Source organism: Mauremys reevesii, linkage group 2 (genome assembly GCF_016161935.1).
Source record: "Mauremys reevesii isolate NIE-2019 linkage group 2, ASM1616193v1, whole genome shotgun sequence".
Lineage (NCBI taxonomy): Eukaryota > Metazoa > Chordata > Testudines > Geoemydidae > Mauremys > Mauremys reevesii.
Window position 1 is genome coordinate 219,643,542 of NC_052624.1, and position 128,223 is coordinate 219,771,764.

General features: G+C 43.1%; 2 protein-coding genes and 1 pseudogene across 10 annotated transcripts; 2 read left to right on the forward strand and 1 right to left on the reverse strand.

Moving 5' to 3' along the window:
- Positions 1-10,498: 10,498 nt before the first annotated feature.
- On the forward strand, positions 10,499-49,678 carry RGS20 (regulator of G protein signaling 20). Its single transcript, XM_039521186.1, has 5 exons — positions 10,499-10,576; positions 33,561-33,709; positions 45,875-45,961; positions 46,919-47,153; positions 48,782-49,678. The coding sequence occupies exons 2-5, from the start codon at positions 33,564-33,566 to the stop codon at positions 48,968-48,970; spliced, it is 657 nt and encodes a 218-aa protein (XP_039377120.1). The 5' UTR covers positions 10,499-10,576; positions 33,561-33,563; the 3' UTR covers positions 48,971-49,678.
- Positions 49,679-54,316: 4,638 nt separating this feature from the next.
- Positions 54,317-106,048, reverse strand: TCEA1 (transcription elongation factor A1). Of its 9 annotated transcripts, XM_039525311.1 has the most exons (13): positions 104,886-105,349; positions 102,276-102,384; positions 101,599-101,708; positions 91,070-91,132; positions 87,797-87,888; positions 85,839-85,944; positions 77,765-77,852; positions 70,382-70,530; positions 67,144-67,200; positions 65,415-65,569; positions 62,241-62,387; positions 60,619-60,690; positions 54,317-55,070 (listed from the first exon to the last, which is right to left on the reverse strand). In XM_039525311.1, the coding sequence occupies exons 6-13, from the start codon at positions 85,927-85,929 to the stop codon at positions 55,062-55,064; spliced, it is 768 nt and encodes a 255-aa protein (XP_039381245.1). In that variant the 5' UTR covers positions 85,930-85,944; positions 87,797-87,888; positions 91,070-91,132; positions 101,599-101,708; positions 102,276-102,384; positions 104,886-105,349; the 3' UTR covers positions 54,317-55,061. The 9 variants fall into 9 exon arrangements, with proteins under 9 accessions (XP_039381245.1, XP_039381243.1, XP_039381242.1 ...); XM_039525309.1 differs by lacking the exons at positions 87,797-87,888; positions 104,886-105,349 and adding an exon at positions 105,743-106,047; XM_039525308.1 differs by lacking the exon at positions 87,797-87,888 and having other exon boundaries at positions 104,886-105,351.
- Positions 106,049-106,117: 69 nt separating this feature from the next.
- LOC120397320 lies at positions 106,118-109,280 on the forward strand (annotated as a pseudogene).
- The last annotated feature ends 18,943 nt before the right edge of the window (positions 109,281-128,223 follow it).

The window sequence follows — 128,223 nt, forward strand, 5'->3', positions numbered from 1 at the left end:
TTGTTTTACAGGTGACAGTTAAAGATGATTGAAGATGCACTATTATAATTACTGTGTTGAATATATGATGTGTACAGAGTTGCATCTTCCCATACTGATTTCTAGATTTCAGCAAAGGCAAAATACTATGTAAAAAGACATCTGGTAAGCATAACAGAGATCATTAACTTTGGCAGAATGTTCATTTGGTGATTATCTACACTTGAAAACTACCTCATGTTAGAACACAACCTGGAGAAGTCATGACAACTAATCCAGTGTTAAACACTAAGGTTAAATCTTGGCCCCACTGAAGCTAATGGCAGAAAGCCCCTGTCAACACTTAATGCTAGATCAGAGGTCGGCAACCTTTACTATCAAAAGAGCCATTTTGCCCCCTCTTCCACTAAAGAAAAATAGTCTGGAGCCGCAAAACATAACACTGCTTATAAACTTTTAAAAGTTTTAATCTTTTTTTAATTTTACCTGTTACAACAACAGAATACAACAAACAGAAGTGCAGTGTGCATGTGTAGGCCTACTTTGAAATAAATTAAACACTGAACTACGCAGGCCTTTTTGAGTCCTTCCCGTATTTGTGTAAAATTAAAATAAAACGTAGCCCACTTTAATATAAAAAAACATATAGTTGCAGCTTAGCAGTTTTAAAAAAGTAAACATAAAATTAGGAACGTTTTTTGACAAGTCCATTTCAGTGTGCTCTCATCCTCTTCGGGTTTCTTTCTTGGCCAGCAATCAACCGAAGCACCTGAACATACAATAAAAAACTACATCAGCTCCGGGTCTGAAATAAATGTTTTTTTCTGAATAATAATAGCCTATTAAATGCTAGTGTTCTCACCTGTTTAATGTGACTTCTGTTTCTGAAGCTCGATGCTGATCTTCCCTATGTCGGGGCTGTAAGATGTGACTTTGATCTTCACACAGGACTGTAGACTCTCATTTGTGAGGCGGGAGCGATATTTGGACTTTATGAAGTTCATGCTCGAGAAAACTTGCTCGCATAAGTATGTTGAGCCAAAGATGGACAGGACTCCAAATGCATACTTTTTCATGTTCATATACATGTCGGGAATGGCACTCCATGTTTCAAAAACAAGTTTGTCGGGTTTGGGGAGGTTTTCAATATCATTCCATTTGTGCTCTTTAGCGAGAGTGGCCTTCTGACGGGCGACTTCTTCGAGATCCGCTGTCAGGCTTTTGAACTTGGACACCCAGAAGTCTTTATCCGCTATGTCGGCCAGTTCAATTTCAAGATCGGGCTGACTTATCCCTGTGAATGCGGATATGTTCAGCAGGGATGGGTCGATGTCCAGCGGTGTGACAGGGAAGGACAGAGTGTTTTTTTCCTTTCTGAACTTGCTGAATCTTTCTCCAAATGCAGCTTGCATTGCCATAATTGCACAGTGTAAATAATCACAATTTATGTGATTGTTCTCTTCTTTGAACTCTCTCAGGGAGGGGAAGTGAGAGAGCGTACCTCTCTGTACATCTCTGGCAAACACTGTCATCTTGCGCTCAAACGCCAGAACATCCTCCAGCAACTGCAGGGCCGTGCTTCCCTTTCCCTGGAGATTTTTATTCAGCGAGTTTAAGTGACTTGTCATATCCACCATGAAATAAAACTTTTCCAGCCAATCGAGGTCTCCCAGTTTGGGATAGCTGAGGCCTTTGCTTTCCAAGAAGGTTTTCACATGTTCCAGACAAGCAGCGAAGCGTTTCAGCACGTCTCCCCTTGACAGCCACCGAACTCTGTTGTGCAGCAGGAGATCTAAATATGCGCTCTTGACTTCATCTAACCATGAACAAAACTGTCGGTGGTTTAACCCGTTTGCAATTATTTTGTTCACTATCTTAATAACGAGGTTCATCACTTCCACACATTCACAGTGTGCTTCTTGGTGCAAGATGCAGTGAAACGTCATCAGCTCTCGATCCAGCGACTTTTGAAGTAAATTCACAAAGCCCTTCTGTGCTCCTCTCATACTGGGTGCACCATCAGTAGACACTGACACCAAGTGAGTGGTGTTTATTCCTTTGGCTTTTAGACAACTCAAAACAGCCTCACAAATGTCCTGTCCCCGCATTTGGCCCTTTAGCGGTATAAGTTCAATCAGTTTTTCCTGCGGCCCATCAGAGTTCACATATCTGCATAACAGTGCTGTCTGCTCAATATCGTTTACATCACTTGACTCATCACAGGCAATTGAATATGCTTGAGCTGAATTGATGTCATCAATTTGCTTACTGGTGATGTTTGTTGCCATTTTAATGGTCCTGTCCTTGACGGTCTTTGCAGAGAGAGGCATTTCTTTAATTTTCTGAATAATTTCCTGATTGTTTTTGAATTCGGAGAATAGATGCTCTGATATTTTTATGAATGATTCTTTCATGTATTCTCCGTCTGTGAACGGCTTCCCCCTCCTTATGATCTCATGAGCTGCCACAAAACTAGTAGCTGTAGTTGAGTTTGGAGAGTTGATCCACTTCTTGAAAGTATGTTTGCTCTGCTCAACTTTCCGTAGTAGTTCCGAAATCGCTCTCTTTCGCCCATCTTCAGTTGGGTACTTTTCAGAAAATGCTGAGTGCTTGTTTTGAAAATGTCTTTTAACGTTACATTTTTTGTTGTTTGCTAATTTCTCGCCACATATCAAGCACACAGGTAAGCCAGCATCGTTGGCAGTGAAGGCAAAGGAATCTGTCCATGCAGAATTAAACTCTCTATTTTCTTCTGAGATTTTTCTTTTTTGGGATGTATTCATGGTTAGCTTACCGCGGGGATCGCACACTCAAGAAGCCGCCTGCAGGTAAAGGCGAGAGCTATAGACGTGGATGTGACGCATATTTTAATTGACAAATTATAAAAACTTTTTAAAAATTCGATGTTAAAGTATCACCTCGAACTCCAAGATAACTGTGCAACAAAATAAACAAAAATAAAATAATATATAAATAAAAATTAAATTAATAAATAACCTTTATTCTTTTTTTTTTCTTTTTTTTTTCTTTTGTCAAGGCCGAAGGGAGCCACAACAAGGAGGCTGAAGAGCCGCATGCGGCTCCGGAGCCGCGGGTTGCAGACCCCTGTGCTAGATCATGTTTAACACCATATTAGTTACCATGACTGCTCAAGGTCATGTGCTAACACAATGTAATTTCCCAGTGCAGACAAGCACTTAGGGTGAAATTTACCTGGGCAAAGGCCCAACACAAGGACAATGCATCACATTAGTCCCACTTAAGCCTTTTTTTGGCAACCAATTGACCTTGCACTGGACTTCGGCACATGGGTGAATTTCACCCTTTGAAAACAAAAGGACTTTGTTCGAAATAAGTCCTTATTCCAGAAGAAAGGCATTGGTTCTGGTTCTTTTTCTATGTCATTACAATGCTTATGAAAATAAAGTATCAGGGGGTAGCCGTATTAGTCTGTATCCACAAAAACAACAAGCAGTCCGGTGGCACCTTAAAGACTAACAGATTTATTTGGGCATAAGCTTTCGTGGGTAAAAAAACCTCACTTCTTCAGAGGTTTTTTACCCACAAAAGCTTATGCCCAAATAAATCTGTTAGTCTTTAAGGTGCCACTGGTCTCCTTGTTGTTTTTATGAAAATAAAGTACCAACAGGCAGTCCTCAGACATAGTGCAATGCAATCCCTTGATGTGCAGATCACCTCACATAGCTCTGCTGTTAGACTGTATAGTCTGGCCAGTCCATTTACAAGATCTCTGTTGATTTTAATGGGAACTTTGGTGTTCCACTCTAATACAATACAGATTTTATTATGATCCCTGACTCAGGGTTTTGTGCTGCCACCCATCAGTATTGTATCCAAGTGCCTTCCATGTAAAATCAGTTAGCAATAGGTTCATTAAGGAAAGACTGGACACTCTGAATGTTACTACTTTGATGTAATGCAAATGTTAAATATGCTCAAAGTATTTCTTGTAATATCTCATGCAATTATGGTAAGTTAAAATACACTCTTTAAAATGAACACATTTTATGTATTTATGATTTCACTCATGAACGAAGTAACACATATAAGAAAGAATTGCTGGCACTTAGCCATTAAAATACTTTTGAAATAGATTTTAATTCTGAAAGCTTTCATTTCCCATTTAAAAGCTCATGTCAATCGTTACAGTGATTTGTATTAAGGGCACTTTAATGTCTACATAAATGGACAAAATAATGGCTCCCTTAGTTTATGTCGAAATAGTTACATAAATTCACTATGAATCATCTTAAATTAACTAATATAACCAAATAAGAAATATTGAGAACTGGCTAGTTCCTGCAAAGACACAGTCTTGCACTCTTCATTCAGGCACAGGCTAATAGGAATGTGTTTATGCAAGGGAGAAGTCAGGTACTGTATGAACCCCAGGTAGATATACTAACACTATTAAAAATGGCTGCTATGCTGTGTCTTGAAGTGTGATCGACTGAACGTTAAAATACATCAGAAAGTAACACAGTAATTAGAATTATAGATTCAACTTCTATATTACCCTATTTATGATCCTCTTGATCTTAAGATTTTCAGCTAGAAACATCCAAGGGATTGCATTTAGACCTTGGAATAATAACAGTTACTGGAATTTTCAAACTCAGGATGACCCTTTGGAGACTGAGCCAGCTAGGCCCAATATAAGGAAAACATAAAATAACAATATTGTATATTGGTGTGGCTGTCAGTAACATCCATTCCTACCTATTCCAGAATGGAAGAAAAGGGCTGTATCCTAAAATGAAATTAAATTCCAAGTTATTTTCTAAGTGTGTTGTCACTAGCTTTGTATGGATTTAGTTGCTAATGTTCAGCAAAGTTTTACAGAGAGATTTTCTAATATTCTTATAGAGCTGTTCTTTATTATTCATTAATACTGATGTTGAAATTGAGTCCTGATCTAATATTTACCTTGAATGGTGCACAGAGAACTGTCAATATTGGATTTTGATGATGTTTCATTCAAAATACAATCCATGTGTGATGACTCTGTTTCTAAATCTTAACAATCTAATAATGCAAACGTTTGCAGTGGGTTACTAGATATTGCAGTACATGTAGAGTGCCACCAGAGACCCACCATTGCTTCACTGAACAGTTCAAACCTGAAAACAGTAAGGGTCTGTCTGCAATAGGAGAATGGGCAGCCTTTCAGGACATTTTAACTAACATATTTTTATGTAGTAGATATAATATTGATAAATGTAGTCCTGTTTCAAAATGTGTTAGCTGGTGATGGTCCACCCTTGGGGGAAGCCTAGGATGAAGTGTGACCAGAAAACACATTTTAAAGGTGTTAAACTCTCTCTACACAAGTATAAGTAAAAGCAGGTTAGCTAACATTTAAAAACATAACCTAGTTTCTTAGTCTGGATAGGCTTTAAGTGAAACACTTCAGCTAAGTCCTAAATGCCACTGTCCATGAATGGTCCCCATAGGCTGTGTCAGCTCTGATTCAGAGTCCAGTGATGATATCAGTGGGAGTCTTTCCATTGACTTGAAGATTCACCACAGAATAATCTCTAGGGCATAATTGCTAAGCCTTTCCCTATTTTTCCCACCCTCTCATCATAGAGTGTTATTTAATCATAGACTTTAAGGTCAGAAGGGACTATTGTGATCATTCTAGTCTGACCTCCTGCACATCGCAGGCCACAGATCCTCACCCACCCACACCTGTAATAGACCCATAACCTCTGGATGACTTACTGAAGACCTTAAATCATGATTTAAAGACTTCAAATTACAGAGACCCTGCCATTTACTCTAGTTCAAACCAGCACATGATCTGTGCCCCCATGTTGCAGAGGAAGGCAACAAAACAAAAAAAACAAAACCAAAAAAAACCCGATCCCTGATAATCTGATCTGGGGGAAAATGCCTTCCCCAGCCCAAATATAGTGATCAGTTAGACCCTGAGCGTGTTAGTGAGATACATCAGCTAGACACCTGGGAAAGAATTCACTATAGTAACAGAGCCCTCTCCATCTAGCAGCCCTCTCCAACTGCTGGGGATATTTGCTACTAGCAGTCACAGATGGGCCACATGCCACTGTAAGCAATCTTATCATATTATAGCCACCATAAACTTATCAAGCTCTATTATCATTGTTGTCAAGCAAACCTCAGTACCACTGAAAACTCTGCGTGTAGGATCACCTAGTGGCAAGTAGGATTTAATAACTATGCAGAGTGGCATAATTAACATCACAATGGTGAGCTGTGGTCCATATGAAATGGACACTCCGTAGGGGCTTTACAGGGGAGCCTCATAGACAGTGTTTCTTTGGGTTCATGAAGGAGAAATGGTAAAATGAAGCTATATTATTTTCGCCTGGGAATATAGTCCAGCTCATTCCCCCACACCCTTTGATAAAATATGTTTGGGATTGTTCACTGTAACGCCCAACCAGAAAGGTATGGCCAATACAGTGATGCAACCCTACCACTATTCTCTCACACAGAGAGAACTCAGAGCTCCTTTAGTTTCTTTTCAAGACATGCACGGCAGCACCTCTGGAGAAGTCCTAGCAGATGGAACAGCATTTTGGGCCTTGACACAGATGAGTTCACCAATCAGCCCTCTTCTGTTCCTGCCTTTTCCTAACTATTCCAGCCTGCCAAAAAGAGATTCGCTACAATAATCAACGGAAGTTTGCAGATTTAGGAATATTAGAAGGTCTCTGCCTTTCACCAGCGCAGGGAGTCCCTACGGAGAGTCTCTCTCCTTTGCTAACAGATTGGCGGGGCTGAGTAGAAACCTGCTGCAGCTTCTGCAGGCTGCTTCCTGTTCTCGGACAGTACAGGGGCCACTTATCTTGCCTATTTGGAGTTCTTCCACAAAAGCCTAATTAGTTTTCGGCCTCATCGGGGCTGATTATGTCTGATTCACCAGTATGTGTAGTTTTTTTTTAATCTTAGCCTTTCTCATTGATCATACCTAGAAGAAAAGCTTTGCTGCTAAGCAACCACAGGGTTCCTGTGAGTGTAAGGAATAGCAGCTTTCCCTACAGTTCTCAAAGCTGACAGCAGCTTAACCTTGTAATAACAATGCCGTAGCCGTGTTCTCCTGCCTCATTGATGAATGGCGAGGCTTTCCATGGTGCCTGAGTTCTGAAAGAGTGTCACCCTCAGAACATATCGGGGTTTGTGGGGAGCTTAAAGTGCTGACTTCACACCCTAGGGAAGAAAGTTTCTCCGTCTCCAACAGAATGCGGGAAAATGGGGATCGGGATTCCTGGAGCGCTCCTGGGCCTGGACAAACTTGGAGCTTGGACTGGGAAAATACAAGAACTCTCTGTTAAGAAAAGCAGAGAAGCTCTGATGTCACCTGGCGACGCAGCTGCACAAAAATAAGTCATAGAAAAGCACCATCCTCTGCCCTACAGCATGGAGCTCAGTTAGCTTGATGGTCCAGTGCCATCTCAAGGCTCCCAACAGCAGGATATAACTGGTGTGTGTTTGTTAAAGTTTTAACCCTGAAGCAATAGCATAGGTAGCGGGTTTCAGCAAAGAGCAAACACAATTTGCCACGAGTAAGCTTCAGGACCCTGGATAGCAGCTCTGCTTTTGCTAGCAATATTCAGAGCTGCCTAGATTCCTTAACTCTGGATGCTCCCCGCGGCCTTTGTATTCGCATGTCACTTGTTTCCTTTTCGTGGCATTTTCCCCACCTCTCTTTCCTTTTCACTGCTGCTTAGCATCGGTTGCATAGCGTCAGGGAAAGATTGTGCCAGTGTTGGCCGCCCAGGAGGTGTAAGTGTGGGTGTCCTAGTACACTCAATTCTAGAACAAGAATGAGGCTGACTTCTTCGGATGGCTTTGCAAAGTTTATTATTGTGCAAAGTTTATCGTTTCTTGACATCTTTAGCTTTCCGGGGGGGGGGGCGGGTAGGCATCTTACAAAACTTCAGTCAGGAAAATGCAGCATTAATTGTATTGTAAGCGCTATGTCTGCTCCTATGTGTTTGTCCAGTGCCTAGCCCAGGGGACGGATACTGAAGGGGGCCTGTAGCGCAAAGAACACAATGGTAATTAAGAGCTAGAATCAAACTTAAGAAAAAGGCGAGGCCATATTTCAAAGTGCCAGACATGTAACGGACATGAAACTCCTTAATTTAGCCGTAAATAGAATGAAAACCAAAGCAAGGAAAGCTCCTCTGCTTGCAATTCCTCGGACTGTTCCTGGAGGGTTGTAGCAAATTGTGGCACCATCCGAAAGCACGGCCGTGTGTCCTGTCTCACCTAGAATTCTCCCCCAAAAGCCGGACACTTGGAGCCGGGGAAAAGGCAGCGGAGACTGAGGGCTGAGCCGCCTGAAATTCTACAAGAGTGGGAGTTAAGCCACCAACGACCCAGCGCCCTCCAGTGTCTCAGCGCTGGAGATGTGAGGTTGTAATGAAGTAACAAACTGGAGAAACTGGGTATTTGCCTCTTCAAATAAGTAAACTGCCTTGGGGGTGAGGGCAGAATTAAACCGAAATCGTCTGACTTGGAACTTGTCTGTTCGGATGCGGCTGGTTGACCCCCTTAGTAATGTTTGTTTTCTCTCTCTCTCTTTCTTCTCCCTCCCACCCTGCTCTAGCCTGCAAAGGCTTCCAGGCCCCTCTCTCTGCTTCCAGGCTTTTCTCTCTTCCCTAACTCCTTCTTTCGCCCTTGGCTTTCAGCTCCCAGGCTCTGCCCTAACTTTGCCACCACCCTTCTTCCAGCTCTGCCAGCTGCCCCTCTATCAAACATCAGCCCCTTCCCAATAGGGACTCTGGTCTCCTGGGGGCAGGCCGCAGCCCCCGGCCAGCTGTGTGCGTTACTAGAAGGCCGCTTGGCCGGGCCCGCGTCACACAGCTGCGTCTTCTGGGAACACCCGAGGTGCCAAAAATGCAAAGAAGCCGCGTTCAGGAAACACGGAACTTTCCCAAATCCGTTCAGTGCTGTGAGTACCACTTCTTCAGACAGGTTCCCCTCCCTCTCCTCCTCCTCGGGATGCCTTATTGCATAGGGAGACCTTTGTCTACATCTAGAGAAACCCCTGGCTGGCAGCTAATGTTAACGATTTAACACTACGATTCTGGCTGTAATTGGTAGATTGAGGTGTGGGGGTGTGTGGAGAGGGAATGGCATAAATATTCAAGGGTAAGAGCGATGACAGCTGAAATCCTTCAACGCCCCTTGCTGGCGAATGGCAGAAGCAGGGCTGTTCTGATCTATGGGGCTGGCGCAGGCAGCGTTCCCCATAGGTCTGCGTTTGTGAGTACAGACATGAAGCTGTTTACGATGGTGCTTTCCTGTCAGTATCTTGCTTCCTTGTACCAATGAAAACGGAAAGAGAGCTGTCATAATTAGCAGGGCTGTTTGTGATCTCTGTCTTTCTCTCTCTGTAACCAGGGAGCCCTGACTCCAGCTCCTGAGAAGTCGGAGGAAGTGACGTGAATGTTATTTATGTATCAGATCAATTTCAGTTCCAGGGAGAGGTTGCGTCGTCCTCCTAACTCCTGCCCCGACAGAGTGGTCACAAAGTAGCAACAAATTTGCAAGTCCTGAGCAGCCCGTTACTGAAGGCGCTCCAAGGAAATCTGTGTCCTGTTGTCGGGTGTGTGGTTTCCTTCGGAACGGTGTCTGAATGCAATATGAACGTACCTATGTTTCCCTCAGATGAATACAGTATGGAGCAAGAAAGATCTATTGCTCTCCACATTGGTGCATGATTTACCGGTTGCCATTTATGCACAACACTTTTGCACATTCAGGCATAAACCTTTCTTTAGATCCGATTTATTTCAAGCTTCCTGCTACGCCGTAATTTATTCGAGTAGAGGCGTTTTGACATACAACAAGGAAACCAGATAAGGGGGAAACACGTCCCTGCAATTACCTTAAAGCGCCAATCCCTACCCATATAAAGACGATCCAGATTTAAGGGAGCCTACTAAAATAAGACCCAAACATCGAGCACACAACCTTCTCCTCCCTGTGCAGCCCCTCCCTCCTGCCCCTAATACACCCGCTTGTTTATCCCAGAATATCTCCTCCCCGGGGAGGAACAGAAGTTGGATCCATGGAACTCTCCACCCCCTTCCCCTCCCCAGTTTGTTGACACAATGTGTTTGTTGCAGATGTGGCCCCAGATGTGAACTGCCTGAGATTCACACAAAGACGCGTGTGTCACCATCTGGGAACTGATTGGGTTTAGGGGAAGGGGAAGGTCGCCTGCCAAGGCAAGGTGTTGTGCGGAAACTGAGCGAGGTAGAGACTTGGCATTCACGGTTCATTTCTCATTTACTTCGGTCTAGTCCCTTCCCCCTTCCTGTCCTGGGCTGTTGCTTTTCCCTACCCATAACAAGAGCTCGGGAAGGCCGGCCGGACGCATATCCCGGGCATTCTGGTGGTGGCTGAAGGCGGTGGGGGGATCAAGCCAGTGGAATATACAGTAAAATAAGCATCCTATAAAAGCTCGGGACGCATGCGCATGGCTGGCGAGCCGCCGTCCCTGGGTGAGGAGCCCACTGCTAACGGATGTGATCAAGGCAAAGATTTCCATCTGGCTCCCGGGACTGATGGTGAAATTGTAAGTACTCTCCAGCCCTACAGTGCTGAGCCTGGACTGCCCAGCGGCTCGGCACGTGGGGAAGCTTCCGGGGCTTTGGCTTTGCCTGGCTGGGTTTGTAAAGTGTATTTTGGGGCATGAGAATAACAATCGGCCGTTTCCTGGTCTGGGAGACCGAGAGGCGCTTCTGGATGGCACTCGCTGTCCCTAAACACGGGGAAGGGAGGGTGTCTCTTTGGATCACCCCCCCCCCCATTGTAGTTTGAGGGGTTTCCAGGCGTTTCTTCCATTGCGTGCCCTGGGAAGCCTCCTTCGGTTTAAAGGCAGGATCCCTCGCTGCGGCAGATCGTTGCATTGTCCCTGGCAGGCAGAGGGGGATCCGGGGGTGTTTACACGCAGAGCACAGGTGCGGCGCTGGCTCAGGTGTGATCTCACGCGGGCGGCGGGGGCCGGCGGCCAGCATGGAAGCCAGGGCTGCCCTGGTTCCGGGGGCTAGACCTGGCGGGCAAGGGGAGCTCGCTTCAGCCTCTGCAGGTGCGGTGGGTGGCTGCACTGGCCGGAGTGTGAGGGCCAGGGGCCGTGGCCGCCCCTCGCCGGGCTGGCCTGTGGCGCGGAGCCAATAGCGCCGTGCCCAGGGCGGCGGGCTACAAGTTCGCTGCCGGGAGGCGGGCAGGGGTCACCGGCCGCTTTCCACAAGCTAGGGGCGCAAGGCGCCTTCTGTGGGCAGCGCTCCCTCGGCGGCGGGGCAGGGAGCCGCTGGGGAGCAGGGACCCGCTGCACCCCGGAGCCCGCTTGCTGCGAGGGCAGCGGGACCTAGGAAGGCTCCCGCCCAGTGTATGTGCTGCCCGTCCAGGGGCCGCCTCGGCAGCTCCCAGCGGCGGGAGTGCAAGGAAACTCCCCCCTGGCGCAGCCCCGGAGAGGGGATGGTCCCGCCGGCTGCGGGAGGCGGGGGTGCCCCTGGCGGGACCCAGAGCGCGGCAAAGGGGACTCCGAGAGCGCAGCCGCTGTGCCCCGGAGAGGCGCCGGAGCGAGCCCCGCCAGGTGCCGTGGGCCGGCGCCCCGCCCGCCTGCAGGGAGGGGCTGCGCGCTCGGAGGGAGGCGAGCCCCGGCGCGGGCGCGGTGCGTGCTCCGTCTGGCGCTTTGCTCGCCCGCCCGCCCGCTCTTCCGGCGCGGAGCTGGAAGCCGCCGAGCCGGGGCAGCCCCGCGCCGCCACCGCAGCCTTTGCCTGCCAGCGCGCTCCTCTTGGTGCCGAGCGCCAGGCGGCGCCGTTTGGCTCTGCAAAGCAGCCAGGGGAGGAGGCTCCCGACTGATCCACTAAACCCCGTGTCTGTAGCTGAGGTAAGGGGGGCAGCCCCCCCACGGTGCTGTTTTTCCTTGAGTTTTCTAGGAATGAGGGAACTGGTTGAATTACACCTAGAGAGTCCTACAAAGCCCAGAGCGTCCTTAGCCTCCTCTCTCCAGCAACAGTCCCATGGAGTTCAGTGAAAGTCACTAGGATCTCTGCCCCGGCAGGACAGCAGGACTGGCCCATTACCTACGTGCCCACCCACTGCCTGAACCCCAGACTAACGCAGTTCTTACTAGGGATGTCACAAAACAATCAAGTAATAAAGTAAACATTTGTTCCAGGGCGAACAAGTGTTTCCCCATCACAGACCCTTTAAATGAGGTATCCATTCCGTGGGCAAGAAAAAAGACCTTTTCCTGAGATCGGTCATTTCTATGGCATTAAATAGAGGGGAATGGGTAATGAAAATTAGACAACTGCAGAAGTTAAATCTGATTATCTTTGCACATGCCAGTAGAAATTACAGTAATTTAATATAGAGGTCATTTCATCTATACAGTCACTCCATTATTTCATTTTTGTAGTTGCAAAAAATCCATAACAAAAGTGTATGCTAGATGGTCATTTCTGCAACTCAAAGACCTTTAGGCTACTTGCATATCACTCACTTTCTGTACACATTGTATCTACAACACACTACCACTGGCTTCAGGAATCAATAGGGCTAAATGCTGCTAGTGTCAATACACTACATTATTACTATACAGTATGATGGAAGCCAATACACAGTACAACGCACCACCAATATGTTATGATGGGAGTCAATTTAAAATGAAGAATGAGGGTGTGTTTCTAAACTCAGAATGAAATCCCAACTGAAAAGTATGTTCAAGCCTCCTGGATGATTTGATGAAAACCATATAGCTACACTACCCTCAACTATTATAACATACTACAGAAATAAGATATGAGCAATCTTATTTATCCTTGATTCTACTTACCCATATCAATATCTATATGCATATTACCACCTGAATTTGAAATCATTATGCATGGAAGCACTACTTTTTCCTAAGTCTGTGGTTTCACTTCAGAAATGTTATTTCACACACACATACTCTTGAAGCAAATGGTCTAAATTTTCAGAAATAACTAGTGATTTTGGGTGCCTCAGTTTTTGGCTGCCCAACTTGAAACACATTACATGGAATCTAATTTTCGGAGCATGGAATACTCAGCACATCTGAAAATCAAGCCTCCTTAAGATATCTCAAGATGGACAGCCAAAAATTGAAACAGCCAAAAAATCACTAGATGCTTCTGAAAATTCACACCAATCTTTCAGGCACTAAGGAAATTTTATCCTCTGGAAGCAGTGCTTCTGGGAATTATGGCTGAAATGTGGTAGTACTAGTGGATAAGCAAAGTCTCAGTTATCAAAATACTCTATCCAAGGATTGGTGGACCCTAAATTTCTATTTAGGGACTGGATTTTGAACTCTTTGAAGAGTTACCTGCCATTTGTTTGTATGAAGTCCACAAGCTATCACTTGATTTATTTTCTTATATTACACAAACAGCAAATCTGGACCTGATTCTGATCTCACATCAGGTTTACACTGGTAACTTAGTGGTATTACTCCCGTGTTTCACCGGTGCAAGCAAGATTAGACTCAGGCTTTCTGTGTCCAATGTAGCTATATATATGCAGGAATTTTACAGTGTGGTCAGATTCCAGTATGGTACAATCTGAAGTGGATTGCAATGGTCGGATCTAATAGGGAATGCTGTGTGAATCAGTATTTAATGCACTACAAGATGAGTCACCGTGATGCAAACCAGCTTTCAGACCAGTACAGTGTCAGTCAGTTCCTAACACAGTTCAGTGAGTCAGATCCAAGCACCTAGTACAATATATGACTCACTGACTAAAACGGCACCATGTGATTCTAATACCCAGTATGAGCTGTCAAAGCATCTGTGTGAAATGAGTCAGTTCATAGTACAGTAGAATGGGATTTTTTGGAGGCCATTCATAATTAAGCATGATGTGACTGAGCGCTCAGAGGATATGGTATGATGGGAGTCGGCAGAGTATATCAGGTTGAATAGTAATCTACTATGTGCAAGAGTTCCATCGTTTGTATAGTAAAGTGGCTTGTAAAATATCAAGCTGAATGAACATTTTTTAGCCAACTGTATTAAAAAAAATTGAGACAAATGTTTGTATTGGATATGAAAGCCAGAAGTAGTAGAATTGGCAAATTTCTATATTCTCTGTATTTGGGGTTATTGGTTCCTTGCTGTTTTACATGTCCTACAGTAAGTAGATCCTCAGCTACTGTAAATAGTCAGAGCTCCATTAAAGTCAACTCCAGTTGTCACATGAGATAAGTCAATGGAGCTATGACCAGCTGAGGATCTGCCCTGTGGTATATAATAGGGGGCTGACTATGATTGACACTCCTCTGGCATTGTGAAGGGGCATTGAAATGACAGTAAATTATGAAATTACTCTAAAGCCCCTTTGCACTGCCAGAACAGTCTAAAGTATCCTTAATATTAAATGAGAATCAGGCCACAGATATTTATCACCTACCTTATCCATGGGTATATCTGTGTATGTTATTTTTTCTGTATGCACAATAGAATCTTAAATATATCTCCAAAGGCTATCATAATTTCTATATATTCTACCTGAACTGGCACATAGATGCCAAGGTTATGTGTGTTAGAATTACATGCTTTCACTAAGGTCTCATGCAACAGTAGAAGCCCAGAGAGAAGTTTTGATTTTACACAAAGCTGTTGTGGTATGTGTGGGGCATCCTCTCAAAAAAGAAACACTGAGACATGGAGAAAAAACCTGGTCTACATAGGATAACATGTTTCTTAGAAAGAACGGCAGGTTTTATGTAGAGGATGGTTTCGGTGAGAGGATTGTTATGAGGATATCAGGCTGATTGTGCCAGGTGCTGAATGCCTCCTGTAATGAAAGCATATCACAGACCCTTGCAGGATCAGACCCTAAACTGTAAGTGAAATGAGCTGTGTACAGTTCCCTGTTACTGTGTGGGTGTGTTACATTTCTAAATGTTCTCTTTGAAATGTAAAGCAATGCTTTAATCTGTATAGTTGAACAGAGCTCTTCATAGGGGCTGCTACTCTGAAAAAATAAGCCACAGATGAAGGCAACCAACCTAGTTTATCTCCATCTATAAATCATTTTATATAATACTTCTGAGTTTCCCCTGAATCCCACATAGAGGGAGACTACTTTCTTTTGTAATCACACTCACTGATCTCCTATTGGTCATTGATCCAATTCTATTCCAACACCCTCTTTGATGAAGCATCCTAGGTGGCTGCTAATATCACCTATACAGAAAGCTGATCTTGTTTTCTTCCATTCCCACCACCTCAGGCCACCTAATTATCACTGCCGTGTACAGCTGTACAAGAACAGAAGTCCCAAGTTTTTCCCAACTCTAGTTCATCAAAGTGACTCAAGGTGTGTGTGTGTGTGTTTATTAACATAAATGATAACTACTCTCAATTTAAAACATTGCCCTTTTTGATGCAGAAAGCTTATTTGTCACATTAATCAATGGAGAGGAAGTGAAGTCAATGTCAAACTTTCTAAGGGCCCAGTCCTGTTCCCATTATGATCAATTACAATCTTACCCTGACTTCAGTGAGAATATGTTCCAGCCTTAAACACTCCCACATTGCAAGTATATAAAACAAGGCTTTTGAAAGCAAGATTTACCTTGAACTTACACTCACTCATAACTTTTTTATAACGACGGTAAGGAATTACAGAATCACTTTCTTCTAACTCACTGATGGGCACCATAGAAAAGACTATGAATAAAAATAGTGAATGACAGTAGAGAGATTAACATAATATTCATAGTGGGTCTGATCCAAAGCCCATTAAAGTCAATGGGAGGTTTTTCATTGTCTTGATAGGCTTTGGATCAGGCCCATATAATGATTGAAAAGTGACTGTACTGTGATTATGGAAATCTATGCACTCTGATTGGCTGTCAGCCATTATTAGACACACACAATGCAGAGAACTCACATACTGTATAATTATTATAAAACAATCATACAGTAATGCAAATCAGATCCCCAGAACCAATCAGAGTTCAAGGAACTGCATAATTAGGGAAGGAGCGGGGGAGGAATATTGTACTTATGCTTCAGTAACTGTACAACATCTTTGCATTGTGGCTAGCTGAGAAAATTCCATTTTGTTGCAATACGAAACAAGGGAAGGATTATGTAATATAAAAGCCTCAATCATTTTTTTTAGTGCAGTTTTTATTTTAAAAATCTGACCTCTGACTATTTATACTGCATGTATTCCTCCTTTGGGTGGTGTAGGGAGCTCACATTCCTGCTACAGAGATTAGTAAATACTATAAATGTAATAACTCTCTCAACCAAACATCATGTAAGCAGCTTTTAGCCAAAGATACAACTTTTAACCCTGATCTTTGTACTCGTTTATGTCCAAAAGGTTAAACATAGAAATGCCACATAATCTGAGTGTCATACAGGCATGCATAAGGGGTAGAGAGAGGTTCATATCCAATATCTCAGCATTAGTGCTAGGGCATACATTTAAGCTTTCCATTATTTTCAGATATGTATTTGACTCATTTTAACCTTTGACTGATTTTTAGTAACAATGAGCAGCCAGCAGTTGATTATTATTAGTTGCATTTGTACATGTTACACACACTACCTATCTTGATAGGAAACATGGATATATCAGATGATGTTTCTTTATACAGTAGACGCTTGTTTGCAGAACAACTTGTAAGAGCAACCACCACGTAAAAGCAACATTTCCCTTGGGAACACCTTCCCTACTGTGCATTGTCCACTTGATGATAACAACATAACCGTCGCTTAAGTGCAACATTTGTGGCATTGTAACATCACATCCAGGGGTGGAGATTGGGGGAGGGGGGAATGTAGGGGCATTGCCCCACCAAACTACATCTTTCCACTCCCCACCTGACCCCGGCCCTTCAGCGCAACTCCAGGGCACGCTGCCCCATCCACTTGCCCTGCCTGACAGAGTCTGGTGGAGAGCATGTGTTAGCGGGAGGGTCTGGAAGAGAGGGATTTTGGGGGAGGGGGAAGCTGGTGTCAGGGGAGTAGCAAAGGCGCAGGTGCAAGGTTTCCTCCTCCCTTCCTGAGCGTCTGGCTTTCAGGCAGAGGAGCGGAGGCGGGATTGCTATTTTGCAATACAGAGTATTGGGGACCCCCCTCCATGCACTGAGCTATCCCATCTGTCTTGGTAGCTGGTGGTGGGGTATGGGTGTGCTGTTTTGCTGTGGGGGGATGGGGAACCCTCCTCTCCAGGGCACTGACTTGTCTCCTCCCCCCCTCCTGTTTCCACTGTCCATGTTAGGAGCCACTCTTGCTCCATTGTAGATTGCGCGTGGTGTCCTCCCCAGCCAGCCATCCCTCACCAAGGTGGAGCATGAAGCTGCCAGTGGGAACATCCTCAGCCTGTCCCCAGTACTGGGCTTGCTAGGCTGTTTTGCTGACTGGGGGCTCTCCTGCCCCATTTCCCCCGGACTTGGGGTTCCCACACCCCTCAACTCTCCCCCTTCAACATGGCTGCTCCACCCCTTCCAAAACACCATTAGCTCTTCATATGTCTTTGGTCAGATGACATGTGCCATAACAGCAACAGCCACTTAGGAGCAATATAACAAAAGGGCACCAATATGTTGCTACTAACAAGCATCTGTTGTATCTGGTTCATTGCTTTTTGAGGACATTTTTTCATAATTGAGTAGGCCTTTTTTTAAATCGGTGCTTGGGAAAGTGCCAGATTAACAGGACTGGAAACTAAAATCTTCCACTTTTCTACAAAGCAAGCACACTATCACCAAGATTTTCAAAAATAGCTAGATTCCAAAATCATTATTTAGGCACCAAAAGCATGTTCTCCAGCCAATTGCAATCAATGGAAGTCTTTCCATGGGCTTTGGTTCAGATCTAAAGTGGCCTGATTATTCAACAGTACTGAGCATCCAGAAAGGGAAGCATTAGGAATTGGTGCCACACATGTTAGCAAATCCAGCCATTTACTTCCTTGCCTAAATATGGATTTTAGGAGCCTAACATTGGGCTCTTGCTTTTGAAAATCTTGGTCCATGGTATTGGAAGCACAAGCTTCTCCATTCTGCCACTCAATCTACCTCAGCCCCAACCTGAGCTCTGACCTCTAATTAAAGGTTAGGGTTTGTGATGTGGACACTTCTCTACCAGAATGAACTGGATTACCAAATTCATTTCCCATTGGCTATTTAACAGCCATCAGATAGTAAACATTTTTGGTCATGCCCAACCTATATTGGATTTGAACTAGAAAGCTAGAAGGTAAATGGATAATGAGCCCATTATCAATTGCCTGAGTGATCCAATCCCTCCAAGCAAACATAACGTGCTGGATTAAATAACTATTTTGATTGTTTATATTGGTAAAATTGAATATAGATATTTGTTTTGTTATTGAGCTTAGACATCAGATGTTTAGAGTATTTGCCTTGACATTTCAAAGCTGATTGTTTGGATGAAGAACAGCTGGCTGAAGCTGAACCCAAGAAAGACAAAGGTGATGCTGGTGGGCAGAGGAAAGCATTTTGAAGAGTTTGCAGCCATGATGCAGTCTCCTTTGCTGAAAGGTATATCTCCACAATTGGTCAATTTGGTCCATTGTTTAGGAATACTATTGGATTTCTTGCTGATGCTAAGCTTTCATGTGGCATCATCAGTAAGTAGGGCTTTCTGTCCTCTCCAGCAGTCTAGGAGCCTTTGTCCCATCCTGGCGGATGATGATCTGGCCCCACATCTTTGTCACTTCTCAGCTGGATTACAGCTATGTGATATATCTGGGCAGCAAGCCTTAAGCATTTAGGAAACTCCAACTAGTACAAAATACCACAGCACATCTTCTTAGCAGCATATGCTACCACAAGCACTCCAGGCCTGTCCTCCATTCTCTACACTGGTTTCCCAGAGAGTGTCAAATCAAGTTCAAGGTCTTGGTCCTTATCCTCAAGACATTCTATGAACTCAAAGATTGCCAAAAACTCCAGGATGAAGATTGTGGTTGACATCTTACAATGTGGCAGAGGAGTGAACTCTCTGCAGTAAGGATAAAGCTCATCTGTGTAGGAGACAAGGCTTTCTTGGGAGGTGGGGGGACAGTTCGAGACTGTGGAATGAACGCCCCAAGAAACTAAGGGCCATCCCAAACCTCACCACCTTCTGCTCCAGTGCAAGGCACATTTCTTTGACCTTGCCTTCTCTACCATAAATACATAGCAATATGTATATTGGGAGAAAAAAACACCACTTCCAAAACAAGACTCCACTGTACACATTTCTCCCCCTGGGGAGCGGATGAGAGAGCAAACAACATGTGACAGTTGTTAGTCACATCTCTTAATGCACTGCCGGAAGGCACTCAGACATTATGGTGACCAGCATGGCATGAGAACCTATATGAAATAGACTAGTTTTCCCCTTTTCTTTTCAGAATTATTTTGTTGGGTTGTATCTATTTGATTGTTCAGCATGTAAACTTCCATTTAGCGAAGGGTAACCTATTTTGTCAAACCGTAACCAACGCCCTCAGAGAACTGAGTTTCCTGTTGCCCTTAACAAACTGCAGAGTGAGAAGATCTATTCTTTTCAGGTTACTTTACTTTCTTCCAAAGAAAGTCTTACAGGTCTTATTACCTTGAAACTCTTTTTGAGGAATATTCCATCCTGACTGTGTAGTAATCATCCTTCCATCCTCAAAAGAAAAGTGTTAATATAGTGTTTGATTGTTTTCCGTATTTTTTAGAAGTGGGCCAAGATTCACAGGCACTCTCTAGCTGTTCTGTGTTGCTTTGTTGATGCAAAGCAACTGTAAAGCCAGTTTAAGTGGACAGTTAATATGGGTTTACAGCTGTTTGGTGTTCAATGTCACTGTGAAGAGAGTGCTGCTGTTGTGTTGCATTTCATTCTGTAATTTACTAGCACAGAACATCATTCTGTTATTTGCAGTATTCCCCAAAGGGATTATATGCAAGGGAAGATTTGGTGGATTCCAGGAATAGTTCTGTAGGGCTTGTTTACATTTTACCCTGTAGGTCTTACACAATACTCCCATTGACTTTGTAACATCTTCCCTGTCATCTGTCCAACCTCACCAAATCTGTTCACTTTAAAAACATGAACAAACTTTGGAGTGAGGAATACTGCCCTACAGATCCAAGTGCAAGGTATGGATCACCCCCTCTCCTATGGAAGGAAGTCTCATCCATCTTTGCTACACCATTCCCTCCTTCTTTCAGAATTTTCTGACAGCTCTCCACTGGTTTGGAGATCTGTGTGGGAGAATAGGGCAGGGACGTGGGAGAATGGGGACAGGGGAGTGAGGCAATGTCTCCACATTAACCCTGTGGAGATGACCTGAGGAAAATTGTAGAAATTGGTATTCTATTACTTTTCTCACAGAACTTCCTTTGAGATGACTGTGTCCAAATAACAAGGAAAATGTTCAGACAAAATAAGGGATTTTATAAAACAGCTAAATGAATGTCAAAGAAAGAGTCCAAGTCTATGGATCACAAGAGGCAATAAGACAAGAAAGAATTCATAATTCCTCAGTTTAATAACTTTTTGTATTAAGTCTGGCCTATGAGAGAGAGTCACTTTTATTTGCAGCGTTAACACAGGCACTGGGTCAGATTCTTAGGAGGTGTAAATCACCATAGCGTCACTGACTTTCAGTGAAGCTACATTGCTTGCCACCAGCTGAAGATTTGGCCTACAAGCAAGTGTAATCATTGTTAATATTTCATGTATGAAACATAGGGTGGGTTTTTCTCTAATCATGCAGGATACAAATATTGATGAAGAAAAACACCTTTTTTCTTGCTGATGGACACGTTGTACTTCATCGGTCAGAAAAACAAAAAAAAAGACAACATTGCTATTAACCAGGACTAGATACATGTAAAAGCAGCTATTAATAATAAGTAGTATCAGGTGTAAGCCTTGTAGATGAACATCTCACCTTTTAGCTCTAACAAGTCTCTGATTCTCAAAGGAATTATTATTCTTGGTGTGCTTATGTCACAGAAAGCTGTATTTACTGATTGCTATTTTCAGAGCGTGCACCTGGGAATAAGTAGCCAGAATATTTTAGCTGAGGGAGTCACAGTTGCTCTGATATTTAAGGAAGAATGAATGTGGTTTATTCATCTGCTAACTTCATTGTATGACTTTTGTATGAGCAAGAATCCAGCAAGTGTTGATTACTGATTCTTTCCAATTTCAATAGAAAACGGACTAAAAAATACAGTCTTCTGTCAGGTTATGTGTGATCCATCCTTTGACAGGACCAGGTGCATAAGGATGTATGTAAATGTTATTTTCTCAGGAACATGCCCTATGTATCCAAGCTGTAGCATTTAAGATGCCATCCATCACCCTTACATTCTTTCTCTCTCATGTCCCAAAGCTCAAGGCCACTCCTGCTTAAAAATGAGGAAGTCTTCAAAGTTATTCTAGCACTAGAAAAGGTTCAGAAAAGAGCAACTAAAATGATTAGGGGTTTAGAGAGGGTCCCATATGAGGAAAGATTAAAGAGGCTAGGACTCTTCAGTTTGGAAAAGAGAAGACTAAGGGGGGACAAGATAGAGGTATATAAAATCATGAGTGATGTTGAGAAAGTGGATAAGGAAAAGTTATTTACTTATTCCCATAATACAAGAACTAGGGGTCACCAAATGAAATTAATAGGCAGCAGGTTTAAAACAAATAAAAGGAAGTTCTTCTTCACGTAGCGCACAGTCAACTTGTGGAACTCCTTACCTGAGGAGGTTGTGAAGGCTAGGACTATAACAATGTTTAAAAGGGGACTGGATAAATTCTTGGTGGCTAAGTCCATAAATGGCTATTAGCCAGGATGGGTAAGAATGGTGTCCCTAGCCTCTGTTCGTCAGAGGATGGAGATGGATGGCAGGAGAGAGATCACTTGATCATTGCCTGTTAGGTTCACTCCCTCAGGGGCACCTGGCATTGGCCCCTGTCGGTGGACAGATACTGGGCTAGATGGACCTTTGATCTGACCCGGTACGGCCTTTCTTATGTTCTTAAGTTCCCAAATTGACGGTTCAGCAGTGCAACTCCATTACTTATCCCCTGCACACAGAGGGATGAGGACTTGCCTGTAGCACCTCAATTCCAGCTGGTTCAATGAATCAGAGCTCATAACTCAAACCTGGATCTGCCATGTAACACAGAGTATAGCGACCAGACTGGCTGGGCTGTGGGCCAAATTTAAGCCATCATTTGTGCAGATGTATGAAGAGAGGCAGCCAGTAGGGAGGAAGATTTGTGCTTGGCTCCCTCTCTGCCCCTTTTGCCACCTGTGGAATCTACACATTCTCGGTAGCCAGAGTGCTGGAGAGGTCATTCTCAGCTGGGCTGGGCTGGAGGGGAACAGTATTAGTGCATGTTAATGATCCTTGCCTTGTTGGGATTCGTCATGTCTGCAGTAGCAGTAATAGCTACAGGAGACTTACGCAAAGGTTGTGTGCCCACTTTTGAATACAGGCCCTGTCAACACTAATGAACACTAGCTGCACAGGTATCACTTAGGGGGTTGGACTTTGTCCGTGACATTTGTCCGTGACCTCCTGTAGTTCAGCCGCTTAATAATACAATTGATTTCCATGCTTGTTGCTCAATGGAAGGCACTTTGATCATTCTGTTCAATGGAGGACACTTATACCATTTGTTTTACTGGTACTGTTCATACATTATCTAACAGCAAAAACTTGGCATGAGATTGTGAGGTATTTTTATTAGGATTTGTTTGGGATAGAGTCAGGGCCGAATTAAGGCAGGGACTTTAGGGGCTGCATCCCCGGGCCCTGGCTCAAGGAGGGGGCTGCAAAAATAAATCACAGGCAGCGATCGCCATCTCCAGGCCAGTGCAGCAGGGCACTCAGACAGGATGCCTGCCTGCCGTGGCCCCACGCCACTCCCGGAAGTGGCCGGCTGCTAGCATGTCTCTGTGGCCCCTGGCTGGTGCGGGGGAGGCAGCTCCGTGTGCTGTCTCCACCCCCAGCACCATCCCCACAGCTCCCATTGGCCGATTCCCAGCTAATGGGAGCTACAGGGGCATCGCTTGTGGGCACATGCAGCTCACGGAGCTGCTGTCCCCCTCCCCCCAGGGGGCACACAGAGATGTGCCAGCAGCAGGCCCCAGACACTTCTGGGACCAGCTTGGGGCCATGGCATGCAGCCAGCCTGCCTGAGCACCCTGCTGTGCTGTGGGCTGGGAGCCACCTGTGGTAAGCACCTCCCGGCCAAAGCCTGCACCTCATACTCCCTCCTCCACCCCAACCCCCTGCCCCAGATCAGAATCCCCCTCCTGCACCCAAACTTCCTCCCAGACCCTGCACCCCCTTCTACACCCCAACCCCCTGCCCCAGCCCCCTCCTGCACCAAACTCCCTTCCAGGGAAAAGACTTGTATACAGGGGCCTCACAAAATGTAATAGCCCTGAGCCCACGGGAGAGTTAATCCGGCCCTAGGGATAGTAGGAAGGGAATAAACCAAGGCAAATGAAATCTAACATCATTACTGAGAGCTACACATTTAGACCCATATACAGCAAGGCTCTTAAGGATATGTTTAAATTTAAGACCATGAGTGGGATTATTCACATTCTTAAACTTCAGCATATACTTGAGCACGTTTCTGGATCAGGCCATAGGGCTAAAAACAATTTATGCTCAGTTTCATTGAGCATAAAAACAAGAGCTGGTCAAACAAAATTTTCCAGTCCAGTGATAATTGAGTGCTACATCCATGTCTATGGTAAATCCAAATCTGCTCTGTACAGAAGGTGCTGTTTGCTGAATGTGTGTATGTGAATGTGATGTTTAAAAATGCTGCTGGATTGACACACACTGAAGGCTGAAGTTAATTTGAGCTACAGAACAAGCACTGCATTGGTGACAGGAGCAGCATCAGGTTCCCCTCTTGTCTTCAGGGGGAAAGGTTCTAATTTCAAGGCCATTCTGGCTTTAACATCTCTGCTAATTTCCACCCTTGTCTGCAAGCCTGTTACCAAACCTGATGTCAGTTTTTGTGATGTGTTCTCCCCATTGACCAAGAAATGAATGGAGGCCAACTCATTTCATATAAATCACTTACCGATCAATGGATTGCACTCAGTACCTAGTTTTGGTCACTAACCTGATCTGAAAAGATGATCTTCAGGTGACAGGCTCCAAAGCCTCTAGCTAAGAGACCAAACACTGAGAAGCCTTCTATGGCAGGTGATAGTTTGTGTGAGTTTCCTACACCTCCACTGCACCCTGCAAAATAGAGCTCTGGCTTGGAATGCTGCAATATGAAGGGAGTAACGAGCAATTTAGAGACAGGGATAGGGTCATGCCCAGCGGCTCTGTGTAGAATGCTAGTCCATAAATCTCGGACCCTGTGGAGGGACGGAGGGGGCACCCCTACTCCTCCCAATCACCCACAAAAGCAGTTGTAGCCAAGATGAGCACAGGTTATTTCACACTACTGGAAATCAGGAGTGAGAATTCTGCACTCAATCTCTCTACTCTGCACTTCTTATGCACATGGTAATTTTCCTTAGCATATAATCCATTCACTTGGTTTGTATGCTGATCACCAGGTTTAACTCTTTACATCTCTATCAAACAAATGTGTACTTTCCCTCTGAGAGCTATAAAGTTTTCAAAGTCCGTCAGTCATCACAAGCTCTTAATCTTGGTCATAGTGCTGAATTTTGATAGACTTTCATTTTAAAACATTTTTAGCTTTCCTGTAAACACTTTTACACAGATAAAATTGGCATTTCCACAGTGCTGCAGGGCAAGAAAGACATTGGGCAGACTCTTGAAACTGTTATGGGTGTAGAGGTGATGTTTCCTGCTGCTTTCCCCACTTAGGTGTTACAGTTGTGCATGAAATTCTCAGGGTAGAGTCACACACTGCTATATTGGAAACACTTCCTGAACAATGCAAAACACTATGAATTCTCTATTCCACAACATTCCCCTTTCATCTCTAGATTATTTTAGATCAGGGGTTCTCAAATTGGGGGTCGGGACCTCTCAGGGGATCACAAGGTTATTAGATGGGGGGCGCAAGCTGTTAGCCTCCACCCCACACCCCGCTTTGCCTCCAGCATTTATAATAGTGTTAAATATATTTAAAAGTGTTTTTAATGTATAAGGGGGGGTTGCACTCAGAGGCTTGCTGTGTGAAAGGAACAAAGAATCCTGTGGCACCTTATAGACTAACAGACGTTCTGCAGCATGAGCTTTCGTGGGTGAATACCCACTTCTTCAGATGCAGATGTGTGAAAGGAGTCGCCAGTACAAAAATCTGAGAACCCTTGTTTTAGCTCATGTTGAAGTTGCATATGTTGCTACTTGTATGTATTGTCAATTTTTCATAAACTATTCAAAGACAACAATTTCCACAAAATGCTATTTCTAATTGAAATTTTTCATTGTTCAGAAGATCTGAGGTTGGAAAATAAGTATTATGGCCCAATCCATCCAGAAGTCAGTGGCAAAGTTTCCATTGACTTCAATGAGAGCAGAATTGGGCCCATTGCCCAAACTATTTTTTCCTCCCCAAATACCCTTGTGGAAAAATAACCTTTACAAAATACCAGCCATTGATTCGGTGTACTGTAGCAACAGGATCACAAATGAATAATTCCTCCTGATTAATATCTACTGCTAGTCTCATCACTGATTAAAAGATCATATACAGTAGCTTATCTGCTGATAAGCTTAAACCCTTTCACACCACCTGCATAATTCAGTCAACATTATCTCACTCATACCCTAATTAGCAGCTGCAGCATTACACACAAATATAACAAAACTGCATGATTTAACAGCAGGAAACACAAACTTTCCATATTGTCTAGACCATCTTAGTTTACTGAAGTTAAAATATGAACTGGCTGCAAGTGGTAGATGTGTAACTTGTAATCGGAACATATAATGAAAATATATCCAAAAACAAAGAATATAAACATTAATTCTAGACAGTGTTCAAAAATCTTCCTCCAGCCAGGCATTCTGTCCAGGCATTCTATCATAGAAACTGTTTTTATAGGCCTGGGTCAAATCACCCATTCCCTTGGTGAAGCCAACAGAGGGGGGTTATGGGGAGGAAAACACTGAAATTCTCTGTGCTGAGGCACTCCCAGATTGTTTAATTGTTCCTCTGTGAGTAGCTGTGGGTCCCCAGAGCCTACGGGTTCTGCATCGATCTTACAGGATCTGATGCAGACCATCCATGTAGCAGCACTTTGCTTTTGTACTGGATCTGGAATGCCAGTGCCCCTCTCATCCCCATTAGAGCCATGGATTCCCCAGCCTTTCTGAAACTTCCTTTAAAGGATTTTTCCCTACAGCAAATGTGGGGCCCTAGGAAAGGTAATACTGTCCTTGCATTGGCTGGATAAATGGTGAAATTTTTTTTTTTAAATTAAAGTTAGTCACACTGTCGCTGGGTACTGATATGTCTTCCAAAAAACTGCCAGAGAAACATCAAGGCCAAAGGAGTGTGAGCCAAGTAGTTAGGACCCTGATCTCCTGGTTGAAATTATTGTGTATGTGAACAGCGCCATGGTGAATGTAATACTGTTGGTCCTTAGGGAGCAGTTTTTGCAGGTCATCTTCAAGGAAACTTCCCTCTTGTTGATCCTGTAGGCAGGGGCGGCTCTACAGTTTTGGCCGCCCCAAGCAGTCATGCGCGGGAGGCGCCCTGGAGCCGCGGGAGCAGCGGACCTCCCACGGGCATGACTGCAGAGGGTCCGCTGGTCCCGCGTGGCCCGGCTGGACCCCCCGCGGCTGCGGACGGTTCGCGGATCCCGCGGCTCCGCTTGAGCTGCCGCAGGCATGCCTGCGGGAGGTCCAGCCGAGCCGCGGGACGAGCGCTCCCTCCGCAGTCATGCCTGCGGCAGGTCCGGTCGTCCCGGGGCTCCGGTGGACCTCCCGCAGGCATGACTGCGGCAGGTCCGCCGGCGCAGCCTGCCGCCCCCTAGATTTGGCCGCCCTAGGCACCAGCTTGTTTTGCTGGTGCCTAGAGCCGCCCCTGCCTGTAGGTACATGGTAACTTTCTCTTGCACACACAAGACATGTATTTTCAGTCTAGACGTGAACCCCTTACTCAATTAAAGTCAGTAGGAATTTTGCCATTGAGTTCACTGGGACCAGGCTTTCACTCTACATAACTGTGATGAAAGCCTAATCAAGTGCCATAGCATATGAACTGCAGTGTAAAAAACTCTCCCCCGTACCATCCCTGTGGTAATCATCAGGAGTCATGTCACATCTTTGAATGGTGAAAATCTACCAGCCACAGCCTTAGATGTGTGAATTGGAAGAATTGGTCAACTTGGTCACTTACATGAAAAGTTGTTGGAGCAATTGAAGACAACTGTTCCATCAGCGGTGAAGGAAAATATCTCAGAACAGTATTTGAACTGACATTCCTTTAAAAACTTTTTATTTCCTAATTTATGGTTGTAGAAAATATCAACCACGATATTGCATTTATTTTGGTGGTCCTTTCTTAAATTTAGCTGTTCTCAATCAGTTTTAATTAATCTCAGCTGCTAAACTTGATAGAGGTACATTCACCCAGCAATATAGCATATCACCATACCTGGCTACAAAATTATAAAAGATTGTTCTGTGTATGCACACTATGTGATTTTCAAACACTTGAGTCCAGCTCTCCATTCTGTAGGAGTTATGCTCAGTACAGAAACTTGGACTATCAGCTGTTGCTTCAACAATGCTCTAGTTTAATTACAAGTTAGATGTAGGAATCATTGAGTGAAATTCTATGGCTTCTATTACACTAGACTAGAAGAGCATAACTGTCCCTTCTCACCTTAAAATCTGTATTGAGGGCTATCCAGAGAGTGATTCTGTCCCCAGCATGCTAGAGCAGCCTCCAGGCTGCTCTAATTTAGACTGCTGCAACAGAAAATAAGTGGAATGCAGTGAACTCTTGCTACACACCCTCACCCCTGGCTTTGCTGAGGATGAGGGAGGGGGAAGCAGTCTACCAGTTCTACATCACATCACCAGGGACTATTTTACCTCATTTATGTTTCATCCTGCCAAAAAGCCAGGCTGGAACTGAGAATTGCCTCGTTATCTTATTTGTCAAAAGAACTTCAAATATGTCAGAGACTGTTATGCTCAGTGATGACTAAGGTCACAGAAAACATGATGTTGGCATTATATAAGCATTTTTGAACAGTAGGAGCACAAGAGAGCTACCCACCCCTTGAATAGACTAAACAAGACCAAAGGGAATTTTAAAACAACATTCCAGCTCTGCACTTTTGGCATGAATTTCAACCCAAAGTGTAACTCTTTCAAAAAGTGATAACTGCTTGTAAATAAGGTCATTCACTAAAGCTGCCCTCTCAGTAATAGATACCACATCTCTCAGTAATCACATTAGTGATCCTTTAGCACAAGTGAGTCAGATTCTCTGTTGGTGTAAGTCAGAACAGCTCCACCAGAGTCAGCTGAGGAGCTAACAGATAGTTAAGACCAAAGCAGATTGTGAAGAACTTCAAAAAGATCTCACAAAACTAAGTGATTGGGCAACAAAATGGCAAATGAAATTTAATGTGGATAAATGTAAAGTAATGCACATTGGAAAAAATAACCCCAACTATACATACAACATGATGGGGGCTAATTTAGCTACAACAAGTCAGGAAAAAGATCTTGGAGTCATCATGGATAGTTCTCTGAAGATGTCCATGCAGTGTGCAGAGGCGGTCAAAAAAGCAAACAGGATGTTAGGAATAATTAAAAAGGGGATAGAAAATAAGACAGAGTATATTATTGCCCTTATATAAATCCATGGTACGCCCACATCTCGAATACTGTGTACAGATGTGGTCTCCTCACCTCAAAAAAGATATTCTAGCACTAGAAAAGGTTCAGAAAAGGGCAACTAAAATGATTAGGGGTTTAGAGAGGGTCCCATACGAGGAAAGATTAAAGAGGCTAGGACTCTTCAGCTTGGAAAAGAGAAAACTAAGGGGGGGATATGATAGAGGTATATAAAATCATGAGTGATGTTGAGAAAGTGGATAAGGAAAAGTTATTTACTTATTCCCATAATACAAGAACTAGGGGTCACTAAATGAAATTAATAGGCAGCAGGTTTAAAACAAATAAAAGGAAGTTCTTCTTCATGCAGCGCACAGTCAACTTGTGGAACTCCTTACCTGAGGAGGTTGTGAAGGCTAGGACTATAACAGTGTTTAAAAGGGGACTGGATAAATTCATGGTGGCTAAGTCCATAAATGGCTATTAGCTAGGATGGGTAAGAATGGTGTCCCTAGCCTCTGTTCATCAGAGGATGGAGATGGATGGCAGGAGAGAGATCACTTGATCATTGCCTGTTAGGTTCACTCCCTCTGGGGCACCTGGCATTGGCCACTGTCGGTAGACAGATACTGGGCTAGATGGACCTTTGGTCTGACCCGGTATGGCCATTCTTATGTTCTTATAATAGCATTTGTTTGACCTGAAAGACTTATACATTTTATATGGCTGATTGAGCTTTGAAGAAGGAGTATAGTGGGGCACACATTTTTTTCCCCTCCCTAAAGTGAGATACCTGCTCTTTTGAATCAGCAGAGCAGAGGAGTTTGAAGAAGAAATGAAGGACCTGCTTCTCCTATGCCTTGCACTTTGTGTGGTCATTTACTCCAGTGCAAACTGGGTGTAAAATGCTACTAAATCAGATTAAAGATAGGTTTGAGCTTCTGCATTCAGATTCAGAGTCAAAGTTCTTCAAAATGTAAGGTGTCCATATGTAAGATTGTGTCTCTGGCCCATTGCTAACATTGACATTTACACATAGAATATAAAGTTTGACTTTCTTTTGTAGATTCCTACATACAATACTTGGTGGAACAACTGATATATCTATCTTGGCCCTATCACCATGATAGCTGAGACCCTATATAAAATCAACTTTTCTCTGAAAACAATACAGCAAATGGCCGCAGACCTGATCCAGGCATTCTGAGGTTGATGTGGCTTGGAATCAAACTATTGCTCTATCTGAAAAGGGTCAGATTGTCACTGTGATAGTAGTCAGAATCAGCATGGTCCAGAAAATAAAGTGAAATCCTGGCTCCATTGAAATCAGTCATAAAACTTCCATTGACTAATGGAGCCAGGATTTCCTTCCTGGAGTCTATTCCTAGCTCTCCCTTTTCCTTGCTGGGTGTCTTTGGACAAGTCACATCATCTCTCTCTGCCTCGGTTTCCCCTTCATCCTCCCTCCCGGACTGTAGATTGTAAGCTCTTTGGGGGGCAAGGACGGTCTTTTACTGCATTTGTATAGCCCTGAGCATAATAGGGCCCAATCTCAGTTTAAGCCTCTAAGCACTACTATAACACAGACTAATAATAATATTGTGATAATGGAGAGGTAGGCATTTTGTTTTACAGAGAGGATCTGCTCAGAAATGTGACTATGAAAGACAGCTTTGATTTAAGAGATCTTTTGTATTTAGAATGCTTTAGTGACCAAAGTAAGCGAGAATGAAGTGATGTATAATGCCACCTGCTTTATTACAGTTCAGTTCATTTCTAAAACCAAAGTGGTGTTAAGAATATTAAGAGACCCAATCATCTTGTCATTTGCATGCACACAACTGCTGTTGATTCCCAAAAGAGCTGCAGGTGCACTATTCATTGGACTTTCCTTAAAACAAAGTAACTGCTTTGTACTAGTCATCTTTAAACCAATAGTTACGTTCTTGCAGGAACTTCTACTTTTGGTCTCCACATACTTTTTAAACACTTTTGTGCCATCTTAAAAAGGCATGTTGTCATTTGGAAATATTTACAAAAATCATTTAACTTGAGCAAGAAAATTACTTCATATTTAAAGGGAAAGCTAACGTTTCAGTGTGTACATCTGCTAATGAAGCGTAGAGCTTAAATGAGATGCCAAATTGTACCTTTATTTTTTCCTCCTCCTTTTTCCTCCTCAACCCTTCATAAACTATAAACTGGGGTATAAATCACATAGGATGAATATTGGCTTTACATTCATAAAGCTCTACAGCTTCCAAATATCCTTTGTTAGAGTGAGCACTTCACAAGCTACATTATAAACAAACCACTATTGTGGGGAGGTGCGAGGAGGCATTTGCTACAGAGATGCTTACATGCTCCTCCCTCACACTGAAGTATACCAGAGAATATCTTGCAAAAGAAATTAATCTGAAAGGATAATAAATCTAAAATAGTAAAAATCTAAAATTATAATTTTTTAAATATAATAGATCCAAATAAGGATTCTTTGAAATAGGAGATATTTGGGGTGGGTGAATAGGTACATTGACTTATTCACCTCTTTCTCCTATGCCCTTCCCCCTCCAAACACAAAAAACAAAACAGAAGACTAGCTCTCCTAATCAGATCATATATCAATTCAGTTGTAAAGTGGGTTAGAGGTATTTATGTGCACAGAAGCCGCATAAAACATCTACTAAACAAAGCTGGATAAATAGCACTCATTTGATTCCAATTATAAATTAAACTTTTCTAATTGATAATAAGAAAATGTTTACTCCCTACCAGGAGCTGGGAATACGTCAGATATACTATTGTCTCCTGTAATGTTTTGTTTATAATTACTTTTTATTGTAAGCACAAACATGCTTTGTTTTTCTAAAATAGGTACTGAGAAGAAAGCTGAAAATATTCAGTATTTCCTTCTACTGTAATGAACTTGAAATCTAAGCAATAAAGAAATAAGAATGTACAGATGTATTTTCCTTTTCATATTTATTCTTTCATACTTTAAAATTATCAAGCTGGTATTTTGGGAAGCTACTCTGAAACCATTCTTGCTTATGTTTTAGATTTTTGGTCATTTAGGGACTGGTTGTCAAAGGGAGCAGATCCATAATGGGGCATCATTCTGTGTGTTTTCTCCCTATTATATATGAGCTAAGATGTGAAAAAAATATCTTAGCTATGCTGGTCTGATGTTATCCTACAAAATAGGTGCCTCTGCTGCTGTGCATGACATACACATTTTCCCTTGGACAAGGAGATGGTTCTAGCCAAAACAAAACAAAAAGAATACTAACCTATATAATGCCATCAGTAAAAGGAACATCAAAAAAAGCATTGATCATGAATTAATGCTGCATTGAGTTGGAATAACCTGCACTCTTTTATATACATGATTTTGTAGCAATGCCTGCTGCATATGGATTGAGCACCTTTCTTGCCACCATAGTCCTGCATAAATATATCTGAACACAGAGAGAGATGATTTTAACATGATGCTCTCCAGCTCATCAGATAACGTCTCATACCAGTTATTGAATCACAATGATCAACTCCCCAAAATCTGCCATTGTTAATGGTATTTAAACTCCTCTGCAATTTTGATGGACGCAGGGAGGTTTAGCAACCTACAATGAACAATACCAAAAAGTATCACTTTTCACAGGAGGAGAAATAGCTAAGTATCCAAAATTCATCTAAAATCATAATGAAGTATGGTGCACTTGTCCCTTTAGGATTTGATATTTCATCAATGTAATGAAGTCAACATATAGGGTATAGGTCAATAGGCAGCAAGTCATTCATAGGGAACACACACACACACCAAATTCTGCCAACCATAAGTTCAAGCTCACAGGAAGAAATTGCAGTGACTCCAGACGGACTAGTCACATGTTTAAAATTGCACATGTACAGACATGTTTGCAGGCTTAGGGAACCAAGCAGTTTTCCTAGAACAATCTAGAGGCATCCCATGCTGTCCCCACTATGAACTATCACATGTGGTCTATGGTTATGGGAATAGACTGCTTAAATCTTAATGTTGCCTGGCCCATGTCTGTATCTCCTCAGCAGGAAAGTAATTTCCTTCCCAAACCACGAAGACTCTGAATCTTGCTTGAAAGAAAAGCTATGTTAAAGGAACACAGAGTCAGACCCATGATAGTCAGTCAGATCTTCGCCTTTCCCCTTTACGGTGGCCTACGGAACAGATTTTCTAAATTTTTCAACACTGACAATGGAGCCCAAATTCTTAAAAACATTCATCTCCCATTTACACACCTCTAAGCCAGTGCAGAGACTCACCAGCTGGGAAAGAAAGGAGGAAGAATCAAAGTCCAAACTATAGGTCATTTCACCCTTTTTTCCTTAGAGGTGGCATTATTTCCAAAAACAAAACTCAAAAGCACAACAAATTAGCAACACTACTGGAAAATAACCACTGGGAGCTTTCCAGCTACAGCTAGCTGAGAGAAGAGAGAACATAAACGACCCCCATGATAACCTTCTTTGAACCCACTTCCACTTTCCACCCAAATCAGTCATGTTATAGGAAGGAATCTATTAACCTCTTACATTCTGGAGTGCCTTTACACCTTGTCACAGAACCTCAACAAAGCAGTGGATTTTCCCAGCAGCTTCCAAGGAGAACAGCGGGAGCCATCAGATTCCGAGTTCTTTTGAAAATCTGGCCTTAAATGATACCTAGTGAGTCTTTTGTGCAGAGGTTAATTTTTTCCCCTTATTTTGGTTTTCGCAGCCCATGGGATCGGAGCGGATGGAAATGCGCAAACGGCAGATGTCTGTGGCCCAGGAGACACCAAGTTCCACACAGGCACAGCATGGCATTGGGAATCGAGCTTCCAATGCCTGCTGCTTTTGTTGGTGCTGTTGTTGCAGCTGCTCATGGTATGTCTTTTGGTGTCTCAACTGAAACCTACAGGGGTGAGTGATGGCCAGTGATCAGGACAACATAGCACTTGGGGTAATAATACAAGTTTAAAACAACAGGAAAAATATGGCTATGTTGCAATTCTGGATACAGTTTTCAGCTCCAATTCTTGTGGGTTTTCCACTGAAATAATTAAGAATGTAAAAAGAGTTCTATATACCAGCATCAGCTGGGTGTGTGTGACAGGAGGGCCTAAGATGGCACTTTAAATAAAAAGATATGCAGTTCTTTTCTTGGCACTGCTCTAGGCTGCACACACATCATGGTAACAATTTCCTTGTTACTAAAGCACCACTCGTGTGCTTGATGTTGTACAAGACAGAACAGTCCAGTCCCAGCACCAAAAAAGCTTACATTCTAAGGCCTGGCCCTTGTCTACACTAACGGGAAAAGTCAATCTAAGCTACGCAATTTGAGTTACGTGAATAGAGTAACTCAAATCGATGTAGCTTAGGTCTACTTACTGCAGGGTCCACACTATGCAATATCAATGGGAGATGCTCTCCCGTCAACTCCCCTTATTCTTCTCTATACGGAGGAGTACAGGAGTTGATGGGAGAGTGATCTGTGTTAGATTTAGCGGGTCTTCACTAGACCTGCTAAATCAACCACTGATGCATCAATCACCGCTCATTGATCCCCCGGTAAGTGCAGACAAGCCCTAAATAAGACAGAGAAGACGAGACACACTGGGAGACACAGAAGAGGGAATGACTAGCATTTAAAAATTATTATTGCTAAGTCATGTCTTCTGGGCACTGTAGAAAAAAGTGAGTCTTTAGGAGGGATTTGGACTGGAACAAAACAAAGAGGACATTGATTTTTCAGAGGTACTAAGCACCTGCAGTTCCTGGTAAGTCTATGGATCAACTTCAGGCATCCAAGTCTGAAAATACTGGCCTCTATGCATGAGGAGCTATACTGAAAAGGCTTGGAGATGGTTGTAAGGAAAATGGAACATTTAGGTTGGCATCACTGGTGAACCAAGAAGATTCCTAAGGTTGATGGAAGAATTTTTCTGTTGACCTAGCTACCACCTCTTGGAAAGGTGGATTAACTATATTGATGGAAAAACCTCTTCCATCGATGTAGGAAGTGCCTACACTGCAGCATTACAGTGGCACAGCTGCAGCACCATAGCTAGGGCCTTACCAAATTCATGGTCATAGGTTTTTAAAAATCATAAATGTCATGATATCACCTATTTAAATCTGAAATATCATGGTGTTGTAGTTGTAGAGGTCCTGATCCAAAAAGGAGTTGGGGGGGGAGGGGGATCCACAAGATTATTGTAGGGGGTGTTGCAGTACTGCTACCCTCACTTCTGCACTGCTGCTGCTGGTGGCCCTGCCTTCAGAGCTGGGCAGCTGGAGAGCGGCAGCTGCTGGCTGGGATCCCAGCTCTGAATGCAGAGCTGCCACCAGCAGCAGTGCAGAAGTAAGGATGGCACAGCATGGTATTGCCACCCTTATTTCTATGCTGCTGCCCGCAGAGCTGGACCCTCAGTCAGCAGCCACCACTCTCCAGCCGCCCGGTTCTGATGGCAGCAGCACAGAAGTAAGGGTGGCCTGGTATGGTATTGCCAACCTTACTTGTGTGCTACTGCTGGTGGGGCGCTGCCTGCAGAGCTGGGCACCTGGCCAACAGCCGCTGCTCTCCAGCTGCTTGCTCTGAAGGCAGCGTAGAAGAATGGTAATACTGAGACCCTCCTAAAATAACCATCCCACCCCCCTGGCAACCCCCATTTGGGTCAGGACCCCCAATTTGAGAAATGCTGATTTCCCCCATTAAATCTGTATGGTATAGGATAAAAGCACACAAAAAAAACAGATTTCACAGGAGGAGACCAGATTTCATGGTCCATGACACATTTTTCATGGCCGTGAATTTGGTAGGGCCCTAGCCATAGGGTATGTGTACACCCTAAGAGATGCTCTAGCTCCAACAGATGTTATGGTCTTGATACAGAAATTACTTGCTGGGTTCTATGGCCTGTGTTATACTGGAGTCAGACTAAATCTATAAATTTTGGCCCAGTAAGGCAAATTTAAATGAACTTAGTCTGCAATGTTAAGTTCCTAATTTTGCTTCCTTGCATTAAAAATCCATTTTCGCTCAAATGTAGAAAAACATGGTTCAGACATGGAAGTATTATTATCCCAATTTTACGACAGAGAAACTGAGACACAGAGACATTGAGTGACATGGCCAGTGTCACACAAAGCAAGTTAGGATAGAGGTAGGAATTTAGAACCCAGATCTCCTGACTCCTGATTTTGTGCTTTAACCTCAAGAAACAAAAAAGGAAATTGTTCATAAGGAGTAGAGATAGATGTGAATTAGTGCAGGGTCTCTTTCTATGAGAATGATTATAGCCATGTTTAGTAGTATTGTAAAGAATGAGATTCTGGCAACTGCAGAAAGCTTTTTAAGCCACCAGATCTTTAGATGCTTTGCCCATTAAAAGGTATTACATACTAATGCTAAACAACAGTAATAACCAACTGCAGGTAGTTATAACATTGGGCTACTTTCACCCATGGCTTTCTGAGTTGCTATAAACTGCCAAATTAAAATTATTCCTCTAGAATAGAGAGGACAGAAAGGTGCAATGAAAGAGTGTAAGGTGGGTTCAAATCTATCGGTCAATGAGGTTCTTATTTACTGTGAGAAATCTCATTGGCTGTTAGTGACCTGACAGAACATCCAGTTTTGCATTTAAGGTCCAGGCCCACTAAAATAGAATAACTATATAGAGAGGATCACTACAGAGCTTTGGGACATTTGGTTCCTGGAAGATGTCAGAAGAACAGGTTAAAAATTAACTTGTACAAGGACAGTTCCTGCAAGATGGAGAACTCCCAGTAGGAGTTGAGGGCATTCAGCTCCTAGCAGGCAGAAGACAGCACTACCTATATTTAGTTTTATCTCTTACTACAGGCTTTTGCTTTCTTGACTAAATATGAGGCTGCCATCCCCCTATTTATTCCAGGAATTCATATTTTAGTAGCGTGTCGGTCAGTCTGATCACAAACTAAAATAGCCATCCTCCTTCCTTGATAAGTCATTTGCCACACTATAGTGGTATCTTACTGTACCGTTAGTGATGATAATAGTTTTTCCTGAGTGAATCTGCAACACTGTACCAAATCGATGGAACTGCATGTGGCCACGACCCCACTCCACCCATTCACTTTTAAGATCCACTATTTGTGAACAGAATAAATCTCTCTTGCTGTTCAGATTTGCAAGACTGAAGACTTTGTCCTTGAAGCTTCTTTACCTCACATTCAGATAAAAGTAGGCAAACTTCTGGGTCCAAAAATAAAGTGGCCAACCTGTATATTAACTGGTTACTTACTGCAACTGTGATTCTTTGAGATGTGATATAGACGTGTATTCCACTTAGGTGTGCATGCCCCGATAATATTGCCTATCAGTACCCATAGAGGAGCGATGCTTGTTCCTCATGGCCATAGCCCCTCCCTTAGCTATATGAAGTGGCACAGCCCTGCCCCCCGCCCCAGCTTCTTAGCTTCAAATGCCCAGAGACTAGACTCTGATGCAGAGGGCATGGCGGGTGGGTCATGGAATACACATCTGCACCACATCTTGAAGAACCATAGTTACAGTAGGTAGCTATTTCTTCTTTGAGTAGATGCAGCTGTGTATTTCACTGACTCACAGGCAGAACCCTGGGAGGTTGGGCTCAGTCTACCTAAACAAGGCTTGCAAGACCTCCCTACCAAAACCTGCATCCACCCTGGAAGATGCGGTGATGACATAATGGTTCATAAATGTATGTATGGACAACCATATGACAGCCCTGTATATGTCCAGTATTGAGATGTCACTCAGGAACACTACTGACGTAGCTTGTGCTCTTAGAATGAGCTTGTACCTATTGAGGAGGCATAGCTGAAGTTGTTTCATATGCAGTCTTGGTACAGGATCTTATCCATTTAGAGAGTCTGTGAAGAGACTGCTTGCTTTTTCATATGATTTGCATATGTACAAACAGGCAAGGCAAAGCCCGAAACAGCGTAGTCCTATCCAGATAGAAGGCTAGGCATCACTTGACATCTAATGAGACGAATTTCTAATGGCTTAGGAAATAACAGGCAAATATACTGCCTGGTTGAAATGAAACTGAGACCACTTTAAACAAAAATTTTGAGTGTGATCATAAAGTCACTTTGTCTTCAGACAATTGTGTATAAGGAGGCTCCGCCATCAGAGCCTGCAACTCTCACACTTTTCTTACAGATGTTATTACTCTGCTTTCCACAACAACAGAAAGGGACACAATGCCAGAGGCTCAAATGGAGGTCCCATTAAAGCTGCTAGGACTGTGTTAAGGTCCCACAGAGGAACCGGCTGTCAGACCGGAGGATGAAGAAGCCCTTTTAAGAATCCTGCTACCATGGCAATGGAGAAGACTGATCTTCCCTGAATGCTCCAGCATGTTCATATGCTGTGAGCACACCTGCTGACCACAAACCTTCAACTTTCAGCAACCCCACATGTGCCCCCCAACCTATCAGAGAAGCATCAGTGACAAGAGACCTGGTTAGTAAGGACTAGACACCCTGGCAAACCTCCTCTGAACACATCCACCACTGCAAGGAGTCCAGGACCAGTTGAGAAAGATAGGGGTAAAGAGTCAGATGGTAAATAGTTCCAGCTGAGGCTGGAGACCGAGGTAAAGATGGTGAATTACCTGAAAATGGCCAGTTGGCAGAAATATTCTCAAACTCGTAGAGTATACTAGGGCCCTAGTAAACTCTATTTTCTGAGTGGGAACCATATTTGACTTCCCAGTGTTTAGAATGACACCCAGACACAGGGCCGGCTCCAGGCAACAGCAGAGGAAGCATGTGCCTGGGGCGGCACTCCGTCCATTCTTGGGGCGGCACAGTCCAAGCAGCTTTTTTTTTTTTGCTTGGGGTGGCAAAAATGGTAGAGCCGACCCTGCCCAGCTGGCTGAGGAGGTGCAGTGTAATGTTGAAGTGAGAAAGAACTTTCTCTCTGGACCTGTCCCTCAGTAACCAGTCATACAGGTATGAGAAGATGTGGATTTCTTTCTTTCTGAGATGACCATGCATTTGGACAGAAGAGAATCCAAATGGAAGCATCATATACTGATAATGGTGCTCTGCTATGACAAATCGAAGGAATTTTCTGTGGCCTGGCAAAATTGCCACATGAAAGTAGACATGCTGAAGGTCCAGAGCAACAAACCAATCATTCTGAGACAACATGGGGAGGATAGTAAATAGAGAGACCATTTTGAACCTCATGCATCTGATATTTTTGTTGACACCGTGAAGGTTGAGAATGGGTCTTAACCCTCCCCTGGATTTGAGCACCAGAAACTATCAGAAATAGCACCTATGACTCCAGTGTTCTGGTAGAACTCCTTCCCCGCTCCCAAAGCCAGTAGACCGCAAACCTGCTTGAAGAGCAATACCTTGTGAGAAGGGTCCCTGAAGAGGGGCGGGAAGGGATGGTGGGGAACTGGATTGCATAGCCTGATCTGACAGTGCTTAGGACCCAGCTGCCATGATCAAGCCCCAAGCATTGTAGAAATGGGTCAGCCTGTCCCCAAATGGAGGTAATGGGGAGAACCGAGCAATGACAAACACTGCTCTGAACCAAGGAGTCAAAATGGGTACTTGGGGGACATGTGTGGACTGACCAAAGCCCAGACCTGACTTTCTCCTCCTATGGAATCTTTGCCCTTTTCTAGGATAGTTCCACTGTCTTGGGGAGGGGGAGGAAAGGCTGCCCAAATGTGCACTGTGAACAATACTGCTGCTGCTACTGTTGATCACCATAGTGGTACCACTGCACTACTGATATATACACCCCCCAAGGACTGGAAGGTAGTCCTAGAGCCCTTGAAAGAGTTCAGAGTCTCATCCATCTTGTCTGAAAACAGTGCTTGGTCATTGAAGGGCAAATTCTCTATGGCCTGTTGCACATGGGGAACAATGCCTGAATTCTGCAGCCAGGAAATCCTTCTCATGGTCATCACTGAGGCCATCACTCAGGCCAAAAGTATCTGCAATGTCCAGCATGGACTGCAACAAAGTCTTAGCCACCAAGCAGCCTTTGGTGACAAATGACTGAAATTCCTCAGTCACAGCTTTGTGCAGCTGGTCTGCAAACTTAGACTTAGCCACTCAATTCACAAAGTTGTACTGGGACAACCATGTCTGCTGGTTAGCAATCCGCAAGGAAGAGAAGGTGTAAATATTCTTGCCCATCAGGTCCACTCATTCAGAGTCCTTATCGTTGGGAGGGGTCTTAAAGCTGCCCTGTTATCCACCAGTTACAACCCTGTAATCTGGGAACAGATGTGAGTAAAAACTTCCACACCCTGCACCGGAATAAAGTAGCACTTCTCCATGTGCTTTGCTGCAGGTGGTGCCAAAGCTGGTGTGCTCCAGAGGACCTCAGCAGGTCTGCATCATTAATAGGGAGGGCTACTCTACCAGGGAAAGATGGCTGCAGGATATCCACTAACCTGTTCTCCTGCAGAAACTCCACTTGAATTCCAGGGATGCAACCAAGTGCTGCAAAAGGTGCTGGTATGCCTGAAATTCTCCTGTACTGAGGTAGAGGAAGAGCCAGGCACTGTGGAATTGTCCAAGGATGAAGATGAAGCAGCTAACTGTGCCAGAGCTGGATCCTGCTCCAGGACTGATGAACCTAGATGGGACAATTCTGGAGGCTCTTTCAGGGGAAAGATCACCAGTACCTGGGCCTGTGGCAGATCAACAGTCACCACCACAGACCTGCTTGGTGATCTCACCTTCAACTGAGATGAGGAGTGGGACCTCCACCACTGAGGATTGTCCTACAGAATCTATAGAAGTAATTAGTACATATAAAGTATTGATGGCCTGTAGGCACCAGGCCATGGGCCAGTGTCCCAACAGTGAGATGAGCGCCAATCCTGGTACCCATAACACTCCATGAACAGCCCCCTCTGAGGGTCAGGCAATGGAAAGTGAGAGGAAGAAGATCCCAACCCAGACGCTGAAGAGTTCCAGGCTACAGGGAATAACAGTGGAGCCAGCCCTGAGGGTGCAAGCAACCAGTTCAACTTGTGTATAGCCCAAAATAAAAAGAGGGAGCTTGGCTGACAGTGGAAACAGTATTGGCAGCATGAAGCATGTCTCCATTGTTTCTGGTGCCAGAAGTGGCGTTGACCCCAAAGTTGGCAATTGTACTGAGATAACCGATGGTGCCAAAGTGGAGGGTGGTGAGTGCCACCACGGTAACATCGGCAGCACCAGTTGCAGTGGTGCCAAAGATGGTCCTGGTGCCAGGGAGGTCCATTGTGCTGAGCCCAGCAACAGCCCCACTTCCACTGACTGTGAAAGGGAAACAGCAGGGTATGGTGCAGACAGTCCCACACGGTCAACAGCCCGCCCAGCCAATGGAGCTATAAAGGATGCAGTCCTGGCAAAGTTCTGGACCAAGGGCAAGGTTGGGACAGAAAGGTAGATGTCTGTTGCTGGCTGCTATGCTGCTGACACAGAAACACCCAGTGCCGGCATTGCCCTTGTTAGTCTTGGACTCAATGGATGCCCCAGGGCTGGAACCAGAGTCAACAATATGGTGTCTTTGACCTCCTTTCACAGGAGCACTTGGGGAGTGGTTGACAGGACCTGCTCTGTCCCATGCACCAGCATTCTATCCATGCTCCTTCTGGAGAAGCAAGATAAGTCCCCATGTGACCTGAAGTGGCTTCAGTCAGTCCTATGTAACCTTTTCCTCAGGGCATTCGACAGGGAACGACTCCATCTCTTCAAACAAGCCAGATCCAGGACACAAAGTGGTAGCTCTCTCAGAACTCAAGGGTGACCTCCAATTTGACATGGGCCTCAGTGCCAAAGCAGGCCACATGGTCTGTTCTAGCAAGTGCTGCTTCAGACGAAGATCCCTCACCACCCAAGTCCATTTGGTGAACAATCTGCAAATCAAACACCACTCCTTGATGTGGGCTTCACCTAGGCACAACAAGCACCGTGGGGGGTGGGAGGGAAGATCATTATTGGTGATCGCTTCCCCCACATGACAGGATGTTTAAACCCTGGTGAGGTCATCACCAGGGAAATATTTAAACTACAGCTAACTAATACTAACACTGCCCTATGGGTACTGATTAACGATATACAACTAGAAAAGTCACTAAAAATAAAGGGATTGTGAGGTAAAAACCACACAGAACTCTGACTCCAGCCATGGGCAGTAAGAAGGAACTGAGAGGGGTCAAGGCAGTGCCACCTCATATAGCCAGAGAACGGGAGCCACAAGGAGCAAGCACCGCTTCACTACACACACCCCTAAGCGGAATACATGGCTGCATCTACTGGAAAAAGTAACTCTCTGTTGCAACAGTTTACTTCAACCTACAAAAGATCTTTGGTTCATGTATAAAGCAGTAATTGAGCAACTCCAATTATTATAAATGGGAATTGTTCTGTTAACATTTTATATGTCAGACTGAGAAAATATCCTATAAAAATCATTTTTTGTGCTTGCACAGCACCTGATTTCAGAACATAAGCATACTGGTTATCAAATTAATCACCCTGCAATCAGCAAAAATAAGTCCAGCAATTATATCAATAGTTATCAGAGAATATGGAAATATTTTAATACTTTTTATATTTAATATTTTTTAAACTTTTACACTGTGGTAGTGCCTAGAGGCCAACCAGGTTGGGGTTCCATCGTGCAAGGTCCTGCATAGCATAGTATAATAAATAACAGCAAAAGGAAGTTTCAACACATTTTGGGTAGGTCTATACTGGCAAGTTTCTGCACAAGTTATACCACTTTAATAAAACGCTGGAATTAAACCACTGTTGTGGATCCACACTGTACTCCTTGTGATGGTGGAGCACATCCACATTAGCAGTTCTTGCAACGGCAAAGAGAGCAGTGCATTGTGGTAGCTATCCCACTGTGCAACTGGCTGCAGGGTGCTTTGGGAAGGGTTTGCAATGCCTCATGGGGCAGGCACAGTGTCACATGATGCAGGTTTCCCAATCCCATTGTTCCATGGGCATCCTACTACATTGCCAGCTGCTTTTCAACTGAGGGCGGGGGGGACAGAATGTGGGACAGGGAGGGAGGGGAGTGAGTGTGTGTAGACAGAGACAGTGTGTTTCAGGGGACAGAGTGCGTCAGCATGCTGTCTTGTAAATTCAGACAGCAGCAGAAAGCAACCAGCCTCCACGTTCAACAGCACAAGCATTCCACAATAATGGTTTGCTTTCTGTCCCGGAGCAGATCAGCACAGCACATGAGGGCTGTCAGAAACAGAGCTTTGAAAGGGAAGGGGCACATGCCTTCAGAGCAGCCAGCCAAGTTCACAACAATGAGCAGAGCATCCACTTGAGGGATTAATGGGACACTTTGGAAGGCCAATTGATTGCCTTCTGTGCTGTAATTTGTGTACACTGCCAATACAGCACTGGAGCCTTTGCACTGTAAGGCTTACGACTCTTGTCAAGTTGGGTTTTTTGGAATGCTGCAACAAAGTGGCTTGGCAATGTGTACACCTCGGGAGTTATACCGCAGAAAGCTGCTTTACTGTGCAGTAACTTGCCAGTGTAGACAATTTCACACGAAAGGACTGATTGAGAGACATTTGGATCTGGTCATAAGAAAACACCACCAACTGAATAATTTTCACACCCCACTGAGTAAATGAGCCTCCAAGTTCCAGTGGATTGACAACTGAATAACACTGGTAAAATCAAAGAGTTAAGGATGGTTTTAGCCCATAGGTGTAAACGTATAAGATACACCCATAGCTATAGATTGCCCAGGAAATAAAAGCACTTCATGTACACTGACTTAATGGATTAATATAAACTTCACTTCCCACTATTTCCTTTGAATTGTTGATAACTACTCCTCCGCTCTTTTATCTGATACTCTCTGTCAGGCACAGAAAAAGCAGCGTAAGTGTTAAAATGGTACAAAGCAAGCTATTTCCTCAATGGGGTGTTGAAATTACTCAATTTTGATGGTGCTTAAAATTCCTATTGCCATTTAAGAATAGCCTGGGAACTGGGTGCAGGCTACAAAGCAGCTTTTCTCTGCCTTAAAATCACTTCTAATTTTCTGTGAACAACTGTTTTATAGTAGCAAGGAATGCGAAACAAACTGCAATTAAATGTTCTATTTATAATCCCTATTCACAGAATGTCTTTCCTCAAAATAGCTCAAGTGCTTTCCACTGAAAAATTATGAATAGAAACAAAAATAACAGTCCACATGAGTCATGTGGCTGAGAAGCAGAGACTTCACTATTCACAGCCCTTTCAATACTAGAATTAGAATGAACCATTATGGGTCTAGGAAATGAGTCCCAGTGCCTGGATGCCCATAGTCTGTGCTGCAGTTATAACTTAAGTCACATACTTGTTATCCTTTTGGAGCCTGAGATAGATGTAGCTATGTAAATAGTTTGTTCTCTCTGCTCTGCACTTTTACACTTGTAGGGAGTCTTCCTCTCTGCAGGAGTAGCTACCATTTTGTGAGGCACAATAAATATTGCATATTACAAAGGAGGCAGAATGCTATCCTATGGAGACATTTGTTCTTTTGTCTCCTTCAATCTAAAATATGTCACGCTGAAGCATATTCTTGCTGTTTATGGGGAAAACAACCTTAAAAAACAAACCAACTGGATCAATGGTCACCATTAGGTCCTCTGGGCCCTTCTCCCTCTCTCCCCCCACTCCTCTTTAAATCATGAGACTCAGGGGATAAGATGATATTATGGTTCCTTTATAATTATGCTGCTTCTCCCTTTACAGAGAAAGTGAATTAAGAAAGCTCAGTGATTTGAAGGCATTACATAAAATGAGCTGCAGTGAGTAGTGTGACCCCTGTACTAGGTTCCAGCAAAGGTTCTCCACCTTTCCACTGTGTGGACTACTTTGTAGGAGACAAAGCATCTCTCCTCCTTCCCAATCTTCAACTGCACTGCTTGGTCCTTAACATTTTTAAATTCTACAGACCTGCAGGGAGGTCTCCGCAGACTATAGACAAATGCTTGAGGAAGGAACATGTTAGAACTAATTCAGGTAGCAAAGTTGGAGGTAAGATATAAGCCATAAGTTTAAAAGGTGATCAAATGAAATAGATAAATCTAAGTGATAACCATACCTTTCTTTCATGTAATGGAGCTAAAGATAAACCAAGAAATTGATTTCAAATTATTCCCCAGAAATTCTATCAAGCTCTCTGGTTTGTCAGGTGTGGCAAGAGCCTGGAAATCCAGTGACACTATGGATAGTGCCTTATACTTGGTGCCTTTTTCTCCTGACAAATTCAAAAGTGCTTTACAGAGGGAGAGGGAGAATAAGATCAGTTTATTCCCCCCTCCCCTATAAAACAGAATATAGCAGCCACTCTGTGAAAGGAAAATACACAAGCTTTGGAAGTTTTAGGTCTAGAAACAAGGATAGGTTCTCTAACTGAAAGCACCTGGGAATTTAAGTGAGCTAGAAAATTACTACTAATACACTGGAATTTGACCAGGTACAGGACTTGACACCTGCTTCTAGTGAAGTGTGCTGAGAGAGCTTTCAATGAGCCTCGGTGGGGAGATTTTGGCATGTATTTAAGCCTCATATTAATCCTGCAAATACTGAGTTTAATGCTTATTACCATGAACAGTCCCAGTTACAATGCTGGCCACACTATGTAAAGACATATACTATTAAGCATAGTATTTATTACCATGAGTAGGCCCACTCAGAGAGTTAGTCCACAATGCTAGTGTTTTCTGGATTGCACCTTACATTCCGAAGCACATACCAAACTCCCTCTAGATTGCACTGAGAAACTACATTGGATAGCCAAAATTCTCCTGGCAACTGGAGCAGCTTTGTTAAGGTTGCTGGATTTACACTGATGTAAAACCAGTGCACGAGAAGAATCATGAAATAAAAGGGTACAGGTAATTTCTATCCCTTTTAGGTAAGGTAAACCAAATGTGTGTAAAATATTAAATATCAACAATTTGACGTAGTTTCAAGCTCTTCCTTATATAAACTTGACTGAGTTATCTGTTTGCTACCTTGCAGTCTTACTGTTAGGAATCAAGATGAAGAGAGAGCAAGGAGGACATCCCATGAACTCAGAGCAGAGAGTATTCCAAACTGTGAGGAGAGGTATCTTTTCTTTCTTTGAGCATTTATATATATATATTTATAACAGCTAAATCTACAAGGCAAATGGTTTGAAATGCACAAATTACTCCCCTGCTGCCATCCATGCACCACCTGTTTAAATTCAATTCTCAGCCATCTCTAGCTGAATGTTACTAACATTCCCACTCGAACCTCTCTTTAATTCATGGCCTGATCCAAAGCCCATACTTTAAAAAAATTCTGTATTGGGATAGCTTCCACTGTATGGTGGTACAATAGCAATAACGTAGTAAAGGCAGAATCTCCCATTCTCCTACAAGTCTAATTTTTTCCTCCCTCATTGCCATAACTTTTGTGAAAAACTTAACCAATCCAACTGGTAGTGCCCACCTTTAAATAAGGAGTAATAAACAAGGGAGAACATAGATCCTATCACTAGTCAGGTAACTAATTAACTTTTTCTATCCTTTCCTGGGTGCTCAGATGCTATAACGGGGACCTATACAAACCAAGATAGGAGTATAGCTTTTGTGGTAACAGCTATAAATGTATTAATGTCTTGGCCTTCACTGTACGCATATTTATACCGTAATGGCAACACTGAGAAACCAAACAGATAAACAAACAGATAAACCAAAAAGACAACTGTGCATTTGAAGCCTAGAAAACATCTTCAGGGGTTGCATAAAGGTTTTTTCTTGTACATTAACTTCAGGCATTTCTTTAAAATAAAGCTAGTGTAAGTCATCGGAACATTTGATCACATTTTATCTGCCACAATCCTCCAATCCTTAAGTTTACTATTACTTCACAGCAGGGTGATAGTATTGAGTATCAGTTAACTGTCCAACCTACAATGCATTAGACTCACGTAAAGCTCACTTTTTTTCCCCCTTTCTGTGAGAGCAAATGTCTTGTCTAGTGACTGAATTTTGAGTAACTAGCATCAATATCTCCTTTTCTATTCTCTCATTCAAGTCCCACTCCTACTCTTGAAGAAGTAAATGCCTGGGCTCAGTCATTTGACAAGTTAATGGTCACTCCAGCGGGCAGAAATGCTTTCCGGGAGTTCCTCCGAACAGAATTCAGTGAAGAGAACATGCTTTTCTGGATGGCCTGTGAGGAGTTAAAGCAGGAATCCAACAAGAGTGTCATAGAAGAAAAAGCAAGGTTAATCTATGAAGATTATATTTCTATCCTTTCTCCAAAAGAGGTGTGTGTCCCTTCACAGCTCATTCTTTAATTCTGCATTGCACAGTGGTGGTTGTAACATGAATAAAGACAGACAGCTAAACCAAGGGATACAGGTCTTATGACGTTCACTGCTAATAATTAGGCTTGGCAGAATTTGATTGTTTGTTTATAACTGAGATAATATCTATTTTAAGCTTAATTTTTATTTACATTTTCGCACTTCTGCAATATTATAGGTTTTAAGCATTTTTCAATTTTTATCCATTTACATTTTCACAGTTGCAGAAAATTATGTCGGGGCAGACAATTATTTAATGACAGCAGACCCTGGGGCTCAAAAAGCTAATGCTTTATAACTATTAAAACACACAATGTCAACATGCATATCGAAATATACAAAGGACATTTCCTTAAATTCAACTCTAAGTTCTCAAGCAGCATTTTTCTTACTTTGCCTATCTGTAAATTTTGATCAGACGGAAATTTTGGTTTGTGTAAACAGTGAAATTGATGCTTACCTACATTTACTGATAAAAATCTAATCCTTCCAAGCCTACTACTAATGGAGACTTAAAAAGTGAAGGCATCAGGGTGCCATGGTTGAAACTATCCTCCATCTTCCCAATTAACAAACAAAGCAGCAGATGTGGTACCATAAAACACTGATGTTAGACACCTGTAATTCCTAGGCATAACAGGGCAAAGAGCATTGTCCTCGCTTAAATAACCAAACAAGCTAGGTTTTTTTCTTAGGAGTAAAAAAGAAATGGGAGATCTTAAAATATTTAAAACCTTTAACTGTAATTTGCTATGAAATATAAAGGAATTGCTCAAATATAACCTGTTTTGAGAACTCCTGCTATACAGCAAAAGTTAACCATAAATAAAAGTTTCTTAGCTTTGTATATCTGCTAATTTTATCTACCAGTCTGATATTGGCAAATATTTTATACACTGAACATTACACTATAACAAGGTTGAGTTTGTTTAGTTGGTTTCTTGTTTTGAAGGACTATAAACTCAAATATCAGCCAAAAGCTTATTAGCCACAGTGGTGGGAAAAGCACTACTTGTGTACAGATACAAGCACTACTGAAATCTAGTAACTGTTAACACAATATCTTTGAGATTGCTACCTCACTGAAATTTAAATTTTCATAATATCGCTCTCATATGGAACCATGATATAACTATTTGCAATTCATGTCTAATTCTGCCTGCTTTTTAGTAAAAGGATTTGCTTAAACAACATTTCTACAGGTTGCAGCTTCTTTCTGGTTAATTCAGTTGCTATGAATTCAGCCTCAGACACCACTTATTGTCAAGGAAACGAAAACTAGTCACACAAAATTAAAAATTCACTGCACTATTAAGCAGAAAGAGCAAAAATTCCAGCTGTACCGTCAGAATTTAGCACAAATAGGATTCCAGACAGTAAAGTAAGGCTGTCTTTGAGAGGATTCCACTACTTGAGGAGATAATTGCATCCAAAGTTGGAAGTGATAATTCTATGTATATCTGAGACCCTTTACACTTTGTTTGAGGGGTGAAGATTGAAGGGGGGAGGGAGAAAAAACTTTAAGTGGGTAGAGCTGGAAAAGTGTGTGCGCTATTACCCATGTCAACAAATGCTTTTTTAATACACAGGTCAGCCTGGACTCCAGAGTAAGGGAAGTTATCAACCGAAATATGCTGGAACCATCACAACATACTTTTGATGATGCACAGCTTCAGATTTACACCTTAATGCACAGAGACTCCTACCCACGGTTTATGAACTCTGCTATTTATAAGGACTTGCTTCAGTCCTTATCTGAGAAATCCATCAAAGCATAATATTTTTATTAATGTATTTATTAAAAAAAAGAAATGGAACTCTGGGCTACATCAACCAACAGGGAATTTAGAGTTAATAGGATATTTACCTGAAAATAACTCAGGCATATTTTAATATGGACTGTCAATGTTTTAACCTGCCGAGGGCTCTGACACCACAAGCTAACTGCAGTCTCTGATCAACTTAAGTGACACTTTGCAAAGGAGAACGTAGAGATAGTTAGATGTTAAAAAAGTCGTATTTTTACAATAGCAGAATGTACTTGGGCATGAACTTATAGAAGTTAAAATTACCACTCTAGAAAGAAAGCTCTCTCCAATTTATTTTTTTAAACTGTTAGTTATGACTGCTCTCACCCTTCCCCCCACCATTGTGCAGCCACAGTAAAAATACTTGCGCTGTTGATACTTGGGCTACACTAGACTGAAGCCTCACATTTTATAATAGTACAACCTGGTCACTACTTATGAAGTGGAGCTGGTACTTGTCTTGGAGTGGCTACCTGATACATATAAGCAATGTGCTCATGGCAATGAAAAAATAACAACCTCAAGTTTATGGAAGCTAGTGGTTTGGAATAATACTGCCTATAAAATTCTCTTACTGAAAAGTGTTATTTTACTATCAGAGTCTGCTGAAAACATTTGTAAGTTCATACTGTTAATGTTTATAAAAGCTGAAGAATTTAGGAGAGGGAAGAGTCTGGGCATTTATAATCATAAATAAAGCACAAGAATTATCATGTGGTGTTCTCTTCACTGCAAAGGCAGATGCAAATAATGGTAATTAATATTTCAGTATTTAGTCCCTAGAGCTCTGCAGTAGCAGCCATTTGATGTGTTCACAGATGCTGAAAATCCTAAATTACAGGCCAGATTGTTTGGGGGTTGCTTACTTCAGGGGTGATATTCATACACTTCATACAAAAGCAAGTTAAAACAAGCTTTCAGGGATATGGCATTAATTCAGGCTCAGAAGATCTCAAAGCAAAGCAGTATTCTTCCACAAGCTTCTGACTTGTATTTCTGGTATCCCTAATATATTGCACTCGTATGTGCAGATTAGTGCTTTTTGCCAAGCCTCATACCTATTACCATATGGCATGTCAACACACCCCAGAATTAGTTATCATAGTTAAATCTAGGAAGAAGTTAAATTGCCTTTAAGTACCAATTTATAGATCCATTTTTACAGAGTTGCTTAATCTATAGTAATTAAGCCAAATACACTGTAGTTTAATGTAATTCCACTACATACATTTTAGTTTACTGTAGAATTCCCTTCAGTGGTAGTTTCCTATGTATTGATTTGAATGAATGCAGTGAGATGTGAAGCAGAAGGGAGGTGGAGAGGAGAAGGGTAGAGAGTGAAAAATCATCTCTTTAAAAGGGATTCATATAGGCAGTTTTGCATTGCTTTTTCTAGGAAGCTATTGCAATCTTTCTCCAGCCTATCAGCAGTTCTCCCATCTGGGCACTATGATACTAAACACCTTCTCACTGGAGGAAAATTCAGGCATGTGCTAATTTCCTTGCTTGTTCAATGCACCATGCAGGAGATATGTTTTGCTCTTTCAGTGTTAATCCAGTTAAAAAAAAATAATGAGCTTTGTCACTAAACAATATCAAGGGAGAAGACCTGATACAAGGTAAGTTGTAAGCAACAGCTGTGGCCAAATAGTTTCCATCATCTATTTCTATAAAAAACACAACATTTAACGTCAGTTTGAAAAAAATGATTTAAGCAACATTTAACAAGTTACACTGCAAAACTGTGCTGCCAGCTGCCTTGCGGGGTTGGATGACTTAGGCTACTTATTTGCCGCCAAAGCGCTGCCGCCGCGCGCGGCGGCAGCGCTTTGGCGCGAAGGCGTGTAGTCAGCGCTGCGAGCGGAAAATCTCCCAGCGCGCTGTCGTCCGCTCTGTGGGTGGGAAGGGGCGGACAGGCAGCGCTGGGAGCCGCAGCTGGGGCTTTGATTACACTGGCGCTTTGTAGCGCCGCAATTTGCAGCGCTGCAGAGGGTGTGTTTTCACACCCTGCTGCAGCGCTGCAAATTTGTAAGTGTAGCCAAGCCCTTAGTTAAAAAGAAAAGAGCTCTTCTAGGTCACTGGTTAAAATCTGGTCCGAGTCAGTAGTGACTGTTAGTTGTTACTAGAATACATTTGGCGGCTGGTTATGTCAAATTAGAGATCTCAGTCCAGTTCACTGATATATCCACAGCATAAGACAATATTCAAATTAATAGTTTCGGTTTACACTGCCTATTAACTGGCATGCTGGCTAGTAGTCTCAGCACTAGCCAAAGATCACAATAGGCATGTTGGTGAGGTAGCAGTGGGAGAACTTGGACTATCACTGAATATGCTGTACTTATGTATTAATTTGGTTGTGTCAGGCCTTTCAGAAGCACTGAGATGACAAAAGAAGTTAAACTAGGTCACTTTCAGCTTGCTAGAGAGATCAGCTATATCCATCAGAAAAGTTCAAAGCTGTGTCATTTCATGAAACTGACAATTTAGTTTTGTTTAATGCTTCCCCCATCTTTTTAAAGATGCCTCATTAAGAGCTAGGAGACAAACAGAACAAATGTGCATCATATGAAATGCAATGGGATCTAGCCTATTATACTCAATGGAAGAGACTTACTGAAATTAAAGAGATACTGTCCAGAATTTTTTTTTAATTTATCAGACTATTAAAAGTGAGAGTATTTTAAAAATCTAATTTGCTCATTTCTACTGCTTGTTTTTACTTTCTGCATTTCACTTCACTTGGACAATTAAGCTAGACTGGTCAGTTGCTTGGGAAATTAAAAGTTAAAGGAAACTTTCCATTCGTTTCCTGTGTGGTTAAAACATACCCTCCCGTCACACAATTTCAGGATATTGGACCTAAGCCTCTTCACAGCATCTCTTAAGTATTAAATTTTAGCATTTCTTCATTTTAACTGAATTTTATATGTGATTAAATAAGATTAATTAAATCACACATAAAAGAGCTTTCCCTGTATTTTGTTTCACTATTCGTAACTATGCATAAACTCATCTCAGGTGAAATATACTAACCTTTTCCAAGGGCCAAGTTTTGGTCCCACTGAATTAGGAAATACTAATTAGAGTGTTATAGTCGGCAATAATTGTTACAGAAATATGAAATATTTGATCATATCTACACAAGTTATACAGAACAAATGAAGTCAAAACCATTATTACAGGATCAATATATCCTGGCTTGAAAATAAACATTGCTGGTTTGCATTGGCATTTATCTAGCAGCAGGACATCATTAAGCTGCACTAACCTTCTATTCCACTGGTACTAGCTTTTAAATGTTTGTACTTTATATACCAATAACTCCCACAGAACATTCATACTGTTAAAGAGTATTCTTTTCATGAACCTGCTAAGCAATATTAAAATTGCATGAACCCCTTCAGCCAACACATCAATTGATGCTATCCACATTGTGCTTTAGACTGAACTTTAAATTCCAAATTCATTAGTACAATATAATGAAGTACAATATACCAAACGTCTGTAGGTTACACATTTTAAAAATCACACAAAAATTTGTTCCAGTAGCACGGTGTTCCAGTATCTAGGTGTCCTTTCTAATATGAGAGGGCACTTTGAGACACAAAGAATGACCATTAAAGCCTTCTTAATATGAAATTTAAAAACTAATAATGCACCCTGAGAAATTGTGTTTAACTTCTTCATCTAAAGACACAGCCAAGTTTTAAACTATTAGTGAGCATCAGTCTCAAACTAAACACACTACAATAACTTTATGGGGACAGGATGACTCAATTTAATTCAGCAACCTATCTCGGTCAGGAGGGACTAAGGCCCTTAACTTGTCCCATTTTGGCCAATGGGAGTTTTGCCCAAGTAGCTGTAGGATCTAGTACCAGAAACTGTTACTACCTCCTGGCTGGGGCTTTAGATGAAGAATATCTCATTCCAGTTCTCACAAGAGTCTGAACTGTGATACAGGCTTTAGTGATTTGTGCATTTCCTGTGCAAAGTCTCACAAAACTGAGCAGGCATGGAAAGTGAATTATTATCGTATCTTATCATCCAGGGAAGCTATCCTTTCATGTAAGGGCAGAGATAGGTTGAGGGTAGACAGTGTGAGGAACTTCGTACACACCACGCTGTGCCTGTTCTGTAACTAAATGAGATTTCCACTGCTGTCAAAGTTCAGCTGGTACCGAAGTCACAAGGACTATATTTGCTTAATACAATTTGTTAGACTTGTCCTTTCAGAAGTGCCCAAAAACAAAGGACAGACACACGGACACTAAACATCTATAATTAAAGTCATTTTTTTGTTGTCTAAGGCAACTTAAAAAATTTCAAGATATTTTCAGATACATAATTAAAACAGTCGTGCTAAGTTTTAATTGTAGATTATTCTGTTCACTTTTCAAGTCACTTTAATTTAAAAAATATCTTTCTGAATTAGAGCAGAAATATCAAACAAGCAGAATCCAATTTTTTTCCATAAAATTATGCAATAACCTTTGAAATATTTGAATAATTTCCTCCTTTTTAAAAAGCAGATGTGTCTATAACAAGCAAAATTCTTATCCACATTTATTTTCCCTTCCAAAAGAATAGACTATTTTTCTCTTTCAATAGGAAAGTTTGATTTGTAATGCAAAATTAAAGTATTTAGCACACTCTTTTTTGGGTCTCACAGCTTAAGTGTTTTCAGAATTTAACGCTGCCTCATTTGAAACCATGTCTCTACCATTACAGAGCAAATCAGCAAAAGAAAAATTCTGTCTGCCCATTCCAGTTAAGGAGTTTATTCTCCAGAAACTAAATGGATTTACATACTACAGCTACCCACAAATTCCTCACGCATTGATTGGACAGACCTTCCTCACCCCAGAGCTTAGATAAATATAAATATAAATATAGAGGTTGCCAAAAATGTAAGCATCTTATGTCCTCTAACCATGCTGGCTCTTTGCTAAATAGCATTTGCAAAGTGTTTTAAAAGGTTCCCTGTTAAAAAACAGATTCTAATAAAACAAATCTTTCTATCATCCTGGATGGTGAAAGACCATAATTTTAATGATTTATTCTGGTCTCTGGTTTGATCACTGGCATCAATGATTCAACATATCAAAATAAAGTTAATTATCAGTTCACGGGAAACTAATGCCATTTATATGAATTGATGTAAAGTAATATTACTTCCCCAACCAGTTTATCTTTTTATCAACTGGTTTACTGACTATCATTTAAACAGCCTGCCACAAAATGTCTTTGCTCATTTACAAAGTCTAAAATAAACTCTGGTATCAAACACATAAGCAAAACAAACCAATGAGATCAAATTTAAACAAACTATTTAAGTCATTTCTCCAGAAATAAAATCTAGTGGTAGTAATGTACAGGCTTTAGGGCAATACAATAAATTGGACTGATCAATGCTGGTTACATAAGCAAACTTATCCAAGCATTGCAACAGAGAGGTCAATAGATCCATTAACAAAGTTCCAAACTTCATGATCAGAATTTAAGCATTAATTCATAAATGGTATGTACAAACCAGACAGAGCCAACAAGTTGCAATTTAGATACCACAGCAGATTTGGTATAATTAAAATGAAGTTAGTTGTCCTTCCTCCCCAAAAATTAGTAGGAATATGCCAATAAGAAACCAATACAAATTTCATTCATACATTTTTAACATAGTTGAGAGGTAAAATGTGTCTGGTGGGTATGTTTCAGACTGTAAAAAAATATACAGTACATTGTTCACATAGTTAAGAAAAACAATTCAGTTACCAAAAGTTTATTGATAAAAGTTTAATGTCAACTTACTTATAAAAATGAAAAAATATTTTAAACATACACCATACAATTGAGCATCCGGGCCCTACTGACTATTAACTATAGGAAAGCATTTAAGGAAGTTGTGTCAAAAACCAAAGGTTAACTCCAGGGATGTATGCTGCTTTAAAAAAAAAAAAAAGTTTCTTGTTTGCAGGAACCTACATGCCTGGCCTAGTTCTTAAAACTAATTACAAAATCCTCTTTCATATTGGTCCAGGTGTCTTGACAGTTGTTTCTTCTAACAGAACTGTCAAAAGAAAAGAAATATTTTATGAGGTATCTGCATACAGCTTATTTCTAGTTCTTTGCAAGAAGGAAGAGAAGAAGGCACTGCTCTAAGATGTGGTAATTACTAGTCACAGCATTTGCTTACATTCAAGAATCTTCACAGGGTCTGAAAATCTTTTTTCTGTTCACTTGCCCATGGTGAGTGCAGAGAAAAGTGTATTTGGTGCAGAAGCCATTTGTATTGGTATGAAAGAATTTCTAGACGTGACAGGTTATTAAATACCTTGAAGTGTGGGTTTGACCTAACATTAAATAAAAGGGCAAAAATATAGGTTAGCTTTATAAAACTTCAGAAAGGTTCACAAAACAAAGGAAGCTTTCCCCTGGCATTTTCCCAATTTTCTTCTGCTGACATTTTTAGCATGGAAACAATATACGCTTCTGGGGTGCTACAACAGCCTAATAGGGTGAAGAAACTGTAAGAATTAGGGGAAAAACAGAAGTCTGATATTCACAATTCACTGTACAATGGCCCAATTAAGTAAAGAAAGATTTTTTTCCCCTAATTATAGTATTGTCTTCACTATACTAGGCCATTGTAGCTCACCAGAAGTTTTTTAAATAATCTTCCAAAATACAAGAATTTGTGTAAGTCAATTCCAGAGCTCTCTCACCAACCCTTCCCCCACTACCCACCAGCAATCTGGCAGCAACAGGTCTTCTTGCCCTCTCCACTGAAATGGAGAAAAAGCTGAAAGGTGCTCAGGTCTCTTCACAGGAGTGCAATTAAAGGGAGCTCCTGGTTTGTCTCTCCTCTTCCTCCTTCAGCGGCTCCACCTGCTGCTAGGAAGTTTGGCAAAACTCCCCCACTCGTGGGCACCAGCTCCTCCTCTGTTCCCATTTCATATCCATCAGCTTAGCTAAGGTACTTTTATGGCCCCCATTACTGTAGTATCTGACTGCCTCCCAATCTTTAATGAATTTATCTTCACAACACCCCTTGCGAGGTAGGGAAGTGCTGTTATCCCCATTTTGCAGAAGGGGAACTGAGGCACAGACAGACTAAGTGACTTGCCAAAGATCACACAGGAAGTCTGTGTGAGAGGGAAATATTGAACCTTGGTCTCCAGAGTCCCAAAATAATGCCCTACGCTCTGGAGCAAGCCCTCACATGGCCAGAAAAGGAGGAGGGGAAAGTGTATGGGCATGGGGCTCCCACACGCCATTTAGAGGATACTAAGCAGAGGAAGAGGAGCTGTGTTCCCGCACACTCTCCACTCCTACAGATCAACTTCAGTTTTGCAATTTTGTAGTCAGTGTGGATCCCGCTCTAAGTGTGCACGTGTCTCATGTACGTAAGACTAGAGGTTTTTTTGAATAGCAGTGTCTATCAGGGTCACATATGCACCCTTGGCTTCCTTGGGCTCCCATAGGAGGGCATACAGAACAGGGAGGTGGTGACCCTCCTTCATTCCCCTCACAATTCAAAATCTGTATAGCTGGGGACTCTGAAAAATTGGTGATAAAGGGTGGGATGTGGGATCCACACTGGCTACAACTTCTCAAAGAACTACAGTTACTGTAGGGTCAGTAAACTTGCTTTCTTCTTTTGAGTATGTGTCAGTGTGGATCCCACTATAGGTGACTGAGAGCAGAATCTTCTCCAGATTTTGGAAATGAAGAATCTCGGCTCTATTAGTCAAACAGGGACTGGAGTACTGCTCTTCTGAACTTGGCATCTGCCCTGGCAGCCATGTCAAGTGCATAGTGTTTCAAAAAAGGTCAGTGGGCTTGTTCCACAAGGCTGTCTTACAGATCTCAGAGATCAGTATATTTCTGAAGCAGGCCAGTGGTGGCTACTGGCCAGGAGCCCAGCTCTGAAGGCAGCACAGCTGCCAGCAGCAGCGCAGAAGTAAATATGGCATAGTATGGTATTGCCACCCTTACTTCTGTGCTGTTGCCTGCAGAGCTGAGCCCTCAGGCAGCAGTCGCCACTATCCGGCCACCCAGTTCTGAAGGCATCAGCGCAGAAGTAAGGGTGGAATGGTACGGTATTGCCACCCTTACATCTGCGCTGCTGCTGGCGGGGCAGTGCCTTCAGAACTGGGCGCCCGGACAATAGCCACCGCTCTCCGGCTGCTCAGCTCTGAAGACAGCGCAGAAGTAAAGGTGGCAATACAGTTGACCCCCTCTAAAATAACTGTGTGACCACCCTGAAACTTCCTTTTCGGTCTGGGCCCCCAATTTAAGAAACGCTAGTCTCCCCTATGAAATCTGTATAGAATACAGTAAAAGCACACAAAACACCAGATTTCGCAGGGGGAGACCAGATTTCATGGTCCATGATGTGTTTTTCATAGCTGTGAATTTGATAGAGCCCCAGCTATAAGAGAACCCATTAAGCTTCCACATGGGAGCAGATTCTCTAACTGGAGGGCAAGTATGGAGAAGGTTCTTGAGAGATCTCAATACCAAAAGATGTGAAAAGACCAAGTGTGCCTATATCTGAGTGCAGCATACTGATATTGCTACAAGATGGACTTTGAAGGAGCTACTAGCTAGTCATGCTTTCTTCAGGAGAAGCACCAAGACTACAATCCTTGGTCTTAAGGCCTCAATTGCCCATAATAAAAACCTTTTCCACATCAAGGAGTAAGTCTTCCTATTGGAGAGTTTCTGACCCTGTAAAAGGATCTCCTGGGCCTGCAGAAAACAGTCTGTCAGTCCTTGTTCAAACAGCCTACACCACAGACCATGCAGCGACTGTGGGTCTAAATTTGACCCTGGTTCTGTGATAGCATGTCCAAACCCATGAAAAGGTAGGGGTGGGTGGGTGTGTGTGTACATCTGCAGATCAGATGGCCAAAATTGCCTTGGCCAGTAGGGGATATCACAATGAATGTAGCTTTATCTTGTCTAATCTTGGATGTGATCCTGGGGATTGGTGCAAAGACATGCAGAAGTACTTGAGAACCACCAAGCAGAAAGGTGTCCAGAAGGGAACTGGGCCTGTACCCCTTAGACCAGACATCCTCATTTGACACTATCTGCCATGGCAACCAGATGAGAATGCCACACTGGTGAAATATTGGGTCTAGGATGGATTTCCAGTGACCACTTGTGATTGGTTACCATCTTCCTGCTTAGAAGTCTACCAGGTTGTTTTTGACCTCTAGTAGGCATTTACTTGGTAGTAGGAGTCACTTGGTGGTGATGGCACCATTTCCAGGACTCAACCACCTCTAGGCAAAGTGGGGATGATCAAGCATCTCAATCTCCAAAGTGTCCATGACCTGCACCCAGCTCTTGAAAGGTCCTGAAGTTGTCCAATGCCTGTATCAGCACCAAAGCTACTTCTTTCCCGGGACAACGATAAGGCGCTGTTAGATAGCGAAAGTGGTCATTTGGCCTCCCACTGTCATGTCTCTGCCTTCCAGTGACCAGGGTCTTGCTAGTGAAGCTGCAGGAGAAAGGCACCTCCTCCTTCTTCTGCAAAGACAGTAATTAACTCCTACAGGCCTGAGAAGGTGGGCCCCAATAGCCCCAATAGGGCCACAGTAATATTCTGTATGTGCACAGAAGGCTGGCTGGTTGCTGGCTGTGCTAGTGCCAATCCCTGCATGCCTGTGATTGCGGTCTGTAGAGAGCTTCTGGTTTCTAAATGATGATACTGCTCATAGACCTCAGCAACAAATCATCTCTGCTGGATGTCAGAGAAAAGGCAAGGCCTAGGGATGGTGAGGAGTACGCTTCCACAGGCAGCACTGATTCATAAAATATCTGCTCTGAGGACTATGTCAGTGCAAATGTCTCTCTCAATGCTGAGTGTGGCTCAGGTGTGCTCTAAGTCTGTATTATCGATGCTAGAATGAATATCATGGGGGGGGGGGGTATGTCCGGTACCAGAGCCATACTGCACCACAGTCAGTTCCTTTCTGTGTATCTTTGATGCTAGGTGTGACTTGCCTTCTGACATCTTCCTGTATCCCTCTTTACGAGAGAGCACAGAGCTCATTCCCCACCCATTCAGGGTGGCCTCTTTCAGCACCGTTTCAACCTCTGAGGTGTCAACTTCAATGCTGGGCCTGCTGATGGGCTTCAGTGCCAGACATGGTACTAGTGCGGATATTGATGCCCGGCCTGGCTTTGGCACCACTTTCTCTGCTGAAGTCTTCAGCATCACCTGCCTGTCAGATAGATGTAGGCTTGACCATTAAAGGGATCTTCAAATTCAGCTCTTCTGTCTCTAAAGGCACTTTCACAGATTGGTCTGGAATATGAAGCTTCAGCCTTGCATCCCTTGATTTGTGGGTTCTTTCAGAGAAGGAGAGGCAGACTGAGCATCTGCTTAGACAGCAAGACTCTCCCAAGTAGAACACACATCTGCTTGGCCAAACTTTCAGAGGAATTAGACCATCACAGAATGGACCAGGCTTGAAGAGTCCACTATGCCAAATTACTGTTCAGTGGGGGTCAGGGAGTGTGCAGGTGCGGGGGAAAGGGCTGCAAGCAGCTTTCTATTTGACAAGCACTAAAAACAGACTAGCATAAGAAAATAAAGAATGAAGATGGTTCTAAAGAATCTCAGAAGATCTGAAGGAGTGTTTTGAGAAGTCTAGCAGGTTGAACACCAGCTAGGTTCCATCTTGTTGCCACAGGTGGCAATAAGTAATTGAAGGAGGGTCACAGCCACCTCATCTTTTATGCCCTCATACAGGAACATGAGGAGCCACAAAGTGTATGTGCAACCCTGAGGGACATGGATATTCAGAAAAATCCAGTCAACGTGCAGAGGTTCATGCACACCTAGAGCGGGATCCACACTGACACATACTTGAAAAATGAATGCTACACACTGTTGGAAAGCTTGAGACCTTTGCTTTCCAGTGTATTTATTTCTAATCCTATTTGTTCATAATATGTTTGACCTGAACAGTCACCGGCTCCTAAGACCAGCAATGCTTTTTTGGCACTGATCCAGGACATTATAGTAAATTGCAGAGCTTGGTCCACTGTAATTTTTTATATTAAATATAAATATAAAAAATTAAAATAAATGAATAATGGAATTCATTGCACAGTACAGCAACATTTTGCACTCTACCTGAACTTCTGGTTTAGAAGTGGTATTACTGAATCCTATTTGAGAATCTATCCTGAGTTACACAAATGACTGTCTAGATCAAATAGTTTCATCTTGCTTTCCTCCACATCCTTCTAGATTAAAATTCTAGCTGTTCTAAGTGCTTACAAATCCTGTACACTTCATTTTACACTACAGTAAGTCTTAACAAAAAGCTGAAAGACAAACTAAGACTACAGGGAAATATGAAAACTGATTTAATGGACATAGGTAACTGGATGGCTTGAAAATTGCAAACTATAAAAGTTTCTCCTCCAAATATATTTCTCGCTTAAAAGTATTTGGCAATATTTACAATTTATCAAACTGGTTTGAGAAGAAAAATAAAAGAATACAAAAAACCTATTTGAGTTGTTAATCACAAAAGTAAACTTGACATTTGACCATCTGCTACACAATATACAGAAGAGAACAAAAGCTTTACCTTCCATCTGTTTCCACATTCATTACAGACAACAAATGTTGTCATAGGTTCATCAGCACTGCGGGTTTGAACCTACAGTAAAGGGAATGGGGAGGAAAGAAAAGAAAAGTGTTAGCACCATGATCCTGTTCAATTATTTCACATCTGTTCAATGTAAAGTTACTCAATGCTAAAATAAAATTTGTATATCCTAAATAAAATTACCACAAGATCTATCCAAATACGTGATTTTAAAAGTTACCATATTTGAAATCCATTGTAAAATGTGCTTCAACATTCCATTTTAAGTGTTGTTATAAAGCTTAAGAATGCAGATTCTCAGCCCCCACAACCTACTCCAGTTCACAAAATGGTTACACCCTCACATGTGAAATGAAACTAGATGAGTTAAAATCTAAGCACCAAGTCAATTGTGAACACGCGAGAGTACAAACTAGGCAAACAGCTAACAAATTGGAATTACCAGATTTTTTACAAAATAATCATGACTATTTCATTTTGCATTTACAGAAAAAAGGTAGTAAAACATCTGTGCCAACACATCCATAGGGAAACCCCTTTGTTTGGCAGACTTAAGTACTAAAAGTATCCATTTCAATAATGAAGATCAATGTAGAACTGTGCAAATATTTTTGAGTTTTGTTTTTATGGAAGTAGCAATTGCACATTCTGCATAGATTTACATAAATATACTTACGATGAGGTGGACTAAAAGTATAAAGATTCAGACAGATTTTTACTGCAAGTGTTTACATCAAAACATTTTAGATACTAGAAGCATAAACTGAGCTTATTAGGCTCAAAGGTATGCATTGCAGCATTGCTGAAATCAACATGGACTTGATTTGCAAGTTTTTGCACACAATTCCTAATTAAATTAGTGGGAGTTGCATGAACAGAAGGCTTGTAAATCAGATCCTATTTTAATAAAATCATAATTAATGTTGAATATTTATGTTAATATGCAGAGGTTTTCTACATATTACATTTGCCATCACCACCCAAATACACAGATAGTTCAAACACACTGAAGCACTAGTTATAGCAGTTAATCTCCCACACATCACAATTTTAAAAACAGCTAGAAAAGAAAGTCTAGCAAAGAATTGCTGAAATGGGGGAAAAAAATACTTGTCAATGTTAAAGAATTTCTAATACATCCTTGGAAAGAGTTTAATTAGTGTTGGGCTTAACTGCTGATTTCTAGGATGAGTGCTTCTAGTTGCATCAAGTTGAAGGATTGAGGAAAGAGTAGCAAAGTAATAAGATGAATATTTTCTCCATAGAAGCATATACAAATCTATGAAATACCAACAGAAATAAGAATATTTGGAAATACAAATTCACTGTTCATAATTGGTTGTAAAAAGAGGCTTTTTTTGCACCAATGTTTAACTGCTATTTCTCTAAGAGACGAATATTAATTTGCTTTAGGCTAATGAACCAAGAAATATTTAAAAGTAACTCAAATACTGCTATATTATAAATGACAATTTTCTTCAACTATCAAGTTACAAAATGCTGAAACAAAAATTCTTTAAAAAAAAAAAAGAGAAAATTTCCTTAAAATTGAGATTCAGCCTTGACAAGAAAAAAAGGGAACAACAAGAATGATTATGTACCTGTGTGTAAGTGCAATTCTTCTTTTTACATTTGCCACATGTAAACAGGTCAGTCTGGGTGCCTCCTGTCTTAGCCATCTGGTGCTCTCTGATAGCTTCTTTGGTCAGATTTTTGCGCATCTCTTTCAGCTCATCACTTGCCATCTCCTGTTATGGACAAAAAGACTGTCTACCATATTGTCAATTTGCTGTTGGGTCGTCTCTTCTTACAGTTTTGATACACTATTGCTAGTATGACCACTGTATACATCAACCTAGCAAATTTCATTTTGAAAATGTATATAATCATATTGAAGATAGGGTTTTGTTTTTAAATCCAGAAATACTTATCCTATCAAGCGGCAAAATCATTCTATGAATCTTGGATCTTTGCTAAATTCTCACTGAATAAGCTTCAACTTTACTTATCACAAATTCCACTAAGTTTGCCAAAGATGCTACCTAAAGTTAAAACATGTCTTCATTCCTTTATACTGTTGGTGAAACAGCAGAAGTTACATAACTACCAAATTTGCAAAAATGTTTGCATGCAAAACATGTCTGACCAGTGACTATCAGAAAGGCTAAGTGAAGACACTAGTTAGTGTCGGGGTAAAGAAGAAAAGGCAGTAGAGAAAGGTCCCCAGGAATGAAACCTTGTGCAATTTTCTGGTTGTGAAAAATTTAAACTCACTATTTTTGTTTTTGCATTACCAAAAGTTTATTTCCACCATGAAACACAAATATTTGGTCTAAAAACAAAAATATTTAAGTCAATATCCAAGTGACTGGCCTCCATGGTGTCTTGTTACACAAAATGGCAGCATTACAGAGTTAGTAGCTTTCATTTCTAACTTCTGTTAATTTTTTAAAAAGCTTTTTCAGGGTTCCAGACACCAGACAGGGTTTTTAAACTGTAACAAAGCCTAAGCGAGGCGGCTCTCTCTAAGGAAGCTCTCTCCAGATATTGCACAATCGGGCTTCAAAATCAGTTTTAAATTATGTATGTTCCTATTCTATACAAACTGCCCTTTATATAAAGCATTTTGTAAAATAATAAGTCCAAAACTTCACACTTATTAGCTCAAGCTTTAAAAGATGAGATGTTAAAAATTTTAAGCACATAATTGATGCTGTTCCTTTGAAAATATTCTACTCTGGATACCAGTTAATTGTTTTTACTTCAGTTTACTTGATCAGTTGGGTGCTCCATACTTTCTTAATGTTTTGTATGCAGGAATGAGCATTCCTAGTTTTTCCACTGTCCCAGTATCTGCATGGGATTTAGCAGTTCAATTAACACTGCTCCAGATTAAATACCTATCTCCTCTACATCAGCTGTCTTTATGGATATTTAGCCACTTAACTCAAAATCTTTTTAGTCTGAAATGAATTTAAAATCCCAATAATGATTGACCCTGAAGCGTTACTTTTTTATAAATACAATGATCAGAACAAAATAGAACCACATAGAATCAAAATGCCATCTGATTCTCTTTATACATATGTACTGGTCTGCCACCCTAAGTATACTTGTCTATATGCCCAGACCATTTTTCTCTTGAAGAACAAAGATCACCAATACTTATGACCTGTATGAATAGCTTATCTTCTGATCTAGTTCCAATCTTTTTTTTTCTTTGCCTGTTTGAGCACAACAAAATTTAAAAATGCTGACAATTACAAAGCAGGTCTAAGCTCTTATTAATTCTGTTTTTGTTTTTATCGTAACCTCTAATTTTATGTAATCAAGTTCATTGTTGCTACCTCTGTAGAAACTACACAAAGGCACTGACCCTAGGAAATTTCATTTAACGTTCCTCAGGCACAAGTCCCATATTCTCCTCTCCAATTATTTTCATATTCACTTCCTAAATCCACTTTGGATCACCAACATTTTTCATAAAACCCTGTGCTACATAACTCAAACATTTTAAGTCAGCATAAATTGCTGCATCAACTTGTATGGTCATTTCCCTGAACCTTATTCAAAAAGACACAGAATAGGGTTGTTAAGTAGGATTGTTTAAGCTACTGCACTTAGTTATTAGACTGGACAGGGTTACACTGTTTTCCGTCCTTTTTCCAATTTCCAATGCAAGTTTCCCTTTTTAAGCCTTTCAGTATCAAAAGTTAACTTGGGAAGTTAGCTAGAGATGTTCTGTCCTTCCTATTAACAATTCTGCAGTAAATTCCACTTTTACCAAGTTTTAACTTTCTATCTTGGGTTGGTAAGCCATCCCAATTCCTTTTTCTAATAAGATTTTTAGTGTATTTGACAAAACAAGTATGAATTTAGTCAGTTTTAAAAAACTTTCCCCTAAATATTGTGCCAGTGACATTTTAGTGATCTGTACATCCTATGTTCCTCCTCCTTTGTAGTAAAACACAAAACATACCTAGTCAAGTTTCTTTCAAAGGCATTTTTAAAAACAACATTTAAAAACAATCAGTACTTAATCCTTTTTTAAAATATCCATTGTTATAGTTTAAATTTAGTTTGCTTTTCTTTAATAGCAGGATCTTATTTTATTATCTTAATTAGTCCATTTCCTAGCTTATTCTTTCCCTCTTATTTTGTCTTTTTGTTAAAAAAATAAATATACTTGGGTACTACAAAGTGTCTGCAGTATGATAAACTAACCACAAATTTTAAAATTAACAGAAATTTTAAATAGTACTAAAAATAGCTCCAAAGGGTCTCACTACCACAAAGAAAGGAGACTCACCTGTAAAATTCAGGATGATATACCTAGCTTAGAAGTAGTCAAAATGCTAAAGCTAGCACTTGCCAAATACAAAGGCAGTGCTCTTTAATACTGATGATACAGTGAACCCAAATGGGCCACAACTTGTTAGCCTGGGAACCACAGTTCACCTCCCCTAATTTGAAGGTTGTTGCTGGTACAGGCTGCATTTTTTTTTTTAAATGCAGTACATTCTATTTCTAAGCTTTCTCCCTGAAGCACTCTCAGGAACATTCTACCTGCCTCTTGCTTTATTCAGGCATCACAACTTTTAGAATTACCCCACTATTTCTATGAATCTGCAAGCCATTATACTGCTGATAATTGTGGTTTGTCTTAAGTGCCTATGCTTATGAGAGTGTGAAGATACAAAGTATAAGAATGTTGATGGTTTGTATAGTTAAGTCAAACAGAGTAATAAAAGTTACAAGACCTAATATTTACTTACCTCTGCTGTCATTTTGGCAAACCTGTCTGGAGGTATGTTCCCACATAATACATTTTTTCTTAGATTAGGGTTCTTTGTGTCCTTGAGATTTGCTATTCTACTTCGTACCCTATTTTTGTATTTCATGTCAGTGTTTTTCAATTCTTGATATATAGGTGCTTAGGACTTAAGGAACACATCATCAACAAGTAACATGAAGAACACAATACAGTACTTCATTGCTTTGCAAATGTTTGCCCAGGTTTACACAGGCTTGGCAGGATTAGATTTTTATCAGTAAATGTCAGTAAAGATCAATTTTACCATATACACACAGACGAAAAATATTTCCATCAATAATAACAGAAATGTACAGATCAGCACAGTGATAAAAAAATACTGCTTGAGAATGTATTAGTTTTATTTAAAGATATTTACTTTGTATATTTTAACATGTGATGTTGACAATTTGTGTTTTAATCATTATAAAACTAAAGTTTGAATCTCAATGTCTATGGTCATTAAATAATTGTCTTACCTTCCTCAATTTCCCACAACTGTGAAAATTTAAATAGATAAAGATACTTACAAGCAAACATCTATACTATCTACCAAAATTATTTAAAAAAATAGAAATAAAATTCTGCTAAACCTACTCTTTACGCTGTTGATCAGTACCTTTCTTAGCAATGGCTGCCAGTGCTTGAATTACGTAATTTTCTCAATTTTTCTGCTCAACTCATGGCAACTAAGTAATGAAACTGCAGATCTCTCAAGATCGCTCTTTGACTTGTAGGAGCCTCCCACAAGAGTGCAACAGGCATCTTAAATTCATTCTGCTGAGGAACTGATTAGTTTCCAAAACAATGCAGTGTTGATATCTGAGCATCAATAATACCCAATCAAATTTCCAATGAAAAATGCAGCTTCCAAAGTTTTCAACTTGGCTACCTGATTTCTGTACAGAAAACATTCTCACGTTTTATGCTAAATGGCTGGGTAGCATCAGAAAGCTCGGATTGTTACTACCTATATAGCATTTGGTCAATTGCTAAGTAATAGATGTTGTCTGTTGCCAGTTTGGCTTCTTTGAAAACATTTTAAAGTCAATTTAATGAAGTTGGGGTGTGTGGGTGGAGGAAAGAGTCCTGATTTGTGTAAGCATTAACCACATTAGAATTAAAAACAAAACAACAAAAACTACACACTTAAAGCAAAAGAAGATTAAGCACTTTGATAATGCCAAGAAAATTTGTGACTAAGATTCATCCAAGATTATAGGAACACAATAACAACACCTAGCTCTTATATAGCACCTGTCATCGGTAGATTTCAAAGCTAAGGCATAAAGAGAAGTAACTTGCTCAAGTCAGAGGTGGGAACAGAACCCACTTCTGCCAAGAACCAGTCCAGAGCTCTATCTACTAGGCCACACTTTCTCTATAATTTCACTACCGATCACTTCAGTAAGATATCTGCTATAGCTGCTGCTAGCAGCAGCAACCTTAGAACTATCACTTAATTAAAAAGAGTTCTGTATGTAATTTAATGTTCATAAATTGTGAGAATTGCTTCTCACACTAAAAATTTTCATACTGCTGTACTGAACAAAATGAGTATTTTCCTATTGAATAAAATCAATGTTAATTTTTTGGAAAAAAATCCCCCCCCCCCCCCCCCATTTAAACAGCAATATAAATCCATCAGCAAATACTAATTCTAGAGCACTTAGATATACCACAAAGGATATCTTCTTCAATCTGAGATCCCAGCTCTTCCTCATCAGCACCAATAGCAATGTAGTCATCTGAACAAAAGAGAAGTTTGATTATCATCATTAAGTGGACATCAGATTTCCTTAGCAGCTCAAGTACCCACTGGGAATCCTGGAAAGCATAAGTTATGCCACAACCATAGTATGCATTTTCAGAAAAAATAGTGCACTACGTACTTTTATGATAGCAAAACCCTGTTATCTCATTATTTTGCAGAGCACACAAAAGGTAAAGACAACAAGATTGATAGAAAAGCAATGGCCTAAAATCTTAACCAGGAGCTAAACTGTAGATGTAGGTACTGTACAAAGAGCTTTTGTGTTATTAGTTAAGTCTTGAAGATTCTACTCAGTTTGACAAATGTCAATGTTTGCTCTGAAAGAAAAAGACTGAACTATCACTTCAACATGTGTGATAAAATTCACTCTCAAGATAGCATGGGTACATTCAATTAGTGTTAGATGATAGCAGAATCAGTAATTAAGTTGTAGAAAGGAGCTTAATGGACATTAAAAATATAATGAAAGCAGACAAACTGAAGTGCAATAAAACAGGAAATTTAAAGTGGTAAATAAAATAGGTAAAATACTTAAACTCTAAAAGACAGCACGAAAAGTTTGGCCTGAAATGCCCAATCTTAGAAATCTCTGAGTAGAGATTTTGGAGAGAAAAAGTAAAAGAAACATTTACTTCCCAATTTGACAGAGGACAGGCTAGACAGTGCAAGCACACTATCAACATTTTCCACCTTCCTTCCTCTCACTTTCATTTGCATTTTAAAAAGATCAAAGAACACCAACTAGAAATTAAGTCAATTTCATAAAATAAGTTAAAAAAATAGTTTCAGGTACCACATCTATCAAATGCCCATGTCAACTTTTGTGTTTTACAATCACATATTCCTACTTAAAAAAAAAAAAAAAGAGAGAAGTGTTCTCCCCTTTTGATATGTGAAAAGCCGACAAAAACAGCAGAACATGACTGATTACTGATGGGAAAAACAGTTTTGCCTACACTCAAAATGCTGTCAAAATGCACAATGCAAGGAAACTGAAGAGAAGAAATAACTCACTAATCTATTAGCGTAGCAATAATTTTAGGTAAGTTTCCAAAGAAAAGTGTGATTTAAATTGACATTGCATAAAATTTGCAAAAGTTATCTAAGTGATTCAGGAGACTAAATTACATTTACCCAAGTATTTAAGTCAGTTAGGCATCTTAACTTTCATTAACTGCCAGCTGGATTTAGACACATCCAAAAAACATTACCCCTTGTCTAACTGCTCCTGGCTGCTCTCTGTAAGTGAGTCTGTATAAAAATGGATGACTCAGTATTTAGAAAGTGAGCCCTACTATTGGAGAGAGAGTGTTAACGTGAGGGCAGGACTTGGGCCTACATATAACATTGCTCTAGTGCAGTGGTTCTCCAGTCCGCTGCTTGTTCAGAGAAAGCCCCTGGTGGGCCAGGCCAGTTTGTTTACCTGCCGCGTCCGCAGGTTCGGCTGATCGCAGCTCCCACTGGCTGCTGTTCGCCACTCCAGGCCAATGGCGGCTGCAGGAAGGGCGGCCATAGGGTGACCAGACAGCAAGTGTGAAAAATCGGGATGGGGATGGGGGTAATAGGCGCCTATATAAGAAAAAGACCCCAAAATTGGGACTGTCCCTATAAAATCGGGACATCTGGTCACGCTAGGCGGCCATCACATCCCTCGGCCTGCGCCACTTTCCACAGCCCACATTGGCCTGGAGCGGCAAACCATGGCCAGTGGGAGCCACGATCAGCCGAATTTGAGGACACGGCAGGTAAACAAACCATCCTGGCCCGCCAGGGGCTTTCACTGAATAAGCAGCGGACCAGCTTTGAGAACCACTGCACTAGGGCTCAAAGAAAAGGGGACCCAGGCTTCATTTTCTGAAGGAAGAGAGAAAGTAGCAGGAAGGATCCAGGCTGCCTATACATACGTTGCTTTGAGCCCACTGATCTTTTTGTACATAATTCTCAGTATTATCCCATTTAGTATTTTCACTCACTTATACTTTGTAGTGCCTTAGTAACAAACTTCATACAAAAACTGTCATGCTCAAAAATCCCTTAAAAAAAAAAAAAGTTTATTGTCCTTTTCACTACATAAGTCAGTTTGAACCAAAGAGAAGGTTAATAATGAACAGATTTCGTTCCCACTGATAAGGGACTATGTACATTTCTGGAATAAGTTTTGAATTTAGTTTAAAACAGAGTTTTTATATTTATTTTTATATATATATATATATATATATATATATATAATTTGGCTAAAGGATAGCTTTAGAAGGACGGGAGCATGAAACGGTACAGTTATTTGAAGGGTGTAAACATGAGCAGTAATAGGAGAAGCTTTTTGTGAGGATCTCATGGAGATGTACAGATTAATGTGCACAAATTGTAGAGGTTATTTCTGTATTTTGAAAATAAAAAATAAAAAGGAGCAATAGGGTAAAGTTAAGGGTAAATGTAGGAACCGCAGGAAAACAAAAGCCTTGACAGAGAGGTCTACTGGATTACAGAATAATCTCCCAAAGGAAGTAGTGAAAATCTTATTTTTCAGTATAAAACACAAAGGTGTAAGAAAACTCCTGGCACTGAAAACAAGATGGAATAGATCACTTCATTGTCCACCTCCAAATTTTATAACTCTCAAAAAACATGGAAGCTAACACCCCTAAAACTGGACGAGAAGAGAATACGTCTGTCATGGATTGGATACTTAATTTTAAATATGTCAAATTCTTTATCAAAACACCAGTGCCAGATATATTGTAACAAAATTAAGTTTCAACTGAAATGGAAACGGAGCTTCTGGCTACCAGAATTTGAAAGGTCACAGGACCCAGGGGGACACTGTGGTACCCTTCCCCCCCCCCCCCAAAAACCCCCACTGAAACTATATCTTTCATGGAAACAGATTAAATTGATGATACAAGAAGGTAATGGCTAGCATGTATCATGAAGAGGATTCTCTGCTGTTGGAAAGTAGTCGTCAGACGGGTTGGAGCAGGAAATGCACCTCAGCATGTTTCCAGGTTGCCAGGTTTATGCTAATCTAGATGAACCTATACCTGACTAGCCGGCCTGGTTGTATAGAATTCAGACTGGTCTGACAATCAGTGCTAGGATACACAGGAAGAAGAAACAAAACAAAATCCAATACTGTAAATGAATTCTACAAAGCTCACCCCCTGTTTTGAGAGCAGCAGCCAGCATTTCTCTACATTTCACTCGTACAGAATCTGAAGTACTTGGAGCCCGAGGAAAAGAAGGGATGAAGGAATCAGATGAAGCATTAGCCTCCTCTTTCCTGATGCTGGAGTTGCTACTGGAACTGCTACAGTGGGTAAAAACAGAAAAGTGGCATGAAATGTCTTTTCTCCAACGTGTTTCACCCTAGATCAAAACAACCTTTTTGTTTGATCTTTACATCTCATTAACAATATTCCCATAACAGAACAAAGGTAACATTTATGCAATTATTTAGAGCTACAGACATTGTTGAACTTCAGTAAAAAGGATCTTTGAAATACTTGTTTCTATGTGATATGGGGTACAACAAGAATTTTACTAATGAGGGTGCCCAGATCAAGTCATCCTCTGGGCTCCCTTGTGCTGTAGTAGCCACTCCAGCCCCCACTTAAGTCTCCAGCCCCCAGACATATGCAGTTTACAAGGAATGACATGTGGGGGCAGAAACACAGATCAGCCTCCCACAGTATTTGCATTGTAAGGGCACTAGCCCCCACCAGGATGTTTTCCCCCACCCCAAAGTGGTGGCCTCTCAACATGTCCAAGTCCAGCATAGCACAGGGAGTGGGCCCAGTCTATAGGGTATGGGGTCTCCACCAGGGTCCCAAGCCCAGCTAAAGCCCAACTTGGGGTGCCAAGGGAGGCCCTCAGTGAGGCAGTATGTCGATGCAATGGTTCCCCTCCTGGCCAAGCGGGGTGTGGTCATTGGCGCACTCAGCTCAGCGGGGCTGTCAGTCTATTCCTGGTACTCCAGAATCTGGAAAATCCTCTCTGATTTCAGGTCCATCAAGTGATTGGTAGGGGAACCCTGGCCCACCCACTCAACTGGGTTCCAACTCAGGGCCCTCAAGATAGACAAGCAGGATCAGGGTTCGCCTACTCTGACAGTGCCCGGAGCTGCTTCCTACCTTCCCTGGGCCTCTGCAGGCTCTTCAGTCTGTTGGTCCATTCATCCCTTTTTGGGGTGTTGTCCCCGGGCGGCTCTTTAGCACTTTACTGACAGAAGTTCTCCGGCCTGTTCACAGTCCTGGTAGCTCCCATGCCCCTCAGCTTCCCAGCCCTTTTATCCTCCCAGCTGCTGCGAGGATGCCAATCAGCAGCAGCCAGCAGTGCCTGTATTACCCCTTTTGTTGCCGGGCCAAGGTGAGGTACATACACCCCACGACACCCTGCTCCACACTGACAGCCAAAAGTCTGCTGAATCTGTTAATACATTCTGGTTTTGTGGGAGGTAGACTGCCAACAGGGTAATCTGATGGCTGACACCATCAGTTCCACAAACTGACTGCTTCTGTACACAAGGGGAAGGATCTCGCTCCTCCCTGTCTATTGATGCAAAAGTCCCAAGCCTTTCCCAGTTCTGTTCTCAACAACTCCCTGGTACAATTCCCTTCCTTTCACTGTACTCCACTTTCCTGAGGTGTCTTGCCTGTCATGATTCTGTAAGAACATAAGAAAGGCCGTACCGGGTCAGACCAAAGGTCCGTCTAGCCCAGTATCTGTCTACCGACAGTGGCCAATGCCAGGTGCCCCAGAGGGAGTGAACCTAACAGGCAATGATCAAGTGATCTCTCTCCTGCCATCCATCTCCATCCTCTGACGAACAGAGGCTAGGGACACCATTCTTACCCATTCTGGCTAATAGCCATTTATGGACTTAGCCACCATGAATTTATCCAGTCCCCTTTTAAACATTGTTATAGTCCTAGCCTTCACAACCTCCTCAGGTAAGGAGTTCCACAAGTTGACTGTGCGCTGCGTGAAGAAGAACTTCCTTTTATTTGTTTTAAACCTGCTGCCTATTAATTTCATTTGGTGACCCCTAGTTCTTGTATTATGGGAATAAGTAAATAACTTTTCCTTATCCACTTTCTCATCATCACTCATGATTTTATATACCTCTATATATTGTACATTCCTTAAATTAGCTTTTAATTATAAATGTCACTTTATTCTTTTAGAACTTTTATGGGAATAGAAATGGGTGGTAAAGGGCTTGATTTGAAGCACTGTCCCTGTCTCTTCCCCCTGAACCAGATTGAATGCCTAGGATGCCATTTTTGTTTTTCCCGCACTTCAGAAACACGGTGGTGGTGTTGTGATGTTGTCCAACATTACAAGGGTATAATGACTTTGAATGAACAAGAGAAAGGCTTTGCAAGCCCTTCAAACTGCTTAAAGCTCTAGAAAATTAATGTTCATCCAGGATTCTTGTTATATCCAGGTGCCTTGTACTGTCTGGTTGTCCACATGGGCTCCTCAACCCAATAGGGATGTGTCAGTAACAATCACCTGTCTGGTGCAGAGGCAAGGAAGGGAATGCTCACGCATACCTGAGAGGGATACTTCCACAATAATAGGGACAATATCACTTCGGTGGGAACAGTCACTATGATGCTCAAGGACTGTAAGTGTGGAGAGTACAATGTTTGAAGCCATGCTTATAGGCAACAAAGGTGGAGCCTTGCAAATGACATGACATATACATGAGGCCACATGGCCTAGGAGAGAGAGAGAGGTCTTGACAGGCACTTGGGGGTTGCTTATGACCTGGTCTATGATATTGTTGAAACCTGCCCTTCTGCAGGGAAGCCTTTGCCATGATTGAATTTAACAATGCCCCCAATGAAGTCTAAAGTCTGCACAGGGGGTGAGGATGGATTTTTCGGCATTTATACTGATCCCCAAAGAGGAGAGAAGTTGCAGCATTGTCAAAGTCGACACATGGTCCTTTTAGTGTAACCTGGTGACAAGGAGACAATCGTTGACACAGGGAAAGAATGTGAAACCACAACATCTGATATAAACTGCTACTACAGAGCACACCTTGATAAAGGCACTGGAAATAGTAGGAGCAATTCCAAAAGTGAATATTCTGTATTGAAAATGATCAGAGCCCAGGAATTTGAGACAACATCTGTGAGCGGGGTGGATGCCCAGGTCAAAGCAGGTGTCCATGTTGAGAGCTGTAAACCACATACCCTTTTTCAAGGATGGAATTATAGATACCATGTGAAACTTGAGTTTGCGAATAAAAAAGTTCAGATGGCAGAGGTCGAGAATGGGTCTCCAACAGCCCTTCTTTTTAGGCACTAGGAAGTATGCCAAGTAAAAACTTCTCCCTTGGTACTGAAGAGGAACTTGTGCTGTTGCACCTCACTGTAAGAGGGATTTCACTTCTTGTTTGAAAATGTTCTCATGAAAGTAGCCCCTGAGAGGGTGCTGGGGAAGCAAGTAGGGATAGCTATTGAATAGCTAGAATGGATGACGTTCTGCACCCATTTGTCCATTGTTTTTGCACTCTGGGTGTTGAAAAAAGTGCTAGATGACCCTCAAAGGATGCGTGGGAGTCTGGAGGCATTAGACTTAAGATATGTCTACACTGCAATGAAAAACCCACATCTGGTCTGTGCCAGCTGACTCAGGCTCACAGGGCTTGGGCTTCAGGGCTGTTTCATTGCAGTGTAGACTTCTAAGCTTGAAGTCTATACTGCAGTGAAACAACCCCGCAGCCCAGGCCAGCTGACATGGGCCAGCCACGAGCATCCAGGTGCTATGCAGACAATATCCTTAGTGGTTTGCAGCTCTCAAGTTCCTGTCAAAAACAACGTTTAGCTGAGAACTGAGACTGGGATGAGAAACCTACTGAGGAAGGTGTGGGGAAGTAGGCCTTTTGAACCCTCTGTCTCTTACGGAGTGGCTCATAAGTTCTTTGGTAGAAGAACCGTTGAACCATCAGTCGAGGCTTCTAGGACTACCAGTGAAATTTTCTATTTGGGGCAGGTGCATATACATTCTCAGGGAGTGGAGGGTGGCCCTGGAGTTCTTCAAAGTGTGTAAAGACTCATCCATCTTCTGATTATATAGTCAGTCTCCTTGAAAGCTTGGTCTTCTATGGTGTTCTGGCTCTCCCTGGGAAACCCCAAAGCACAGAGCCACGACTCCCTGTGCATTACCATGGTAGTAGTCATCGCCCTGGAAGATGCATCAGCAACATCTACTGCTGAGTGGAGAGCAGTCCTGGCAACCATTTTCTGTTCCGCCACGAGAACCTGGAAACAAGCTCTGTCCTCCTGTGGGAGTCTGAACTGTTCAAAATTCACAGAATTTCACAAAGTTGTACTTAGCCACTAGTACTTGGCTATCCTGAATTGGAGTCTAGGAGAAGAAAAGACCTTCCTTCCCAGTAAGCTGAGACACTTGCCCTCCTTATCAGTTGGGATAAAATCGCAGCATATTATTGCCTAGATCTCTTTGCGGTGGCCTGGACCACTAAAGACTTGGGAGCAAGGTGAGAGAACAGAAATCCCACCCCTCTGATTGAGGGGTGGGATTTCTGTTTCTCTGTCCTCTGGGGGTAGGGGTGCAGGTAGCTGGGGTATGCTCTACCTGGCTTCAGGATGGTTTTCTTAACAGGGAACACTTTTTGATGGAGCCAGAAGACTGAAGAATGTCCAGAAGCTTGTGTTGAGGATCCTGAACCTCCTCAAAAGAAATCTGCAGCTGTCCCGTAATTCTGTGGGGTTCCCCTCCTCCCCGATGACTATGAGCAATTCCAGCAACAGAGACACTGGAGTTACTGCCTCATCTGGACAGGGTGATGGCAATCTTGTTGGTTCTGGTGGAACTGCCAGATTCGGTGCACACTCCTCCTCAGTTGGATCCTCAGAAGGATGGGTTGAATGAGGGTTCCAACGGTCCCCATGGCATGGTGTACCAAAGGCTCCGAGAAAGGTGATGAGGTGGAAGTTGGTGTAAAGTTGGTCAAGGTCCTCTGACCAGGAAAGTGTGTTGTGGAAGAGGGAATAACAGTTCATTGGACAGCTCAGACTCTCCCAATTCTGGTTTCAACAGCAGTACCAACCATGCCACTCGAAGTTAAAGCCCAAAGAGGGAATGGGAGACACACTCCTCCCAAAGGCCAGCTCCCCTGGCTGAGTTATATATTCTCTCAAGGAAGGACTTGATGGAGTGGGACACTTAGTCTGCAAAGCAAAGATATCCACATGAGAAGCACAGATCTCAACTCTTTCCCAAGCCAGAGAGGTCCTGTCCACCCAAACCAACAGAACTGCAGTAGAGCCTATGCCACAGCAGTTTAAGGCAAAGACAGTACCGAAGGTAATCAATGCTCTCAGTGATCAGTTTTCATCGGTGCAGTCATTGGAGTCATCGTGGATAGTTCTCTGAAGATGTCCACGCAGTGTGCAGAGGCGGTCAAAAAAGCAAACAGGATGTTAGGAATCATTAAAAAGGGGATAGAGAATAAGACTGAGAGTATATTATTGCCCTTATATAAATCCATGGTACGCCCACATCTCGAATACTGTGTACAGATGTGGTCTCCTCACCTCAAAAAAGATATTCTAGCACTAGAAAAGGTTCAGAAAAGGGCAATTAAAATGATTAGGGGTTTGGAGAGGGTCCCATATGAGGAAAGATTAAAGAGGTTCGGTCTCTCCAGCTTGGAAAAGAGGAGACTAAGGGGGGATATGATAGAGGTATATAAAATCATGAGTGATGTTGAGAAAGTGGATAAGGAAAAGTTATTTACTTATTCCCATAATACTAGAACTAGGGGTCACCAAATGAAATTAATAGGAGGCAGGTTTAAAACAAATAAAAGGAAGTTCTTCACACAGCGCACAGTCAACCTGTGGAACTCCTTGCCTGAGGAGGTTGTGAAGGCTAGGACCATAACAGTGTTTAAAAGAGAACTGGATGAATTCATGGTGGTGAAGTTCATAAATGGCTGTTAGCCAGGATGGGTAAGGAATGGTGTTCCTAGCCTCTGTTTGCCAGAGGATGGAGATGGATGGCAGGAGAGAGATCACTGGATCATTGCCTGTTAGGTTCACTCACTCTGGGGTACCTGGCATTGGCCACTGTCGGCAGACAGATACTGGGCTAGATGGACCTTTGGTCTGACCCGGTACGGCCGTTCTTATGTTCAGGTGCACCACAGGGTTGTGTTTCGGACTACCAGAGGCCCCAGTGCCGCCGGATCACAATCTGGTGCTGATGGAGCCCTAGACTTGTCACATGCCCCTGAGACTTAAGATGTTCTATGTTCTCTTGAGTTGAAGCTTATATACTTGCCTGGTTTAGGCAAGGCTGAATCAGATGTCTTCAAAGAGGATTTGGAGGAAGACAACCTCATGCTTACGAGAATGCTCCTTGCTCTCCTGACAAGGCCCACTGATGGATTTCTGGAGGAGGGGCGGAGGGGGGAGAGGGGGAAGCGGCGAAGTCTCCCTCACTCTTGAATTGGACCTTGTGGCAGGAGACACACTCCTTGCTGAGTAAGGGTTATCTATGGGGCAGAGGTTCCCCAGGTCTGGGTCCAATTGCGGTCTCATACCTAATGGAAGAGGCTACTTCCTGAAGAGAAGTTCCCACCCTTCCCAGGTATGGCAGGGGAACAAAGGGCAGGTATTGTACCTTGCTACAATGTGGGCTTTCCCTGAGATAGTATAAGCAACATAGGTGGTTATCACTGACCAAGAAGGAATACAGGTAGGAACCACAAAATTTGAAGCCCGGAGTCCAGGGCACAGTCCAATACCCAAACAGGGTGTGCACTTCTACGATAAAGAGATTGCACTACAGTACTTGTATGACATGAATTGAAAAATACTATTTCTTTTTATCATTTTTACAGTGCAAATATTTGTAATAAAAAATAAATATAAAGTGAGCACTGTACACTTTGTATTCTGTGTTGTAACTGAAATCAATATATTTGAAAATGTAGAAAACATCCAAAAATATTTAAATAAATAGTATTCTATTATTGTTAAACAGTGCGATTAATCGCATGATTAATTGTGCGATTAATTTTTTTTAATCACTTGTCAGCCCTAGTTTCTACCTAAAATGCAAGATACTGATTAAAATAGGCTGGTTATTGTTAAGACTCCTAATATTGTAGAGTAAGAATGTTAAATAGATGACTTCAGTGAGCAGGATGGATATTTTGACTACCTGACCCATAATGTAGCTAGTCACCTGCCATTTTTTCATATTATTAACAGCAGGATTGACTTACCTTCATCCCCACCACAAAAAGACCTGGAAGACTATTTTGATTACACTACAATGATTGTCCAACCTTGATGACAGTGCAGGCATCACCACTTTTTAGACACGGATTATGTGTTTGATACAAGAACATAGCAGCCCTCCTTAGTCCCAGGTATACTTGTACAAAAATTAAATATTTAGGGAAGCACCTATGAAGAAACTGATTCTTCACATTAATAATTCATCTGTTGTGCTAGTTCATTTTATATTATACACACACAGAGGTTCAAAAATACCTTTCTTCTCTTGCTTCAGGACTGTTTTGTGATGAAGATGCAGGTTCCTTTTTCTTGTCTTCAGAGTCTTTATCAGTTGACGGTCCATCTGGAAATGTACAAACCATGAAATAAGCATGGCCTCTTATAGGACAGAAATGGCAGATAAGTATAAGTTAAATGCAATGTAGTTTATTTCCATAAGGGCTGAGTACCCACAATTTGCACAGGAATTTGGGTGTGCTCAATACCTGTGAAAATCAAACCACTTATTGAGGCAGCCAAGTTTGAAAACTCTGCCCTGATGATTAGGATGAAACTACCACATATTCAGTGCTTATTTAAAAAGCACCATACAGTTCTATAGTTAAGTCCACACAGACAAGACCAAACAAAAAATAGGGGAATCAAAGGTTTAAGAGACTATCAAATAAAAAAAAAAAAAAATTACTTAGTTAAAACTCATCACCCTGAATGAAGACAACAGAAAAGAAAACGAAATTATCCAAATACAATAGATATTGCATTAAAATGGAAGTGGTATTTTAAAAGTCCTGAAGATTAAAATAAAAGAAAACCCACAATATATATTTATGTATTAAGAAAACTAAAACCATAAGAATAATGACTAATTCAACAAGTACACTGTTAAGACACAACATTTGCATTTCTCATATAAAAGGAAAACTGACCCCTCCCCTTTTTTATGTATGAACAGATAAGTAATCACCATAGCAACTAAAGAACACTTATCTGATGTATAATACAGGAAATATTCTATATATGCAGACAACCTCACCCATTCATATATTATCTTTCATCAACTGCATGAATATTTTCACCAGGAATTTTAGAGCTGTATTAGCACTTTGTCATCTTTTTCCACCAACTGGCCTACAATTTCACTTGATGAATCTCATGTTATACTGATATGGAACAGACTGCCTAGGGAAGTTGTGGAAGCTCCTTTACTGCAGGTTTTCAAAAAGAGGCTGGATAGCCATCTGTCTTGGATGGTTTAGACACAACAAATCCTGCTCCTTGGCCGGGGACTAGACTAGATGACCCTTACGGTTCCTTCTAATGCTATAGTTCCAGAATATCGCTTGCTGATTCACACATAATTCTCTGATACATCAGCAGCAGACTGGGAAACTTTCTTAACAGTCACTTTACATAAGGAAGGTGGGTGGAGGTGAGAGAGCTAGCTGACAATTTAAAAAATGCCCTCCATATTTTAATATTCCTGCAAGCACTAACAAAATAATCTTGAAACAGACAATATACAAGTAATTACACTTGTCAGCAATTTACATCCAAGAAGGAAAAATACTATAGTGGCACTTTGAGAAACAAGAAGCTATGAGAGAAGAGCTTCACAGAGAAGGAGTAGAGCAAGAAACTCCAGATTATGAAGTATGAGAGTCAGGAAAGTCTGTCTGGTATGGTTTATAAGATTTCCTTATAAAAAGACAAACCAGGAGAGAAGTTTTGACACAAGAGTAAAAGGACTGGTTTTCATCATACATATTACCTCCCTTTTTTTGTGGTGCAGATATCAGTAGCTACATTGGGTATGTCTACACAGCAAAAAAACATCTGCAGTGTGGGAAGGTCCCAGAGCTCAGGCTCCAGTCTGAGGCGAGAAATCTACACAGCAATGTAACAACCCCACCACACCAGCCCTGTGAGCCTGAATCAGCTGACATGGGCCAGCTGCAGGTTTTTCTTTGCTGTGTAGACATACCCATTGTCTCCAGGAATATAAAGTATGTTTCCTCATTGGAAATCCAGGCTGTATTATTGAATGATTCTTTTTCTAATTAGACATTTACATAGGGTAGTTTTCAGATGTACTTGAATGAACTTATACAGGAAAATGATAGACGACAAAAACACCTTATCACCTGTCAGTAAATGTTTTTCACAAAATGGACACTCTATATCTGACCTCTCAGCCCTCTTCCTCAAAGGAAACCTGCACAACCCTTTTAAAAGATGAGCCTGGGAGCTTAAATTTATAACTTTGCTAGATGCTAAAAATCATAGACTGAACAGAGACACTGAATTTATAACTTATTACAACAATCTTTAATCCACTAACAACCTCAACCCCCAGCGGTTCCCCCCACTCTTCCTTTCCTCCCTATGAGTGGAGAGGTGTTAGCCAGCCACTTCAACTTGAATGGTCACTTGAAATGTTTGTTTAGCATAAGTAATTAACAATATGTTCAAACATTAGCTTGTGACACTCTGATTAAGTTTCCCAGACCTGAACAACTCTCTGTAAGCTCAAAAGGTTGTGTCTTTCACCCACAGAAATTGGTCCAAGAAAAGATATTACCTCACTCACCTTGTCTATTTGTTACATAATTATTCACTTGAGCAATAGTCACAACAAGCCCTTCCCTCCAAAGGTCAAACTTTCTATGGGAATTCAGCAGCTTTTCAGAAGTATCCTAACCTGACATTTGCAGGTTAGGATACTTCATGGTATTTGCTATATGCTCCAACTTACTTGATATAAAGTAATATCAATTAACTGTTGCTACTTGCAAAGATTTTTTCCTCTCATCACATCTCAAAGATTTTTTTATGACCTCCAATAATACAGTTTGCGTGTTCATCTGAACTGTATCCCCTTGGCCTGTGTAGCTTCTAAGGTCTTCCAAGCATTATCTGCACTTTGTAAAAACGGATCTTGTCCTATAGCTCTCACCAAGTCTCCTTTCAGAAGATGCTCGGAAGCCACCACCTGAGAATCTAGTAACCCAGCTTCAAAAATATTGTAACCAGTCTTTGTTTTCACACTTCATGTGGTTCTCATCAAGGGAAATTTTGATTATTCTCTGAGGTTCAGAACCCCACCTGATTTCTTTTAGGTTCTCTCTTCGTTGTTAAAAGTTCCACAAAATGTTTAATTTACAAAGTATACACAACCTGTCAAGTAAAAAGATTATTTAGTAAAAAAATTCAGTTATAAGCAACTTACAAAAGGTTTCAGAGCTCAGAATAGTTAACAGCTGTCCACCTCTATTGCCATCTTTGATCCATACCGTTTTACAAGCACTACTGTCATAGGTCTTCTCCCCCACTTGGAGCTTTTGGGTTCCAAGATGGGGACCTGCATGGGCTCCTCTAAACTAATCCTAGTCTCGATCTGGTCCTGCTGCCACCAGTTAAGTTTAAAGTGGGTAACACACTGCCTGTTCCCCCAAACTTCCCCTGAGGAACCCAGATTTAAACCCCTTGAATCTCACCAGAGAGAGAGAAACAGCCAGTTCCCCTCCCCCCCCCCCCTTTTCCCCTCTCCAGCCTGCTCCGGAGAGACACACACCGAGTCAAATCCTTGACTCAACACAAAGAGGGACTCACCTCCCCCTCCCCTTCCCTTGAAAATGCAAACAAGAGAAGAATCAATCAAGTCCTAAAAAGAAAAGAATTTATTAAAAGAACAAAAAGAAAGTACACTCTCGCTGTAATACCAGGATGGAACAATACACAGAGTCTAACCTATAAACCTGGAGAAAATTCCCCCTCCCCCTTTCTTTTTCAGTAAAAGCAAAGTAACAGCAATAGAAATAAAGAGATTCCTTCAGCAAAACACACAATTGCAAATGTAGAAATAAACTTATAATACTAGTACGTCTTTCTGATACTTACTAGACTGAATAGATGAAAAATACTGCAGAAACCTGGGAGGACTTGATTAAGATGTCTGGACTCCTTTAGCTCCAAAGAGAGACTCAACACCAACAAAAAAAGAAAAATTCCCTCCACAGAGATTTGAAATTATCTTGTCCCTGATTGGTTCTCTGGTCAGGTGTTTATCAGGTACTGCTTGTTAACCCTTTACAGGTAAAAGAGACCTTAACCCTTAACTAACTGTTTATGACAACTACAAACAGCATAATTGAAATTATTTGTACAGCAGCCAGACATACAGTATTCCGAATTCTTCTGTGAAAGTCAAAACCAATGACAAAACAAAATGAAGTCCCTAACTTTCCACCCTCTTGGCCCAGTTGCACAACTCTACAGTGTGCTACAATGTAATTCATTTTAAATTCCAATAATGTGTTGGAGATTATAGCAGTGAACCAACATTTTCCCTGATATGCATGAGAAACAGATTTACATGGTGACCAAGGAAATCGCTGATTGAGTCAGTTCTGTGCATGATCAATGCTATGTTTTCATATATAGCAGTGATTTTAATAGACCCGACAGGATACACAGGTGCAATTACACACATTTCTCCTGAAATAATAATTGGGGTTCTGGATACAGTGTCGTCACACCTCTCTGTCTCAGAAAAAAGATTCAGTTTTAATTACCACCAACACAAACTCTTGCTACCAGTTTTCCAATTCTTCAAAACTTTAGTGTCACTTGATATCAGTATAGTTACATGCCAGAATTCTAGCCAACCAGCGTCTGTATTGGGAGTAAGAATGATCTTTTATTGAACTTACAGTAGAACCTCAGAGTTATGAACACCTTGGGAATGGAAGTTGTTCGTAACTCTGAACAAAACGTTATGGTTGTTCTTTCAAAAGTTTACAACTGAACATTGACTTAATACAGCTTTGAAACTTTACTATGCAGAAGAAAAATGCTGCTTTTAACCATCTTAATTTAAATGAAACAAGCACAGAAACAGTTTCCTTACCTTGTCAAATCATTTTTTTTTATTTTTTTTTTAAACTTTCCCCTTTTTTAGTAGTTTACATTTAACACAGTACTGGTACTGCATTTGCTTTTTTTTTTTTTTTTGGTCTCCGCTGCTGCCTGATTGCGTACTTCCGGTTCCAAATGAGGGGTGTGGTTGACTGGTCAGTTCGTAACTCTGGTATTCATAACTCTGAGATTCTACTGTATTCAAAGTGCACATAGAAATAGGTTAATTCTTCCTCTAAAGAGAAATACTCTCATGTGTCTCAATATATTCTAATGTTTAAAAATCAGTCACCGTCAAAGTAAGGATTGGTACAGACAAGCAGAACAAATACACTGAATCCAAAGGAACATTTGTTATGTTTTGGAAATTATTTCTGCTTTGATTTAAACAAGAAGCTCTTTGCCAAACTTTAAAGCCTAGCATGTTATTACTCTGAAATCTACACTACTCAGTCTTTTTGTGGGTCTTTGACTGTTTCTCAAAGAAGTAATTTTTGATCCACTGTCAGATTTAGGAAAAGTAGCTAGTCTCACAGCTACAAAGTAAATGCCAGAAGTTGCAATGTTTGCTTACTATGGAGAGGCTACAATTACCAATGTTCCAGTCAGCTGACCTCTTTTTATCCTTATTGCTACTATTTTAAATCTTGTCTTCAATTTATGAGAATTTTTACTCTTCCATTTATGTCTTTTGTCACACCAAGAAATGACAATATAGATGTCCTCTGAACTATTTATCTATCTTAGGGATCCTCTTAAGTATATGGGACAAAAATGTAAGGTATACATTCAGACAAGGCCAGGGGAATGAGAAGTTTGGTGGACAAAATTTGAAATTCAGATACATTTTATCATCATTAAATCTCATCCTATTTACTGTTAAAATCTTTCCTTCACTGTCAGAATTGCAATGTATTAGTTTATTTTTAAAGCTATATTCATCAGACCATGAACTGGTGATTAATCAGCATTGTTATTATCTATCCAAGATCTTCCCCCAATTTCTAAAGTATGTCCAAGACCTTTCCATTTCTTCAAAAACCTCACTAACAAGAGAGATCTGCTACACCTACTTGCTAGTGATATTTGACTATATACTTCTGGAGTAGTAATTTTGATCTCTTGTATTAAAAATCTCAACGTAATTTAAAATTCAGGAGACATACAGACAACTCTTGCTTATCCATGGTTTGTTTTTAAAAATAGTTCTCCAGCTTTACGATCCTGAGGAAAATTCCAGTGGAAGCCATCTGCAGTTCTTTCACAATATTTTCAAATTAATTATTTGTATGAGATGGGGGGAAACATTTCACAATAATTGGAAAATATTTCTCTCCTCAAAAAGTTTGGCTTTCCAGGATATTTTGAGATTGTTGAAAAAGGAGAAACATGTCACTGGAAAAAGTAGATTAAAGTTAAGATGGTTGAAATTAAAAAAATATTAGCACAGTCCATAGGTTTGCACTGAAAATGATAAAGAAAAGATGTGTTGCCTTAGTGATTGGGATAATTTACTGATAATTTATAACAAGTTTTGGAAAGAAGGGTATATTTTTAATTTATTTACATCAGAACAGCAGGAATTTACATTTTGAATAAGAAACATTTTGTATTGTTCTCCTAGCATTTATCAGCATTTTGCTCAGCTGTTTTTATATGGAATCAAATCCCAGTTTTACATAACAGGTAGACAAAGTACATGGAAGACTTCACCAAGTTTCATATATTGACATAAAGGCATACAAAAATGTATGCATTTGAGTTTATTAGGTTATATTTACCAGTGACATCAGATCAAATTATTGGTAAAGTACATCTCTTGGTAATAACGAAACAGGACATGATTTTAGAACAGGGGTAGGCAACCTATGGCACGGGTGCCAAAGGCGGCACGCAAGCTGATTTTCAGTGGCACTCACGCTGCCTGGGTCCTGGTCACTGGTCCGGAGGGCTCTGCATTTTATTTAATTTTAAATGAAGCTTCTTAAACATTTTAAAAACCTTATTTGCTTTACATACAATAGTTTAGTTATATACTATAGACTTAGAGAAAGAGACCTTCTAAGAACGTTAAAATGTATTACCGGCACGCGAAACCTTAAATTAGAGTGAATGAGTGAATACTCGGCACACCACTTCTGAAAGGTTGCCGACCGGTTTTAGAAGCTTGTTCACCAGTACACTTGCTGCACTTCTGCCTTCTGAAAATGCCTGCTCAACCAGGTATTAGAATCCTATATATTGTTTCATGCTTTCATTCAACATTTACAAGCCTTTACTTTAGAAACACCTCCATTAAAAAAATTACAAAGTATAAAAGTGTTCTTATTGAAACACTTTTCTAAAATGGATGCCAAACCATTCCTGCAAGCATTTAGAAAAGAGTGAAGGTGATGAAATTAGATTGCCTTGAAATGCATAGCTAGCTAACTTGGATGACAGCTGGCATAGCACACTTGTCTAAACTGAAAAGTCTTCTATTAATCCAGCAGCTCTTGTAATTTCTGTAAAATAAAAGCAGACCTCACACTTTAAAAATTAAGCTACCAGAAGAAACTCCCTACATTTAAGTTTATGTGAATGTAAGATGAACCCACATATAAGTTATATGAGTAATCAGCAAAGTTCCAAATAAACACTGTTCATGAGTTTTAGATTCAGGTGTTTAAAACTGCACTAAGATTACAGTGATGTGATTTGTCCTGGCATAAAAAATAACACTGCAAGAATAATTAGTACAAAATATTTAAAGGAATACTATTTAAGTTCCATCCACTTTATTCATGTGCCTTTAATGAATATTGAGGTTTCGGAGAGCGAGCAAAAGGCACACAGAACTAGTTAGAGTTTAGTTTTCTTACTATAAGATTGGAGCTATGTACTAGTCATAATACTAATAGCATTAAGTCAACTTTTGATTTTTGTATTTTTCTTTCCCTATAGTTTATGTCCCACTGACAATTAACATTAAAACCCTTTACACCACCTTTACATTAAGGTGTTAAAGACTTTGTCTGGATCAACTATTCTCTGCCTTCCAAACAAAAGGTCAGTAGGTTTTAATGCTGCAACAAGGCCACTCTGGCATTTAGTTCAGTAGCAAGTAGTGAGACTGTCCAATAGATACTAGTCATGTCACAGAGATGTGCTTCACACTGCTCTGTTCTTAGCAACTCATTATCCCAATGAAGCTACAATGACTATGGCCCTGAAGGGGACCCAGGAGTAATGCAGTGATAGAGGGCACAGGGGAAATGAAAATGGTACAGGTGATGCAGAAAAAGCTTCAATACTGAATGGGAGAACTGGTGAGCCAAGAATAAAGATGGTGGCAATAGTTTATAATGCCCACAATACAAATAATTAAATGCCTGAGGGAGAAGGAAGATTGTTAAAAAGCTTTTTGCAGTCATACCTAACAGCTTCTTCCAAGACTTGATGAGAGATTTTGCTAAAGATGTAACCTCTTCATCTGTGCTTTGCTTGCGTATTGCATTCACTGACATACCAATTCTCGTGGACTGCAACAGAAAAAGATATACATTACAATTTGTGAAAGACATTTAACAGATTACAAAAAGCTAAGCTGCATTTTGACAATGCCAGGTAAAAATCTAAGCATCCAGTCAGTTGTATCCTTATGAAGTTGACTAAAATTACTTTAAGTTGCAAATCCTTACTGAACTGATTTTCACAAGACATCCTTCACATTTATACTGATAAGATAAAACACATTAATAAACTTTTATTGATAGGAGCATGCAATCAAAAAAAAAGGTTCACTTGGAACAAAATACATGTTTTATGGTTTAAAGGGGGGGTCGTTCAATGTATTAGATAGAGGTCCATTCTAAAAAAGGAAAATAGAAATTGCATCACTTGATGTTATCCTATATGATTACCTTTTTCTTTCTTCCTTTCTTTTTTTTTTTTTTTTAAAAACAGCCATGTTGCCTTTAAAGCTCCTTTGGGGCAATGTTAGTGTATTAGAAGTCTGCTCTCTCAGCACAGGATCCTATAATATTTCAGTACCCTTATTATTCACAAGACTGGTAAAGGCAGAGTACGAGAGATGGGACAAGATGCATAGATATATCTATGAACATAAAGAAATCCACCTTTTCTATGAGGCTGCCTGAGGACTGCTGTTCTCATTTTAGTGAGCCAAGAAACTTCTCAGGAACAAGAAATTTAAGAAACGTACATTTAAAAATGTCAATAATGTCCCCAAGGTTCAATATTTATACTTGTTAGCAATCAACAGCATATTGTAGCTGCCAACAGATAATTCTCACTGTTTTCCATTTTGACTGGAAAACTGTTTTTAAAAAGGCCATGTTTATTGTCCGTTTCCTTGCCCACAAAGACAGCTTAAGAACTACTGCTCAAATTTCCCAGCCTGAAAAGAGGAACGTTAAAAAATTCTATGAGTGTGTGTTTACAATGAAAGCTATTATGCAACCTAAATTACGGCAATGGCTTGCCAAAACTTTAAAATATTTAAATGATTTATAGATGTTTGCATAGAGTTAGAAATTTTGAATTTCATAATTATGATCAATTTAGTTCAGTAGATCTTCGGTGGGATTTTCACAAGCACTTAAGTGACTTCAAAGAACAAATCCCATTTACTTCCCATGAGATGTGCTCCTAATTCATTTAGACTCCCTAGACCAGTTGCTTTCAACCTGTGGTCCGTGGACCACAGGGCGTCTGCAGACTATGTCTAAGGGTCCGTGAAAGGTGACTAATGAAAATAAAGTTTCATGCCCCAGAAAAGGCATTCCATTTTTCTGATCAACCAAGAGTATGTCAATACCCCCACCTACTGGTCAAAGCCTAGAAGTGTTGTCATTACCACATATGCAAGTTTAGTGTCCTTTCTCACGCTGCATCAAATGCCATGCCAAGGACATGCAACATTTATAGCTGAATTCTGTTCAGTCACTTTTCAGTCTAAGACTTCTATGGTAGGGATCTGCGGACCACACGTCAAATTTCCAAAGGGGTCCACACCTCCATTTGAAATTTTTTAGGGGTCTGCAAATGAAAAAGGGTTGAAAACTACTGCCTTAGAAAACCCCACCCTTCGGCAAATAGCTCGGAGAAAAGCTAAAATATTGATGGAGTGGATCCTAAAACATGACTAGCAAGAATTTTACTAACATTCTATCCTTTTTGTCTTATATATTGTATACACAATAAACTCATTTACTACTTTGAGGATACCTGCCTGTTAGTAGCAGCAATTAAAACTCCAAGTGCAACTGCCACCAACAGTGTTAGGAAGAGATTCTTCTACAATCCATTCCTTTTATAACTTAGCAGGTGGGGTATAATCTCAATTTAGCACAATAATTTGTTATTTCTTACTTTAATATACTCCCAAGTTATTCAGGGGTCTATCCATGTAGAGGGATATTTTTCCAATTTCCCCTCTTCCTCCTGCTCCAAAACTGAAACATCTGCCAAAAAAAATTTAATACAGTTTTCTAATTTGATTTCAGATTAGTTGCTGCTAAAAAAAAAAAAAAAAAAAGCAGTCTTGCTTATATAGTCTGTCTTTATTGCCAAATTTTAACAAAGGTTGAGTTACTCTTATTTCAAGTCATTTAAGCCATTAATGTAATGTGTATTTCTCATATTGCTTTTAATAGGCTCACTTTTTTTGCATTCCTTTTTGTATTTTTGTCAAAGAAAAGAGACCTTCAAACATCTTAGGATCTAGCTGCTATTCTATTTAACTCTGTAATGGCCTGGTATTACTACTTTTCTTCTTTAAAGAGAAAATTAAGAGGGTTTTTTTTATTTATATTGGCAGTGTTACACATTTGTTCCTCTACCCCATGCCCTCCACCCAATCAAAATCCCAGTACCACATTTTTGTGAGCAACGAGGAATATGACAACTGCTCAAGTTTCTAACTAAGCAGGTGATTCTTGCAAGGTTTTAGTAAAGGAAACCCATCTAATAACCTCAGGCCTCAGAATTAGGAAATCTCAGACTTAAAAAAATGTGTGATTATTAAATTTTAGACTAAATGAGATGAGAGGCGTGCGTGGCAGAGAAATGTGTTAGTCAAAACGTAGCGGGATATGGCTTATACAGAACAGTGATGAGAATCTTAACCTATCTGGCTTGTTTCCTCGAAGTCTTAACAAATTAAGTACTTTATTACTTAACCAATGAAGTAAACTATCCACCATGCCCTTTTACAAAGCTATTCCAATCTTTATATTTCTTTTGGGGGGGAGGAAAAAATGTGGTAAGGAGGAGTTTCTTTCTTTTATAGATCCCATAACTGTCTCAGGACACTGCTACAAGCATCAGGCAAGATAGGAGAGGCAGAACACATTGGACAGGTAGCTCCCTCTTAGGGAAGGATGGCACTATCAGCTCAGACAGCAAAGAACACAATGTTATTTTGTTTGGTGGGTTTTTCCAGTATCTGAACTTTATATGTAAGAAAAATCTTACATAAGAAAAATCTATGATTAAGTCAAACCTGAAACGTTAGCTTAATATAAAGTTACAAGCAACAACAAATTGAGAATTATAAATTATGTTTTGGCACAACAGATTGGCATTTTTGGTCTTCAAGTATGGCATTTCCTTCTTTGATAATTTAAGCCAATGTACAGCAATAGAGAGGTAAAGAAGATAGGTTAGCAATGTACATATCAGGTATGAAATCTATATTTCTTTGGAACTATGAACTGGAATCCCAGTCATCAATTTGTTTCATCAATTTTGATGCAGTTAAAACAAAGACCATGTTTAATCCACATGGACCTTGAAGGTATCCCACCTCAGGCTTTCATTCATGGCACTGTGCACCAATTTAGCTACATGGCTGCCATCTTCCCACCTCATAGATGGCTGGACTTTGGCAGTAGAGGAATTTATACATAGTTTGTAAAGCACTTTTGGATACTTCATAGACTTCCATAGCTAATAAAATTCTTTGCATTTAGTATGTTAAGTGGCAAATATAAATTTTTTAAAAAATGGAGGGTATTTTTCCTGCAATGTTAACTCAACCACATTGGATACATGTAGTCTTTTCTCTGGGAGAGTAACAATATAATTTATAAGTGTACTCCACAAAATATACAGGACGTACAATGTGGAAAGGCTAGCACTGCCACTGAAACCATAAAATTAATCAGGAAATGCAAATATCTGTGCAGCCTTAATGTTAAAGTATCATTTGGGAAGACTGCATTTTCCATACAACGCCTCTAATTTAAATGGTCACAGCGGCAGTGTGCATTGCAATGTCACAAAGGAGAAAGGCCTTCATTAGACTCTGGTAAAAATCTTAGCTGCCTATTGAGTTTTTCACAATTATTATACATACAATGATTTTAGCCCAAGAGCTTACTCACTGCTGAGTAACATGCAAGTTTCATAGTCCATCTGCTTTTAATCATACAAATAAAGTGCGGAAATTCTTCTAACAGAGTGGGAAAAAACCATTCAGCTTCATAACTCAGACACAGCTAGAAGGGTTTCCTTTAAACTTGCAACCACCAAAAATTCATTTTTTGGCCGAAACTAGATTATCGAAAAGCATTCTATTAAAGTTATAAGCAAATAAAAACAGAGTTATATTTGAAACTATCTTCCAACCTTAATTATTTCTACCAAGCGTTACAATTATTAAGCACAATACCATTACTTTCAAAGTGTTGTTTCCTCATGGGACAACGCCAAGAGCTTTGCAAATTCTGGAAAATTTCATCATCATAGATTTTTCCCCCCTCTCAATGCAAGATTATGTGTTGCCCAATTAAAGCCTGGTTTTCAATTAAAGGCATACCTGGATATAGGTAAAGCTCAAAAAGAGAGCTAGATTGTACCCCACCCTCACCTCACCAGATGCAAGGGGGAGCAAGGGAATATTAGGCTCCCCTATACTTACCTGCATAGCTGTATAAGACCTACCCTATTCACCGACTTAGATACAAGGAAAGCAGAAAGGGGCTGCGTACCCAACATATCCCCCCTGTGAACAAGTGGACGGGGCAGAGTAGAACTATGGCGCCACTCACTTATGATCTGATCAGTTGACTAGATCCAAGAGGGAGAGAGCATGCTACACCTGTAAAGGGTTGTAATAGGTTTCTCTCCCTCAGTGCAAGAGCACAGCAGATTTGTGCCTCTAATATACGTCTCTGAGACACCCTACTAATAGACCCATATATAAAACAGAAAAGTTTTAAAAGCCTCTGCAAGGGCTTGCTCCTGGACAAGAGCTAATCTAAAAGAGTTGCCATAAGTTGGTGTGGAGGAAAAGACTGGTTATTTACCACACGGTAACTGTGGTTCTTTGAGACGGTTTGTCTGTGAGTATTCTAGTTATGGTGGTACATGCAAACTGACAGAAAGACTCAATCTAGGTAAATGGACAATATATTTTGTTTTATTATTTGCAAAGCAGCACAGGTGTACAGTACTCGACAGGCAAAGAGGCAGTTCCCTATTCCAAAGATTTTGTAATCTAAATGAAACCTTTTCGACTGTACTCCAATGCAAGGAACAGAGAATATTCTGGTGAACCTCAGATCTGCATCTAAGAATCTCTTTTATTTTTGCCATTTAAAAGCTCATATTTAAAATATAACAGCAGTGTAAAAAGTTTACCTGTAACAACTCAAGGGTCATAGGTATATTCTTAAGCTCCTTTAGCAAATCCAGTGCCCCAGCCTGTAAAACATGCACAAAAGTATTATTCAAAATATATTTTATTTCCTACATGGTTAACTTTTAGAACATTTAGCAGAAAACAAGTTATATCTCTTTAAAACCCCACAGTTTAAGTTTTAGTTCTGTGAAAGGTTCCAGATTGATAATTCTGAGGACTTAAATACTATTTATCCATGGAACAAGCTTAGCACAAGAAGTGACACTGCAAGTTTTTCCAGACTCTTAACATCAATATGCCTCAGCCTCAATCTGGAGGTACTATCTTGGGGATGAGTGCAGTTTAGTCCCACACCATTTAGTTTTTGGTCTCTCTATTAAGATTGCCAAGTAATGCCATTTGTGGTGGTGGTTACAGTCACATCAATACATATACCTTGGAAAGTGGATTTACAGCAGACTCATTTCACTCAAGTTCACCAGACAGACATCACACAGCAGCATGTTTCAGTCCGTAATGACCTGGGCTAGATTAGAATAAGAAACCTGAAGAAGAAAGGCTCTATATATCCCATTACCAATCCTTAGGTAACCAGTTCCTCTACCAGAAATATTTTTAACTGGATTTATGTTGGCATGGGTAGAATATGAAATTATATATATTTCTTTAAAGGTATCATACACAGGTAGCCAGATTACAGTATTTTACTAGATACAGGTGTAGTTTTCCCCTTGGGATGGTGTTTATTTTTCTAAATCACTCAAAAGTTCTGCAAGTGAAAAAAGTTGAATGAAGGTTTCCTTTCAAGCTATATCTATCTGCAACCACTCATATCACTACATTCATCGCCAATCTAATACACAGAATCCCATACATGTACTGCAAGTGGATCTAAAATGAGGTTCTGCACCTAAAAGTTAAATTGCAGAGCATGAATCCATACTTGTCTTAATCCCACTAAATCAAATCTAATCAGTTTACATGTGAAAACTTTCTCTCTCTAATGTACAACACTGCAACTCAACCTGGAATCTGAGTTTTCTAGTTCATGTATCACTGATGTAGATTCCAGGGCTTTGGAGTGGAGCCCAGAGCTGAAGGGCGGAGCAGCTCCGGAGCAGTGACACTGCAGGGTTTTGCCTGGAGCTTGCTCCGGAGCTGGAGCACAGCTCCAAAGCCTTGGTAGATTCATCACCTAGTTAATTTTGTAGTTGATGCATGATCCAGAATAGAATCACTCAACTAAGATGCACTGAGGTTAGGCCTACTAACAACAGTTAAAAAAAAAATCCCTAAACTTTAGTCAATACTGTAAACAGGTATTATTCTGAATACACTCAGGAAGCAAGATTGGCTGAATAAGGTGTCACTTTTAGTCACACTCCGGGGAAGAGGGAAAAAAAGTTCTCTCTGAGATGCATGGACATTAAGGATCCCATTACAGTTTTATCAAGGTTGTGTGTTTGTCCACACATCTTGGACAAAATCTCCCCCCCCTCACTCTCATGCAGTGTACTGTGCTGGTGCCTCCCATCCCAGAATGGCTGTGTTTGACTAGTATTCTATAGACAAGCAAACTAGAGCTACCAAAATTGTGGTTAACCAAAGTCATTTATTTTATCCAGCGATACCCTGTATGCTTATGAGCTCTTAATTGGTGCTGCAAAGGAAGAGCATGCAAGGTGAATCCTGAGCAAGAATCTCTGCCTAGTCTCCCCTGGTTCCTAACAAAGGAGAATGCCTGTCCTGTGGAGTTTAGAAGCTCTGTATTGTTGAACAGAAGCTTCACAGAAATGGATCTCCCAGTTATACAACCCCCCAAATACCTGAATGTTTCCATAACGTCTTGTGTTTTCCTCAGGATGAAAAAGGCTATATACATGCCTCATCAATCTACTAGAATTCTTTGAGGGGGGTCAATAAGCATGCAGACAAAGGAGATCCAGTGGATATAGTGTATTTAGATTTTCAGAAAACCTTTGACAAAGTCCCTCACCAAAGGCTCTTAAGCAAAATAAGCAGTCATGGGATAAGAGGGAAGGTTCTCTCATGGATTGGTAACTGGTTAAAAGATAGGAAAGGTAGGAATAAATGGGCAGGTTTCAGAATGGAGAGAGGTAAATAGTGGTGTCCTCCAGGGGTCAGTACTGGGCCCAGTCCTATTGAACATATTCATAAACGATCTGGAAAAAGGGGTAAACAGTGAGGTGGCAAAATTTGCAGATGATACAAAACTACTCAAGATAACAAGTCCCAGGCAGACTGCGAAGAGCTACAAAAGGATCTCACAAAACTGGGTGACTGGGCAACAAAATGGCAGATGAAATTTAATGTTGATAAATGCAAAGTAATGTGCATTGGAAAACATAATCCCAACTATACATATACAACGATGGGGTCTAAATTAGCTGTTACCACTCAAGAAAGAGATCTTGGAGTCATTGTGGATAGTTCTCTGAAATCATTCACTCAATGTGCAGCAGCAGTCAAAAAAGCGAACTGAATATTGGGAATCATCAAGAAAGGGATAGATAATAAGACAGAAAATATATTGCCGCTATATAAATCTATGGTACACCTTGAATACTGCATGCAGATGTGGTTGCCCCATCTCAAAAAAGATATATTGGAATTGGAAAAGGTTCAGAAAAGGGCAACAAAAATGTTAGGGATATAGAACGGCTTCCGTATGAGAGAGATTAATAAGACTGGGACTTTTCAGCTTGGAAAAGAGGCAACTAAGGGGGGATATGATAGAGGTCTATAAAATCATGAGTGGTATAGAGAAAGTAAATAAGGACGTGTTATTTACTCCTCATAATACAAGAACAAGGGGCCACCAAATGAAATTAATAGGTAGCAGGTTTAAAACAAACACAAGGAAGTATTTTTTCACGCAATGCACTGTCAACCTCTGAAACTCCTTGCCAAAGGGTGTTGTGAAGGCCAATACTATAACGAGGTTCAAAAGGGAGCTAGATAGACTAATGGAAGATAGGTCCATCAATGGCTATTAGCCAGGATGGGCAGGAATGGTGTCCCTAGCCTCAGTTTGACAGAAGCTGGGATTGGGTGACAGGGCATGGATCACTTGATGATAACCTGTCTGTTCATTCCCTTTGGGGCACCTGCCATTGGCCACTGTCAGAGGACAGGATACTGGGCTTGATGGACCTTTGGTCTCTCCCAGTATGGCCATTCTTATGTAAAGTATGATTGGCTGGCCTGGAGGCCAAAAGACTTTTTCTGTGGATACAACACAGCAGAGGTAGGAAAGTGCAGTCTGTCTCCCAGGCCCTCTCATTGTACCTCCCTCCTGAACCTGAAAAATCTCCAGGAATTTAAGTGTACTTAAGTTTTCCTATGTAGTTCAGGGTCTGTTCAGTTTTGTTTTGGGTTAAGACAAACTGCCAATTAGTGCAATTTGTAGTTTGTGATGTAGACACCAGTCCACTAGGTACTAGACAGATCAATTAATTTCAAAGACTGAACAGTTACTAGATTCTAACAACTGTCACTAATAACCTGGATGTACAGCTACTCACTCCCTATAACAATTCATTTTTTACATTATACCAGGGGTTGGCAACCTTTCAGAAGTGGTGTGCCGAGTCTTCATTTATTCACTGTAATTTAAGGTTTCACATGCCAATAATACATTTTAAACATTTTTAGAAGGTCTCTTTCTATAAGTCTATAATATATAACTAAACTATTGTTGTATGTAAAGGAAATAAGGATTTTAAAATGTTTAAGAAGCTTCATTTAAAATTAAATTAAAATGCAGAGCCCCCCCGAATCGGTGGCCAGGACCCGGGCAGTGTGAGTGTCACTGAAAATCACCTCACGTGCCGCCTTTGGCGCCCATGCCATAGGTTGCCTACCCCTGCATATACCCTCATCCCCTTTGGATTATGGGCCATTTATTTTAACCACTGATCCTATATACTTCTGCAAGTCTCCTCCTTTCTAGACACCAAGAAAGAAAGAAGGGATTGTCTACCTGTACAGTGCTGTAGCAAAGACACCACTATATCGACAGAAGAGTTTCTCCTGTCAATGTAGTTGTGGTGTCTACACCTGGGGTTAGGTCAGTATAACTATGTCGCTCAGGGAGTGTGCATTTTTCTCACCCCTGAGCACTGTAGTTGTACTGATGTAAGTTTGTAGTGTAGGCCTTACACTGTTTAGATCTCCTCCCTGCAGTTAAGCAAAACTTTATCAAGCATAGCTTACTCTGCTCTTGTGCAGTGTGGTTAGACAGTGGCTGATCTACAAGGCCGAGTACATCACCTTCCCACTGCTCCCAGATCATAGCCATCCAGAGCTGTATCCCACAGCATGCTCTCCTCCTAGCTCATTAGCACAATCCCACTCTTCTCTCAGCCCGAATCTCCCTTTCCCACTTTGAGTTTGTTTACTTTTATTACAGTGATGCCTGCAAAAATAATAATATTGACATGTTTAACTGAACATTTAACTTTTTACCCCTCATCTCTTTGCTTACAAAAATAGAAGTTTACTTCTTAGTGCAGCACAACCAATATAACTACAGAAGAGTAAGTTGAGTTTTATTTTGCATCTACCCATTATCAACAAAATGGTCAGCTAAGTTCTGACTGCCGATTAATTTAGTGGTGATGATTAAGGCTGTGTGTTTGTCACAGAAGTCACAGATTCTGTGACTTTCCATGACTTATGCAGTGGCAAGTGCAGCTGGCCTGGGGGCCACCTGAGCAGCTCGGGCAGCCCTTTGGCCAGGCGCACCGGCCACTGCTGGGGCAGTCTCAGCCCCCCAACACACACCTCCAACAGCAGGAATTGGGTGTGGGGAGGCTCAGGGCTGAGGTGCGGTGCTTACCTGAGGGGGGGAGGCTCCCCGCAAGAGCAACTCCCCTCCCTCAGCTCCTAGCTTCATGTGCTGCCTCTGCCCGCAGGCACCACCCCCACAGCTCCCATTGGCCATGTTTCCCAGCCAATCGGAGATGCAGAAACAGGGCTTGGGGAGGAACAGAGGCAGCACATGGTGCTAGGAGCTAAGATCCCTGCTTCCCAGGAGCCAGGTAGGGAGCCTACCCCCAGCCCCACCACCACCCCCTCCCCAGCACCCACGGTGCCCCCACCCTGGGCCACGACTCCCCCTCCCCAACCCAAGCACCCACAGCACCCCCTACAGCCTCCCCCCGGACCACCCTGCTGAGCCACACCTCTCCCATATAGTAAAAGTAATGGACAGATCACCAGCCATGAATCTTTGTTTACTGCCTGTGACCTGTCCATGACTTTTTCTTAAAAATATCCATGACTAAAACATAGCCTTACTGATGAAGCAATCAGCAAAAATAAATCAAGTTTAATCTAAAGCCCTTACAGAAAAATATTTTGACATGTAAACTGCAGAAGTAAAACACAGTATTTCCATGAGGTATGGGCGTGGTCACTTTTCAGACTATAACCATGAGAAAGTGGTATTGAAAGAGGCACCCACTCCAGTGAATACTGTGTAGAGAAAGTGTTTGCTGAAGATTATAGAATATCAAGGTTGGAAAGAACCTCAGGAGATCATCTAGTCCAACCCCATGCTCAAAGCAGGATCAATCCCCAATTAAATCCCCAGATGGCCCCCTCAAGGATTGAACTCACAACACTCGGTTTAGCAAGCCAAGGCTCAAACCACTGAGCTATCCCTGCCCCTGCAAGATGGCTAGATGCAGTTTACCAATTTCCTACTCATCCCATCTACTCTGCGATGTTATCTAAATACTATTGGTAACGGTTGTTTATACCTGTTATGATTCATTCCCTCCCAGATGCGCCTCTCTCTGAATCTTTACTAAATTATCCAAGAAAATAACTGATTTAAATACTGGTACCTAGTACTCTGCATTTCAATACTGCCTTCCATTCTGTGGTCTCAAACTGTTTTACTAACATTAATGAATTAAGCAATCTACAACCCTCAGAGGTAAGGGCATATTATTCCCATTTTACAGACGTGGAAACAAGCAGAGACTTCCTCAAGTCACACAAGACATATGTGGCATTGTCAAGAATAGAAGAACCCATGTGTCTTGACTCTACCCTACCATCCTCTGCTTTAATCAGAAAGCCTTCTTCGCCTCTATTAATTTTCTAATATTAGTTAATTGCACTGAAGCTACATTCTACTTGCCACAGAAGGCAAACTTGTTCTGAGCTTGTCATTTAGAAGCCTGCACACTAAACAGATATAGTTTAATTTTATTTTAAGAAAGGGAGCTGCAAAGAATACACAATGTAAAAAGTATTCCATAATAAATACTAAAGTTATATGAAAATATAGAAGAAAAGCATAGTAATGCATGTAACATTATTAATAAATTGTTTGTAATCTGAAACTTCTTGGAAAATACACTTTCCTGAAATACTATAGGTATGGTGAAAAGTTCCACTAGCCATTCTTAAATAGTGGGGTCTAGAATGATTTCTAAACACAAAACTTACTAAACTAAAATAAGTGCAACAATATTTAATATTAAAAGTCCTATAGAAAGACATAACTTGGACAATTATTAAATATTTTTCTAAAGATTGTATTTTTGAGACTGAATGCAGCCGTACCTTAAAGCATTATTTGCATAAAATGTTGACCACAGACTATCCAAAGAGGCCTGTTAAAAAAAGCCCATCAGCAATTTCCCAGTTAAACGGGGTTTCATCAGAAAATTCCACAAAACATTGCAGCTTCAAAGAATTTTTGTTGAACCAAAAGTAGGATTTCAATGGAACCCTGCCTGCCAGACAGTTTCCACTAGAAACTTGCCTGGCAGGCTACTGGGAACCTGGGGCTTCCAGAGTCCATTGTTCTGGAACAGCCCCTCTATGTGGGCTGCCCCAGGGCCTCCAGTTTCCCTCCTCCTATGGCGCCCCAAACATATGAGCCTAGCTTTTCCAGCGCGTACACAATGGCGTAGCATTCTTTGTCGCTGATTGACCAGTGGCTTTCCCTCTCACAGAACCCAGGATGGGGAAGTCTTGGGATGCACTCAGAGATGTTTATGTCATCCCTTCCTGCATCAATTTTGCATTGGAGGTGTGACATTATGAGTGTAATATAATATCTCATTGAAAGGTGACAGGGCCAGAAAGAGTTAATTAACTCACAGACTGACCTGACCCATGACCGAACTTTAGAGACTGGTTAGGAAGATATGTAAATGACTAAAGCTTTGAAATGCAAGGGGGCAGACAAACCCTAGAAGCTGGTGGTTATTCCAATACTTAGATTTACCAAGCCAGCACCTATATAGCTTCTATATTACCATACAGGTTACTCAGAAGTCCAAACAACACAGTTCCCTTAAAGTACCCAGCCTCAGGCCTCCATCCAGACACACATCAGATATGATGATGATTACTGAAAATCTTCATCATATAAAAGAAAAGGTTCTTCCAATCCCAAAGGATCAGTCACACACCCAGGTTCAATTATAACTTAGATGAACAACATTAATATCTACATTAACTTAATGTTAATTGGGTTTCAAATATTTGCCAAAGCTTGTATGGATAAAGTAGCTATGTTCTTTAGCTCTTGGCAAGATCATAGGAAATATACAGGAACCATGCTGCAAGAGCAGATCCAATCCACTATTGTTCTAACCAAGTTTTACCTTAAGTTTGTAAAGAGATTCAATCATGTTCTTGAACATGAGTTTGGTAAAGCATTTCTGTTATACACTGATACGGCTTCTAACCCAGTACAAGCTGTAGTGAGACAGAACCCAGGATGGGGAGCTCTTGGGATGCACTCAGCGATGTCATCCCTTCCTGTTCAATTTTGCATTGGGGGTGTGATATTATATCTCACTGAAAGATGAGTGTAATATTATATCTCACTGAAAGATGACAGGGCCAGAAAGAGTTAATTAACTCACAGACTGACCTGACCCATGGCAGAACTTTAAAGACTGGTTAGGAAGATATGTAAATGAATAGAGCTTTGAAATGCAAGTCTGCATTGTTAGAGATAGAAGGGTAGATGTTTACTCAGGTCTTATGATATAAGCAAACAACACAGTAAGGAGCCTGGAAGCCCTTGGACAGGCTTCCAGGTCCATCGCTCTCAGGCAGCTCCACCATGTGGACTCCCTCAGAGTCAGGGACCCTGGAAGCCTTGGCAACTGCTAACTGAAACTGACATAGGGCCCTAAGTAGTGGTGGGCAGTAGTGAACCTGATAAGAATGTCAATTTCAGTTAGGAGCAGCTGGATTCCGAGAAGGCACACTTCCTTTCAGAAACCATATATGCTTGTGCTTCTAAAACTTTATATTTTATTTTTAGAATTCCCATTTGCAGGAAAGTCAAAATCTCCCATGAAATTGAAATACCAAATTTTGGCTAGCTCTGTTGATAAATATAATATGAAACCACAACACTAAGGAATGTTTGTAACTATGCTGAGTGCAGAGACTTTTCATTAGATAAGTCTGATCCTTGATTTCCTAAATTTTGGTATGTCAAATATCTATTTGTCATGGGTTCATGCTGCACAAAGGATAGGAACTTTAGACATTTTTCATAGGCTGGGGATGAGCAAAACTGGAGGTGAAGTCCTACACTGGACTGCTGGTATTTCAGATATCATTGAAAGATCTAGCTTCATACACGTTTTCACATAAAAATGTAATTTATTGAATTATACTTAAGGCAAAAGTCTGAGTAAGAGTCATCAGCATCTTCTGATGTTAAGATGTATGTTAGTGCTGTACTGTTAGAGTTATTCAACAATTTATTGGAAATTATTATAGCATGAAGTCACTACAACCCTTCCTTTCTTTATGGCTAGACTGGAGGTGGGGGAAGAGGGGATTGTAACACTGTACCTCAAAGTAGCACTGTGGAACCCCCCCCATTCACCACGGTCATATAATTATGATATGTTTTGTACAAAGTATACCTTGTAAGGTATCATTTTAAGTCTTGATCAGTTGAACATTAATATCCTGTTGATTGTATGTACTACCATTGTATGTGATTTTATGGAGTATTGCTATACATGCTGCTGAAATAGGTTGTGAGATTGGGAGATACCCACAGCAAGCCTTTCAGTTGTAACAAAGGAGGGCCAGACAGACCTTGGTGGCCCATCAAAAAGAATCCAATACCCCAGAGGTTTCTCAGAGAAGCCACATACGCAGGGCTGGATTAATACAGGGGCTTTAGGGGCTGCAACCCAGGGCCCCAGGCTAAGGGAGCCCCAGCACAGCAGGGCTCAGGCAGTCTGCCTGCATGCCGTGGGGCCCCATGCCACTCCCAGAAGCAGCCAGCTGCTGGTACATTTCTGTAGCCCTGGCGGGCTCCGCGCACTGCCCTCACCCCCAGCACCATCCCCGCAGCTCCCATTGGCCAGGATCTGGCCAACGTAAACTGCGGGGATGGCGCTTGCAGGCAGCACACAAAGATACGCTATCCCCTTCCCCCCAGGGGCATGCAGAGACGTGCCAGCAGCTGGCTGCTTCCGGGAGCGGCGTGGGGCCACGGCATGCAGGCAGGCAGGCAGTCTACCTGAGTCCTGCTACACCACCAGCCAGGAGCTGCCTGTGGTAAGCACCTCCTGAACGGAGCCTGTACCTCGCACCCCCTCCTCCACCCAAACTCCCTCCCAGACAGAAACTAGCATAACAGCTGTTCTAAGGTAAGAAGTAGGCTATTTTGAAATAACTTAACTATAGTCTACATGTTTTAAGATTGAAATGTAACCACAGAACATCTTTATGTTAATTAAAAGGCAAGTTTAGTATAGCATTAATAGCCTTGATGCCATAATTGTGATCATTTTGATTTAACTTAAGAAAAAGACTTGTATACAGGGGCCCCACAAAATCTAATAGCCCCAGGAGAATTAATCCGGCCCTGCTCATACGCCATGGGGGTGGACTAACCCATGTCACAGCACGGATCTTTCTAGCAGCTAGAAGAAAGTATAAAAAAAAAAAGAGTGGCAGTGACATAATCACTTGGCCTCTCTTCCCCTCGACCCCATCTCAACACCTTAAGATCATCTAGAAGGAAGTCTAGTCTGAGTATTGAGGAACTGTAAAGTGCCTGTAACATCTGCTAGGATTCAAATCTTGCTTAATCTGCTAGTGTCAGAATTTAGATTGCATTTCTATTTTTATTTCTTAGGTAACCAACTTTAATCTCTATGCCTGCTAATTATAAACACTTCAAATCTATCTGTAGTTAATAAATCTGTTTTGTATTTTACCTAAAACAGTGTGGTTTTGGTTGAAATGTTTTGGGAATCTCAGCTCAAATTACAATGGCTGGTGCAGGTCCACTTTCCTATGAAGAAGTGGTGAACTAAGTAATGAGCTTACACTGGTCAGGCTTTTGAGCAGTGCAAGATGGTACAGTTCTGGGATGGGGCTGGAGCTGGGGGGAAATTGGCTGAAGCCTCTCTACTGGTTCATGAGTGGCTGGGAGATCATTCATATAACTCAGTTGGGCGTGTCCCTGCTGTGGATGGCTATGTAAGTGCAGTACCTGTCAGAGGTTTGTAGCTTGTCACAGCATCACAGTGTGATAGAGACACCCCAGGTTGTTGGGTTTGGAGGGCTCAGAGGTCCCACAGTCCAGGTTACACCCCGAGGACTCTGTGACAGGAATAACCCAACACTATTTCTGTTTTAACATAGAGCTAATGTACGAAAGAAGTCAAAAACTGCTTTGTCACAGCAACTATTTTGTGAAGTAGTGACAATTTTCTGCACAAAGAAAAGCAATAGTGCAATATTTCAGTTGGCTCTGATAACTGGTGAAAGGACCTACACTTACAATCTCATCTCAGTCATGCACAGCCATCCACTTGAAATGGCAAATAAACTTTTTAAGTAACTTTATTCCTAAGTAAAATCCTTAAAAAACATACTCCCTTTTCACAATTGCTTTGTTGACACCCTCAATAACAGAGAAACAAGTCTCAATATCTAGCTAGTGCAGTTTACAAACAAAACAAAAAAATATCCCCACACAACTCACCCAGATTAATCAAATCACAGTCTGAGGGAAAACGTCTGCGTTGACTAATTTAAAAGTTATGGGTTATAAAACAAAGTAACTTTTTAAAGGAATACCTATGTAAAGTTAGTTACACAGTAATTGTCTGTTCTATTAAGGGGAGCTACAATTTAAATCTAGTAAGATTAAATACTTCCTCTTACCTTTTCTTCTCTAAACTTACTGAACTGTCCTTGGTTTTTGAAAATTCATATATGCAACGCTACCTCTGCCCACATGCTCCTACGCATTTCAATAAGGACATTCATTACACTGATGAAAATATAAAATAAAAATAAACAGTACACATTTTTAACTAAGGCTACAGGTAAGGTGCAACTGAATAATGAATACTACATTCAATTTAATTACAATCTTATTGGAGGAACAATATAATGTATCTGAGATGTGTGTCAAGTGTTGCATGTTATAAAGTGTAGTATTTCAATACAATCTTGAAACAAAACTACATATTATTACTTTTGATTAAGCTGAGCATATTAGTTCAGCACAGCAGCAATTTAACAAGCCAATTTATTATTTATAGAACACCAATAGTCTACCCATGAAAAAAATGGATGTCCATGTTGATGTTATACTTTTCAATTCATCACACGTCAAACTCCAGACAACTGGGATACTACAGCTCAATGTTCTGTTATGAGCCATGGAGAAAGATTTTCAGTAGTAGGTTAAATAAAATCATCCCTTCCCATCTGTTCTTTGACAAATTAGGGCTCAAAAAGTGTCCTTTGAAATATCTGCACATAGACATATACATCAGTAAAATCATTTTCAGTTGCAGCAATGCATCAAGATTTTATTCAAATGCTACAAGGCAGTGTTTTTAAAAGGGGTACTGTCAGCATAAAAAACAAACTGACTAAAAGATTTTACACAAAGAGCAGTTCATACTGTGGAAAACTAGGTAAATATGAAGTTTCTGTCAGAAACTTCCATATTTGTGTGTGAGAGAGATCACTTATCAATTCAGCTTCATCCTCCAATAAAATTATAATCTTGTGTGTGACAGCTTGGTAAATTTCAGGAATGGTCTGTATAGTATGTCATTAATTTAGTATTCTGATTATATTGCAGGGTCAAGTGAGAATGTACTGCAAGATTTGAAAAGAAATACAGTAATACCAGCCAGGAGCAACCACTCACAGGAGTTAGTAAAAGTGGTCTCTTGTAAGAGGTGGTCTCTCTTCAAAGGTTTTTACATTAGAGAGTGGTGGTGTTCTGTGGACTCTGCAAGTAGTCACTCGTGACAGGTGATCTCGCTTCAGAGGTGGTCCCTAAGGCAGGTTTTACTGTACCTTACAATTTGCAAAAAATTATTAAGGAAAACATAGAAAAGGAAAACCCACTGAATTGAAGGTAGTATTGTAACTATCTGTGCTTATTGTCCTTGGTACATACATGCGCATGTAGAATGAAATAAGCAGGGAGCAGAAAAAAAGAAAATATCAAATGAATAAACAAGGGGGAAGAGAGAGAAAAACTGAGACTATTCATCCTCTTAGAAAAATGTCAGTCAGACCCAAGAACGTTGTGTAGACTAGGAAGGCTACCTGTTGCCACCAATGGGTGTCAGCAACAGGTCGAGCTACACTGGTGCTGAACCTGGTTTAACTCATAGGACTGATTAAGACGCACCAAGATTTCTGAAACAGTGCTCAATATAGTTTGTCCTGGCTTACAATCACAGTTAGACTGGGTTCAGCACCAGCCAAACCGTAATACATTACCTGCAAAAAGTATTTTTTTCTAACACAGACAAGTCTAAGAAGAGCAGCCATGGAAAGATTAAACCTTAGACAGAAAAGAAAATTTTCCACACTGCATCTAGTTAAGAAAAATTCTCTAGAGTGGATTCCCAGTCAGCTCATTCTTGAAGACTCAGTGAGATTTAGGATTTAACAACCTCATTAAACACAAAAATCTAACTTTAAATACAGTTGTCTGAATTACTAGTCCATACAGAAAATACCAATAAATGAAATAGCAAGGATGGTATTGAGTCTTGTGGCACCTTATAGACTAACAGACGTATTGGAGCATGAGCTTTCGTGGGTGAATACCCACTTCGTCGGATGCATGTACAAGCTCATGCTCCAATACATCTGTTAGTCTATAAGGTGCCACAGGACGCTCAGCTGCTTTTACAGGTCCAGACTAACACTGCTACCAGAAGCGGGGCTAGAAAAGGTAGGCTGCCCCGCGCGCGCGCGCGCGCGCGCGCCGGCGCCCGGCTCGGTCCCTCTTCTCGCCGCTCGAGCTCCTGCTGGGCATGCTGCCTGCGGCAGGTCACCGCGCCGGGGCGCGAGGACCTGCGCCGCCCGCAGCGAGCCGGCGGGGAGCCGGACGGCGGGCGACCGAGACCTGCCGCCCAGTCATGCCGGCGGGTCGTCCGTCCGTCTCCCGGTACCGCCGCGCAGGGGGCGGAGCTCAACCGGAGCCAAATGCCGCCCCCCCGGGAAACGGCCGCCCCAAGCGCCTGCTTGGCGCGCTGGTGTCTAGAGCCGCCCCTGACGGCTACCCCTCTGATACTTGACAAGGATGGTATTGTTTCTCAAAGCTTCACTGATTCATAATTCACCTAAACAGATTAACAGACTGTCCCTGGAATCTTGCAGTGACGTATCTGTAAGGAAGGGATACACAGAGGATGGGATAAGCATTCTGTGTTAACTACCCAAGTTATGTGTTGCTTCACATGAACAAATTGAGGTCTTTAACTCTAGAAAACCTTGCTTTCAATTTGAACTAACCATAGGGATCCAAGTGTTCTGTAAAACTCCACCTCCATTCATACGGCACCAGCTGCTACTTGTATTTATTAACGTAGTAAATACGTCTGGCTTTATCATTTGCCTAGAGTAAAAACTCTGAGCTGTCTCAGCGGCCAGCCTATGCTGTGCTGGGGGCCGTTTCAGAGGGTTGGCACAGCTAATCCCCAGCGCCAGAGCCACTCTCCATTGTTCAGTTCGGGTTTTAACATCTCACGTGACGCAGCTTCATGCTAGTGATTGAAGGCAACGTGTGTGATCGGACCTGTCTGCCAGCCCGGGCTGCGGGGCGTTACCGGGGCTCGCCGGCCAACCCGCCACTTGCTGAGCGTCCCCTCCCCAAGCCCATCGAGCCTGCTGCTTCGCTCGCTGCTGGGGACCTAGCGAGGGGCCGTATTCCCTGACACGGCCCGGGCACAGCCCACGCGGGACAGGGGGGTTCTCTGGGCGGGGAGAGGAGTCCCCGGCGCGCGCACCGGAACTAGCCCACTCAGGACAAGAGGCGCCCGGGGCCGTCCCGAGGAGACGCGGGGCCGGAGCGCTGCAGCGCCCGGGCTTACGGACCACTGACCGAAGGGGCACCGGGAGCAGGCGGAGTTCGGCCAGGCAGGAGACTGGGGGAAAAGAGCGCGCCCCGCCGAGCGCCAGGCACCTTCGGGGGACGGTTGGGGGCGTGCGCGAGCCCGGGCCTCACAATTGGGCGCGAGGCACCCTGCGGGGGGGGGAGACACAGAGATTGGCGCGCGACGAGCGCCGGGACCCCAAGCTCTGACAGGAAACAGGGCGGCCCCGCGCGCGCGAGGAGAGTAGGGCGCTGTTCCCCCCACCCGGCCGCTCACCGCGTTCTTCTTCTGCACCATCTTGTCCATCTTCTTGGCGATGCGGATGATCTCGTCTTCCGTGCTCATGGCTGCGGAGGCCCGAGCCGGGCGAGGGCTGGGCCTGCGGGATACACAAGAGAGACGAGAGGGGGCCGGCCGCGGACCCAGCCGCTCAGGGCCCTCCGTGCAGAAATGGAGCCAGGCCGCCGGATAACAACTGAACCCAGCAGCCCGAGCGGCGGCGCCGGCGCCAGGCAGCGCTCATCAAGCACCAGCCCGGGGAGACAGACCTCACTGAGGCAGCCCGAGAGCATCCACCCGCGCGGGGAGGGGAGCTGGGGAAGGCGGGGTTAGCGGCGCGGGCCCTGCCCCCACGGGCGGGAGGTGCCCGCCACTCCGCAAGCAGCGAGCGAGGGCGGGGCGGCTGCTGCCTGGACTGCGGCTCGGTAGGTGCGTCCGCTCGGGGCGTGCGGGCCGCGCTACACAGCGGCAGCTCCGCACCCCGCTCCTCGGGGCCGTGGGGAGCCAGTGCCCCCGCCCCTGCGGTGCGCTAATTGCTGGGCCCGGACAGGTGCGGGAGCTGCAGGCGCCAGACCCTGGTTCCCTGACGGCGCGTCACAGCGATCGCTTCTAAGGACGAGCGGCTGCTCTGCGTCTCCCCCCTAAAGCGCTGTTACTGCCTGGAGGGGAAGGAGGCTCCCCACAAGCCCCATGCCGCCTTGCTTCTTGATTGGTGGGGAGCAGGATTTCCAACAAGCCACTTCTGCTCCCCTAATTGGTTTCACTTCACTGAGGGTATCTCTACACTACAGACTTAAGTCCAGCTACAGTTATTGCTACATCTCATATTGAATATCATGGCATAAAGAGAACGTGGCACGCAAGCATGTTGACGTCTACCCCTTTCGGGCACATTTCAGTTAGTGACCTTGTACCCCTTCCGCACAAGGCTGCATGAACTGCAGTGATATGCACACACCATTCTCTTTACGCCATGTTGAATATAACATTTCACTCAGCACGTTCAAACCTGTGGGTCTTTACCGTGTGTGCGATAAGCACAACTAAACTAGTTTAGCTCAAAACAATATAAATATTTGTGACAAATGACATTTGACAAAAATCAGTATTTCTAAATATTGTTATTAAACCTAATCTCCATGGATTTGTGGCTAAAAGAAGGAACTTTGAAACAAAAAGCAAGTTTTTCCAGTACTCCAACTGTGGCCGAAATAAATGAGCAAAATATTGTGACACTTCAAAGTGAGGATGAACAATCGCAGTCTTTTGTTGCCAAAAAATCTGTTAGTACTAGTGAGTTATCCAAGGTGAAAGAATTTCCACCGAAGTATATCAAAAAACAAGAAGAAGCAGGTGTTAAAGGACCGAAATGAAAGTATGATTAAAGTTATTTGTCTTTCGGTTTTACGTGTGTTGGAAATAAAGATGTTCCTGATGCGCAGTGCGTCGTGTGCAACAAAATACTAGCAAACAGTTAATTGGCTCCTGCTAAATTTCGTAGGCATTTGGAAACCAAGCATGCTGAATACAAAGATAAAGATACAAGTTTTTTCAAGAGGAAGCGTGACTCACTTGGAAATTGTAAACTTTCGATGATTAAAATTGCTAAAACAGACAATAAAAGTACAACAAAAGTGCAACAGAGGCATCTTATTGAGTAAGTTACCGTATAGTGCTTGCCAGAGAAGCTCACACTATTGGAGAAATGCTTATCAAGCCTTTCACGAAAGATATTGTAACGTGTATGTTGAGCGAGCAGTCTGGTAAATAATTGATGCTATACAGTTGTCAAATAATACTGTTGCACGCCGTATTAAAGATCTTGCCAATGACACAGAAAAAAAGCTAGTTTGCCAACTGAAAATTTGCCATGAGTATTCATTGCAGCTAGATGAGTCCAATGACGTTTCAGGACTTGCTGTGCTACTAGTATTTGTCCTATATAGATTTAATAATATTATTGAAGAGGACCTGCTCTTATGTGAATCTCTGCAAAGCAACACAACTGGAGAAGAAATAGTCAACTGCATCAACAATTTTATCAGAAAGCATGAAATTAGTTGGGGAAAATGTATTGATGTATGTACTGACGGTGCTCAGGCAATGATCGGGAAGATGAAGGGAGCTGTAATGCAAATCATAAGTGTGGCACCAGAAAGCACTAAGAGCCATTGTGTTCTACACAGACAAGCACTTACAGTTAAAAAAATACCAGCATATCTGAAAACTGTGCTTGATGAAGCAGTACAGATTATCAATTTTGTCAAATCTCGACCACTTCAATCCAGGTTATTTAAAATTTTGTGTGAGGAAATGCATAGTCAGCACAAAGCGCTTCTTTTACAGGAGTGGCTATCCAGAGGAAAAGTGCTTGTGAGGCTTTTTGAACTTTGTAGTGAACTAGTGGTATTCTTCACTTCAGATAATTCAGGATGAAAATTTAGTGACTGTCTGACAAATTCCTCATGGCTAATGAGACGTGTGTATCTTGCAGATATTTTTGCAAAATTAAATGAAACTAATCTGTCGCTGCAAGGAAAGAATGTGACCATTTTTACTACATGGATAAAATTTCATTGTTAAAAAACTGGAATTCTGGGCATCTTCTGTAGAACAGAATAACTTCAACTGCTTCCCTACAGTACATGAACTTCTGACTGAAATAAATTCTACAGTCCACGAAGAAGTTTCCAGCGGAGGGAGTCCGTCGGAGCAGCTGCTTATCTGGTCTGAAGGCTATTTGCATTTAAGAGTGAATGAGGGGTGGGGGAAGTGGTCGGAATTTGCAAGGCAGGGAGCTGACACAGTGTCGGCTCCAAAAATCCACTCTCTCGCTCTCCCCCGCACGCTCCCTGTCACACGCCACCCCACCCCCCTCTTTTGAAAAGCACGTTGCAGCCACTTGAACACTGGGATAGCTGCCCATAATGCACCACTCCCAACAGCGCTGCAAATGCTGCAAATGTGGCCACACTGCAGCGCTGGTAGCTGTCAGTGTGGCCACACTGCAGCGCTTTCCCTACACAGCTGTACGAAGACAGCTTTAACTTCCAGCGCTGTACAGCTGCAAGTGTACCCAAACCCTAACTGTTCTCTACAGCTGTCCCACAGTGCCTCACATGAACTGCTCTGGTCATCAATGTGAATTCCATTGCTCAGGGGTCATGGAGACCAGAATTACTCCTGCCTCTTTAAAGCTCCAAAATTTTTTGAAACTCCTTTTTCCTGATTGCCCAGCTTGGCAAGCACACCTAGCAACTCTCCATTGTTGAGTGCAACTGCCCAGCTGATTGTGCTGGCTACACACTCTAGTCACACTCATGTCTGGAGTAGACATGCGATGTTGGATTTTCTGGGTCTGTGGGGAGAGGAGGCTATGAAGGCACAGTTCCAAACCAGCCTAAAAATGTCAACATCTGTGAGCAGATTGTTCAGCAGATGCAGGAAAAGGGGTACAACAGGGACTAGCAGCAGTATCGCCAAGGAGCTGCAGCAGGCATACCAGAAGGCCAGGGAGGACAACAAATGGATGTGATACCAAGCTGCAAACCTGCCACTTTTACTACGCTCGGGGAGGAGGCGGAGCAGGGGTGAGCTGCTTCACTTCTTCCGCCTCCCAGGCTTGCGGTGCCAATCAGCTTAGGTGCTGCAAGCCTGGGAGGTGGGAGAAGTGAAGCAGCGATGGCGTGTTTGGGGTGGAGGAGGAGCAGGGGTGAGCTCGGGGGGTGCCTCAGGGTGGGGGGTGGGGAGCTGCTGCAGGGGGGGCGCCTCAGGGCAGGGGCTCGGGGACGGGGGAGGGCACAAGGTGGAAGTTTTGCCTAGGGCTCGAAACATCCTTGCACCGGCCCTGGTAGTAGTGGATGAGGGCAGTGATGAGCTGCCAAAATCTTAGGAACCGGTTCCCTACCGGGTCTTCGGCGGAATGGCTCCGGCGGGTGAAGGACCTGCCGCCGAATACCCTGTAGGGAACCGCCGGTGAGTACACCTCCCACCCATGTCCTGCCCCCATCAGAAACTGCAACCCATACCCCCCCCCGCTCCTTGTTCCCTGACCACTCCTTCCTGAGACCCCCCAACCCTAACTGCCCCCCAGGACTCCACCCCTTGCCCAACTCACCCTGCTCCTTGTCCCCTGACTGCGCCAACCCCATCTACCAACACCCTGACAGACCCCCAGAACTCCCACGTGGTGCCTACCCAACCCCCCACTTCCCCATCCCCTGACCGCCCCCCAAGAGCCTCTGCCTGATCGAACTCACCCCTGCTCCCTGTCCCTGTCCCTGCCTTATCCAACCCCTCCAACCCCGGCCTCTTACCCCCGCCGGGGCTGGGCTGGAGCCACGCCGCGCAGCCCGAGTCGGGGCTGGGGACCGGAGTCGGAGCCCGGCGCTGCACCACGTGGCCGGAGTCAGGGCCTGGGATGGGGCCCGGGCCGGAACCGTGCCGCGTGGCCGCAGTTGGGGCCCGGCCCGAGCCAGAGCCGCGCGGCCGGAGCCAGAGTCGGGGCCTGGGCCGAGGCCCGGCCCGGAGTTATGCCGCGTGGCCGGAGTCGGGCCGCGTGACACCTGGAGCTCTTCTCGTGCCCCAGCCCCGCCCCAGTTCACCTGCAGGAAGCTCTGCTTCCCGTGAATCAGCTGATTCGTGGGAAGCAGGGGAGGGGGGGGAGAAGCCAGGGGAGGAGGTGGAGCTAGGAGAGCTGGGGCCAGGGGCAAGGCAGGGAGCTGGCACAGATTTTGTTAAATTTAAAAGCCTTTTTAGAACCAGGACAACCGGTTCTAAAAGGGCTTCTAAATTTAACAACTGCTTCCTGCAAACCCGTGGGAACCAGCCCCAGCTCACCATCGGATGAATGGAAGGAGAATGGGAGACAGGTGACCAGGGGATCCTGGTACACAGCAAGCCAGGACCTGTTTTTAACCCCACTGCAGTTTAGCCAGTTCACCAGTCAAGCCCAATGCAAGGGAAGGGTAAGTATGTAGATAGATTTTCAGTTACAGAGATAACATTCCCAAAGTAGCAGGATACATCTTTTGACCTTTCATTTTGCTAGAAAAGGTAGTGGTACATTCAAGAGAGGTAGAGTTGCTATCTGCTTCTCATTCCCTTGTAGGTTTCGGCATGGGGTGGCCATGTGGAGAAAATATTGTGACATTGCACCTCTTATTCATCATGGGGGTATGATTATGATACAATATGATTATGATGAGCCATGTGAGGTATCATTGGAAAAGTTGATCTGCTGAATATGATTGTCCTATTCATGTGCATGTATCATTTTTGTATCTGAAGTTATGAAGTTATGAATATTGACTATATGTATGTACTGTAACTCCTCACTTAAAGTTGTCCCGGTTAACGGTGTTTCATTGTTACTTTGCTGATCAATTAGGGAACGTGGTCATTTAAAGTTGTGCAATGCTCCCTTCTAATGTCGTTTGGTAGCCGCCTGCTTTGTTCACTGCTTGCAGGAAGAGCAGCCCATTGCAGCTAGCTGGTGGGGGCTTGGAACCAGTGTGGACCAGCAGCCCCCCATCAGCTCCCCGATCCCCTAAGTTCCCTGTGCAGCAGCTGCCCAGCAGGCTATCAATTGCAGCTCTCCCTCCCCGCATTGCCATGTGCTGCTCCTGCCCTCTGCCTTGGAGCTGCTCCCCGAGACTCCTGCTTGCTGTGCAGGCAGGGGAGAAGAGGAAGAGGGGGGGGGGGTAATGTCAGGGTGTCCCCCTCCCCTCTGCTCCTGCACCCTGATTACCCCATCTTCCGTAGAGAAGGGGGGACACACGACAGGGCTCAGGATGGAGGGAGCTTGCTGGCAGCAGCTGCAGTCTCAGCAAGCTGATCTAATTAACAAGGCAGTGTACACATAGTGTGTGTGTGTCTGTTTCTGTCTGCGATGCTGTCTCCCCTCTATCCATTCCTGCTGCCTTGTAGAGTGTGAGTTAACCCTTGAGGGCTCAGCCAATTGCTAATTCATCATTTAGCAGTAAGGCATTACCTGGGAAATATCCTACCCTCTGACTCCTCCACCTCAACCAAGCGTCACAATCATCATCACTGTGTACCAGAATTAAATTGTTTAAAACTTATACTGTGTGTGTGTATGTATATATGTGTATATATACAAAATATAGTCTTTTGTCTGGTTACAAAAATTTCCCTGGAACCTAACCCTCTCATTTACATTAATTCTTATGGGGAAATTGGATTTGCTTAACATCGTTTTGCTTAAAGTCGCATTTTTCAGGAACTTAACTACAACGTTAAGTGAGGAGTTACTGTATCTGTATTTCAAGTGTGCTTACTCTGAGTAACACCCACAGCTAGCCTTTCAGGTACAACAATGAAGAAGCTAGAGAGTGTTGATGGCCCATCAGCAAAGACAATGGGCTATGGAAGTGTTTAGCCTTCCTGTAAACAGTTCAGCGAACCTATAAATAACAGGGCCACCCAGAGGATTCAGGGGGCCTGAGGTCTTCGGCAGTGGGGGGCCCCCCGCTTTGGCGGTAATTGGTGGCAGGGGGTCCTTCTGCTCCGGGACCCGCCGCCGAAGTGCCCCGAAGACCCGCGGTGGGGGCCTCCCGCTGCCGAATTACCACCGAAGACCCGGCACTTCGGCGGTGGGTCCCGCTTCAGCGGTAATTTAGTGGCGGGGGGTCCTTCCGCCCCAGGGTGGAAGGACCCCCGCCACTGAAGACCCGGAGCGGAAGAAGCTCCTGGGGCCCAGGCCCCATGAGAGTTTTCCGGGGCCCCCAGAGCGAGTGAAGGACCCCGCTCCAGGGGCCCCGAAAAACTCTTGTGGGGGCCCTTGTGTGGCCTGGGGCAAATTGCCCCACTTGCCCCCCCCCCGCTCCCCTCTGGGCGGCCCTGATAAATAATGGCTGCTATGACTCAGCATGAGCATATGACCAGACCCCATAACACTGAACTTCATTTTGGATACCTGTATTTTTTCACAAATTGTGCTGGGAACTGTTTTTGGAACAAAGGGTTCCCACCATATGTTAAAACTATATAAGGTAGGGTGTGAAATCATCTAGGGCAGTGATTCTCAAACTGTGGGTCAGGACTCCAGAGGGGGGTCAGAACCCCAAAGTGGGCTGACTTAAATGTGCTAGGGCCCAGGGCTGACACCCAAGCCCCACTGCCCGAGGCTGAAGCAGAAGCCCAAGGGCTTCAGCCTTGGGTGGCGGGACTCTAAACTAGTGTGCCTTTGTGTGAAGTGTCTGGGAGAAAATCTCAACTCTCTGAGCAAAGGCTGTTGCATATTCCTCTCCACATCCAGAGTGGGGTGAACTGAGTAGTACCCACAGATAACCCCCACGATGTGCACTTAGTGTGGATGCAGCTTATATCTGCTGTGAGCTCCCTCATGTGAAATAAGCTGCCCTGCTAAAACTGCACTTTTTTGCCACTATATCTTTTTTGCCTATACGAGGGGCTCCTGCCAGCCTGGCTGAGTTGGTCAGAGATCGCACCCCTGACCAACGTGGGGATGCTGGCAGGAGTCTGTTGTGTCAGTCTGGCCTGAATGACCCTGAGCCGTGAATTGTGCATGCTGGGCTGTCAAACTGGCCCCTTTTGCAGTGTTAAGCTCACACTTAATATACACTATACTGAAATATATGGTAGGGGGTGGCTAATTGTTAGGATGATAGATACCAGCCCATTGTGAGTGTCTGGAGTCTTGCACCCCAGCATTAGGAAGCATTTGGATCCAGGACTTATGTCTTGGCAGAGTTCGGATCTGGACTGCTGCCAACCCAGAGGTTGTGAAAGTTTGGGGTTATACAGAGACCCAAAGGAATTGGGCCCAACTCTCCTGCCTCTTACCAGTGAATCGGTGGTGTCTTGTGGGTTTGTTGTGGGTCAGGAGTGGGCCTGCAGTGTGTCTGCCCAACCTCGGGGGAGCAGAGGGTCTCATGGAGTCAGCAGCCTCTTCCCACAGTTGCTATCTTAGTTATCAGACAGCAAGATGCCTAGACGTGAAACCTAGTGTCCCAGGGAGGCTGCGTGTGAAGCCATGGCAGGCTTCACTCCAAGGCCTCTTAGGCATCATAACATGATAGCACCAGTTAGGAGCAACTGCCTAGAAATATCTGCTATTCGACATGACCCATGAGCCCTGGAGGTTTTTCACCACCCTGGAGGTTTTTCGCCTTCCTCTGCAGCAGGGGGGCACGGGTCACTTGCTGGAGGATTCTCAGCACCTTGAGGTCTTCAAACCACGATTTCAGGACTTCAATAGCTCAAACATAGGTTAGGGGTTTGTTACAGGAGTGGGTGGGTGAGATTCTGTGGCCTGCATTGTGCAGGTCAGACTAGATGAGCATAATGGTCCCTTCTGACGTTAAAGTCTATGAGTAATTAAATTCATCCAGGTTGGGGTTTTGACCAGGGCAGGACGGTACAGCTCTGGGGTCTTAGGCTGGGGAACTGGTGGTTATTTTGGCTGTAGCCTCTCTCTTGTTGGTTCATGCAGGTTGACCAGAGCCTGCATGCAAGTGCAGCTGGGTGTGGCCCTGGGAGTGTAAAACTGGGAGCGGTCTGAAGTTTGTCACACGAACACAGTGTGAGAGGAAACCCATGCTAGTGAGTTGGAGGGCTCAGTGGTACCCCAGTTCCAGGTGGAATCCTAGGAGGAACCCATCACAGATGTAAAAAGGCACTTTCCAAGACCGTAAATCTTAATCTTGTCCAAGAAAAAGTTTGCAAAGTAAATTCCATGATCTGGGAACATATGACTAGTCAGAAGCAGATAACCTTCTCTCATGCACCTATAGAGGGGGCAGGACAGAGACTTTCTTTAAATCTCAGAAATAGCAGCAATTTAGGTTCATCAAACCAAAGACTCTAACCATCTACCCTGAATCAACTCTGTTCTTTGTTCCTCCTAGTAGCCACAATCCTCCCATGGGGGAAGGTGGGGTGAGTAGGTAGCTTGCTAATTTTTTACCTGCTGCAGTTTCTCAGTAATTTCTGTAGTATGCTGTTTGTTAGTGGCTATATCTATTATACCTCAGGAGAGGCACTTTCAGTTTCATGTAACTCAAACACACCCTACAGTCAAGGATTCTGCAGGGTATGTGTCACTTTCAAGCTGTTTATACTAGGTTAGCTAGTTCATTCAACAGAATTTAGGTTCTGTTTTTACTATACCATTTTATAATCTGTAAGAATGCTACTAATTAATATATTTTCCTTTGAAATCTAGAATAGCAGCTGTAACAAATTTGGAAATGTAATTTTTAATAGAAAATATATAACTAGCTCTGGAAGGGCAACAATTTAATCATTACTTGCCACGCCATGATCATGTGTCCCACCCTTCCTTACTGCAGCAGCTAATGTCATGGATTCTCCATTGCAATGAATTGTGTGTGTGTGATGCAGCTGCTTTAGCATTTGGAAGTTGGTTTAAATTTAAACAGTGAATGTGTGTATAATCTTCTTGGCAACTGTATAAAATAATAAATGAAACCTTACTATTTGCTTTGATATGCTAGTAAATGACACAGCAGATTCACTTGTAAAGCTGAAGTACTGGGCAAGTTACCTGGTCATGTAGCTTTATTCCAGAGTACCTCTCTCCCTCTTTATTTTGAAATATTGGCTTCATATGCAGTTACTGTATATTGGATAGGAGTCAACAGTGTGCCCTTGTTGTCAAGAAGGCTAACGGCATTTTGGGCTGTATAAGTAGGGGCATTGCTGGCAGATCGAGGGACATGATCATTCCCCTCTATTCGGCATTGGTGAGGCCTCATCTGGAGTACTGTGTCCAGTTTTGGGCCCCACACTACAAGAAGTATGTGGAAAAATTAGAAGGAATCTAGCAAAAGGCAACAAAAAGGATTAGGGGGCTGGAGCACATGACTTATGAGGAAAGACTGAGGGAACTGGGATTGTTTAGGCTGCAGAAGAGAAGAATGAGGGGGGATTTGATAGCTGCTTTCAACTACCTGAAAGGGGGTTCCAAAGAGGATGGATCTAGACTGTTCTCAGTGGTAGCAGATGACAGAACAAGGAGTAATGGTCTCAAATTGCAGTAGGGGAAGTTTAGGTTGGATATTAGGAAAAACTTTTTCACTAGGAGGGCGGTGAAGCACTGGAATGGGTTCCCTAGGGAGGTGGTGGAATCTCCTACCTTAGAGATTTTTAAGATCGGGCTTGGCAAAGCCCTAGCTGGGATGATTTAGTTGGGGATTGGTCCTGGTTTGAGCAGGGGGTTGGAATAGATGACCTCCTGAGGTCCCTTTCAACACAGTCTATGATTATTTATTTTAAAGATTTTATACCCTTCTAAAGAGGTTAAGAGCTGAGCACAATAAATGAGCAAGTGTGGTGGAAACAATGTGTTATATGAAAGATTATTTAAGAAAACAGGTGCTATAGGTATATTTTAGATTTGCTAGAAGGCCAATGTTAAAGTTTAATGAAAAGCTGCATTGAAATATCAGACAGTGTAGTCAAGAATTACAGTATACTTTTATATTAGTACCTGTTAGTAAATATTATTTCTAGTTTTCCTTCTGTATTTGATTGTTTATTAATTTTTATATATAAATATAAAAACTATTCTTTAAAATCTTTATCCTCAACAAAGAGTATGTCTGAATTCTAGGGCCCAGACCACTGGTCCTTGACTGATAACTAACCCTATTCAGGAATTTATCTATATTTTAACAATGTTGGATGCCTTCGTGTCTATACAACTCCAGATACTCTTGGAAATCATCTCCTTAATTTACATACATACCCCTCTATAACACGACCCAATATAACGCAGGTTCGCATACAATGTACTAAAGCTCTGACACACTGCTCTGAGCAGCGTGTTAAGGCTGCTGGGCCAGGCTGGTGCTGAGGGGTTGAATAAGGGGCAGAGGGTCTCAGGGGTGGTCAGAGACCCCCTCCTCCCAGGATCTGGGGGGCAGGAGCTGTGGGAGGACACTTTTGGGGGCCCCACAGTCCCAGAGTGGCCTGGGGGCTTAGCAGGGGGCTGGGAGCAGGCTGCTCTGCTTCCCTCGCCCCGGCCCCAGCCGTGTCGCTGGGGGGAGGAGGCTTGGGGGAAGGGATCCCCCCTGCAGTCATCAGCAGCGGCAGAAGCAGAGCAGCCCGGCCCCAGCCCGCTCCACTCCACCAGGTCCAGCCGCAGCACTCCGCTTCCCGCCATCGCCGGTGAGTGCGGAGGGTGACCTTTCCCCAACCTCCCCACACTCACTGGCAGCGGGAAGTGGAGCAGCCCAGCCCCAGCCAGCTCCACTCCACTCCAGCTCCCAGCCGTGGTGCTCCACTTCCCGCCAGGCAGGTGAGTGCAGGACCTTTCCTCAGCCGCCCCCCAGCAACATGGCTGGGGCCAGGGCAAGGAAAGCGGAGTGGGCTGGGGCCACGTCGCTCCACTTCCCCCCGCTGGTGAGTGTGGGGGGTGACCTTTCCCCAACCTCCCTGCACTCACCGGCAGCGGGAAGCGGAGCGCCACGGCTGGGACCTGGTGGAGTGGAGCGGGCTGGGGCCGGGCTGCTCTGCTTCCTGCTGCTGCCAGTGCGTGCCTGTCAGGGGGCGGGACAAGTGGTGGATAGGGGTTAGAGCAATCAGGGGATGGAGGGTTGGGGTCCTGGGGGTGATTAGGGATGGGGGTCCCTGGAGGGGGCAGTCAGGGAACAAGGAACAGGAGGGCAAAGCAAGTTTGATATAACGTGGTCTCACCTATAACATGGTGAGATTTTTTGTCTCCCGAGGACCATGTAATATCAGGGTAGAGAGAGAGAGAGAGAGAGAGAGAGAGAGAGTGTGTGTGTGTGTATACACACACACACACACACACACACACACACACACAATGTTGACATAAGTATATACGGACTAATAAGGTATGATTGTTACAGCAGATGTTTCCTGTTGGGGAATCATCATAGAAGAATGATGGTGGGGTAAGGACCCATTGAGAGAGACTATAGTGAATGGTTTGTTCTCCCAGCTGTAAATACTCATACCCTCACACATAAATCAGATAAACTGAGAAAGTATAGAAATGACATCATAACATATGTTTCTGGGTGAATATTCTTGGCAATGAGTTTCTTTGGTCCGAAATCCTAGATAATGATACTGAAACAGGAACTTAGCTGAAGGAATGAAAACTGTGCAGCCCTTCCAGATGCAGGAGAACACCTATCAGGCTCTTAGTCTGACAACAAAGGGTGGTAATGTATCTCTTACTTTCTGTATGGTGCTGTACTAATCTGATTGATAATCTTAGATGAAATAACAGGCTCAATTGGAATTATTTAAACAATCTTCAGTCATTAACTCAGATGTACAACACTTAAATACATCACTAAACTTTAAGTATCAAATACAACAGAAAAACAGGAAGCCAGCACTGTGGCAAGTTGAAGACAGCTGAGCACTTGGGTCCATGAGATTTTCAAAGCTTTTTAAAAACTGCAAGTCCAATATCCAATACTATACATGTATAACCTTTACTCTATAACTAACCTGGATCTTTCTTCTTATTACCTGATACACATTTCTGGTATGATGGATTAACATTTCCCCTACATAGACTACATTGAGGATGTCAGGGTTTAGAATCCTATTCAACTGACAAGTGATGCTTCTGTACTGCTTTTTTATAAGAGCACAAAACTAAGTGTTTGATCAATCTCAAGCTGCACCTTTTTTTTTTTTTTGCCATTACTAGACATAATATACCTACTCACATTTTTACAGAAATGGCATGATCACCCACTTCTGAAGTATCATAAACTTACTGTAAATGGGACAGTAGAAGTCACATCTCTTCTCAAAGAAGGAATAGGCATATTGTCCAAGGAATTTTCCAAATGAACACTTTTTCTTTAGCTTCAGGAGACCCAGCAAGTCAATATTTAAGGTAGAATTAATAGTTTTATCCCTGCCCCTCTTTACTTTTTCTTTTGTAACTGAATGAAGTATCACAACCACTTTTTGGATAATGAAGTACTCTAAAATTAGCTGACAGCTAACATCTGAAGGCTTAAAAATAATAAATATTAAAAAAAAGAAGACTTCATGTCAGAGATCATCTTCAGCGATTAGCCTTGCCTTTGAGGGTTACCCAAGGCAGTATTGCCTTTAGGGAAAGAGAAGATGTTGGGTCTCATTCAATACCTTTTTTAGATTTATTCTTAAATAGGAAGCTGAGAGACTTTGTTTTAAGAGGCAATTTAGTACTGAATGCTGGAAAGGGGTGTAACATCCACTACATACCCAAGTAGTGCTTTAAGCACAGTATTTGCATTCAGTACAACAGAGATCAGCACTTACATCTAAGTGTTGTAATTTTAAAAAAAATTGTGTAAGCAATCGATATTCAAAGTTAAAAAATGTTTAAACACACATACAACTGTATTGTCACTGCTAGCTATTCCTACACTCATAGCTTCTACTGGGTATCTGAGTCCAAAAAGGCAGATTTGTCACATCCTAATGTTGAATGCTCCAAACAAAACAAAAACATTCCATACATTTTGAACTTTCTTTTCTTTTTTTCAGTTTGTCTCATCACAGCCTCCCTCCCTATGACTACCCAACTTTCCTTCATGTAATGTAGGGGTAGGCAACCTATGGCCCGTGTGCCAAAGGCGGCACGAGAGCTGATTTTCAGTGGCATTCACACTGCCTGGGTCCTGGCCACTGGTCCGGGGGACTCTGGATTTTAATTTAATTTTAAATGAAGCTTCTTAAGCATTTTAAAAACCTTATTTACTTTACATACAACAATAGTTTAGTTATATATTATAGACTTATAAACAGAGGCCTTCTAAAAACATTAAATATATTACTGGCAGGCAAAACCTTAAATTAGAGTGAATAAATGAAGACTCGGCACACCACTCCTGAAAGGTTGCCGACCCCTGATGTAATGTCTTATGATATAGTAATAACATGGTACGTACATCACTGAACAGTCAAAGACTAGAGCCATCTGCTATGATCACATACAACCTCTTACTTTGCAGTTTTCTTTTTCTTTTCTTTTTTTTTAAAGTGAAAATACTAATTGTAACTGTTAAGGATGTTGAAAACTGTATTACTGAAAAAATGCCTGCCCTAAAGCAGAGAAGTGCCTGGAGAAAGCTGTGCTAATACAGCAGGTTGAGGAAGACAAGTTCTTGTTAGCTAGTCAAAAGCCAGACAGATAAGCAACATAATTCTCATGGCATTTAAAAAAATTACTTTGTTTCATTTTCTGTCAGTTTCCTTCCTGGGAGTGTGAAGATGAAAAAGTTAGATTCTTCGAGTGATTGCTCCTATGCATTCCAGTTAGGTGTGCGCACTGCGCGTGCAAGGCTCTTCGGAAGATTTTTACCCTAGCAACTCCGGCGGGTCGGCCGGGCGCCCCCTGGAGTGGCGCCGCTATAGCGCTAGATATATACCCCAGCCGACCCGTCCGCTCCTCAGTTCCTTCTTACCGCCCGTGACGGCCGTTGGAACAATGGAGTGCTCCTTTGACCTCCACATCCCTAGCTTATCTCTGGTTCTTGTTGTATTTAATGTATATAGTTATTTCAAATAGTTAGTTTAGTTAGTTCGTTAGTGGATTTAGGGGAATCGGGGGGGCTTAGCCTCTCTTTTTCCCGAACCGGTGCGGGCTCATGCCCAAGGCACCGGGGTTTAAGCCCTGTTCGGCTTGCCAGCGGCCCATGCCGATTGGAGACCCTCACGACTCCTGCCTGCGCTGCTTAGGAGAGTCCCATCGTGCAGATAAGTGCCCTATTTGCAAGTTGTTCAAGCCGAGGACAAAGAAAGAGAGACTTTCGGTTAAAGCAGCTCTTGATGGAGTCGGCACTTAGCCCTACGGTGCCGTCTCCAACAGCTCAGCAGTCCTCTTCGGTGCGGAGCGCACCAGCGGTCCCGAGCCGGTCCAGTACCGAGACTTTGAAAAAACAACAGCCGGCACTGGCGTCCCGGCACCGTTCCCTCTCTCCTGCGAGGAAGCGTAAGCCAGCGCAGACGGCCTCCAAACCTCCCGCATCAGGACCGCTCACCCAGCCACCGCCAGCACCGACTGTGGTGGTGCACAAACCGTGCACAGCACCGTTGACTCTGGCACCGCAAGAGCCGTTGAGTCTGGTACCGCCCTGCTCCCCGGTGCAAACCGTGGTTGAGCTGCCTCTCCCGTCAACGCCTGAGACTCTCTCGATGGCGAGAGAGCTGATAGAGCTCACAGAGCCACCGTGTCTCCAGCCCCCGGCACCGCCGGTGCGCGCTGTGAGGTCAGTGGGCAAACCGGACATCATGAGGCCTCCTTCCCCTGACAGACGCGATAGAAGGCATTCCAGGTCCCGGTCCCGATCCCAGAGACGTTCGCTTTCTCACCGATCGAGATCCTGGCACCGGTCGCAATCCCGGTACCGTTCTCCATCTCGGCGCCAGTCACAGTCCCGGTACCGCTCCGCATCGCGGTACCGGTCGCACTCCCGGAGACGATCCCAGTCCCGGTCACCTGACCGTCGATACCGATGAAGGTCCAGATCCCGGTACCGCTCACGGTACCCGTCATCTCGCAGCCGCTCCCACCGATGTCAGTTGAGATCTCGGTCGACCTCCCGGCACCGGCACGGTCAATGGTCCCGTTCTCGCTCCCGGCACCACGACGATCGGCACCGTTCCCCGGCACCGTCCAGGGACAGACCGGTGGCATTGACGGCACAGTCCCACAGTGCCTCTGCCCCCCCGTGGCCTTCCCGCCAGCCTTCAGTCTCCTCCCAAGCGGGCAGTGTGGCCGACCGACGCGCCGACCCCCAAGGGCAGGACCACGGCCCCCAACAATGGGGCTTCTGGACCCCCTGGGCCTATCACGAGGCTCAAGGGGTCCCCTTCACTCAGCGGCCCAGGACTTCCGACCACAGGGCGCCGGAAGCCATGGTCAGCGGACCTCCTCCATCACCGTTGATGGAGGAACCACCGCCACCTGTAGTGGCAGAGCATCCCACAGATGCGGAGGCCTCGCAGCGTATGGACGAGCCCCCACCGGAAGCACTGATCCAGGGCCTGTCATCGTCTTCCTCGCCAGATGAGGCGGTAGCGGGGGCCTCCACATTGGGCCCTCCACCGATTGACCTGCGGGCCCACCAAGACCTGCTTCAACAGGTGGCCCAGAGCATTAACCTCCCTGTCGAGCAGGTTGCTGAGGACGATGACCCGGTGACCACCATAATTGGAGCTGAGGCCCCGCTGCGGGTGGCGGACCATACAAAGAAATGCCAATACGGTGTGGCAGACACCGGCTTCCATCCCTCCCACCGCTCGAGGGGTGGAAAGGAAATACTCAGTTCCATCCAACGGGTATGAGTATTATACATGCACCCACCTCCGGACTCCTTGGTAGTGCAGTCCGTTAACGACCGGGAGCGGCATGGGCAACCAGCTCCAGCGCCAAAATCAAAAGAAGTGCGGAGGATGGATCTGTTGGGCCGGAAGGTCTATTCGGCCGGGGGCCTCCAGCTAAGGATTGCCAATCAACTGGCTCTCCTCGGTCGCTACACGTACGATACCTTGGTGTCACTCTCAAAGTTTACGGAGCTGGTACCAACAGACTCCCGACCTGAATTCTCAGCCCTTATTGAAGAGGGCAAGAAAGCCTCCCAGTCCTCCCTCCAGGCCTCTCTGGACTCAGCAGACTCAGGAGCCAGAACTTTGGCCTCGGGAGTGACCATGAGGAGAATCTCCTGGCTGCAGGCCTCCACCTTGCCGCCCGAGGTCCAGCACACCATTCAGGACCTTCCATTCGACACCAAAGGCCTCTTCTCTGAGAAAACAGACTCGAGGCTTCAAACTCTCAAAGATGGCCGAATCGCCATCCGCACCCTGGGCATGCACACGCCGGCTACCCAGCGGAGGTCCTTCTGGCAGCAGCCGTACCGCCAGTTTAACCAGGTCAGGCCACGGCCTGATAATAGGCGCAGAGGCAGGGTGAATCGCTGTAGACCGTCAGGCAACTGGGGTAATCAGTCCCAAGCGCCCTCCAAGCCCCCTCAGGGGCCTAAGCAAGCCTTTTGATGGGACGCCTGAGGACGGCCCATCAGAGTATTCACCGGATCCTTCCCCGTTATTTTACGACCGTCTTTCCCACTTCCTCCCGGCGTGGTCCCAGATAACAACGGACAACTGGGTGCTTCGTACGGTGGAGTATGGTTACCGCCTTCAGTTTGTTTCGCCCCTCCCCGTCCCTCTTCAGGGACCCCTCTCACGAGCAATTCCTCTTGCAAGAGGTCGAGACTCTGTTGAGTTTGGGTGCCATAGAGGAGGTGCCGAACGACATGCGAGGCCGGGGATTTTATTCCCGATATTTCCTAATCCCCAAGGCGAAGGGAGGTCTACGACCTATACTAGACCTCCGAGAGCTCAACAGATACCTACTCAAGCTCAAGTTTCGCATGGTAACCCTGGGGACCATTATTCCTTCCCTGGATCCGGGAGACTGGTTTGCCGCCCTCGACATGAAGGATGCGAATTTCCATATCACGATTTACCTCCCTCATCGACGCTACCTGCATTTCGTCGTCAACAACCTGCACTACCAGTTTAGGGTGCTACCCTTCGGCCTCTCCACCGTGCCGAGGGTCTTCACCAAGTGCATGGCAGTGGTTGCCGCAGCCCTCCACCATCGTCGCATACATGTGTACCCGTATCTCGAAGACTGGCTGGTCCGCGGACCATCCCGTCATCTGGTAGCATGTCAACTGGCTGAGATCCCAGCCCTGTTTCAGCGCCTAGGACTCATGATAAACGCCGAGAAGTCCACTTTAGCTCCATCACAGAGGGTGGAGTTCATCGGAGCGGTCCTGGATTCCAATTTGGCAAGGGCCTGCCTCCCTTGACCTCGGCACCAGACTATGGTTTCCTTCGTCCGGGACCTACAATCCTTTCCCACAACAACGGTGCAGTCCTGCCTCCGACTCCTGAGCCACATGGCGTCATGCACGTTCGTAACCATGTACGCGAGGCTGCGTCTTCGCACATTTCAAACTTGGCTTGCGTCGGTGTACCGCCCGCACCGCGACTCCATAGACATGGTAGTCACAGTCACGAAACCGACCCTCGATTCGCTCAGCTGGTGGCTGGACCCAGAGGTCGTGTGTGCCGGAGTCCCATTCCGCCCTCCTTGCCCGTCGGTCACCCTGACCACAGATGCCTCGGCATTGGGGTGGGGGGCACACCTCGGCGACCTACACACCCAGGGTCTCTGGTCGCACCGAGAGCTCTCCCTCCATATCAATATCAGGGAGCTGCGGGCGATCCGCTTGGCGTGCCAAACCTTCCATGCCCATCTCCAAGGGCGCTGTGTCGCTGTTTTCACGGACAACACGACGGCGATGTTTTATGTCAACAGGCAGGGTGGGGCTCGCTCCTCCCGGCTTTGCACAGAAGCGATGCTCCTTTGGGACTTCTGCATAACCCACTCTATTCACCTGGTAGCGTCGTTTCTCCCAGGAGTGCAGAACACGCTGGCCGACCATCTCAGCAGGTCGTTCCTCTCCCACGAGTGGTCCCTTCGTCCCGATGTGGTGCACACAATTTTCCAAAGGTGGGGGTTTCCCCAAATAGACCTGTTTGCCTCCAAAGAGAACAGGAAATGCCACCAGTTCTGCTCTTAGCAGGGTCGCTCCCCCAGCTCCCTATCGGACGCATTCCTGCGCCCCTGGATGGGTCGCCTGTTATATGCCTTCCCTACGTTTCCCCTCGTGCACCGTGTGCTACTCAAGCTCCGGAGGGACAGGGCCTGCCTCATACTCATCGCTCCGGCCTGGCCGAGACAGCACTGGTACACCCTGCTGCTCGAGCTCTCGGTACGGAATCCCATTCTTCTCCCCTTCTGGCCGGACCTGATAACACAGGACTTCGGCAGGCTTCGCCACCCAGACCTGCAGTCCCTCCATCTTACAGTTTGGTTCCTACATGGCTGACCCGAGCGGAATGTGACTGCTCTGTGGCGGTGCAACAAGTCCTGATGGAAAGCAGGAAGCCTTCCACTCGAGCGACCTACCTCGCAAAGTGGAAGCGTTTCGCACTCTGGTGCGACCAGAAGGGTCTCAATCCTTTCACAGTCCCTATTCCTACCATCCTGGACTACGTCTGGTCTTTCAAGGAGCAAGGCCTCGCGGTCTCCTCCTTGAAGGTGCACCTGGCGGCAATTTCTGCCTTTCGACCTGGCGTAGGAGAACGGTCCATCTTTTCCAACCAGATGGTTTCCCGCTTCCTTAAGGGACTAGATCGCTTGTACCCGCCGATACGGCGTCCTGCACCCTCTTGGGATTTGAACTTAGTTCTCGCTAAGCTTATGGGAGCCCCATTTGAGCCCTTGGCCACATGTTCCCTTCTTTATTTATCATGGAAAACGGCCTTTCTCGTTGCTATAACATCAGCAAGACGAGTTTCCGAGCTGCATGCCCCAACGGCTGGTCCGCCGTATACCATCTTCCATGCGGACAAGGTATAGCTTCGGCCACACCCAACCTTCCTCCCTAAGGTGGTGTCGGCCTTCCATTTGAACCAGGACATTTTCCTCCCGGTCTTTTTCCCGAAGCCGCACGCCTCAAGTCGTGAACAACAGCTTCACACCCTTGACGTCCGCAGGGCCCTCGCATTTTACATAGAGCGAACAAAACCCTCCGGCGTTTGCCCCAGCTATTCGTAGCGGTTGCTGATCACATGAAAGGCAAGCCGGTCTCCTCTCAGAGGATTTCCTCCTGGGTAACATCATGTATCCGGACATGTTACGAGCTTGCTCGCGTGCCAGCTAGCCGCCTCACCGCTCACTCTACGAGAGTGCAACCCTTGTCTGCCGCCTTCCTGGCCCATGTCCCCATCCAGGACATCTGTAGAGCGGCCACCTGGTCTTCTGTCCACACCTTCGCTTCCCACTACGCGTTGGTGCAACAATCTAGAGACGATGCAGCCTTTGGCTCAGCAGTCTTACACTCTGCCACGTCTCACTCCGACCCCACCGCCTAGGTAAGGCTTGGGAATCACCTAACTGGAATGCATAGGAGCAATCACTCGAAGAAGAAAAGACGGTTACTCACCGTTGTAACTGTTGTTCTTCGAGATGTGTTGCTCCTATCCATTCCAGACCCGCCCTCCTTCCCCACTGTCGGAGTAGCCGGCAAGAAGGAACTGAGGAGCGGACGGGTCGGCTGGGGTATATATCTAGCGCTATAGCAGCGCCACTCCAGGGGGCACCCGGCCAACCCGCCGGAGTTGCTAGGGTAAAAATCTTCTGAAGAGTCGTGCACGCGCGGCGCGCACACCTAACTGGAATGGATAGGAGCAACACATCTCGAAGAACAACAGTTACAATGGTGAGTAACCGTCTTTTATATCTCAGAACTAAAGTGACAGAAATATATAAGTTGTTGCTGACTGACAGTTTTTCCTTCCAAGTAGAGGGAAACAGCAAATCCTTTGTCTGATGGGGAGTGCAAATTATACTTATTAAAAAAAAAATCCCCCACATCCTTGAAGTGACTGCTGTTACACACTGTTAATGAAAGCTGGCCTTCTAAAGACTATTACCACACAACTGTTATCTGAAAGTACTTTTTCCAAACACTGACTGTTTCAAGTTTATTTCACAATTATAGAAACAAAGATTTTTACACTTTCCCACTATAGAAGTCATTTCAACAAAACTCAAGGTTTATTACCATAAATGAGTGAAGTAACATCTTGATTTTTTATATTAAATAACATCCGCTTATATTCTTCAACATAAAGGAAAGCGAAGCGTTAAAATGATTATTTATAAAATTTAAGATACCCAGGCCTTAAACATATGGCTTCATTATCAACATTCTATACAGTACGTTTTTAAAATTATATCCATTATGCATCAAGTAGCGCCTATATATAAAAGATGCATTTTAACAGTTTAATGAAGTGCAATACACTTCAGAGAGAGAACACATTTAACAACTCTAATATACTAATTACAGTATATAGTATTTTTCAGCAATCCACTGTGTTGTAATCATACAATTAATACTTACAAGGTGGGAGGTAAAGACCAAGTCTTCCAGCCCTCACTATGGCAATGTTCCCAGTGGAATCAATAGTTTTGCCTCAGTAATGGATGTAGGATTTGGCCAAAAATGCACAACCCAATTTGTGCTTATGAACAAACTGAATGTATTCAAATAGCAGGTCCAAGCCTTCCAGCTGAACAAAACATTGAATACCAGTCAAATTTTTGGTTTGAACAAAAAAATTAGGCATGTGTTTGAAATTAATTCGTGTCCAGAAACTACATAACTAAAGTCACGGCAAAAATGTAGGTCTCTATTTCTTGGGGGTAAAATGCAGACAAGAAAAAACATTTTGTTTTCAGTAGCTTAGCAGTGTTTGTAGATGTCTTTCCTCTGACTGGGTAAGAAGAATAAAATCTAAGTAAACAAAATGAATTCTAAGAACGTGCAGTACTGATTTCAAATGTGCAATCTTGATATTTACTATCCCATAGGTTTAACTTCTACCCCTTAGTAAAATAATGGAACAAATATTGAGAAAAATCACTTGTCTGGGTTCATATTCAACCTAGCACATATGCTAATCCTGGCAGGAATTCTGAGTAGCCATGTCTGCCAGTGAAGAGGCTCTGGCTGCAAAAGCATCCACACAACCTCCCTTCAATCTGAGAGGGTACAAAGGTCCAGCACAGCCCAAGAAGCATGTTGCACTAACTGGGGAGATGTGTTGATTCAAAGGAATCCTTGAAGTAATTTCGAGCATCAAGCTCCTATTGATCCCCATTGCAACTTAGCAGTCCTCCTTGGTGGAAAAACCTGAAGGAAGGATCTCTTCCTGGAGCACAGTGGGCCAGACTGATGCAAGGTGTAATAGTTTACATTTATTTGCACCAGATTTGGTGAATCTAGCTCCTAAAGCAGTGGTCTCCAACCTTTTTACGCACAAGATTACTTTTTGAATTTAAGTGCAACCCAGGATCTAATCTGCCCCTTCCCCGAAGTCCCTCTCATTCCATCTCCACCTCCCTCCGTCGCTTGCTCTCTCGCACCTTCGCTCATTTTCACTAAATTGGGGCATGGGGTTGGGGTTCAGTAGGGGGTGTGGCTTTGGGCTGGGCCTGAGGGGTTCAGAGTGTAGGAGGGGGCTTTGGGCTGAGTCTGGGGCAGGGGGTGAGGAGTGCAGGAGAGGATATGTGGTGCTGGCTTCGGGAGGGGGCTCCGGGCTGGGGCAAGAGCTTGGGGTGCAGGAGGAGGTATGGGGTACTGGCTCTGGGAGCAGGGAGCAGGAGTTTGGGATGCAGAACAGGTTATGGGGTGCTGACTCTGGGAGAGCGCTTAGGGCTGGGGTGTGAGCTCCCGCCAGGCATCACTTACCTCAGGCGGCTCCCGATTGGTGGCGCAGTGGGGCTAAGGCAGGCTTCCTGCCTGCCCCAGCCCCACGCTGCTCCCGGAACATGCCCCTGTGGCCCC

Bases quoted from the DNA above. Each gene is read 5' to 3' on its own strand.
- RGS20 (XM_039521186.1), top strand. From the start codon at position 33,564: ATGGGATCGGAGCGGATGGAAATGCGCAAACGGCAGATGTCTGTGGCC. The intron at 33,710-45,874 runs GTATGTCTTTTG...GCTACCTTGCAG, and splicing joins TGTTGTTGCAGCTGCTCATG to TCTTACTGTTAGGAATCAAG. The intron at 45,962-46,918 runs GTATCTTTTCTT...CTCTCATTCAAG, and splicing joins ATTCCAAACTGTGAGGAGAG to TCCCACTCCTACTCTTGAAG.
- TCEA1 (XM_039525302.1), bottom strand. From the start codon at position 105,811: ATGAGCACGGAAGACGAGATCATCCGCATCGCCAAGAAGATGGACAAG. The intron at 70,531-77,764 runs GTATTTTTGAAC...TACCCACTGTAG, and splicing joins CCTGAAGCAAGAGAAGAAAG to CAGTTCCAGTAGCAACTCCA. The intron at 60,691-62,240 runs GTACATAATCAT...CCTTTACTGTAG, and splicing joins AGAATTGCACTTACACACAG to GTTCAAACCCGCAGTGCTGA.